Source organism: Oryctolagus cuniculus, chromosome 8, assembly GCF_964237555.1.
Source record: "Oryctolagus cuniculus chromosome 8, mOryCun1.1, whole genome shotgun sequence".
Classification (NCBI taxonomy): domain Eukaryota; kingdom Metazoa; phylum Chordata; class Mammalia; order Lagomorpha; family Leporidae; genus Oryctolagus; species Oryctolagus cuniculus.
In genome coordinates this window covers 130,808,036-130,952,214 of record NC_091439.1, presented here as the reverse complement: position 1 = coordinate 130,952,214, position 144,179 = coordinate 130,808,036, and the positions used below count along the sequence as shown (strand labels likewise).

Below are 144,179 nucleotides of genomic sequence, written 5' to 3'. Positions count from 1 at the left end.
ATTTGAACTCTCTTTGGCCAACTAAAATTTCCTTGAGAGCAAAACCAAATGAATGTTTTAGAAGAAAGTAAGGCAGGTGCCACGGCTCACTAGGCTAACCCTCTGCCTTGCGGCGCCGGCACACCGGGTTCAGTCCTGGTCGGGACACCGGATTCTGTCCCGGTTGCCCCTCTTCCAGGCCAGCTCTCTGCTGTGGCCCGGGAGTGCAGTGGAGGATGGCCCAAGTGCTTGGGCCCTGCACCCCATGGGAGACCAGGAGAAGCACCTGGCTCCTGCCTTTGGATCAATGCAGTGCACCGGCCGCAGCGCGCTGGCCACGGCGGCCATTGGAGGGTGAACAATGGCAAAGGAAGACCTTTCTCTCTGTCTCTGTCTCTCTCTCCCTGTCCACTCTGCCTGTATAAAAAAGAAAAGAAAAAAAAAGAAAAGAAAGTAAAACATCAGAATAGCATCAACGAACATTGATTCAAAAAATTCCTTTGAAAATGCTAGCAAATCCATTCTAGTCATATACATAAGGAATTAGGAATGCAAGATTCATGTAGCATTTATTCATACAATCAATCAATGCAATTTAAAAACTGGGAAGCAAATCATTGAACATCTCAACATATGCAGAACAAAAGTTTATAGAACTTAACATTAATTCGTGATAAAAACTCTTAACAACCTAATGTTGAAGCAAATGTCTTCTGCAGAATAAAGAACAAATGGAAATCTTGTAATAATATATTTGTAAATGTTGAAAAAATGGAGTGTCTTATCCTTAAGATTAGGAGAGATGCTGATATCTGTCCTTACCACTTTCATGCATTTTTTATACTGATATTCATACCCAGTACCTCAAGACTACTACAGGAAATGAAATACTGCCATAAATGTTGAAAATGAAGGCCAGACAAGGCTTGACTTATGATAACTCAAATTGTGATTTTTCAATATTAGAATAGTGAAAACTGATATGCTTCCTGTAGAAATCTTCAAATTTTCATTTTGCATCTTTTCCCAGGCTAGCAGTATGTGGTGCACTGTTTTCTGGTGATGCTGGGTGGCGGTACTCTGTTGTTTCATCAGAGAATACAACCGGTGCTCTACAGTGTACTGTGTTGCTAAGCCAGGGAGTTCAGAGGCCAACTGCAGTAAATTATTTTTGATCCACGATATTTTCAATTTGGATGGACTTATTGGGATGTAACCCCATTGGAAGTCAAAGAGCATCTGTGTTGAGTATTAGAGGCCATTAAGGCTGGGGCTGCCATAGTCGGGCCATGGATTATGCAGCTACCTGTGATTCTGGCATCCCATATTAGCACAGGTTCAAGTCCCAGCTACTCTACTTCTTATCTAGCTACCTGCTAACACACTTGGAAAAGCATTTGGAAGATGGACCACATGCTCAGGCCCTTGCACTCATGTGGGAGACCCAAACGGAGTTCCAAGCTCCTGGCTTCTGCAGCCATTTGGGGAGCGAACCAGAGGATGGAAGATCTCTCTATACCTCTCCCTTTCTCTCTTAAATCTGCCTTCAAATAAATGAATGAATAAATAAATAAATAAATATTTTTTAAAAAGAAAACGCCAAGAAATCTACAAAAACTAAAAGAACTGAAAAGTGAATTTCTTGAGGCAATCTAACAAATTGTTAATATTCACAAAAGTATCTCAACACTAGCAGTGAGCTGTTAGAATATTATTTTTTTACATGTGCAAGTTAAGCTAGCATCAAAAATTGAAGAACTTAGAGACAAACTTAGAGAAATCCTGCACAAGAAAGACCTGTATAGTGGAAGCTACAAAGTGTTGCTGAGAAAAATAGGATGAATCAAATAAATTTTGAAAATACACCAAGTATGTGTATTGGAAGTCTCCATCATTTTAAGATGTCCATTTCTCCTAAATTAAATTATAGATTGAATGTAATTACATTCAAAATCTCACTAAGAGTTTATTTTCAGTTTAGGTTAGAAACTGAAAAGTTCATTTTCATCTGTCAAAGGAAATTTAGGGGCTGGCGTTGTGGTGCAGTGGGTTAAGCAACTCCCTGCGACTCTGCATCACCTATCTGAGTGAAGATTCGGGTATTGACTGCTCCTCTACCATTCCAGCTCTCTGCTAATGCACCTGGGAAGGTAGAGAATGATGGCCCAAGTGCTTGGGGCCCTGCACCCACATGGGAGACTCGAGAGTTCCTGGCTCTGGTCAGCTTGCTCCTGACCTTGCTGTTGTGGCCATCTGAGGATGGAACAGGCAGCTGGAAGAGCTCTCCCTCTGCCTCTCTCTTTCTCTGTCTCTCCCCACTCTCTCTGTTGTTCTGCCTTTTAAATAAATAAATAAATATTTTTTAAAAAGGAAATGTAAATGAAAAATATAATACAATTTTGTGTATAAAAAAAGAACAAACTGGGAGGACTTAACTTTCTTTGAAAGCAAATGAGATTATGAAATTTCAGTAACAAAGACAATAGCAGTGGCATTATGATAGGCATGAGAAACAATACAGAAATGGACTCGCACATACATGGCCAATTGTATTCTTGGTAAATGCACTAGGTAATTAAATAGAGATTTTTTTCTCACATTCAAAAATGTTGTTGGGAAAAATGAAAATGATGCTTAAAAATCTCAACCATTGCAGCACAGTATAAACATCTAGAAATCAGAAATCTCAGTGTGAAAGCTCAAACTATAAACCTTTTAAAAGAGAACACAGACCATTTTTATGATACTGGGTTGAACATGGATTTCTTAGATGGGGGTGTGGACATTTGGCCTAGCATTGAAGAGCACCTGGGTTTAAAACCCAGCACTGGTTCCTGGCTCCAGTATCCTCTTAATGTGGACTCTAGGAAACAATTCTGATGCCTCAACTAATTGGGTCCCTGCTACTCACTTGGGAGACTTAGACTGAGTTCCCAGCTCCCAGTGTTGGCTGTAGTAGGCATTTGGGGGATGACTCAGTGGAGGGGAACGCCATCTCTCCCACTTTCTATCTGTCAGTCTGTGAATCATAAAAATGACCTAAATGATTCCCAATAGTTGAATAAATGATTTATAGTTCATTCCTATAGTAGAACAGTACTATGCATTTTAAAGGAATACACCCCTGGTCCATGTAGCAAGGTGACTGCAGAAAATGTTATTCTGAGCAAAACACACTGAACCAAAGAATAAATGAAGTACAGTTTCATTTTAATGATGTTCTGGAAGAGGCAAGACCTGCAGTGATAAAAGACAGATCTGGGATCACCTCGGGCTCTGATGGGGAGGGGGGGTGTGGCTGTTCAGGGACAGTGGAGAACTGGTTGGCATGATGACATTGTTCTCTACCTTGATTGCCATCACATATTCGGATATCAGTTAAAACTCCTCTGCCTGTTTATGTAAAAATCAATGAATTTTGTTTTTTGTAAATTGTACCTCAAAAAATGTTGCTATAACAATGCCATGCCTTAGGTGGTTTTTCTTCCATCACGCAGTTGCTCGGCTTCCTGAGTTGCTGTTTGCTTCTTTATATTTGTGTCGTTATGTCCCTAGGACAAAAAGAAGTATCAGATGCCCTGTGATGGACCTAACCATTATAGTGAAACCAGGTATTTATGGAGTGCATTTTATGCTCCAGGTTTGTGTTATGAGAGCTTCAGTTGTATGCATTGACTTTAGCTGCTCAGGGCACCTGTGAGGGTAGGTAATAGAACTCTGATTTTTACAGGTGAGAAATTCAGGCTCAGGAATGTGATACAACTTCCCCAAAGCAACACAGCTGGAAAGGGAGGCGACGAGGCTCTACATCCACACAGGTGGATTTTAGCCTGTGCTCTGACAGAAACAAGGTGAGTTTTAAAGGCTTGCAGTGTCTGGGGTCAGTGCTGTGGCTTAGTGGGTAAAGCCTCTGCCTGTAGTGCCAGCATCCCACATGGGCGCAGGTTCGAGTCCCGGCTGCTCCATTTCTGACACAGCTCCCTGCTGATGGCCTGGGAAAACAGTAGAGTAAATACTCTACTATTTAGAGTAATGAACATTGAGAAGCAGTAAATTAAAACTGTGGTTGCTAGGGTTAGTGCGACAGTGGGAAACATTGTTAGACTCCTGATCAAAGCATCTGAGGCCTCAGTCTGGTCAACCCAGGCACCTGGATCTCCTACCTGATGCTGTCTCCCTTCAGCTCCTATTTCTGCCATCCCTGCTCCGTACTGGCTCCTACAACTTGTGAATCTGTTGCCTGGTTAGAGAAAGTACCTGTCACTTCATTGCTTTGGAGTAAGCTCTGTTACCTCTGAGTAGGGTCAAACAGGCAAGTCCTTTTATTTCTACTGTAGCATAATCTTCCAAAACGTTCTTGTATGCTTAATGGCAACAGTGGTGGTGGTAAGTGGAGTTGGGCTGATAGTGGATTTTAGAACCTCAAGTAGTCTCACAAAGAGCAGTTCACTCATACTACCCTGCTGAGTTTGGTCTTTCCTGACACACATTGCTTGTTTATTCGGCTGTTTGTAGGGCAGAGGACTGTGCTGTGTCATCCCAAGACACTCCCATTCCAAGGTCTATCAGATGTCCTTGTTTAACTTCTATTGAGGACACATTTACATTTTTCCCTCAGGGATACTGAGCTCTATGCAAATAGAAGACGTGACTTAGATCCCTGCTTATGTGACCCCAACTACTTTGTGATTGTTAAGCTGCTCTTTCAGGCTACACAGAGGATGCCTTAGCTGGTGAAAGGCACCATATGCTGAACTGAGTTTCACTTTAAGCCCAGTAAAAATATGTGAACTTGCAGGTGGAGATTCACTTAGTGGTTAAGCACCCATTCCCATTTTGGAGTACTTGGGTTCAATTCCCAGCTCCAGCTCCAGACTCCAGCTTCCTGCCAACATAGACCCTTGGACACAGCAGGTGGTAGCTTAAATGATTGGGTTCCTAACACCTTTATGAGAGAAGTGGATTGTGTTCTTACTGGCCCAGCCATGGCCATCGCAGGCATTTGGGGAGTGAGCAAGCAGATAGCAACTATCTGTTTTTCTATGTGTCTTCCTCTCAAATAAATAAAACAATTAAAAATATATAGAATATAACAATTTGCTTGACAAAGATATAAAACAAAGCTTCACAAAATTATATTTGCAGCCATACTGTTACACAAAAGCATTTCTTTTTTGTTTCCTGATTTTTTCTTAATTGCAGGTCCCACATATAATGGACAACATGTCTTTCTGTGTCTGGGTTAATTCCCTCAACATTGTGTACTCTAGTTCCAACCATTTTGATGCAAATCATAGAATTTCATTTTTATAAATGAATGATATTCCATTGTATATAAATACCAGATTTTCTTTATCCATTCATCTGATGATGGACACCATAATTGATTCCAAATTTTGGCTATTGTGAACAGTGCAGCCATAAGGTGGTAAAATGCCTCTTAGATAAAATGTATTTATGTATTTTGGGTATACACTCAGTAGTGTGAATGTTAGAGCAAATGACAAGTCTATTTCTAGTTTTAAAATAAATCTCTATAGTGTCTTCCACCATGGCTGCGTTAATTTATATCTCCACCAACAGTGGAACCTCAAGTAGTCATGTATCAGAGTTCTACTTTCTTCACATCCTCGCCAACATTTGCTACTCTGCTTTTTGGATAATAATCATTCTGACAGGGGTGAGAAGGTATGAAAGTGTTTTTTTTTCTTAAAGATTTATTTATGTATTTGAAAGGTATAGTTACAAAGAAGGAGAGAGAGAGAAAGGAATAGAGTCTAATTCACTGGATTTCTCCCCCAAGGGCCTCAATGGCCAGGATGAGGCCAGGCTGAAGCCAGGAATCTGGAACTCCACTGGGGTCTGCCAAGTTGGTGGCAGGGGTCTAAGCACTTGGGATACCTCCTGCTGCTTTCCCAGAGACATTAGCAGGGAGCTGGATTGAAAGTGGAACAACCAGGACACTAACCAGTGCCTGTATGTGATATCAGCGTAGAAGGTAGTGGCTTAAACCAATGTGCCACAACACTGGCACCAGATTGGACAGTGAGAGTGAGAGAGACAGAGAGAAAGGTCTTCCTTTCCTTCTGGTTCACCCTCCAATGGCCGCCGTGGCCAGTGCACTGCGGCCGGTGCACCACGCTGATCTGAAGGCAGGAGCCAGGTGCTTCTCCTGGCCTCCCATGGGGTGCAGGGCTCAAGCACTTGGGCCATCCTCCACTGCACTCCCGGGCCACAGCAGAGAGCTGGCCTGGAAGAGGGGCAACCGGGACAGAACCTGGTGCCCTGACAGGGACTAGAACCCGGTGTGCCGGCGCTGCTAGGCAGAGGATTAGCCCATTGAGCTGTGGTGCCAGCCCTCATGGTGTTCTTAATTTGCATGTCCCTAATGGCTAGTGCTGTTCAGCACTTTTTTCATAATTTTTTTTGCCATTTGTATTTTTTCTTTTAAGAACTGTCTACTGAAGCCCTTTGCTCAGTTATTAACTAGATTGATTGTTCTTTTATTGTGGTTTTTGCAATGCTGGTACATTGTGGATATTGATCCTTTGTTGGGTAGGTAGCTTGTAAATATTTTTTCCTATTCAGTCACCTCTCTTCACTTGATTGTTTCATTTTTGGCCAGAAGCTTCTGAGTTTGATATAGTCCCATTTGTTTATCTTGTCCAAGAAGTCATCGCCTACACCAGTGTCTTCAAGTGTTTCCCCTATATTGTCTTCCAGCAACTTCATAGTCTCAAGTCTTAAATTTAGGTCTTTGATCCATCTTGAGTTGATTTGGTATGTGTTGAGTTGTAGGGATCTAATTTCATTCTTCTATATATATGGCATCCAGTATTGCCAGCACCACTTTTTGAAGAGATTATTCTTTCTCCAAAGTATGGTCTGGGAACTTTTGTCAAAACTAAGCTGGCTGCATGAGCTTGGTCTAATTTTTGGGCTCTCTATTCTGTTCTGTTGATCTATGTGTCAGTTTTTATGCCAGCACCATGCTGTTTTAATTACTGTAGCTTTATAATATGATTTGAAATCAGGCATTGTGATGCCCCCAGCTGATTTTTTTATCAAGGCTGCTTTTGCTATCTTGGTCTTTCATGATTCCATATGCATTTTAGATTTCTTTTTCTGAATCTCTAAAGAATGTCACTGGTATTTTGATATAGATTGCACTGAATCTATAGATTACTTTAGGTAGTTTCAGTATTTTAACTGTATTAATTCTTCCCATCCATAAGCAAGCAATATCTTTCAATTTTTTTGTGAGTGTTCTTGATTTCTTTCACCAATGCATTAAAATTTTCATTGTAGAGATCTTTAACTTCTTTTGTTAAACTTGTTCTTAAATATTTGCTATTTCTGTAGCTATTGTAACTGGGGATTCTTTTTTGATTCCTCTTTTGGCAAGTTCATCATAAGTATATAGAAAAATCACCTTTTTGTATATTTATTTTGTAAACAGAAACTTTTACTGAATTGGCTTATTTGTTTTATTGGGTTTTTGGTGGTGTATTTAGGTTGTTCCATGTACAATGCCATGCCGCCTGCATAGTTATTTGCACTTCTTCCCATTCAATTTTGATGCCCTTTATTTCTTTATCCTCCTTAATTGCCCTTGCTACTACTTTCAATCCTATGTTGAATAAGAATGTTGAAAGTAGACATCCTAGTCTCATTCCAGATCTGAAGGGAAATGTTTTCAGATTTTCCTTGGAGTTTGGTTTCTCATATATAGCCTTCATCATTTATAGGTGTATGTTCCTTCTGTGCCTAATTTGTGGAGGTTTTTTTTTTTTTTTTTTTTTTTTGGTCAGGAAGTGATGTTGAATTTAATCAAATGCTTTCTTGGCATCTATTCAGATGACCATATTGTTTTTGTACTTCATTATGTTATGTGATTTATGATATTTCTTGTTCTGCAAATGTGGAATAATTATTGACTCTCTGGGATAAACCCAATTGGTCATGATATATAATGCTTTTGATGGGGTTTGGGATTGAGTGTTATTATTTTGTTGAGAATTTTTGCACCCGATTTCTTCAGAGATCTAGGTCTGTAGCTTTCTTTTAGTGCTATGTCTTTCTTCATATTTGGTATCAGAGTGATGCTGGCCTCATAAAAATAAGTTGAAAGAATTCCATTCTTTTCAATATTTTGGAATAGTTTGAAAAATATTAGAGTAAGTTCTTCCTTAAGTGTTTTGAAGAAATCAGTGGTAAAGCTGTCAGGTCCTGAATTTTTCAGTGACAGGAGACTTTTAATTGCTGTTGCAATCTCATTGCTATTGCATCAGTAATAACTGATCTGTCTAGATTTTCTGTATCTTCTTGATTTAACCTTGGTAGGTTATATGTATCCAGAATTTATCCATTTCTTCAAGGTTTTCCAATTTGTTAGCTTATAGTACATAATAGTTTCTTATGATTCTTTGGATTTCAGTGTTGTTGGTTGTGATATCTCTTTTTTTCATCTCTAACTTTATGTATTTGAGGTTTTATATTTTTTTCTTTGTTAGTCTGGCTAATGTTTTGTCTGTTTTGTTTATCATCTCAAGAAACCAGCTTTCTGTTTAATTGATCTTTTTTTCCAAAAAAAATATTTATTTGAAAGAGTTACAGAGAGAAGAGAGATAGAGATAGAGAAAGAGATAGAGATAGAGAGAGAGAGAGAGAGAGAGGTCTTCCATGACTGGTTCACTCCCCAAATGGCTATTATGACTGGGGCTATGCCAGGCAAAGCCAGGAACTACAAGCTTCTTCCAGGCCTCCTATGTGAATGCAGGGGCCCAAGAACTTGGGACATCTGCTGCTTTCTCAGGAACATTAGCAGGGAGCTGGATTGGAAGTGGAGCAGCTGGGATGCCAATTGGCCCCCATATGGGATGCTGGCATGACAGGCAGTGGCTTAACCTGCTATACCACCATGCTGGCCCCTTAATTGATCTTCTGTAATTTTTTAGTTTAAATTTCATTTATTTCTGCTCTAATACTTATTATTTTTCTCCTCAATGTGTTATTTATAGACACAGAAGGCACTGATCAATGCAAAATAAATCATTCAGAGGCTACACTTCTGGAATCACCTAAATCGAAGCCAAAGAAAAAAGTCAAGTGATATCTTGCATTCAATCTAAACTATAAACTCTTCTCACATATAATGGGACTATAACACCGATGCACAGACTTCAAAATAGGGGTATTGGAAAAATGAAGAAGTAATGTAACCAGACTCCTGCAGAAAAACACAGTAGTTCTCCAGAAATAGAACCTGGTCTGAAGGAAATCTGAATGACAGAAATAAAATTCTGGGCCAGCACTGTGGCTTGGCAAGTAAAGCTGCCTCCTGCAGTGCTGGCATCCCATATGGGTACTGGTTTGAGTCCCAGCTGCTCCACTTCTTGTCCAGCTCTCTGCTATGGCCTGGGAAAGCAGTGGAAGATGACCCAAGTCCTTGGACCCCTGCACCCACATTGAAGACCTGGAAGAAGCTCCAAGCTCCTGATTTTGGATCAGCCCAGCTCCGACCACTGCAGCCATTTGGGGATTTAACTACCTCTCTCTCTGTCTCTCTGCCTCTGCTTCTCTGTAGCTCTGCTTTTGAAAATAAACAAATCTTTGGGCCGGCGTCGCAGCTCACTAGGCTAATCCTCCGCCTAGCGGCGCCGGCACACCAGGTTCTAGTCCCGGTTGGGGCGCCGGATTCTGTCCCAGTTGCCCCTCTTCCAGGCCAGCCCTCTGCTGTGGCCAGGGAGTGCAGTGGAGGATGGCCCAGGTGCTTGGGCCCTGCACCCCATGGGAGACCAGGAGAAGCACCTGGCTCCTGGCTCCTGGCTCCTGCCATCAGATCAGCGCGGTGCGCTGGCTGCAGCGCACCGGCTGCGGCGGCCATTGGAGGGTGAACCAACGCCAAAAGGAAGACCTTTCTCTCTGTCTCTCTCTCTCACTGTCCACTCTGCCTGTCAAAAAAAAAAAAAGAAAATAAACAAATCTTTATGAAAAATAAATAAAATTCAAAATAATCACTGCAAAGAAACTAAATGTACTGTAAGAGAATACAGATAGAAAGATTAGAGAAATGAAGAGAACAATAGGGGACATGCATGAGACATTCACTAAGGAGATAGAAATCATTAAAAAGAGCCAAATAGACTTTTTGGAGATGAAATCTTCAGTCCATGAGATAAAAAATATGATTGAAAGCCTTAACAATGGAGTAGACAAGGTAGAGGAAAGAATTCATGATCTGGAGGATTAAGACTTTTGAAATAAACCAGTCAGACAAAAATAAAGAGGAAAGAATTACAAAAATTAAAAAAGCCCACATGAAATATGTAATGCCATGAAGTGAGCAAATATTTGTATTTTGGGGATTCCTGAGGTAGAAGAGAAGGAAAAAGTAGTTGAGAACCAATAAATGGAAGAATCATTAAGAATTTCCCATGTCTTGAAGGAGACATGGAAATCCAGATACAGGAAGTTCAAAGGAACACAAAACTCAACCAAAAAAGATCTCCAATGCATATTATAATCTAATTGTCACAAGTTAAGGACAATGATAGAATCCTGAAAACAGTAAGAGAAAAGTGTCACATTACAAATTAAAGAAAATCAGTTAGACTAAAATCAAACTTCTCAACAGAAACCCTACAATACAGAGAAGATTATGATGATATATTCAAGGTCTTAAAAAAAAGAAACTTCAAACCAAGAATATTATATCCAGCAAAGCTCTCCTGTAGAAGTTAATGAGAATTAGCTATTTCCCAGATAAACAAACTGAGAAAATTACAGCCACCAGACCAGCCTTACAAGAAATCCTGAAAGGAATCCAACATTTGACATAAACATCATGAAAACCCATGACACTACCAAATTCACTAACAGTGCAGGTACAAACAGTAGCCAGTTAACAAAATGATGGGTGTTGGTTCTTATCTATCAATACTAACCTTGAGTGTATGTGGATTAAATTCTGAAGCTAAAAGTTTAGGTTGGCTGAATGGAAAAAGGAAATCAAATGCAACTATATGCTTCCTATAAGAAACTCACTTCAGAAACAAGACACATTTAGACTGAAAGAGAAGGGCTGGAGGAAGATATATCCTGCAAGGGAAAACAAAAACACGCAGAAGTAGCTATATGTGCAAGAGAGGAAACCGATTTTAAATAAAAAACTGTAAAACAAGGCAAAGAAAGACATTATGTATTAATGAAAGTGCTGATTAAGCAAGAATATATTCTAATTGTAAATATATAGGCATCCAACACAAGACCACCAATTATACACAGAAAACACTATTAGAATTAAAGAGAGTGATGGATCCAATAGAAGGCTAGTGCAGAACTTCAACATCCCACTGATATCAACAAACAGATCATCCAGACAGAAAATCAACAGAGAGTTGAACCATACTATTGAGCAAATGGATCTAACTGACATTCATAACACATTTCCCCCAACAGATACAAAATACACGTTCTTCTCATTGGCACATGAAACATTCTCTAGAATAGATCATATATTAGGCCACAAATCAAGTCTCAGTAAATTTTCAAAAAGATTGAAATCACACTATGTATCTTTAGGACCACAAAGGAATAAAACTAGAAATGAGCAATAAGAAGAATAAAACATTTATGAATGGCCAGTTAGTCAATGAATAAATTAAGAAGGAAATAAAAGCTTTCCTGAAATAAATGAAAATGAGAATACATCATATCAAAACCTGTGGAATACAACAAAAGTAGTATGAAGAGGGAAATTTATAGCATTAAATGCTTGTATTAAAAAATAGAAAGATCTAAAATAAATGGTCTGATATTGTATCTGATATTGTATCTTGAGAATTTAGAAAAAACAAGAACAAATCAAACCCAAAATTGGCTGGTAGATTTATTTTGGAAAAAAATCTACACAGAATTTCTTCATAATACTTATTTCCATGAACTTGTTGCAGATCCTTCATATACATCACATATTAATCAAGAAGGAAGACGTTTTCACATGTGTGAGGAAACGTGAAAATATTATCTTTCTGGGGCCGGTGCCGCGGCTCACTAGGCTAATCCTCCACCTTGCGGAGCCAGCACACCGGGTTCTAATCCTGGTCAGGGCGCCGGATTCTATCCTGGTTGCCCCTCTTCCAGGCCAGCTCTCTGCTGTGGCCAGGAAGTGCAGTGGAGGATGGCCCAAGTGCTTGGGCCCTGCACCCCATGGGAGACCAGGAGAAGCACCTGGCTCCTGCCATCGGATCAGCACGGTGCCGGCTGCAGCGTGCCGGCCGCGGCAGCCATTGTAGGGTGAACCAACAGCAAAGGAAGACCTTTCTCTCTGTCTCTCTCACTGTCCACTCTGCCTGTCAAAAAAAAAAATATATATATTATCTTTCTGTTACCGATTTCCAAGCAGATGTTGGGAATCCGCGGTCATCACACTCTCAGTGCGCTCCTTCCATCCATCCGATGCCTCTCCCACGTTCCATTCATGACCTCTAAAAGCAGTGTGCTCAGACACATTAGACAAGAGCAAGAAAAGGATCACCAGCAGGAGCGTGGGTACTTTTTAACAAGCCGGCCTAGAACTGACATACATGATTGGCCTCAGTCTATTGGCCTGGAGTCAGTCACGTGACCATGTATTCACGAGAAACTGGAAGTTCCATTGCGTTAACTACCCAGAAAGAATTCAAACACTACAATTCATTCAAACTGGATAGTTTATCAAGAAAATAGTAAAATACATCTTATTATTTCCTTACTTATAATATCTTTGTACCTAACACAGGCATAATGAAAAAGATTTGTTAATATTAATTTTAAAATATTTATACTAAAATTCAAGTATTTTAGCTTAGTCTGGCAGGGCTTTTTGTGTCTGAGGTATCCAATGATTATTTCTTGAACTTGTATTATGGGTTCACAAAGAAATTGTTACCATTTTAACAACTGCAATTATACACACTATATGAGCATTCCATATTATTTTATTATTTTTGTTATTCTAGGGACTAGTCATGCACTAATGTATTAGCTGCTGCATTGTTAAAATACTGGTTTGGAACTTTCTTATGTAAAAAGTTATGTTCGATATTTTCATATAATTGTCATGGTACATAAACTCAGCACTGTCAAACAGCAACAGATCATTATTGTCAAAAAAAGATATTTTTTAGAGATGAATTATATGTAAATATATCCAGTAATTTGTTCTGTCTTAAAATTATTTATTTTCAAATTGAGGTTTAAGTCTTGCATTTTTACCAAAGGAATAAATTGCCAAATCATGATAAAAGCCACTTTTTACAGAAAACAAACTTCGTATTGCCTTGTAAAGCAAGCTCAAAGTGATGGATTTAGATTTTTTTTTAAAAAAATTTACTTATTTATTTGAAAAGCAAAGTTACACAGAGAGAGGGAGATACAGAGAGAGAGATTATCTATCTGCTAGTTCACTCTCTAGATGGGTGCAATAGCCAGAGCTGTGCCAGGCCAAAGTCAGGAGCTTAATCCAAGTCTCCCACATGGGTGGAGTCCCAAGCACTTGGGCCATCTACCACTGATTTCCCAGGCTTTACCAGGGAGCTGGATCAGAAGGAGAGCAACTGGACTGTAAAATGGTGCCCATATGGAATGCTGGCAACCTGCTGTGTAAAAATGTTGGTCCTTGAATTTAGGCTTTTTTTTTTTTAATGGTACATGTTTACAAGTTTACTTATAAAAGGATGTTATTTTTCTAGCCAGTATTCATTCTATCTGTATTTTGCAATCATTTATGATTTCCATGATATGTTACATACATTCCTATTTTCCCACTGAGCTAAGAATTTTACTGACATTTTATATAATAAGCAGTTTATATTTATGTGTAAGGAATATTTATACATTCATTTTTCCTTAAAAGATTCTTAAAACAGCAAACTTATTCTACACATAAAACCATTTGAATGTGTATTCAAGTGCTTTGTTCCAAAGGGTTTTTCAATGCCCCCTTTTATTGAGCTTTAAATAGCAACAATGTGAAAAATATTGAAAGGGAGAAATTGACTACTGTTTGTAGTTTTTGTGTTTCTGTGAAAGGAAAATTATTTACAAAGATGTGCTTAATAAGTGAGTAAAAGATGGATTTTATGCAAACATTATGATACATTACAAATATGTCCATACACTGATATACCCTTTCTGTCTTCCCTATAGTATCCATAAAAATGTTTTCTATTACTGTTATATTTGCTCTCCTTAAGTGGCACTGATTCAGATAGTAATTATTTAAACTTGTGTTTTTGCAAGTTGGCTCCCTACTCAGTTCAAATATCTTTAATGACATTATAAGTAAAACCCATTGCTCTTACCTTGATCTCTGCTCTGCTTTCCAGAGTTCAAACACTACTATTTTCAGATCTTTGATGTAATTTCCACTTGAGAGTCTCTTCTCACAATGTGCAGTGGTTACAAAGCATTCTAAAGCATGATGTTCGACCCCACTATAAGCTCATCATTATGCAGATCGTCATTTGGCCTGAGCTCAGCTATTTGCTTTTCTGTTCTTAGCCACGTTTACTCATGTGCTGCCTTCAGCTGCCAGAGGGCTCCGAGTGTGGCTGATCTGGGCTGGTCTCAGCCAGGATCTATGGTTTTTAATCCACACATTCTCTCCTTTTTCATCAGACAATCTGAAGCATGTTCACACAGAGGTTGGGGGTGGGGGGGAGAGAAAGAAAGAGAGGTTGAGACTAGAAGCTCAGAAGGCCTTGTAAAGCCTGGGTTCATTGCTGATGCTGTATTACATGGATGTATTCTATTTGTCAAAGCAGGTTATAATGAGTGGGGAAAACTCACTCTCCCTCTTTATGGAGTATACTATAAAATTTCAAAGAAGCATGGATGGGGAGGTAAGTTGGGATATTTTTACAGTTTAGTATGTTGTCCCCTCCAAAATGCACTTGAACTTAGGACCTGGTACAGCTCTTAGGAAGTGATGGAAAGGGGAGGTGATAGAATTAAGAGCCCTAGTGAAGGAATTTGCCAGAAGGTGTTTTTTGTTTCTTTTTCCCTTTCCTCTTTCTGCCATGTGAGCACACAGCGTATTTCCCCTCCTGACGGTGCAGCCTTCAAATTGCCTTCTTTGAAAGAGGGACCGGACCCTGCCAGGCAATGAACCTGCTAGCACTTTGATCTTGAACTTCTAACCTCCAGAACCGTGAGAAATGAATTTCTGGTTGGTTTTTTTTTTTTTTTTTTTTGGTAAGTTACTCGGTCTGTGATATTTTGTTATAGAAGCACAAGCAGACTCAGCCAACACCTTTACAAACCATTGGCACAGCAGACAAGCACCTGGCACACTGCCCTCCTTCAGGGCTTTGCTTACAGGTCACCTTGCCCTGGCAGTCAGCCCTCAGCAGTCTTTAATAGTGAAACTTTGGTGAAGAGCAGGAGGAGTCAACTGTAGTGATGAGAACGCATAGTTGCGGCATGTTCTGGAGAATCTGTAGGTAGGTACTGGACTGTGCAACACATGAGGCCAGAGGGCTGGAATCAGGAAAGGGAAGAAGCCAAGAGAAGGATGCAGGAAGAAACAGGAATGTGCCTGGGTGAGCAAGTGGAGGAATTGGGAGGGACATATGGGTTGCTTTGTGTTTTGCCATTTGTCGTTATTCTGTGCCTCAAGATCTAAGGAGCACTGATGATTATTTGGATGAATGAGACAAGTTCATGACCAGTGGTGATTTGTGGATGGTATGCAAAGGACCAACCCTAGTTACAGAGGTGGGTGAATAAGTAACAGGTGTATTCAAGAAGGAAAGTAAAGGATAGCCTCTAAATTTTATTCAGAGGGTGACTCTTCATTGATGTTGGGAAGGATGTTTTAAGTGAGCATCTAAAAATTTGCCACTAATTCTCACTTATGTTCCATGAATAATAGTAGAGTTAAAATAAGAGGGAAAGGAAGAAAGAACAATTAGAGAGTGAAGATGAGGAAGGATAAGGTGTTGTAGAAATCAGTAGAGTACAGAAACCCAGATCTCTAGTGCTGTTCAGCCCAAGTTTGCAAAGCACAGGCAAAGTGATGAGGAGAGAGGAAGAAGTTATTGCTGCTTTGTGACAGTGTATTTCATAATCACATCGCTTTATGTCCTTTCACTGCTATTCTTGGCTGCACATGCATAAAGGAATTGTAGCAGGTTAGTGGGTACAGAGGGGTAAATAAAGATGACATGTGGACAGAAAGTGGGAGTTCAAAGAGAAAATCCTTTTCACTTCTCCTTGGCAACATGTAATTAAAAGTTAAACCTTTAGAGAGGAGGGAGTGGATTCTCAAGGTAACACAGAATAGATATCTCTTACAAATACAGCTGTGAACAGAGGAAACCTGACTCAGTCCTGTCTGACACATCCATTTTTCACAGAGGGTACCGCTTAACAGTAAGCAAGAAGGACATAGTTTGTGCTGCTACACGGCACGGATATAACACTGAGGCGCTCTGAGCAGAATTCCTCTTGGGGAGTCTTCATCTTCAGAATGCTCCTTTTTTTAAGAAAAAGGAGACACAAAATAGTCTGTAGCTTCGTGTTTTTCACTAAGCGCACTTTTAAGAAGTTCCTGGCTCCAGTCACCATTCATAGGAGCCCCTCCTTAATTCATACACTGATCTCCAGAGCTCACCTATGGCTCAATTATCTGAGGGCCCTAAACACACCTCCAAACATGAAGGGGCTTCCATCAAGGTGCTCTGAGTCGCTGGCTGAAAGTGGTGGGTCCATCCTTGTGAGGCAAGAGAACCCACTCCTAAGGAAATCTAACTCAAGGATTCTCTACTGGACTTGGCTGGGTGTTCCTAGGAATGCGTTGCAGTCTAGGCTCCCGAGATGAGTCCTCTCTTCCCTACCTCTGTCTTTCACAGAGAGCAGATTTCTCATAGCCATCTAGTTTCCCCTGGTTTCCTCTGCATCTTCTCCCACAGGCTTTTTCCTCAATAAGTTACTCACATATCTCTCTGGCATCTCTTTAGCAGTACTGAACTAGCACAAGTTGTACTAGGATGATTCAGGATGTACTATGATGTTCAGGAACCATCTCACTTACTGCTGTGTAGGCAAAATAAATAAATATAAATGACATTGCACTGGATTTCTTTTAACGTTGTACGTATGGATTAATGTGCATACTTTACAACCAACTGAAGGAAGAGGAATTGGAAATGGAGATTAGTTTATAGGCAGGTCAGACTGGTTGATGAGCATCAGTTGGAAATTGTCAGGAAAACTTCCTTATGTTTGAGATGTGAGTAGTGTACCTGATCATTCATTTTACAGGGAAGGAAGAGGGAGATGAGATGAGAAGTCCAGGTTCCTGAGCAGTGTCCAGTAGCCAAGCTGTGTGCTCGGAATAGAAAAGCCTGGACTGTCAGACAAGGAGGCCTAGAGCAGAGGCCCGAGAATGAACACATGGGAGCTCAAAGTGGGAAGAGCTTCATGTCACTATGATGGGCAGAATAGTGGAACCAATGACACCAATGTCTTGTTGCCTGGAACCTGTGAGCTTCAGCTCTTCTAGTGAAAGGGAACTTTCAGATGTGATTAAGGGCTTCGGGGTGTGGAGATTACCTTGCATTTTTCTAGCAGACTTTAAATGAAATCACAAGTGTCCTTATAAGAGGAAGGCAAAGAGACATTTGCTTCCAGAAGGGGAGAAGATGATAGTATGATAGAAGATGAAGGAAATTTGAAGATACTGAGTGGCTGGATTTAAAAAAGCAAGAAGGGGTCCTGAGGCTAAAAAAGCAAAGGAATGCAGCTGGGAGATGGGATGTGTAGGGAGTTGGTTCTCCTGTAGAGTCTCCATGAGGAAGCAGCCATGGAACCTCCTTGATTTTAGTCCTGGAAGAATAGTTTCTGATTCTGTCCCCTCAAAGCTCTAAGACAGCAGATTTGTGTTGTTTTGAGCCATTTTTTGTGGTAATTTTTTAACAGCGACATTAGGAAACAGGTGCAACTGTAGTTTATCTTCTACCAGAAAACAACTACAATGGAAGAATTAGTAGACAAGCAAGAGATAAATGAGTGGGCCAGTGGGTGTCTGCAAGCCTGTGCCACTGCATGCCCCAGATATAATTAGCTATCTCGTGACAGAGTTGAGGGCTATGCTGGATTCAGTAGTATGACCTTCCACTTACTAAGAGTGTTGTAGCTATTGCTGTCTCTGAACATTCAACTCATCAGCAATAGAGACCAACACTTTCAAGCTAGCACAATTCCTGAAGGAAAATGATTATGCACTCTGTGGCAGGTTGACTAAGTTGGCCTTTCCCATCTGGGGCAGGTTTGTCTTGTGTGTAGACCATTGTATGGGGCTTTAGAATTCTTCATCAAGGGACTGCAACACAGTCCAAGACCTTCTTTCAATTATTCTCCCTTTCTTTACATTCAAACTTGGATCCTGGTGCCTATTCAGCTTCTACTGGCTTTCTTCCCAGTTAACTACACAGTGTTTTTTTTCCCAGTAAGTCTCTCACACATTTATTCCCAGCATGGTATCTGCCTCTTAGGGAGTGTGAATTAACACAACAGCTGTGATATATGGGCTTCGAGCTTCTTGGGAGGTGAAGGTTAGACAGCCCTTGTGCTTCAGAGTAGAACTGTTAAAAAAGTTTACTTGATTTTTTAGAAAGGTGGAGAGAGAGAGAGAGAGTTTTTCATTTGCTGGTTCACTCCCTAAATGCTTACAACAGCTGGAGCTGTGCCAGGCTGAAGCTAGAAACCAGGAACCACTTCCTGGTCTCCCATGAGATTGGCAGGGATGCAAGTATTGGAATTATTATCTGCTGATTTCCAGAGTGTGCATTAGTAGGAAGCTGGACCAGAAGTGGAGGTAGGAGTTGACCCCAATCACTCAGATATGGGATGCATTATTCCAAGTAGTGGTTTATTACATTGTGTCACAACACCCACCCAGAGTGGGGCTACATTTTATTTTTGCTAGTATTGTGCAGAAGAGCTGGAAAGTTACCTGCATCTCTGCAGCAATGAGAAGAGAGAGAGAGGTAAGTGAAAATTGGGCATCTACCATGGCAGTAGCAGAAATGTAGCCTGGGGGTGGACCAAGGAGGAACAGGAAAGACAGGATGAGTCTTAGATCCACTCTGGTTTTAGAAATCATATATGTCAAGGTTATTTTCTAAGCTGTAGGACATAGACATTAGTCACCCAAATGAAGAATCTTTAACTAACTTGTGCTTCAGAGCCATAGATTTAAGTATAATGAAATCGATGGATAGAGAGAAATTGTTGTCATGTTAGTATGGCAGAGAATCCTTGAGGAACATGGTTACTACAGGACTTCAGCCATGCTGGAATGATTTATCCATAGAAAACCATTTGGGAAAGATGCAGCCTTGGCCGATAATTCAAAGAGGTGCTTTGGGACTCACATCATGGCCAGGAGAAGTTCCTCACTCACTATCACAGCTTTCAGAAGCATGGATAGCGCCCCTCACTTGGTGAACATACACACTTGTATTTTGTTTCATTTTCACTAGACACAGGCCTATGAAAAGTACAAAATCATTCCATTTTGGGAAAATTTATTGGTGAGTCTTGGATTTATAATATCATAATATTAATCAAGTTGCCTGGCTTTTTAACTAGCTGATGTACAGAGGCAGTATATAATCATCAACCAACATTTGATCTATAAATGCTAAATCTAATTTGGCCCTGTGTCTATTCAAACTTTAAAGAATCTGAACAAATCTAATATTCAAACTGTTCTCTGTTAGTATAAAATTTATGCTACTAATGGAAATAATGTTCATAAATAAAGCATTCACAGACCTTAGGGAATATATCTGTTTCTTCCACAAGATAATTCATGGCATGCAGTTATTTTTGAATCCTATAACGCCTTGGCTGGGGGCAGTGGGGGCTCGGCTACTGGAAGGATTCTAGTCCTTGGGGGCAGGTGCACGGACACCAGGATTCTAGTCCTTGGTGGCTTTGTCCCCTGTGGGCAGCACCCGGACGTGCAGATCTGATTGGTGCAGGCACAGCGGGCGCAGTGCTGTGCAGGCCGTGCCCGGGGGCCCAGTACCGGCGGGCAGCACGCGCGTGGGGAGGGCGCAGGCCGGGCACTGTGGGGCAGTGGGAGCCCCCAGGCTGCTGTCCACCCTGTTGTCTGCTCACTGCCCCCCAGGGGCATGTCAGGTCTCAGGGCCTGGGTTACACCATGGCAGCGTGTAGGGCCCTTGCCGAGGGCGGGGCCTGAGACCAATCGCGCCCACAGGCACAGCTGGCCTGGGTCCCGGGTGCTGGGCTGCTCCGCCTGGGGCTCGCCAAGCCTGTGTCTGCCGCCTCCCCGCACACAGGGAGGGAGCGGCAGAGGGGATGGCCACAGAGCTCTCCCAGTGGGGTTGGCGCTGGGCTCCCACCGCCCACCCCGGAGGCCTCGGCCTCCCTACCGTGGGGGGGGCGTGGTTTCTCATTGGCCAAGTTGCCCGCCTCATTTCTGCCCTGGTCAGGACCCAGGATGGGCACTGTGGTCCTCTCCGCCCCTCGGGCCTCTCCAGCGGCCACGGCTGAAGCTCGCCGCTGCGCTCTTCTCTGGGGGACGCGCCCCTACCACCCCTCTTCACCCACCTCATTCTCCCTTTAGCTAATGGTGATCCTGCCCCCAGGCCCCAGCCTGGCCCTCTCCGCCTCCAGGAAGCAGTCCCAGACTGCCCGAAATGCTGTGGCTGTCTCCTCTGTGCTTCCTCCATGGGCTCTGGCTGGGCCGACGAGGGGGGCTCCCAGGCTGGTGAGCCCACCTGGAGTGACCCAGAGCCAGCAGTGTCCAGTCCTGCACCTACCCCCGTCACACCCACCCCCACCCCTTCCTGTTGGGCTCCTTTGATCCCCTGAGCCAGGACAACCACAGTTGTAGAGAGGGCCCTCACCTCACCCCTCCCCGGGTACCAGGCCCTCACCGCACCCTCCCCTGGTACCAGGGCCCTCACCTCACCCCTCCCCAGGTACCAGGGCCCTCACCGCACCCTTCCCTGGGTACCAGGGCCCTCACCGCGCCCTCCCCGGGTACCAGGGCCCTCACTGCACCCTCCCCGGGTACCAGGCCCTCACCGCACCCCTCCCTGGGTACCAGGCCCTCACTGCGCCCCTCCCTGGGTACCAGGGCCTTCACCTCACCCCTCCCCGGGTACCAGGCCTTCACCGCGCCCCTCTCCGGGCCTCTTCCTGCACGCCTGCCCTGATTCACTGCTAGCCGGGCGCGGAAGTGAGCGCTTTGCTTAGAGGTGAACATGGGGCTCTGTGGGGCTCGGCTGGGAGTCAGCGGTGCAGTGCAGCCGCCTCCACCGGCTCTTCCCCGGGCCCTGCGGAGTGCAGCCCAGAGACACGGTTTACGCGAGCCTTGGTCCTGAAGCATCTCGCACACACCCTGTATGTTTGGAGACATCAGTGCACCAAACTGCATCCGGCGTGCTCCGGAGCTGGCATGGCGCCGTGGGAGGTGATCTTTGCCCGGGGAGCAGGCACGTGGGCTGCCTGTGCCCCGCGGGGAATCTTGTGTTTTGAGCACAAATGTGAATTTATGCACCTGGAGCGCTCCCTCCCTGGGGCTGGTGGAGCAGCCGCGGGCAGGGCAGAGGCGCTGGAAGCCTCAGGCCTTGCTGTGGGCTTGGGGGAGACCCTGCTCTGGGGCCGGCGATGCATCCCTTGGCGGGGGGGGGGGTGGTTCAGGGCCACGGAGCTGCCCTGGGAAGATGGAAGTCGGCTGGGCCGGGGAGGCAGAGCCGTGCACGTGGGCGGAGCAGGAGGGGCTGGCCACGGGCTCCACCTGTTCACTGGCCAGCAGGGCAGCACCTGACCGGGCCTGAGACTCTGCCTCGGCTCCTCTCCCTACGCGACCCCTGAGGCGTCTCAGCCCCCGGGGGTGCCTGGCGATGCCTCCACCCATCACCCGCCATCTTTCATTTAAAGCCACGTGGACGCCGCGGTGCAGACGAGGCAAGTGTTCTTCCGTTTCGCTTCCTCCCCCACCCTTGGGAGAACGGTGCTGGTCTCAACCTTGACCTTAAACGTGGGATTTAAAGCAGCCACAGCGGTGCCTGGGGCCCTGGCCGCTCATCTGGCCCCACCCCACCCCGTGCTTCCCTTGGCCCCATCAGGAACTGGACTTTGCATCTGGCTCAGGCCTCTGGTCTGACCTCCGCCTCACTGAGCCGGTGGTTGGCTGGTGGTCGGCTGGTGGTCGGCCGTGGTATCCCTGGCGCCAGGAACAGGGCCCAGCAGGTGCAGGCGCTAATCACCTGGGGGGGTGGGAGAGGACGAGGAGGGACTCCAGGCAGCTGCTATGGCTCCAGGGTCCTACTGACCCCCAGGCCTGTGCCCCTGCCCCCAGCAGCTGGCAGCACGGGGCGGGGATCTGTCTGTGCCATGTAGGAGGGTGGGGTTGCTACCCTGGCAGATTTGGTGCCCTGAGCTCGCCGTGGGGGTGGGGGAGGGGCTGAGACCTCGCGGTTGCCTGGGAGAGGACTCGGTCCCCGCTGAGCCCAGGTGCGCTGGCGGTGCCACTGGGGCGGTGTGCACACGGGCGCTGTGGGGCCCCACATGGGGGTCCGTGAGGGAGGTCAGGGTGTTTGCCCAAATTCCAGGGACATCTGGGGGAGATGGTGAGACCTGGGAAAGTGGGGTCAGGACAGCATGGGCATGCGTCGGCAGTCCCTGGGGACGGCCAGGATTTGTCACTAAAGGCGGTGGTCAACCCCTCTCTCCAGGGGAGGGGACCCGCTGGGCAGCGGGGCTGCGGGCAGGGATGCGCCCTCCCATGTCTTGCTGTTAGGACACACGGAGCTGGGCTCACAGGAACAGGAATCGGGGACTCTTAGCGTTAAAGCAGCAAAGGTGGGGGGTAAGGGGGTGTTGGGAGGTGACGAGGCGGTGGCAGGAGGGCAGTGGGCGTGCTGTGGACATGGGGTGATGACATGGGGGTGGCATGGAGGCGGCAGGGGTGTGGGCATGGGGGAAACCTGCTGCCCCGGACTGTGGGGGGATGGTGCGCTGAGCTCCCTGGCTCCCAGGTGTTGACTCGGGTGAGTGCCTGCTCTGGGTGCGGCCACCGCCCGTCACCTGCCCCAATGTCGCAGGACGTGCACACAGAAAGCCACGTACTTGGGGGCCGGGAGGCCGGGTGGTGGCTCCCCAGCTTCCCGGCGTCCTAGCAGAGCTGTGGCCCGGGTTCCTGCTGCCTGCGCTGTCTGGAGCCGCCCACAGCCTGGCCATGCCCGACCGCGTTCCTGTAGCCGAAACAGTAACTTGGATCCCGGCAAGTCTTCCCGTCTCTCTCTCTCTCCCCAAAACTCTTCACCAAAAACGCCATGAGGTTTCCCAGGGCCAAGGTCGCCAGGCCATGGGGAGGCGGCGGCAGGCAGTGATCCTGTGGCCCAGCCCAGGGGCCTCCCTGCCCAGCTCCCCACCGAAGATGCAGCCGGGTTCCCAGGAGGCCTGGGGGCACCCAGGCTGTCCTCAGCAGGGCTGGCAGGAAGAGGGTGGCTGGATTTCCCCTGTCGGGGACAGATGGGGTAGAGCTGTGTCCCAGGCCTGATGGCAGAGTCAGTGTCTGGAGACAGGACAGACACATACCCTTGGCTGTCTCACAGGACAGACAAGAGCGCCAGCATGGCCCGTGGTCCCCGAGGTGAAACCCGCGTGCCAGGCAGATCCCCGTCGGCTCTCCCACCTCCTTCCCTGGGGACGGTGGGTGCTGGAGCCCATGCGCTCTGGAGTGAGACTGTGTTGAATTCTGGTCCCAGCCCGCCGCCCCCTCGGCCTCCCCATGCTCATTGTGACGCCTGATGTGGCTGAGCCACACTACCCCACGCCAAGACTCCCCTGCCTGTGCCCAGGGCAGTAGTGGCTCAGTCCCTGGGACCCTGGGCTCTCTGAGCTGCCCAAGGCCAAGAACGCTGGCTGGGGCACCCTGTCCATCGCCGCAGGGGCTGGCGCTGGTTGGGGCACCCTGTCCATTGCCACGAGGGGGTGGTGCTGGCTGGGGCACCCTGTGCATTGTCATGGGGGGCTGGCGCTGGCTGGGGCGCCCTGTCCATTGCCATGGGGGACTGGCGCTGGCTGGAGCACCCTGTCCATTGCCATGGGGGACTGGTGCTGGCTGGGGCACCCTGTCCATTGCCATGGGGGGCTGGCGCTGGCTGGGGTGCCCTGTCCATTGCCATGGGGGGCTGGCACTGGCTGAGACTCTATGCCCATCACTGTGGGGGGCTGGTGCTGGCTGGGGTGCCCTGTCCATTGCCATGGGGGGCTGGCGCTGGCCGGGGCACCCTGTCCATTGCCATGGGGGGCTGGCGCTGGCTGGGGCACCCTGTCCATTGCCATGAGGGGCTGGTGCTGGCTGGGGCGCCCTGTCCATTGCCATGGGGGGCTGGCGCTGGCTGGGGCACCCTGTCCATTGCCATGGGGGACTGGCGCTGGCTGGGGCACCCTGTCCATTGCCATGAGGGGCTGGTGCTGGCTGGGGCACCCTGTCCATCATCATGGGGGCTGGTGCTGGCTGGGGTGCCCTGTCCATCACCGTGGGGGGCTGGCGCTGGCTGGGGTGCCTTGTCCATTGCCATGGGGGGCTGGCGCTGGCTGGGGCACTCTGTCCATCACTGTGGGGGGCTGGCACTGGCTGGGGCGCCCTGTCCATCACCACAGGGGGCTGGCGCTGGTGGCAGCTGTTCCAAGCACTTGCAGCTGGCCCTGCAGAGGCACAGGCGGAGAGAGCGCTGTGTGACATCTGCCCATCCCACGCGTGCACAGCGGTTTCTCCCTGACACTCCCATGAGAGCGTCTGCGAGCAGCCAGGCTACAGAATGGTTAGGGGTTTCCAGGAACTTCGGGATGGTGCCCATAGACCAGGGGTGCTGCTGCCCCCACCCCTGCAGGCCACGGGTGCATGAGTGGACATGAGTGACAGAGAAGGCCCCGCAGAGGTCTATGGAAAAAATGCAAGACGTGACCCAGAGAATGGCCACAGGGTGGAATTGTTCAAGGAAGATAGAAACGGAGGCCCAGTTGCCCAGCCATGTAGCCCGAACTGGAGTCGTGCTGGCTCTGATTGTGGACAGTGCAACACGTGGGCCTCACACCTGGGTCAGGGTGACTCAGGTGGATGCAGTCGGCTATGGGCAAACTGGCTTATGCAGCTGCGCCTGCCTTAAAACCAGGATAATGGAAAGCAAGCTTCCAAGGTGGCAGAATGGGGAGGGGGATTACTGCTTTGGTCTGAGTGAAGAAGTTTAAAAAAACACAACAGAGTGGAGTCCCAGGGAAGAGCTCGGGAGAGAACTGCAGAGGGAACTCCACGCTAACTAGGGGGACACCGTGGACCTACGTGAAGGGTGTGGATGTGTCCAACTCAGGACCCCAGAGGCCGAGAGCCTCAGTGCCAGCTTTGGGGCGAGCTGAGACCAGACGGCAGCAGCCCAAGCCACTGGTGACAAAGCTGCGGGAAGAGCCTGGCACCGAGAAAGCACGTGGAAGAGTTACCTGCACCCCCATGTTTATTACAGCTCAACTCACCGTGGCTAAGATGTGGAATCAACCCAAATGCCTGTCAGCTGGAGACGGGGTAAGGCGATTGTGGGACATGGACACACGGGATACTACATAGCGGCTAAAAAAATGAAATCCTGATGGCGGAATAGTGAGGGCGCACACCGATAATCCGGGAAAATTTAGTTTAATAAAAGGGGAGTTACGGTAGCCTCAGAAAAAAGAACCAGGAAAATATTGCAGAGGAAACTCTTCTGGATTGAGTGGCTGTGAATCGGAGGACCTACTGGGAGGACAAGGTCGCCCACCTCGCGGAAGCCGAGCCGCGGGACCGAGCCGCGGAAGCCAAGCCACGGGACTGAGCTGCGCAAGCCGCAGGCTCTGCGTGCCAGTGCTCGAAGGGGAGTGCGTGCCACACAGACAACAGCGGGGAGACTTGGGACGTCCAGGGCTCCGAGTCCACACATCGGCGCTGGAAGGGGAGTGGACCTGCGTGGAGAGCGTGGGAGCCCACAGTTCGGGACACCAGCGGCAGACTCAACACACCAGCGCTGGAACGCGAGGTGAGCCGAACCTCAATAGCCCAAGACACCGGCAGGCAAGTGGAGAGAGGAGACTAGAGGGAACGACCCCCCGGGGCGGGGGGAACTTCTTCACCAGGCTAACTGGAAGAGAGAGAGAAGAAAAAAAAAGGTGACTGGTACGGACACGGGTTTCTCTCTCTCCGCTCACCTCTCAAGGGCGAGCAAGACAAAGAGCAGGCGCCATCTTGGACATACGTCATAAGCAGAGCAACCTCAGGTCTGCACTGGCCCTGAGCCTAGCAGAAAAACCTGACTCTGGGTGGGGCAAATTAACAGGAGATTAGGACCTAGTAAATTTGTGGTGCTACTGAACTGAGACTGTGAAAAAAGAGACGGAGGGGGAGAGAACTCACGGAATTCACGTGAGCACTCTCCAGAGACGCTATAATTCCGTAACTTTGGCAACCCAGTGGGAGACTGAAGGAGAATTTGAGCCCACTCTGAGGGCCGAACAGATTCCCGGTGTGGTCCTTCGGAAAGAGCTTCTGATCTCTGGCTCCTATGGGTATATCATTTGCCTGCTAACTACCTCCAACTTCATTCAGCTGTGCAGAATAACTTCCCTTTTGAATCAAAAAAAATGAAAGAGAGAGAGAGAGGTTTACCATGCCTAACCTGGGAGTGTCACCTTTGGCACACCAAACAGAGCTCTCAGGCCACACCCATCTCAAGCCCTAAGGCTCCATCAAAAACAGATAGTCCACTTAATCTAGACTCATAGTATAACAAGAAAAAGCACCACAGTGAAGAAACCAAATATCTCCAATATGCCAAATAACAAACACAAAAACCAAGGTAATAAAAACAAGGAAGTCACCATGAAACCCTCAAATGAAAAAGACACCCCAATTCAAGATTATGAGGATGATGACATAGAAGAAATGCAAGAAGCAGATCTCAAAAAATTGATAAGAACATTAAGAAGTTCTCAAAAACAAATTCTTGAACTACAGAAATCCTTAATGGACAAGATAGAAAATCTCTCTCGTGAAAATGAAATATTAAGGAGGAATCAAAATGAAACAAAAAAACTAGTACAACAGGAAACTGGGATAGTGACTGAAGTGAAGAATTCAATAGATCAAATGAAAAACACAATAGAGAGCCTTACAAACAGAATGGGTGAAGCAGAAGAGAGAATATCGGACTTAGAAGACAGAGAACAGGAAAGGATACAGTCAGACCAAAGAAAAGAAGAGGAAATTAGAAATCTAAAACATATTGTCGGGAATCTTCAGGATACTATTAAAAAACCCAACATTCGGGTTCTAGGAGTTCCTGAAGGCATGGAGAGGGAGAAAGGATTAGAAGGCCTTTTTAGTGAGATATTAGCAGAAAATTTCCCAGGTTTGGAGAAGGACAGAGAAATCCTAGTACAGGAAGCTCACAGAACCCCTAATAAACATGACCAAAAGAGATCCTCACCACGACACGTTGTAATTAAACTCTCCACAGTGAAACATAAAGAAAAGATCCTAAAATGTGCAAGAGAGAAACGTCAGATTACTCTCAGAGGATCTCCAATCAGACTCACAGCTGACTTCTCATCAGAAACTCTACAAGCTAGGAGGGAATGGTGAGATATAGCCCAGGTACTAAGAGAGAAAAACTGCCAGCCCAGAATATTATATCCTGCCAAGCTATCATTTGTGAATGAAGGTGAAATAAAGACTTTTCATAGCAAACAGAAATTGAAAGAATTTGTTGCCACTCGTCCAGCCCTGCAACAGATGCTTAAAGATGTGTTACACACAGAAACAAAGAAACACGGTCATTAATATGAAAGAAGGTAAAGGAAGGAAACCAAGGAAGGAAAGCTCACAGCAAAAGATCACAGGGAATTCAAAGCATATATTAGAACTTATCTTTGGCAAATGGCAGGGCAAAGTTACCACTTATCATTAGTCACATTGAACATGAATGGCCTGAACTGTCCAGTTAAAAGACACCGATTGGCTGATTGGGTTAAGGAACAAAACCCATCTATTTGCTGCTTACAAGAAACTCATCTTTCCAACAAAGATCCATACAGACTGAAAGTGAAAGGCTGGAAAAAGATATACCATGCCAACAGAAATGAAAAAAGAGCGGGCGTAGCCATCTTAATATCAGACACCATAAACTTTACCACAAAAACCGTTAAGAGAGACAAAGAGGGACACTACATAATGATTAAGGGATCAATTCAACAGGAAGATATAACAATTATCAATGTATATGCACCTAACTACAGGGCACCGGTTTATCTAAAAGATTTGTTAAGGGACTTAAAGGGAGACTTAGACCCCAATACAATAGTACTGGGGGACTTCAATACTCCACTCTCAGAAATAGACAGATCAACAGGACAGAAGATCAACAAGGATACAGTAGATTTAAATGACACTATAGCCCAAATGGATCTAACAGATATATACAGAACTTTCAATCCTACAGGTAAAGATTTTACATTCTTCTCAGCAGTACATGGAACCTTCTCTAGGATTGACCACATACTAGGCCATAAAGCAAGTCTCAGCAAATTCAAAAGAATTAGAATCATACCATGCAGCTTCTCGGACCATAAAGGAATGAAGTTGGAAATTAGCAACTCAGGAATCCCTAGAGCATACGCAAACACATGGAGATTGAACAACATGCTCCTGAATGAACAATGGGTCATAGAAGAAATCAAAAGAGAAATCAAAAACTTTCTGGAAGTAAATGAGGATAACAGCACAACATACCAAAACTTACGGGACGCAGCAAAAGCAGTGTTAAGAGGAAAGTTTATATCAATAGGTGCCTACATCAAGAAATTGGAAAGGCACCAAATAGATGAGCTTTCAATTCACCTCAAGGATCTAGAAAACCTACAGCAAACCAGACCCAAATCTAGTAGGAGAAGAGAAATAATTAAAATCAGAGAAGAAATCAACAGGATTGAATCAAGAAAAACATTACAAAAAATCAGCCAAGCGAGGAGCTGGTTTTTTGAAAAAATAAACAAAATTGACACCCCATTGGCCCAACTAACTAAAAAAAGAAGAGAAAAGACCCAAATCAATAAAATCAGAGATGAAAAAGGAAACGTAACAACAGACACCACAGAAATAAAAAGAATCATCAGAAATTACTACAAGGACTTGTATGCCAGCAAACAGGGAAACCTATCAGAAATGGATAGATTCCTGGACACATGAAACCTACCTAAATTGAACCAGGAAGACATCAAAAACCTAAACAGACCCATAACTGAGACAGAAATTGAAACAGTAATAAAGGCCCTCCCAACAAAGAAAAGCCCAGGACCAGATGGATTCACTGCTGAATTCTACCAGACATTTAAAGAAGAACTAACTCCAATTCTACTCAAACTGTTCAGAACAATCGAAGAAGAGGGAATCCTCCCAAATTCTTTCTATGAAGCCAGCATCACCTTAATTCCTAAGCCGGAAAAAGATGCAGCACTGAAAGAGAATTACAGACCAATATCCCTGATGAACATAGATGCAAAAATCCTCAATAAAATTCTCGCCAATAGAATGCAACAACACATTAGAAAGATCATCCACCCAGACCAAGTGGGATTTATCCCTGGTATGCAGGGATGGTTTAATGTGTGCAAGACAATCAATGTGATACACCACATTAACAGACTGCAGAAGAAAAACCATATGATTATCTCAATAGATGCCGAGAAAGCATTTGATAAAATTCAACACCCGTTCATGATGAAAACTCTAAGCAAACTGGGTTTGGAAGGAACATTCCTCAATACAATCAAAGCAATCTATGAAAAACCCACAGCCAACATCCTATTGAATGGGGAAAAGTTGGAAGCATTTCCACTGAGATCTGGTACCAGACAGGGATGTCCACTCTCACCACTGCTATTCAATATAGTTCTGGAGGTTCTAGCCAGAGCTATTAGGCAAGAAAAAGAAATTAAAGGGATGCAAATTGGGAAGGAAGAACTCAAACTATCCCTCTTTGCAGATGACATGATTCTTTATTTAGGGGACCCAAAGAACTCTACTAAGAGACTCTTGGAACTCATAGAAGAGTTTGGCAAAGTAGCAGGGTATAAAATCAAAGCACAAAAATCAACAGCCTTTGTATACACAGACAATGCCATGGCTGAGGAAGAACTTCTAAGATCAATCCCATTCACAATAGCTACAAAAACAATCAAATACCTTGGAATAAACTTAACCAAGGACGTTAAAGATCTCTACGATGAAAATTACAAAACCTTAAAGAAAGAAATAGAAGAGGATACCAAGAAATGGAAAAATCTTCCATGCTCATGGATTGGAAGAATCAATATCATCAAAATGTCCATTCTCCCAAAAGCAATTTATAAATTCAATTCAATACCAATCAAGATACTGAAGACCTTCTTCTCAGATCTGGAAAAATTGGTGCTGAAATTTATATGGAGGCACAAGAGACCTCAAATAGCTAAAGCAATCTTGTACAACAAAAAACAAAGCCGGAGGCATCACAATACCAGATTTCAGGACATACTACAGGGCAGTTGTAATCAAAACAGCTTGGTACTGGTACAGAAACAGATGGATAGACCAATGGAACAGAATTGAAACACCAGAAATCAACCCAAACATCTACAGCCAACTTATATTTGATCAAGGATCTAAAACTAATTCCTGGAGCAAGGACAGTCTATTCAATAAATGGTGCTGGGAAAATTGGATTTCCACGTGCAGAATCATGAAGCAAGACCCCTACCTTACGCCTTACACAAAAATCCACTCAACATGGATTAAAGACCTAAATCTACAACCTGACACCATCAAGTTACTAGAGAACATTGGAGAAACCCTTCAAGATATTGGCACAGGCAAAGAGTTTCTGGAAAAGACCCGGGAGGCACAGGCAGTCAAGGCCAAAATTAACTATTGGGATTGCATCAAATTGAGAAGTTTCTGTACTGCAAAAGAATCAGTCAGGAGAGTGAAGAGACAACAGACAGAATGGGAAAAAATATTTGCAAACTATGCAACAGATAAAGGGTTAATAACCAGAATCCTCAAAGAGATCAAGAAACTCCACAAAAACAAAACCAACAACCCACTTAAGAGATGGGCCAAGGACCTCAATAGACATTTTTCAAAAGAGGAAATCCAAATGGCCAACAGGCACATGAAAAAATGTTCAAGGTCATTAGCAATCAGGGAAATGCAAATCAAAACCACAATGAGGTTTCACCTCACCCCGGTTAGAATGGCTCACATTCAGAAATCTACCAACAACAGATGCTGGCAAGGATGTGGGGAAAAAGGGACACTAACCCACTGTTGGTGGGAATGCAAACTGGTCAAGCCACTATAGAAGTCAGTTTGGAGATTCCTCAGAAACCTGAAGATAACCCTACCGTTCGACCCAGCCATCCCACTCCTTGGAATTTACCCAAAGGAAATTAAATTGGCAAACAAAATGCGGTCTGCATCCTAATGTTTATTGCAGCTCAATTCACAATAGCTAAGACCTGGAACCGACCTAAATGCCCATCTACGGTAGACTGGATAAAGAAATTATGGGATATGTACTCTTTAGAATACTATACCGCAGTAAGAAACAATGAAATCCAGTCATTTGCAACAAAATGGAGGAATCTGGAACACATCATGCTGAGTGAAATAAGCCAGTCCCAAAGGGACAAATACCATATGTTCTCCCTGATTGGTGACAACTGACTGAACACCAAAAAGGAAACCTCCTGAAGTGAAATGGACACTATGGGAAATGGTGACTTGATCAACATAGCCCTGACTGTTAATGAACAACTTAATACATTATCCCTCTTAGTAGTTTTTTTGTCTGTTCTACTTAATATGACTGGTTTAGTTCTGTAATTAATACACAGTTATTCTTAAATGTTAAAAATTAACTGAAATGTGATCCCTGTTAAACATAAGAGTGGGAATAAGAGAGGGAAGAGATGTACAATTTGGGACATGCTCAAGCTGACTTGCCCCAAATGGTAGAGTTAAAAACATACCAGGGTATTCCAATTCAATCCCATCAAGGTGGCATGTACCAATGCCATCTCACTAGTCCAAGTGATCAATTTCAGTTCACAATTGATCATAATGAAAGGACTAAGAGTCAAAGGGAGAACATAAACAAGTCTAGTACCTGCTAACACTAACCGATAGAATAAATAAAGGGGAGAGTGATCCAACATGGGAAGTGAGATACTCAGCAGACTCATAGAATGGCAGATGTCCTAAATAGCACTCTGGCCTCAGAATCAGCCCTAAAGGCATTCCGATCTGGCTGAAAAGCCCATGAGAGTATTTCAGGCATGGAAAGCCAAGACACTCTGGCAAAAGATCTCTGTGAGTGAGATCCCAGTGGAGAGAACAGGTCTTCAAAGAAGGAGGTAGCTTTCTCTGAAGGGAGGAGAGAACCTCCACTTTGACTATGACCTTGTCTAAACAAGATAAGAATCGGAGAACTCAGAGGGCTTCCATAGCCTTGGAAACTCATGACTGGAGCATAGGGAGACTACTGATGCCATAGACAGGAGTGTCAATTGGTAAAGTCAACAACAGGAGTCACTGTGCACTTACTCCTCATGTAGGATCTCTGTCCTTAATGTGCTGTGTATTGAGATTTAATGCTATAATGAGTACTCAAACAATATATTTCACTTTGTGTTTCTATGGGGGTGCAAACTGTTGAAATCTTTACTTAATGTATACTAAACTGATCCTCTGTAAAAAAAAAAAAAAAAAGAAATTGTCAACTCCCAACTCGACTCTCACTGGGATTAAACATGACAATAGGTCTGATCTGATTTCATCATCATTTAAAAAAAATCATCTATTATTTTTCACTTTATGTTTCTGTGTGGGAGCAAACTGTTGAAATCCTTACTTAATGTATACTAAGCTGATCTTCTGTATATTAAGATAATCGAAAATGAATCTTGATGTGAATGGAAGGGGAGAGGGAGTGGGAAAGGGGAGGGTAGTGGGTGGGAGGGACGTTATGGGGGGGAAGCCATTGTAATCCATAAATCGTACTTTGGAAATTTATATTCATTAAATAAAAGTTAAAAAAAATGAAATCCTGTCGTTTGCAACAAAATGGATGAAACTGGAAAAATCATACTTAGTGAGGTAAGCCAGTCCCAAAGGGACAAATACCGTATGTTCTCCCTGACCTGTGATAGCCAGTAGGGCACCTAAAAGGTAACCTATAGACATGAAATTCACACTTCGAGATACAATGACTTTGAACAGCCCTTGTCTGACTGTTGGGGAGCAGTTTTTTTTTTTCCATACAATTCGTTGAACTCCACTTAATATAGAGTTAATTGTATGTGTATGAAGTTAACTGAAGATAGATCTTAGTGAAAAACAAGAATGGAGTAGGAGAGGGAGGGGGATGGGGGTGGGAGTGAGGGGGGACAATGGGGACGGTGGCAGGAATCACTGTGTTCCTAAAGCTGTGTTTATGAAATGCATGAAGTTTGTATTCCTTAAATAAAAGGTTTCTGGGGGGAAAACAAAAAAAAAAGAATTTTGATCCTTGTTACTCAGTCTATATACTCTTGCCTTCACTGTCATTTGTGTACTGTTATAATATGTATAGTCTTATTTTTATTTATACCTTATGAATTTATATCAGTAATATAGTGCTAAGCACTTCCTGATTATTTCACTCAAAATGATTTTTATTTACTTGTTTATTTTTTAAAGTTTTATTTATTTATTTGAAAGGCAGAGTAGAATGATAGACAGAGACAGTCAGGCAGACAGATATTTTCTATTCCCTGGCACACTTCCCAAATGGCCTCAACTGCTGGGGCTGGTCCAGGCTGAAACTAGAAGCTTCAGGAGTTATACTTTTGTCTCCCAAGTGGGTGGCAGAGGTCCAACCACTGGCACCATCTTCTGCTGCTTTCTCAGGCTCACTAACAGGGAGCTGGATTGGAAACAGAGCAGCAAGGACTTGAACTGGCACTCTGATATGGGATGCCTTCATCACAGGGCAGCAGGTACACTACGACATCAATTCCTCATTCAGCAATGACTTTTATTATCTAACCATGTGCCTAGATATGTAGAGTTTTCTGCTTCAGCAAAAATACATACCATTACCACCTAGAATGCAAGTCGAGACACAACAGATGTAAGAATAAAGGCATTTATCTGAGGTAGGGTAAGGATGGCCACCCAGGAAAACACACCGCCTTTGCTCAGAGCCAAGTGTTCCCAAGTGGCAGGCAGGGAGTTTGCTTTTACAGACAAAAGAAGAGACACAGCAGAGGTTACAATAGAATGGTGGCTCCAGTCACATTGGCTAATAAGAATAATACTGACAGGTGAGTGGTTTCTGCTAACTTGATGTACATTTCAGGAATGAAAATGCAGTAAGCAGGGACAAGCTTTGCTTATAGTATTTACCACACTGAATGGCATCTTCTGGGTGGCAAGAATGGGTTGATGGAGATGACATAAACATGGAGTTCTGGTGTTGTTCACCAGGGCATCACAGCTCATGCCTTTGTGGTTAGCAGGTTCAGAGAGCCTCGGTCTTCTCTGATTTCAAATTCAAATCATGCAGTAAACACTCTCATTCTTGTTTCTTCACTGATCCTTGCCTACATATTCTGATGCACTTGTGTCATTGGCTAGACAATGACTTAATTAAAGTTGCTACTGTATTTTCTGCAGACCAATTTCACATTACATCTCTATCAGCTGTGCACAAGTTTAATTGATTTCCTTATTTTTTCCCCAATATGTGACTTTCTAAATTTGGCCAGCCAGCCTAATGATCTCCCATTGTTGACTTAATTTGTTTGTGTGTCATTGAAAATGATTTTGTACATCTGTATATGCTTATTATCCATTTTGCTGGCCTGTGTCATTGCCATTTTTCTTTCAAGTATATATATTTTGCAAGTTGAAACAATAATTGTGGTTATCTTTGTTTCTGATATTATAAAGTATTTAAGTTTCATATTAAGAACATTTTGGGGAATTTTTACATATATGCTTGGTTGACTTTCTCCTATTACAATCGTATTCGGTAATTATTTTTCACCTGCTATGTACTGTTTACCATCATATTAGGAACTATTGGAACAATGTGTTTATAAGACACATGGCAAAATGTATTTATGTCTACTTTAGAAACAAAAGGAAGTTTGTACACAAGTAAGTCCAACCCATTATTGGCAATCCATGTTTTTTAAAGTCTTCCTTTGTTAACATAGTCTTTGTGAAACATTCTTTTATTATTTCTATTTAAATATCCTATTAATGTTGGAATGATTTGGGTGATTTTTTTAAAAAAGTCTATTTACTTATTTGAAAAGCAAAATTACAGAGAGAGGGAGAGGGAGAGGGAGAAACAGAGTGAGAGATCTTCCATCCACTGGTTCACTCCCGAAATGGCTGCAATGACCAGAGCTGGGCCAAGCCTAAGCCAGGAACCAGGAGCTTCTTCCAAGTCTCCCATATGGGTGTAGGAAGCCAAGCACTTGGGCCATCCTCCACTGATTTCCCAGGCACATTGGCAGGGAGCTGGCTCAGAAGTGGAGAAGCTGGGTCTCTAACTGGTACCCCTATGGGATGCCAGTGTTGCAGGCCGTGGCTTTAACACACTGTACCACAGTGCTGGCCCCTATTTTTGTGCTTTTATCAGAATTCAGATGAATGCAGCTTATAGAGTGTTATAAGAGAATGAAAACAGGTTACTCAGGTAAATATGGAGTATTATATGAGGTGCACCCAAAAGATAAAGAACATTATAAATATTACATATAGAAATACTAAGATTCAAAAGACTGAGAAATACAATTCTGAGTTTGCCTCCAATATTATTGGAAAGCCTTTCAATTTCTTCTGATTTGGTTTCTTCTTTATATTAGTATAGTGGGTTGGAATGACCATAAAACCACAGTAAGGGGTTCCTGCTGTGACAGCAATATATTAGTGAACAAACTAACCCCATTTTTTTCTCTCCCTGATCTTAAAACTTTACTAAACCAATGCTATTTAATAGCTTTTATTAAGAACTGTTACTAATCTTAATAATGCATATATATCTATATATACCCATATATATCTATATATACATATATCTATATATACATGCATCTATATGTGTGTATATATGTAGGAATATATAAGACCATCTTTATCTTTGGTTCTTTTAAAAAATTTTAGTTCTTTAATATAGCTGAAATCAACTCACTTAATTGCTGTGAAATAACACTTCAAATCCAACTGTTAGTCCACATTGTGAACATACTCTTTTCTTGAGGAAGACCATCCTATTGATATTGTATTTCTGCTTGGCGTGTACATGTTGATAAGCCTGTGAAGACTGTTTTTTTTTTACTTGTGTACATCATTGTGTCCCAGAAATTCATTATTAATGTATTTATTTTGTTTTTATATACAGATACACTAAATATTTATTTTGTTTTTATATACAGATGCTCCTCAATTTATAATGGGTTATATCATAAACCCATCATAGACTGAAAATATTCTAAGTCTAAATGCACCTTATATACTTAACCTACCAAACATCATAATTTGGTCTAGTCTACTTTAAATATTTTTAGAACACTTGCATTGAATCACTTAACACAAAGATTATTTTATAGTAAAGTGCTGAATATATCATTTCATTTATTGAATTCAGTACTGAAATAAAAATTAATATGATTATTTGGGTACACTTTCACATCATCATAAAGAAAAATAAGTCAGGGATAGTCTTTATATGAAAAATATAAGATAAGGGGAATATAAATTTATGCCTATAGATGTTAGAAATAGGTATTTTTGTTTTTTTTAAAAAAGATTTATTTATTTATTCAAAAGTCAGAGTTACATAGAGAGAGAGGGAGAGGCAGAGAGAGAGAGAGAGGTCCTCCATCTGCTGGTTCACTCCCCAATTGGCTGCAATGGCCAGAGCTGTGCCAATCCAAAACCAGGAGCCAGGAGCCTCCTCTGGGTCTTGCACATGGGTGCAGGGGCCCAAGGACTTGGGCCATCTTCTACTGCTTTCCCAGGCCATAACAGAGAGCTGGGTTGGAAATGGAGCAGCCAGTAATCGAACTGGCACCCATATGGGATGCCAGCATTGCAGGCAGTGGCCCCACCTGCTATGCCACAACGCAAGCCCCAGAAATAGATATCTTTCAATATCTGTATCTATACTTAGATACAAATGTGTAGATACAGGCACAGAAAGATGTATCTATGTAGATAGATATATATAGATATAGATTAATCTATGTATCCAGTTATCTATATATATCTGATATCTGTAGACATAAATTTATATTATAAATAGCTATCTTATATATACATAATAAATATAGAGATGTAAATTTATGTTCCCAATGTCTTTTTATTGATATAAGAATGTTTTAGTTGCTGGAGCATCAAACATTCATAATCATACTTTAAACACATTGGAACACCTCTTATTAGTTTTAATATTTTGACATCCTTCTAAAGAAGTAACATAATATTTTCAAACAATGTAACTTCCAGAGGCATGATATTTGTATTATTTAGTTACATCACATCAGAACTCACTGGACTTGGAGGAAAAGGCATCCTTTCCTATAAGAGATGAACACAGAAATGTTCTGTTGTTAGCAAGTGGCCTCAGTGTGTGCTAAGTTAGGCACAGAAAGGCAAATGTAGCATGATCAGCCTCATGTGTGGAATCTAAAGAAGCTTGTCTCATTGAAGCTGAGAGCAGAAAAGTGATTAGCAGAGAATGGGAGAGTAGCTTGAAAGGGCAATGGAAGCGCTGGTCAGTGGGCACAATGTCAGATAGGAGAAATAAGCTCTGATGTTCTTTGGCACCCTAGGGTGAGAATATAATAGCACTGCTCTGTGTGTCTCAAAGTAGCTAGAAGAGAGGATTTTGAATGTAACTGTCATCAAGAAATGACCAAATTTAAAGGAACGAATTTACTGATCCCTCCAAAAATTTTTTTGCCAATGTGAACATGGATTAGAATATCACATTGGACCTCATAAATATGCACAAATATGCTGTGTCTTTCAAAAAAGGTTTTCTAGCTTCCTGCCAAGATTGTAACTTTCTGTTAGGAATCCTAGGGAAGTAACATACCATAAAAGTATATATTAAATTTAAAAGTTCTGTGCATATAGTCTAGTTTAATATTATTTAAGAATGTAACGTAAGCTGATGCTAAGTTTTTTTTAACTTTTATTTAATAAATATAAATTTCCAAAGTACAGCTTTTGGATTACAGTGGATTTTCCCCCCATAACCTCCTTCCCACCCACAACCCTCGCATCACCCACTCCCTCTCCCATCCCATTCACATCAAGATTCATTTTCAATTATCTTTATATACAGAAGATCAATTTAGTATATATTAAGTAAAGATTTCAACAGTTTGCATCCACACAGAAACACAAAGTATGAAGTACTGTTTGAGTACTAGTTATACTGTTAATTCACATAGTACAACTCATTAAGGACAGAGATCCTACATGGGGAGTAAGTGCACAGTGACTCCTATTGTTGATTTCACAATTGACACTCTTGTTTATGGCATCAGTAATCACCTGAGGCTCTTGTCATAAGTTGCCGAGGCTCTCGTCATGAGTTTCCAGGCTCTGGAAGCCTTTTGAGTTCACCAACTCTGATCTTATTTAGACAAGGTCATAGTCAAGGTGGAAGTTCTCTCCTCCCTTCAGAGAAAGGTACCTCCTTCTTTGATGGCCTGTTCTTTCCACTGGGATCTCACTCACAGAGATATTTCATTTAGGTCTTTTGTTTTTCCACAGTGTCTTGGCTTTCCATGCCTGAAATACTCTCATGGACGTTTTAGCCAGATTGAATGCCTTAAGGGCTGATTCTGAGGCCAGAGTACTGTTTAGGACATCTGCCATTCTATGAGTCTGCTGTGTATCCCACTTCCCATGTTGGAACATTCTCTTCTTTTTAATTGCATCAATATTAGCAGACACTAGTCTTATTTATGTGATCCCGTTGGCTCTTAATCCAATCATTATAATCAATTATGAACTGAAAATGATCAGTTTGACTAGTGAGATGGCAGTGGTACATGCCACCTTGATGGGATTGAATTGGAATCCCTGGCATGTTTCTAACTCTACTGTTTGGGGCAAGGCTGATTGAGCATGTCCCAAATTGTACATCTCCTCCCTCTCTAATTCCCACTTATATTTAACAGGGATCCCTTTTCAGTTAAATTTAAACACCTAAGAATAACTGTGTGTTAATTACAGAGTTCAACCAATAGTATTAAGTAGAACAAAATACTAAAATGGTTAAAGTATTAAGTTGTTCCTTGACACTCAGGACGAGGGCTGATCACATCATTGTTTCTCATAGTGTCCATTTCACTTCTACAAGTTTCCTTTCTGGTGCTCAGTTAGTTGTCACTGATCAGGGAGAACATACGATATTTGTCCCTCTGGGACTCGCTTAATTCACTCAGCATGATGTTTTCCATATTCCTCCATTTTGTTGCAAATGACTGGATTTCATTGTTTTTTACTGCTGTATAGTATTCTATTTTATTTATTTATTTATTTATTTATTTATTTATTTTGACAGGCAGAGTGGACAGTGAGAGGGAGAGACAGAGAGAAAGGTCTTCCTTTGCTGTTGGTTCACCCTCCAATTGCCGCCATGGCCAGCATGCTGCGGCTGGCACACTGCACTGAACCGATGGCAGGAGCCAGGTACTTATCCTGGTCTCCCATGGGGTGCAGGGCCCAAGCACTTGGGCCATCCTCCACTGCACTCCCTGGCCACAGCAGAGAGCTGGCCTGGAAGAAGGGCAACAGGGACAGAATCCAGTGCCCCGACCGGGACTAGAACCGGTGTGCTGGCGCCACAAGGCGGAGGATTAGCCTAGTGAGCCACGGCGCCATCTGACTGCTGTATAGTATTCTATAGAGTACGTATCCCATAATTTCTTTATCCAGTCTACCGTTGATGGGCATTTAGGTTGATTCCAGGTCTTAGCTATTGTGAATTGAGCTGCAATAAACATTAATGTGCAGACAGATCTTTTATTTGCCAATTTAATTTCCTTTGGGTAAATTCCAAGGAGTGGGATGGCTGGGTTTTATGGTAGGGTTATATTCAGGTTTCTGAGGAATCTCCAAACTGACTTCTATAGTGGCTTAACCAGTTTACATTCCCACCAACAGTGGGTTAGTGTCCCTTTTTCCCCACATCCTCACCAGCATCTGTTGTTGACAGATTTCTGTATGTGAGCCATTCTAACTGGGGTGAGGTAAAACTTCATTGTGGTTTTGATTTGCATTTCCCTGATTGCTAGTGACCCTGAACATTTTTTCATGTGTCTGTTGGCCATTTGGACTTCCTCTTTTGAAAAATGTCTATTGAGGTCCTTGGCCCATCACTTAAGTGGGTTGTTTGTTTTGTTGTTGTGGAGTTTCTTGATCTCTTTGTAGATTAATTCTTTATCTGTTGCATAGTTTGCAAATATTTTTTTCCTATTCTGTTGGTTGCCTCTTCACTTTCCTGACAATTTCTTTTGCAGGAAGTTTGATGTAAAGCTACTTGGTATAAAAGTTCATGTATCAAGTTGAGATTATGTAGAGTTCAGTGTAGCTCTGACCATTGTAGGCATTATGGGAGTGAAAAAGAAGATGAATGATCTGTCTATTCCTTCCTTGTTGTCACTCTGCCTTACATAAAGAATGAAAATAATTTTTTAATTTGTTTACCTTGCTTGAAAGGCAGACACACAAACACACATAAACAGGGAGAGGGAGAGGGAGATAGAGAAGGGGGAGCTGTGTGTGTGTGTGGGGGAGAGAGAGAGAGAGAGAGAGAGAGAGAGAGAGAGGTAGGTTATCAACTGGTTCACTTCCCAAATGCCTGCAATGGCCAAGGCTGGGCCAAGCTGAAGCCAGGAGCATAGAACTCCATCTAGGTATCCCACGTGGTGCCAGGAGTCTAAGTACTTGAGCTGTCATCTGCTGCATCTCAGGAGGCATTAGCAAGAAGTTGGATCAGAAACAGAGCAGCTAGAAGTTGAATTAGTACTCTGATAGAGGATGTAAGTGAACCAAGGGCTGACTAACATGTTGTGCCACAAAACGTACCTTCCAAAAAGTCATTTTCAACTAATATTATCAAGAAATTAATGAATAATAAAATACATATATAGAAAAACTTTTAATTCCTGGACAGGTAACACAATTGCAGGAAGAGTTCTAGATTATTTGCAATCATAATAAAATGACTTAGGAACAGCAAATTTAAAAAGCAGTCATAACCTTCCAATGAACAAAATGTGGGATGTGAAGTTCATTCTAAGTGGCCTTGTAAGAAAAAACCAACGGCAAATTACTGAATGTGAATGACATTGGCCCTCCTGAAAGATTATCTAAAAAGACACAAATGTAATAAAAATTTATAATCATGCATTTATGTGCACCTATATTGCAGGAGAAGAAAAATGCTAATTCTGTACTTTCATAGAATGGAGATATGAAAGTGTGGTAATTAATTCAGATTTACAAAAGTCAGTCTCTAAAGAATATTGTACACCCATACTAACATGACTCATGAAAACATAATGAGTAATCCATTAATTAACATTATCTGTCAATTTATCTTAAATTGATATAAGCTGCATTTTAATTAATGCATTAGTTAATTAATTAAGTAATTAGTTAAGTAATTACAAAAAATTATTGAAGAACATATGACTCGATCTTGTGCCAATTTATTTCATTAAGATCAGCCCTAGCCAGGTAAGGCAGATGATTAATAATTAATAATGAGTTTTTAAAACATTTTAAACTTTTTATTATTATAGATTTAATTTTTATGCTATGTTCAGGTTTCCAGGGAAGAATTTTGTAGTCTCAGTGAAAAATTAATTTATCCAGCTTAGTTAACTCATAATGGGAGATAATCATCTAAAAGATAAACATCATTTTTAGACATCAACCCAATATTTCTATTTTTTTCATAAATCTGAATTAGGTTATATCTTAGGATAATGGCTCTCACCCACAGCAATTAAGAAGCATATCAACACGTGCACACTGAACAGTGAAGTTGTTTTGATTGAAGGATACACATAAAGGACAGGAAAATAAGGAGGCCACTTGTAGCAAAGTAAGTTACAATTCTGCAGTTGTTTTTACATTTCGGGGGCAGTCTGTGTGGTCCTTGTAGCTTTATGTCAACATCAGATTCTACTCCTTTTTAAGAGGCCACAATGTCAGAACATTGAAGTGTAAGAAAAGTAAAGATCATGTTACTGAGAGCTTACTGCGTGCCAAGGACTAACTAAATGCCCAGGGTCACACACACAGAGATGGGTCTGGGATGTGAAACCAAGGCTTCTGTTTTTAATTTCAGAATAAATATGACAATATCTTAAATGACAACAGACATGGCAATCCTCACGGTTATTTCTCCAAGGATACTTAAACTGATTACTGATGCTGATGGCTCCGTCTTGGGTTCAGCATCAGTAACACAACTTCTAGATTCCTAAATGAGGGGACAAATCACACAGTCAGGAAACAATTTTCAAATCTGCAAGTTAGCTGAATAATGATTACTTTACATACAGCCAAACAGAGGGCCATAGAAAGCAGTGCTCCTGAAACCTGGGCAATGCTGATGGAGAGGTTAGTGAGACCACCTCTTGTGAAGTGGCTAATACTTACTGTGCACTGACTGCCAGGAATTCTGAAATGTTACTGATTTAATCTTTGTAACAGCCTTATGTGCTGTTTCCACCCCTGTGTTGATACTGCAGTCCTCAGTGCATATCAGCAACTATGCTTCAGAAAGACATGTGAAGAAAGAGGAAAGTCTATTTTTGCTTTATAGTTCCTAAGGACCTGTAATTTTCATAATTGGTTTCTAACCAAGTCTTGCCTTCTTGCTCTGCTCTTTGGAGCTTTTTAAAATGGGTAGTTACTTGCTGCTTTCATTCTTTTGACTGTACTGTGTAGGGTTCCCACAGAATCAACCTTCTTTCTCAAGCTCATGTGATCTGAACACATAGAGATACTGAATTTAAAATACAGACTTTTATTAATGAATTCAACAAATTATTGTTGAAAACTTATTAGGAGTCAGGCGTACTATAGTGTAAATAAATCAGTACTCTGTAGAAGACTATAGGAAGCTTTGTTGAGTGGGTTCTAGCATTGCAGTGATAGTAGACATTAATTACAGAATTGTAAGAGAATCATTTAGTAGTTCAAAAATGAAATAAAAATGTATAGGACATGTATATCAGGACACTGGCTCTATCTTGGGTATTAGGAAGTTTTCCTGTAGAACAATAATAATTTGAGTTGACATCTGAAGTTCTAACTAGGTGAAGGGTTTAGAAGCCAAAGTGTTTCAGTTTACAGAGAATAAAACCCCCAGTACTCTGGAGCAGGAAAACACATTAGAGATTTTGTGAAATAATGTCCTGAATGTCAGAAATCATGGAACTAGTGGAAATATGTACAGGAAGAGCCACAGAAGTAGGCTGAGATTACATTGGATCTATTAGATATTTTTTTTAAGTCTTCCAACAGTTTATTAGAAAGAATGTAGACATTTAAAAAAATCCCCACTGTCATGAACATAAATTGAGGTTTTCAGCCCTGGTATAAGCTGAACCAGAAAAAAAAAGAAATAAAAAAAATTTCCAATAGTGTATTAACATTTTCTTCACTCATTTGCCATACTGACAGTGCAAATACAAATCTGGTCTAAATGTACAGACTCTCAAGCAACAATGTACAGCTTTCTTCATCCTCCATGCTAAGAGATGTAAAAGCTTAAGGGCCAAACAATACCAAATGTATAGGCTTCAAAAACCATCTAAGTTAGGGCATTCACTAGTTTTAGCTAAGATACATCTGGAATACTGACAAGTGATCACTTACATAGAATAATGTGAAGTGAATTTTTTGAAAAATAAACTTTAGTGGAACATTCCTGAAGGATACACCAGAGGAATAGCCGGTTATCAGTTTAAGGTGTCAGCCAATTTGTTTCAGCCACGTTTGAGTCCATGTTCTAAACCCTAAAATTTACTTATCTTTCCCTAAGCTGAGCACTTCCTATCATGTCAGTATCTATGTTATGAAGTAAAGGAGACTTAAGTGAAATGTTTTTATTTATCACAACTGCTGTATCAATTATCTAGGACCTCAACAGCTTCACGAAGTCTGGGAAATGTTCATGCATAAGGTTATTGCCTTAGCTGACTTAAAACTGCCCCTTACAATGGTACATATCAACCCTTAGTGAAGCCTTTTAAAAAAACAAATAGGTTGAAAAATGGGTTAAAGGAGGCAAATACAGCATCCACCTTTAGAGCTATCAACTCAGGAATTCTCTCAATTATGAAATTTTGCAGAGAAATCACTTTCTCAAAATCCAGGTGATGACAATACTCCTTATTCCAGATCTGGCATTTTTTCATCATCGCTGTCTTGTGAATCATCATCTGCTCCATCTACTTCTGGCAAATCTACATCCTCATCACCACCCATGTTGTTCATCATCTCAGAGAAACGATCAAAATTAGACATGTCTTCATCTGAATCATCTTCCCAGTCTTTCCAATTATTGAAGTCCACACTAAGCCAATTGAGCTTTGCGCTTTCTTTTGTTAACCTTGGCCATGACTGGCCAGATTCTCCTTTTCGTAAACAACATAAAATTGATCTGTCCGTTCTTTTGTGCTTGGAATCATTTGGATCAATGCAATGAAAAAGGTCAATTTCATTTAAATGCTTAAAATTATCACTTCCTCCAAGACAACTGAATGTAAGTTTGGATTTTTCAAAATTTACATTAACATCTTTACTGTCTTCAACACAGAATTCAATGAAGACATAATCCCTTCGATCATACCACTTTGCAGAAGCAGGCTGCATTGTGAACGGGGCAGGGGGACGGGCGAGCGGGTGGGCGTGCCTCGCTGGCGGCGGCGGCAGCGGCAGGGGAGTGGACTTTCCTCCAGCGGCGACTCTGGCGTTTTCTTCCCGGTTGCGGCCTCTCCTCTCTCCCCTCAGGCGGCGGCGGCGAAGGCGGCGACGGGCTCGACCTGGGTCCCCAGAATGCACCGCGCGGCGCGAGCAGCTCCTCCAGTCGGGGAGAAGAGGAAAGTGTAGGAAAAGGGGCGTGAGGACGGAGGAGGAACGTGCGTGCGTGCGAGCGAGGGGTGGTGAGGCCGGGCCCTATTAGATATATTAAAGATTGTGGTCTTTATTTAAGAAAGAAGAGAAACCATTCCTATGTTTTAAAGAGTTTATTTGTTCAAATATTTTTATTTTTTTAATAACTTTTTGTTTCTGAGTAGTTTAAGTTTAGAAAACAAAAATTGTGAGGTAGTACAAAGAATTCTCATTTACCCCCATCCAACTTTCCCATTAACATCTCATATTACTATGACATATTTGTCACAATAAATAAACCACTCCCATCTTTCCCTATTTTTAAATCCAAGCTCCCTTTATTCCCACCACCCCTCGCAACTCCTAGAAATGACTATTCCATGTTCAGATTGAGGTTTTTTTTTTAAAGTTTCCAAATAAGAGGGAGAATTTGCAGTATTTGTCCCTCTGTGTCTGGCTTATTTCACTTAACATAACGTCTACGAGTTCCAACCATTTTGCTGCAGATGATAGGATTTCATTTTTTTCTATAGCTGGATAGTATTCTATTGTGTATATATGCCACAGCTTCTTTACCCATTCATGTGATTATGGTTTTTCTGGTTATTGTGAATAGTGCTGCAATAAATGTGGTAGGGTAGATATTTCCTTGATACAATGATTTCATATTTTTGGATAAATATCAGTAGTGGGATTGCTGGATCCTATGGAAATTCCATTTCTAGTTTTTAAGAAATCTCCATGGTGTTTTTCATAGTGGCTTTACTAACTTACATTTCCACCAACAGTGCGTAACTGTTCCCATCTCTCCACATCCTTCCAGAATGTCTTACTTCCTCGCTCTTTTTTAAAATACCAGTCATCCTAACATGGGCAAAGTGATGTCCCTTTGTGGTTTTGATTTGCATTTCTCTGATGGTAGATACTGAGCATTTTTTCATATACTTTTTGGTCATTTGAATTTCTTCTTTTCAGAGTTGTCTACTCAAGTCTTTCACCCATTTCTTAAGTGGATTAATTGTTATCTTGCTACTGAGTTTTTTGAGTTCTTGATATGTTCTGGATACTAATTCTTGTTGGATAGGTAGCTTGCAAATATTTTCTCCTTTTCTGTCCAATGTCGTTTAATTACATTATTTCCTTTGTGGTGCAGAAGCCTCTGAATCTGATGATAAATAGAAGGAAAAAGGCATTGAAAATTTATCAAAAAGAACTATAGTTGAAAATTTGCCAAGTTTTGAAAGAGATGTGGGCATCCAGATACAAGAACTCTAAGGATCTCAACCAGACTCAAACAGAAACCTTCTCCAAGGCATATTACAATCAAGTGGTCTAAAATTAAGGACAAGAAAAGAATCTTAATGATAGAGTAAAACACCAAGCTACACATAAAGGAAAACCCATTAGACTCACAGCCAACTTCTCAGCAGGAACCCTGCAGGCCAGAAGAGTGTGAGATGATATATTCAAGGTCTTGAAAAACCGACTTCCAAACTAGTACACCATATCTGGGGAAGCTATCCTTTAGCAATGAAAGGGGAAATAAAGTATTTCCCAGACAAGTAAACCAAGAGAATTCATCACCACCAGACCAGCCCTAGACAAAATCCTGAAAGGAGTCCTACATTAGAAAAAAATCATCATGAAACCACATGACAGTACAAAATTCACTAACACAGCAGACACACAAAAGAGAAAGAGGATCCAAGCTTACTGTGATGAAAAGCTATGGAAACACAAAGATGATAAGAGGCAAAAAGAAATATGTAATACATAAAATAACCAGTATGCTACCAGTAAAATGACAAGACTTATTTCAAATCTATTATTATCAATCTTGAATGTGAATGGATTAAATTCCCCAGTCAAAAGCTATAGGTTGACCTAATGAATAAAATAGTGAGAGCCAACTGTATGCAAGACTAAACTGTATACAAGAAAGTTACTTAACAGGTAAAGATGCACACAAACTGAAACTGAGGGGCTGGAAAAAGGTATACTATGCAAGTGGAAACCAAAAATGACTAGCTCCCAGTGTGTGGATGAGGTGTTCGATGCTCCTCTGCCCCTTGCCGGAACACAATGGATGTCTTTGATCTTTCATGCTGGTAAATGATTCCTGTCCAGATGAGATAAAACACCTTTATTGATTATCCATAGGAGCCAGGCTAAATAACAATAATAATAAAATAGTAATAATAATAATGTTTGCATGGCTTCCATGGAATCTCTATATGTAACATTCTGGCTGACAATTTCTGTACTTATTTTGGTGAACAAGCAAAATGTCAATCAAATAATGGAGTTAATAGAAAAAAAAGACTTGATAACATAAGATAGAATCTGCCTCTGTACTTCTAAAATATAGTTTGCAGACAGAATGGAAAATCTCTTCCTCAAATAACTCTCTTTATGTTGTTCATAAGTAACAATTTATTCACTCAGATCTCCTGAGCTTCCCTCTGACCCCACAAACTGTAGACTTCTAACATTTCCAGGATTTGATGATAGGGTGCAAGACAGAGTCCTCTCTACATTCCAGGACCATTTTCATCACTTTAAGGTTAAACTCATTTCATTTCTGTTGCCTTCTCATACCATTCTGCACACTATGCTAAAACACTAGGTCACTCATCTCACTTTCATTATCTTTCCTCATCTCTCAAGGATCAAGAGTGTAAAAGAAAGATAAATGAGAAGCAAATAAGAGGAAATTGAACTCTTTGGTTCTGTGCAAAATATCAGAAAAAAGAAATCTATTGGCTAGAAGTGGCAGACATATGATTTTTCAGGTGAGATAATGACTCAAATTTTATATCAAATTATATATATTTACTGGGTGTCTAAGTATTAGCCAGTAAGTGTTGCACATATTGCTTCCCATTCTAAAAATCTATTAATTAAATTAAAGGAACACTCATTGGAAGCCAGTTTGTTTCTGGAGTTAATGCTGCTAACCAGAGTGTTTCTGTCTTCTGTAATGTAAGCTTGAGTTTCTGACACCTCTGCTCGAACATACTGGGCAGCTTACAAGGTCCTGCTAATTTCTATATTCCTCATAAGGCGCAGAAGGGTTCTTTTTTCACAGAAAGCAACCTACAGTGTTGTAGCTACTTACATGGGAAGAAGATTTTATTTTTGGATTACCACTCAGTTTATTACATTAAGTAATTCAAGCCCTAAAGTGAATATTTGATCTAAACTTTTTAGTTCATATTTAGTGTATTGCATAAAGGTAGAAGATTAGAGTAGGTTTCTTCCCTTTGGTTATGTGAAACCAGTCTCTGGAAATATCATCTGATAACTTAATTGCCCAGGATTAAGAAATCTTTGTGCTTATGAGATACTTCAGAATATCTGAGATCCTATAACAATTTATTTACCTTTAATTCGTAAATCTGGCAAGTTTCAAAGAAGATAATTTATGTGAATTTACAATGGAAACCTTCAGTAATTTACATGGTAAGAATCATTACCTTGAAAAGTATATATCAAATCACTCAGATGATAATAAACATTTCAAAAATGCTTTCCACCAGTGTCTTGCTGATAGTTGTTCATAGTTTTGCAATATAGGTGGTACAAAATTTCATCTCCATCTTACCCAGAAAAGAAAGTTTTATATTTTCTACTGCCAAGAGTTCTCAAAGGATTAAATATATAATTTTTACGTGTGCTTTATTGAACACAAATGCAGAATTTATTTTTAAGAGCCTTAATTGAATTGAAAGAAATGACTCAGTAGATGCCCCAGCCAGCCTAAAATCCCTGTTGTCCCATGTGGGATTCTCTTCTCGGCTGTGTTTATTTCCCATGAGGTCTGCCCCTGGAAACCAGTGACCTCCTCATTCTCTCTCATGCAGCTCTCTATCTGCTGATTTAAAACTACACCCTGGAAGCTGCTGTGGGAGGGAAATCGTGGATGGGCTAAATATTTGTTTGCGGGTCGGAAGCTAGACCTTGCGTCTGTCAGATTGCTTCATAACCAAAACTGTCTTTTCTCATGCTTTTAAAATTATCAGATAATCAACCTAGAAATTGGTTTTCAATAATCAAACAATAATGATTCATCCCTAAGATTTGTTTTTGATATTTATGATTTCTTGAGTAAGTTTATGGTGCATAGTAATAGCAGAAACAATTAATTTTAGACATGCATTAACTCTTCCAAAATTAGTAAAAATATCAATGAAGGATTTTGTTGTGAAGTTTTCAAGATATGGGTGTCACTGTTGGCAGTCTATACTAGTCTTTTTTGTGATCACTCTTTTGCTGCTTTGATGTGCATTTCTAAACCAAAATAATCTGATATTAGAGAAATTATATTCTTTGACAGCCCTGAATTTTCTAATAAGGTTCATGTGTCAATAAATTAGAAATTCTTATTTTCTTTTTTTTAAATAACAATGTCAAATGGATGATAAATACTAGCAGGCTTGAAATTGCTTTGGAAATGGAGTTAAAAATAAATTTATTTTGGTGCAAAAACTTGAAAGTCCATGCACAATTTTTTTCATAATGTGCATTTCCAATGAACTTTTTGAAGACTCCTCCTACTAGATACGTGGTATCAGAGAATCCTGTATGATTTGAATGCTCAATTACAGGTCTAAAAGCAAAGTTTCAAAAATCTACCCCTCACTCTATCTAACCAGATTACTTTCTCAATTTTTTTGAGTTTCAATATGGAAAGCAAACCAGGACACAGCAGAAACCCTAATTTTCTGTCCTGGGGGAAGAGTTCATTTTACTTGCTCCAAATCTGAGGGAAATGCTTTCAGTGTGATATTGGCTGTTTGTTAGTGATATACAGCCTTTATAATTTTGAGGCATGTTCCTTCTTTACTAATTTGTGGAGGGCTTTTCTCTTCAAGGAGTGTTGAATCTTATCAAATGATTTCTCTGCATGTATTGAGATGACCATGACCATGTGGTTTTTGTTCTTCGTTCCATTGATGTGATGTACGATGTTTATTGATTTGTGAATGTTGAACCACCCTTGCATTTCTGGGGTAAATACCACTTGATAGTGGTGTGTGATCTTTTCGAAGTTGTTTTGGATTCCATTTGCTAGTATTTTGTTGAGAATCTTTGCACCTATGTTCATTAAGGATATAGATATGTGTTTTCTGCTCATGTCTTATTGGTTTTGGTATCAAAGTGATGCTGGCTTTGTAAAAAGAGGTTAGTAGAGTTCCATCCAGTTCAATATTTTGGAATAGCTTGGAGAGTATTGGAGTTACTTCCTCTTTGCATGTTTTTTAGGTTTCAGTAGTGAAGCCATCAGGTCCTGGATTTTCTTTAATGGAAGACTTTTGATTACTGCTTCAATCTCATTGCTCATTATGGGTCTGGTTAGATTGTCTATATTTCTTGATTTAATCTTGGCAGGTTATATGAATCCAGGAATTTATCCATTTCTTCAAGGTTTTCTGGTTTATTAGCATATAGTTCTTCATAGTAATTTCTTATGATTCTTTGTATTTCAGTGGTTTAGGTTGTAATTTCATCTTTTTCATCTCTAAATTCATTTATTTGAGTTCTCTCTCTTTTTTTCTTTGTGAGGCCAGCAGTTAATTTATTTTATCAAAAGAACACAACTTTTGTTGATCTTTTGTATTCTTTTTATTAGCTTCAATTTCATTTATTTCTGCTCTGAGACTTACTATTTCTCACCTCCTCCTGATTCTGGGTTTGGTTTGTTCTTGTTTTTCTAAGTTTTCAAGATGCATCATTGGGTATTTACTTTGAGGCATCTCTTTTTTTAAAATGTAAGCACTTAATGCTATACACATCCCTCTTAATATTGCTTTTTCTGTATCCCACAAGTTTTGATATGTTGTACTTTCATTCATTTATTTCAAGAAAGTTTTTATTTCCTTTTTAATTTTTTCAGTGACCCATTGATCACACAGTAGAATATTGTTTAATTTCCAAGTGTTTATGAGTGTGTTATTGTTCTTCTTATTGTTAATTTCTAGTTTTATTCCTTTATAGTTTGAGAATCTACATGGTATTTCAGTCTTTTTAAATGTGCTGAGACTTGATTTGTGGCCTAATTTGTCGTGTATCCTAGAAAATGTTCCATGTGCTCAGGAGAAGAATGTGTATTCTGTAGCTGTTGGATGAAGTGTCCTGTAATTGTCTGTTGGGTCCATTTGCTCAAAAGTATGTTTTAACTGATATGTTTTTAATGACTACTTGTCTGGAACACCTGTCACTTGATGAGAATGGGATATTGAACTGATGCACTATTATTTTATTGGACTCTATCTCTCTCTTTAGGTCTAATAGTATTTGTTGTATATATCTAGGTGGTCTTCTGTTAGATGCATATATATATATATATATTTATAACTGCATGTCTTCTTTCTGAATTGAACCTTTTATCAAAATATAATGTCCTTTATTTCTTTTTACAATTTTTGATTTAAACTCTGTTTTATCTGATATCAGGATGGCTATACCAGCTTGCTTTTGGTTTCTGTTTGCCTGGTATATCTTTTTCCAACTCTTCACTTTCAGTCTGTGTGCATTTTTGTGAACTTCTAGTAGGCAGCATATAGTGGGGTCCTGGTTTTTTATCCATTCAGCCAAACGAAGTCTTTTGGTTGGTGAATTTAACCCATTTACATTCAAGATTGGGACTGATAGATAAGAACTAAGACCTTTCATTTTATTGATTGGATAATAATTCTACTTGCTCTGTCAATGAATTTGGTGGTGACATTTGTTTTATGTGTACTTCTTTTTTTTATTTTTGACAGGCAGAGTGGATAGTGAGAGAGAGAGAGACAGAGAGAAAGGTTTTCCTTTTGCCGTCGGTTCACCCTCCAATGGCCGCCACGGCCGATGCGCTATGGCTGGCGCATCGCGCTGATCTGAAGCCAGGAGCCAGGTGCTCTTCCCGGTCTCCCATGTGGGTGCAGGGACCAAGCACTTGGGCCATCCTCCACTGCACTCCTGGACCATAGCAGAGAGCTGGCCTGGAAGAGGGGCAACCAGGATAGAATATGGCACCCCGACTGGGACTAAAACCCAGTGTGCTGGCACCGCAAGGTGGAGGATTAGCCCATTGAGCCACAGCACCGGCCAATGTGTACTTCTTTTTTTAAACTTTACTTAAGTTATACAAATTTCATGTATTTCATATATGCAGACTTAGGAACATAGTGACACTTCTGTCCCCTCCAACCCATAATCCATCCCCTCCTCATCCTCCCTGTCATATTCCCATTCTTAATTTTTACAAAGATCTATTTTCTGTTTACTTAGCAATCATATAGCTTAGTAACCATACACTTAGTAAAAGAGTTCAGCAAATATTCTGAAGAAAAAAAGAAAACAACCAACCAACCAAACAAAAAACTGTTTCTAAATGGAAGCGACAAGAACTGTAAATGATCATCAAATCTAGAAATGTCTATTTCACTCTAATGTGTTATGTTTCAGGCACTCTTTTAGTTAGCTCAGATCAGCAAAAACATGATTTCTGTCTTTCTGGGATTGGCTTATTTCACTAAGTTTAATGGTTTCTAGTTGTATCCATCTTGTTGCAAATGACAGGATTTCGTTTTTTTAACAGCTGAGTAGTACTCCATAGTGTATATATACTATAATTTCTATATCTAGTCAGTAGTTGATGTGCATCTGTGTTGGTTCCATATCTGCTATTGTGAATTGTGCTGCAGTGAACATGGGATACAAATAACTCTTTAATATGCTTATTTCTTTTGGTTTGGGTAAATTCTCAGGAGTGGGGTGGCTGGATCATATGGTAGGTGTATATTTAGATTTTTGAGGTATCTCCATACTGTCTTCCACAGTGGCTGCATCAGTTTACATTCCCCCAACAGTGGACCAGGGTACTTTTTTCCCTATATCCTTGTCAGTATTTGTCATTTGTTGATTTCTGTATGTGAGGCATTCTAATCATAGTGAAGTGAAACCTCACTGTGGTTTTGATTTGCATTTCCCTGATGGCTAGTGAGCCTGAGCATTTTTGAAGTGTCTGTTGGACATTTGAATTTCCTCTCTTGAAAAATGCCTGTTCAAGTCCTTTGCCCATTACTTAATCAGGTTGTTAGTTTTGTTGTTGAATTCCTTGAGCTCTTTATAGATGCTGGATGTTAAGCCTTTATCAGTTATGTAGTTTGCCAATATTTTCTCCCATGCTCTTGGTGGCCCCTTCACTTTGCTGAGTGTTTCTTTTTTAGTAAAGAAGCTTCTCAGCTTTATGTAATCCCATTTGTCAATTTTGACTTTGAGTCCTTCTGCTCCTGGATCTTTTCCAGGAAGTTTTTGCCTAGGCCAACATCTTGCAGGGTTTCCCCAATGTTCTCTAGTAATTTGAGGGTATCAGGTTGTGGATTTAGGTCTTTCATTCATTTTGAGTGGATATTTTTGTAAGGTATAAGTTAGTCATCTACTTTCATACTTCTGCATGTAGAGATCCATTTCCCCAGTGCCATTTGTTAAAGAAACAGTCCTTGTGCCAGTGATTGCTTTTAGCTTCTTTGCCAAAGATAAGTTGGTTGTAGATGCATGAATTGATTTCTGGAGTTTCTATTCTGTTCTATTGGTCTACACTTCTGTTTTTGTGCCAGTATCAGGCTTTTTTTTATTATAACTTCCCTGTAATATGTCTTGAAATCAGGTATTGTGATGCTTCCATCTTTGCTTTTGTTGTATAAGATTGCTTTAACTATTTGGGATCTCCTGTGCTTCCATATGAATTTTAACATCATTTTTTCTATATCTGAGAAGAATTTCATTCTATATCTGAGAAAAATTTCGATTGAGATCGCATTGAATCTGTAAGTTCCTTTGATAGTATGGGTATTTTGATGATGCTGATTCTTATGATACATGAACATGAAAGATTTTTCCATTTTTAATGTTCTCTTCTATGTCTTTCTTTAGAATTTTGCAATTTTCATCATAGAGATCTTTGACATCCTTGGTTAAATTTATTCCAAGGTGTTTAATTCTTTTTGGATCTACTGAGTATGAGACTGGTCTTGAAAGTTCTTTCTCGGCTGGCACTGTGGCTCACTAGGCTAATCCTCCGCCTTGCGGTACCTGCACACCGGGTTCTAGTCCTGGTCGGGGCACCAGATTCTGTCCCGGTTGCCCCTCTTCCAGGCCAGCTCTCTGCTATGGCCCGGGAGTGCAGTGGAGGATGGCCCAAGTCCTTGGGCCCTGCACCCATGGGAGACCAGGATAAGTACCTGGCTCCTACCATCGGATCAGCATGGTGCGCTGGCCACAGCACGCCGGCTGCGGTGGCCATTGGAGGGTGAACCAATGGCAAAGGAAGACCTTTCTCTCTGTCTCTCTCTTACTGTCCACTCTGCCTGTCAAAAAAAAAAGAAAGTTCTTTCTCAACCATGACATTGTGTATACAAAGGCTGTTGATTTTTCTGTGTTGATTTTATATCATACCATTTTACCAGATTCTTTTATGAGTTCCAACAGTTTCTTAGTGGAGTTTTTTTTTTTTTTTGATCCCCTATATATAGGATCATGTCATCTGCAAATAGGGACAGTTCAATATCCTCCTTTCCAATTTGTATCCCTTTGATTCCTTTTTCTTGCCTAATGGCTCTGGCTAAAGCTTCCAGGACTATATTAAATAGCAATAGTGAGAGTGGACATTCTTGTCTGGTTTCAGATCTTAGTGGAAATGCTTCCAACTTTTCCGCATTCAATAGGATACTGGCCATGGGTCTGTCATAAATTGCCTTGATTGTGTTGAGGAATGTTCCTTCTGTACCCAGTTTGCTCATGGTTTTAATCATGAAATGATGTTATATTTTATCAAATGCTTTCTCTGCATCTATTGTTATTTTTGAGTTTCTCTTCCTTTGTAAATCTAATATTCTTCCAAAACTGCTTTATTCCAGGTTGCAAATATTTTCCTAGTCCTAGTCCTTAGATCCATATGTCTGTCTTAACTTTTTTTGAATGCTTCTTTATTTATTTTCATCTACTTGAAAGTTAGAGCAATGGAGAACAAGCCAAAAGTGAAAGAGAGAGAAAGAGAGAGAAAGAGAGAGAGAGAGAGAGAGAGAGAAAGAGAGAGAGAGAGAGGCAGAGAGGAATCTTCCATTGCCTGATTTACTTCCCAAATGTCCACAATAGCAGGAGCTGGATCAGGCAAACTAGGATCCCCAGAACTCCATGTGGGTCTCCTCTACGTGTGGCAAGAGTCCAAGCATTTGAGTGATCTTGTGCTGCCTCCCAGGATACCTCAGCAGGAAACTGGATGAGAGTAGATAGAGTAGGCAGCCATTCTGGTAGGGAATGTAGGTATGCCATGTGGCAGCTTAACATTCTGTGCCTGCTGATTAGTCTTGTTCTCCTTTCATCTTCTCCACTCAGCTTACCAGCTCCTCTTCATATATGGTTTCTCCTGCATAGTTATTTAAAAGCCACAGATTCAACACCCGCATGTGAAGATCCTTCTGGCCCTCTCATCTGCTCACTGTGTACATGGAGTTCTTGTAAGTCCTCCTATCCACCCTCTTTTCTCTCCCCCTGGTTCTCTTAGGAAAATCTGGCTCTTCCTAGGTTTTGGACCATGGCATGTCTACAGATACCATCTTCCTCCATGCCTTTAGCTGAATATCATAAGTTCCAACCCTCACTGTTAAAGCCTCACAGATTATTTTAACCTGGGTAATTTATTAGTGGTATCTCAATAATTTTTATGCTTCTTTTATATCTACTTAAAAATATCAATACTCCTATTAACTGCTAACCCCCAAATTGCAGAAACCTTAACTTCATCAATTTCAGCTTCCTCTTTTGGATTCATTCCTACATCCAACTGAATAGCAAATCCTCTTATTTCTGTTCAGTGATTTTCTTTAATTTTATTCTTCGTATACCTACTTCTTACTTTTAATACCATAATAAAAATACTGTATTCATGGCACTCCAGTATGTTACTCATTATATGGCCAATTAGTTTTCTTAAAACTATAGTAAAATTTTTATATTGGGCCTTAAAAATAGAAATACAAATTTAAAGACATGGATTTTTTTCAGATTTATCTTACAAAATGAACATTTGTTTAAAATTATGTATTTCCAAATTTTCTGAAAATCAGAAAGCCTCATATTGTAATTTTTAGTAACAAAATGTACTTACAGATTTTACACCACTAGAAAATATTGCCTCTGAAATATCACACAAACTTTTCTCTCATTTTTTAACTAAAAAATTTTTAATTAGAAAAATTATTTATTTCTGATCCTTTCATTCTATTTTCTGTTCAGGAAGTAGTCATGCATACATATCTGAAATAACATATTATTCCATGTTCTGTTTAAAGACAAAGCAGTGTAAGGAAAGTTGATCAGCTTTCTAGAATTCTCAGTTTATGGGATCTTATTTCCTGATTTCACATGAATTTCTGAAAACCAGCAATGTCATCTCAAAAAATGATACGGGGGCTATTAAAGAATAATCCCCTCATTCAATATTACAGTTGTTGGAGTAGAGCATATTTTCTTTAAGAAATGAAAAACTAAGAAGTAAATTCCACTTACTATCATTGGTGCATCAGTATAGACCAGTGTGGAAAAATACTGTGATGAACTTGCTTCTCTGATACCAAGGAGAAATTCTAGACTAAGCTTTAGTATTCTTGTGCTTTCACCTGATACTTCTTTTACTGCTACTCATCATTCTTGTCCACATCATTTATAGAGTCCTGGTGCAATCTTTCAAACTGGAGCAAATCCAGTGTCTATTGATTTCTTCTCAAAGGCTCTCTTTCCCATCAGATAACCAGCCAGTTTCATTCTCATGAGTGCTCTAACCATGAAAAAACTCCATAGCTTGAAGACAAATCCAATGAGTGAAGAAGAATCTATTGAGTTTTGGGATGCTTGGTGCATTGGATTGATCTGTGATTATGAAACTTAAACCTCTCATTACAACCCGGAAGCTGAGTGCTAGTCTTTCCAGTATATATTATCTACTAACTCTGTCATTGGCCTTTGTTGAGTGTGCTCATCAGTGATAGAGCCAATACTTGGGGGTTCAACAATCACATCATAAATTATTCCTCTGGTAATGAGGAAGTAGACACCACCTCTAGCATGTACATCGTCATGGCCAAAGGCATGTGTACCTGGGGAGGCTCCTTCAGCTTCAGGCTGGGACACTCGAGCACTAGATATGGGACTGAGTATGAGGTCTCCATGTTGGTGGTGGCTGGGACAGTGCTGGGCTTGGAACCCCGTGTACCACCCAGAAACACTGTTAAAAAATCTGATCAGGTATACAAATTATACATATTTATGGAGTTGTAGGTGATGTTTCAAAGCATGTATATATTATATAATGTCTCCAAAGTTATATATGCACATTAGCATTATTAGTAGTCATCTTATTGTATAATAGAGGCCCAGACAAAATCCCATCTGGCCTTAACTTAGTGTTTGTAGATCAGCGTTACTCCATCCCTTCTCCCTCCCCTCCTGAAACTCTCATAACCAACATTACACTTTTAACCTCTGTGAGAGGTTATTTTCTGGACTCCATATATGCGTGAGATGATGTGATACTTGTTTTTCTGTATCATATAAACTTTAAAAATTTAACCACTATTTTCTGTGTATTTTAAAAACCAGTTAAAGTCATTTGTCATTATAGTATTCTTCTAAGAACAGAAAGAGGGGTATAGATCTTCAGTGAGTAACATTAAATGTGGAAAAATAAACTATAATGAGGCATTTTGATCCATATGCCTAATATCACAGTCATCTCGGCGGCTTTAGGTTTTAAAGATACAGAGCCATACAAAGAGAAAAAAGAGGGAGGGAGGGAGGGAGGGAGGACATAGGGAAGAAAGGAGAGGGAGAGGGAGAGAGAGAAGAGAGAGAGAGAGAGAGAACCATCTGCTTCTTCACTCCCCAAATGCCTGCAATGGCTCTGTGCTGTGGACTCGATTCAGGTTAGGAGGCTACATTTTAAAATTCAGTGTTATTATAAAATTCTGAAAAAGACAACTGCCATGGTTTTCTATATTATGTCTCTGAGGTTATTTAAGAAACTATGCAGTTTATGATGTACTAAAAAGGATAGTAGATATTGCATTAGTCAGCGTTCTCCAGGGAACTAGTATCTCCTTAAAATGTAATGTATTGAAATGAAGTGGACATTTTGAGATTCAGTGATTGTTTACAGCCATTGTGTATTCTGTTGAGAAACAGTGTTTTGGTCTTGTTTCTTCACACTATTTGTTGAACCCTTCACACTATTTGTTTAATCCTTAGTATAGGGTTAACCTGACAATCATTAAGTAAACTGAAAGTAGATCTTTGCAAAAATTAAGAATGGGAATGGGAGAGGGAAGAGGAAGAAGTGTTGGAGCATGAGTTGCAAGGTGGGGAGGGAAGTATCACTATGTTCCTAGGGCTGTATATATAAAATGCATGAAACTTGTATAACTTAAATAAAATTAAAAATAACATACATAATCATTGCAAAAAAGAATATATACTCACACACATGAGTATAGGAGTGGTCAAAAAGTTCAAGAAAACACATATTATGAAAAAAAATCATTGCATCAAAATAATCTCACATACTAACTCTATATAACGCATGTGAATAGGACCTAATTTGAGACTAAGGGTAAGACATCAGTTTGAAAACAGCCCCTCTCAGAGCAACATGAACAAACTTAAAATCTGGGGTGAAGTATAGGTGGAAGAATGGAGAAATTACTGATGCTTTATGAAAAACTGATGGCGACAATGTCCTGAATAAACTGTTGGCATACAAATGGAAAACTCATTTTAAAAAGGAATGGGATGACATGGAGGATGCAGCCCACAGAGCAACCTGAGAGGAGAAATTAATATTTTCCATGACTTCATTGAAGAGGACGGAGGAGGAACAACAGAAACAATGGCCAATGCCATAGATTTCTTAACTGGTTCAGCATATAAAGTTCTGACTGAAAAAGTAAAGTGGAGCAGACTTTCTGTTTGACTGGTGTCAGAACTGTTGGCTCATATCAGCTGCACAGAGATTTCCATGGAAACTTTCAAGTGGGACCAAGACATCTGGAAGTATTTCTTCAAAGAACTGTAGCAGGAGATGAAACTTGGCTTTTCCAGTACAATCCTGCAAACAAAGCACAACCAAAGCTATGGTTACCTAGACATGGGAGTGGTCCTGTGAGACTGTGAGAAAGCAAAAGTGAACCAGTCTCAAGCAGAGTTGACCGTATGCTCAAGGTATTTTTGCTTGTTGACTTTCTTCTTGGGTGTCGCCATTTAAAAAAAAAAAAAGTCTTGAACTTGATGGAGGTTACATTGAGAAATTTTGTATTCATAATTCCTATCTCTTCATTTAATTTCCCATGGGCAGTTTGAAGTCCCCTCATGTGTGGACCTATTGGATTGGTTTGTGAAAGGCTGGAGAGTTCCACAGTAGTCAGCTGTAAGCTTGCAGCCTGGGGATCTGGTGGTGGGAATCAGTCCAAGAAGCTGGAAGCCCACCAACTCAGGGAGGGTGATTGTGATGCAGCCCCAACCCCAGGCTGAAGCCTGAGAGCCCCCAGACAGCTGCAAGGACACGGTTCTCAGTCCCAAGGCCAGCAGGGCTATCTGATCCCCAGAGGGCAGTCACAGCATAAACACACGCCTGTTCCAGAGGGAAGAGCCAGAAAAGGAGTTGTCCTTCCTCCCAGCTTCCTGCTCTGGCACAGCTGCATTCAGCCAGATGCCTACTCTCCTTGCAGGTGACTCCTTTCCTCTCAGCACTGGGAGCATTTCACAGACACACCCAGAAGTTGTGATCTGCCAATTATGTAGGCATCCCTCAATCACTCCATTACAGATGTCTGCGACTGTGTGTTAATCATCTACCAAACATTAAGGCTTTTCAGGTTCAAAATCAAGGAAGAGACTATTCTGCATATTATCTGGACAAATGATGATTGGTCAACACTGAGAATTTGCTCCAAATTGTTATTTCTGCAGCAGTGCTGTTTCTTCCCAACAAATCATAACTTTGTGTGCCTTTTAAATATGAGTCTTGTATTATATGCTTTTGTAAAATCAGCATAAACAGTCAAATGTTGCCTTTATCTCAAACTAATAAATATAATAAAAATGAAGTCAAACCAATACAAATAACAAAATTTGAAAATAATTCTGTGATATAATGTGAATAGTTTGCTTGCTTTTTGCTGTTTCCATCTGCATTCTGTAGTCAGAATTATTGCAAAATATTTTTATTAAACTACTCCAGAGAAAGAGGAATGAAACTTCTACAGTTCATGGATTATGAGATGTAATTATAGTTTCTTTATTGTAGCTTGTGTATTTTGTATTTGAGATCATAAATACGTATAACCCAAGACTATATTCTCTCTCATGGTCTCTCTCTTTTTCTTTTGATACCTTTCACTATTCCATTGGCTAAGACAATGCATTGCTTATGGTCACTTGACAAATGATTACCAAACCCACAAATTTGGAATTTAAATACTATACTTCCTATAAGTTGTCCTTTGTTGATTCTGTTTATTCCAGGTGATGGCAGTATAGGGCCTTTGCTGTAGTTATCAGATTGAAAGGACAACGCTCAACCCTTCAACTTCTTCCATATAAGAAAAGATGACTCCCCTGGCCGGTTGACACATGCATGCCTGGAAACAATACACACATGTTTCTCACTCACACTAAAGCAGTGTGCAAAGAACAAGAAAATTGTTAGGCTGACAATACATTTTGTTAATCTTAGTAAATATCAAGATAAGTGCATGAGTTTTTATTGCATTTATGTTTTTGTCTGACATGTTTTAATATAAATTCAACATATTTGTATAATTTGATAAACTTGTAGAAATAGGCATTTTTCAGTGCACCTGGATTTAAAAAATAAATATTATGTTCAGGGCTAGGTGAGACTTCAATAAAGCTGTTTAGTTCAAATTTGCCACCTAAGGCAGATGGCACCAATGCTGTGTTATGTCAGTGACAGTTTTCAAATGGAAAACATTGCATCAAGCTTTGAGAATGCCCACTGGAACTGCAGTAGATAGGCAACTGAAGAAAGGACTAGGGAAGTACTTAAAATAAAAAATGCAGATTCACAAACAGCACAGAAAATGGATTTTCAGTGATTTTTTTAATTGCTGAAATATAAATGTATTTTGACTCATTCTCTGACCAGAGAGGCACCCAGTAGCCCTGAATTTGTGTTTGTCCAAGCAAAAATATGTCTGCCATATAAGTAGTGGTGATATTTATAAGAAAATGACCATAAATTATTGCATATTGATGTTGACTTATATTGCTGCAATTTTCTGTTAGGAAAATTCAAGATTCTCTCAGTTGGTTTTATATTATTCATTGTTTCCTACAGCAGTAAAATACTTGAAGACCTCATTATAATACCTCAGAATTTTAATAACTTTTATGCATTATCTTATTAATTGCATTTAACTTTTATCCTTCTGTGTTTGCTGTGGAGTATCCAAGACCCAGCAATATTCAGTGTCTTACTTGAAATCATAGCACTTGCTAGCAGAAGACTTGGGGATATAACTCCATTCTTTCTTCTGCTTCAGGCCAGTTTTCTTTCACTGTGCTTAAAAAATGACAACAAGCAACAAAATCTGCTCTGTGGCCTGTTGTGGACAGATTGTCCATTGCAATGAGGATTGTGTCTAGATGAGAGGCACCAGTCAACCATTGGTGGGATGTGTGGGCTCTTCCTCCCTCCAGGTTGCTCTTATCCTGACATTTTAAAGCATGCTTGAAGTGATTTCCTATGTCCTGGATGCTAGAAGGAAAACCCAGGGGCCTCTCATAAAGCCTGCCCCCTTTTGCTGCATCCCAGCCTCAACCTCATGTATTCACTTCATAGAAGGACAGTTTTTACAACTTATTTTTGAAAACTTGGCATTTTTCCATATGAGTTAACATCTTTTTTAAATTTTTTTACAGTCAGAGTGGACAGTGAGAGAGAGAGAGAGAGAAAGGTCTTCCTTTACCGTTGGTTCACCCTCCAGTGGCCACTGCAGCAGGTGTACTGTGGCTGGTGCACTGCACTGATCCAAAGCCAGGAGCCAGGTGCTTCTCCTGGTCTCCCATGCGGATGCAGGGCCCAAGCACCTGGGCCATCCTCCACTGCACTCCCGGGCCACAGCAGAGAGCTGGCCTGGAAGAGGGGCAACCTGGACAGAATCTGGCTCCCCGGTTGGGACTAGAACCCGGTGTGCCGTCGCCGCAGGTGGAAGATTAGCCTATTGAGCCATGGTGCTGGCCATGAGTTAACATCTTAAGTAAGGGACAACTTAACAAACTAAAACTATTTTTTGTAAGATTTTCCTACAGGTAAGATTAAAAGTAAGTATTCGTTTACCAAAACATGAGTATCCTATATATAAGATAGGCAAAAACTTTGGAAAAGGAATTAACAGATAAATTTACTTTGGAGCAAAATTTATAAATCTATGCATACGAAGGGTCTTCAAAAAGTTTATAGATAATGCACATTTTTGGTAATATTCACTATTTTATTAATTTTTAAAGCTTTTTACTTCAGAATATTTTATTTTATTTTTTGAAAGATAGTTACAGAGCGAGGTAGAGCCAAGAGAGAGAGAGAAAAAGAGAGAGAGAGGTCTTCTATCTGCTGGTTCACTCCCAAAATGATCACAACAGCCAGAGCTGAGCTGAACTGAACCCAGGAGCCAGGAGCCAGGAGCTTCTTCCGGATCTCCCACATGGGTGCAGGTGCCCAAAGAGTTGGGCCATCTTCTCTGCTTTCCCAGGCCACAGCAGAGAGCTGGATCCGAAGTGGAGTAGCCAGGACTCGAACCAGTGTCTATATGGGATGCTGACACTGCAGGAGGAGGATTAACCTACTATGCCACAGTGTGTCCCCCAGAATAGTTCTAAATTTACAAACAAAAATTGTGAAGTGGAATGAAGAGTTCCCACGTACCCCACACCCAGCTTCTGTTACAGTTAACACTTTTATCATTCTTATCTATTTGTCACAAACAGATAATAATTTTGATATTGCCTAACTGCCTATTAACACATTTAACTCCTCACAGCATCTTAACCATTATACCAAGCATCGATCCCCAATAGATCTCTTTCCACTGCTTGAATCCTGGAAACGTGAAGTGGGAATGGAAATTAGGACATCAATATTAGCAGATGGGAAATTTTCTTTTTTATTTTTTTGTAAAGCTTTTGGGAAATTTTCTTTTGATTGTTCCTTTTTTTTTTTTTTTTTTTTTTTTGTAAGAGCTGAGTCCCTTTCCCAAACTGCTTCCTGTCTAAAGAAGTTTGGGGACTCTAAAGAAGCTTTTTAATTCTGAACTATTTGTCTTTTCTTAAAAAAAGATACATTTTTTTTGAAAGTCAGAGTTATAGAGAGAGGAAGAGACACACACACACACGGAGAGAGAGAGAGAGACTGTCCATCCACTGGTTCACTCCCCAGATGGCCACGGCAGTTAGTGCTGACTCAGGCTGAAGCCAAGAGCCAGAAGCTTCATCTCCAAATTAAGTGACAGGTGCCAAACACTTGGGCCCTCGTCTGCTGCTTTTCCCAGGCCATTATCTGAGAAGTAGGGCAGCTGGCTAATGAACCAGTGCCCAAATGGGATTCCAGCATCACAAGTGATGGCTTTCCCTGCTACACCATAACACTGGCCCCTCAGTTACTATTTTTGAATACGTTAACTGAGAATAATTAATGTTTTCTTCATGAGAGTAATGGTGAGGATAAAGTCATTGCATATATGGAGGGTCTATAAGAAGTTCACAGAATTTGTGTGCTATGAAAAAAATATGCATGAATTTCAACATCCTTGTACCAAAGTAAACTTACCCATTCATCCCATTTTCCATAAAATTTTTTGAAGTACCCTTATGTAGCAGTAAGAAAGATGCCTGATGTATAATAAGCACCTAATAAATAGTAGCCAATACACTTAGACATTATACATTTTGACTAAAGGATTTTAAATATTGCACAGTTCTGATTACAGAATTACAAGGAAAAGAACTGAAATGAAAATAAGGAAAAGAACAATAATTTGTGGTGAGAACAACAAAAGAATTTTGCTTCGCCCAACAAGCCTTCATTTAATTTAATCAACTTCTTCATATCAATGGCTAGTAGTGAAAAAAAATCTCCGGAATATTTCAGAAAGAGAATATGGAATGTGTACTGTAATATGATCCAAATTTTTGGAACAAAACGATTCAAGGTTGCAGTCAATATATAGTGCTTGTAAATTGAAAGTGAGTATTTTTCAGCACCTGTGCTTTGTCAGGTGCAAACTCAAACCCATCATAGAAAGATGTAGTACCATCTTTCTGATGGTTGTTAAAGGTGACAGGCAAAATGACTTCTGGCAGTTTCACTCAGATCCCTAGAGAACAAGAGTCAAATTCATGATACAAGCAGTAAAAGAATGTTGCATGAAAAGAATACAGAATTTGACAGATTGAAACACAGTCCCAGTGGGATTGAGCAGAGAGAATAAAGCAAGTCAAATCCTATTAAATCTTCTACAGGGCTCAAGGATTATATTATTCAAGTGGCAATAATGACAGGGCATTGGACACTGGCTTACAACATCTAAAATTCAGTTCATTCTTTTGATGTTGAGCATCTTAGGGTTTCAGATCTAGCAATTTTGGCAACAGTTAACTGGTTGAAGAATATTTAACCATATTAACAAATTGAAGGAAAAATTCCTTACTTCTTTGACTTACCATTTGTGTGTATGTGTGTGTGTGTGTGTGGTGTTTGTGCAAAAGTGTACTTCTGAGAACCAGCTTCCTAATAAGAATTTCCTGAGAGAATAAAAGACAAATGTTTTGAGTTAAATAAAGTTCATTTCCTGTGTAGATGATGATGATGATGATGATGATTTAAGCATCAGAAATTAAATGGAAGAAAATATTCAGTTCTTTTGGATGGGATTTTGTAATTGTATGTGTCTGTGTATAGTTCTAAGCTTTTTTGGTACTTTAATATCTTCTCTCTTCACTACTAAGAGTTTTTTTTAAAACATTTATTTATTTATTTGAAAGTCAGAGTTACACATAGAGAGAGGGAGAGGCGAAAGAGAGAGAGAGGCCTTCCATTCACTGGTTCACTTCCCAGATGGCCGCAATGGCTGGAGCTGCGCCAATCTGAAGCCAGGAACCAGGAGCTTCTTCTGGGTCTCCCACGTGGGTGCAGGGGCCCAAGGTCTTGGACATCTTCTGCTCTCCCAGGCCACAACAGAGAGCTGGATGGCAGTGAAGCAGCTGGGACTCAAGCTGGCGCCCATATGGGATGCCGGCACTGCAGGTGGCAGCTTTACCCTCTAGGTCACAGCGCCAGACCCTGTTTTGAAGGTGGGGGAAGATGCCAGAACTGCCTATGGATTTGCATCAACACAGCAGAATTTACCCAGTTTTAAAACTGACTCTGCAAAATCCTTGAAACAGATGAGCATGCATTCTCTCACTTGGAAGTCAACAGCAGTGTCTTCCTTGTGTCAAAATTTACCATTACATTGTTTCAGAGGAGAAAGTGTGGTTCCATCTCAACATTAGACTCTGCAGTCCAACTCCCATTTACCATTTACTTTATATAGGTCTGTTTTATAGCTATTTTAAACATCTTCAGGGACTGAGAGAGGAGTAGACTACACCACTGAAAGAGGCATTTACCACAGGTGAACACTTAGTCCCTTGTTCACTAGTATTGACCTTCACTATGGAGCTACAACAAAAACCTTCCTATAGTAAATCCTGAACTTGATGCTGCTCTAATTTCTCTTGAAGAAGAGCTTCAGAATCTGCACAGTATAATGTGAAGATCAGAGGGAAACAGTCGATAGCCCAATGAATTATTTCTGATACATTGACATTTCTTTTATCAATCACAGTTTCCATGTTCTCAATTAAGATGCTAAGCCCACACATTAAACTACATGAGAGGAACTTTCTTACATGAGATTGGGTGTTAAAAATCATAATATTTACTGGAAATGACAACTTATGACAGGGAAAGTTATTTAACTAAGAAGCACCACAATAAAGCACATAACCACCAAATTGTTGACATAATCCATATTGGACTTCATTTTCTCAAACATATACACTATTAATTGAAAATAGCGATAAAAATTGCAAGTGAGCCATACTCAGTTCATTATAATCAACTAAACATTCAATAATGTTGGTGTTGGGATATTACAAGAAAGAGTTTTGAAACCTGGACTTCCTTAGTCATCCTGTTAGTCTGAGTCAGCTGAAAAGCTGATCTCAAGATGTCATTAAATGTATAATTATTTTAGTAAGTAAAATATGGTATGCAAGGAAATAGGTAGTAAGCTGCTATAGGATGGGCAAGGGAACCACATGGAAGCCTGACCCTGAAAAAAGGAGGGTTTGGGGCAACAGACTGTTATGGAAGTCAAGATGAGACTAGAAGAGACCCCGGGGGTCCTCATGTCAGTCTGCAGAAGAGACCAGTGTCTTGCAGGAATGGTTCTGCCTTAGCAACTTGCCACACTCAGTCATGTGAGGGAGTGTTCCACTTAGGTCTTCTGGTTGTCAGACATGGGGTAAACTAGATTTCATTACTTTTTCCATAAGTATTATGAGAAGTGGTAAAGAATTATAAAAGGCTGTCAAAAATATTTGTTTTTGAAAAGTTTTGCTTTTAATTTGTTTTATCCTGCACTTTTTATTGCCTTCCTATATTTCATATGACAAGATGTTTCACAATGTTAATCAGAAATGGAATTTAAAAATAAGTTTATTTGGTTACATAATGCTTTCATATCTGTGCCTACAAATGGTATTCACAAATTTCATGGAAAACGTATTTGTTGAAAAACTGTGCATGGATTTTTTTTTAAAAATTTACAACAAAATGAACTTATTTTCAAATTCCATTTTCTATTTTGAATTATCTACGTAGTTAGAACTAGAAGAGACTTTAAAATATCAAACAATAATATGGAGGCCAACCTGAGCATACAGTATACTTACGCTTATGTTCCAACCACCGATTGTGAGATCTTGAGTAAATTATGCCTCTCTGTACTGGGTGTTGTATTTATAAGATTAATAAGTTATTTGTTATCTGCTGAACATTCTTGATGCATACATTTCATCTTAACTATTGATCATATATTCTGGGGTCTGGCACTGTGGCATAGCAAGTAAAGCCACTGCCTGCAATGTCAGCATCCCCTATTGGTGCCTGTTTAAGTCCCGGTTGCTCTACTTCTGATGTGGCTCTCTGCTTTGGCCTGGGAAAGAAGTAGAAAATGGTGCAAGTGCTAAGGCTCCTGCACCTGTATGGTAGACCCAGAAGAAGCTCCTGGCTTCTGGCTTTGACCTGGCCCAGTCCTGGCCATTGATGCCATTTGGGGAGTGAACCAGCCGGTGGAAGACCTCTCTCTCTCTCTGCTTCTGCCTCTGTTACTCTGCCTTACAAATCAATAAATAAATATTTAGAAAAAATCATGTTGTTATTAAAATTAGCATAGAAAACATCGTAAAGCATCTCAGTAAGAAAGAGCCTGGAATATCTTTTTCCATGCTTTCACTTTCAGTCTGCATGTACCTTTGTTGATGACGTGTGTTTCTTGTAGAAAACAGATAGATGGGTCTTTTTTAAAAATCCATTTAGCCAGCCTGTATCTTATAATTGGAGAATTTAGGCCATTTACATTCAAGGTTATCATTGATAAATAATGATTTGGTCAAAAAATTCCTGGAAACAAATGAAGATGATAATACAATATATCAAGACTTATGGGATACAGCAAAAGCAATGTTAAGAGGCAAGTTTATAATAATTAGTGCCTACAACAAGAAAATGGAAAATCATCAAATAAATGAGCTGTCAAAGCATCCCAACAACCTAGAAAAATAACAACAAACCAAACTCCAAATTAGCAGGAGGTAAGAAATATTTAAAATCAGAGAATAAATAAAGAAAATTGAAACAAAAATTACAAAAGATCAATGAAATGTTTTCTTGAAAAAAAAAATGAACAAAATTGATGCATCATTGGCCCAACTAACCAAAACAAGAAAGACCCAACTCAATAAAATCAGAGATGAAAAAGAGGAGAAAACAATAGATGCCAGAGAAATAAAAAGAATCATCACGGATACCACAAACAGCTATATGCCAACACATTGGAAAGTCTAGAAAATAGGCATAGCTATTTGGACACATAAAATCTACTAAAATTGAGGCACAACGGCATAGAAAACCTAACAGACCAACAACCGAGACAGAAATTGAATCAATAATAAAGACTCTCCCAAAAAAGAAAAGTAAAGGACTGGATTGCTTTACTACTGAATTCTACTAGGCTTTTAATTTTTTTTTTTTTTGACAGGCAGAGTGGACAGTGAGAGAGAGAGACAGAGAGAAAGGTCTTCCTTTGCCATTGGTTCACCCTCCAATGGTCGCCGCGGCCGGCGCACCGCACCTATCCAAAGGCAGGAGCCAGGTGCTTCTCCTGGTCTCCCATGGGGTGCAGAGCCCAAGCACTTGGGCCATCCTCCACTGCACTCCCTGGCCACAGCAGAGAGCTGGCCTGGAAGAGGGGCAACTGGGACAGAATCCAGCGTCCTGACTGGGACTAGAACCCAGTGTGCCGGCGCTGCAAGGCAGAGGATTAGGCTTTTAATTTAATGAAGAACTAATTTCAATTCTTTTCAAGATATTTGAAACAATTCAAAGAGAGAGAATTCCCACAAACTCCTTCTATGATGGCAGCATCACCTTAATTCCAAAACCAGAAAAAGATATAACAAATAAACAGAACTATAGACCAATATCCCAGATGAACACAGATGTAAAATCCTCAACAAAACATTAACTAATCAAATTTAACAACACATAAGAAAGATTATTCACCCAGATCAAGTGGGATTTATCCCTGATATGCAGGGATAGTTCAACATCTACAAATCAATAAATCAGTAAACTGAAGGATAAAAACCTTACGACTATCTCAATACATGAAGAGAAATCATTTGATAAAATACAACATCCTTTCATATAAAAATCTTAAGCCAATTGGGTATAGAAGGGACATTTCTCAACACCATCAAGGCAATATACAACAAACACAGAAAATGCCAAGGGTCCCTGGCTATTTGGGACATGCAAATAAAAACCATTATGAAGTTTCACCTCACTACAGTTAGATTGACTCTCATACAGAAATCTACAAACAATAAATGCTGAAGAGAATGTGGGGAAAACGCTACCCTGATCCACTGTTTGTGGGAATATAAACAAGTAAAAATATATCTACCGTATGACCCAGCCATCCCACTCTTGGGAACTTACCTGAACAAAATGAAATTGGCACATGAAAGAGTTATTTATACTCCCATGTTTATTGCAGCTCAAGCCACAACAGTTAAGATATGGAATCAACCCAGATGTCCATCAACCACTAACTGGATAAAGAAAATGTGGTATATATACACTATGAAATACTGTTCAACCAAACAAGAGAAAAAATCCTGTGTTTTGCAACAAAATGGATACAATTGGAAACCATTATACTTAGTGAAATAAGTCAGTCTTAAAAAGATAAACATCATTTGTTTCCATGATCTGTGGTAATTCATAAAATATAATATTACTAAATTTATAGTGTAATATTACTAAAGTTAAAAATGTAGTTTAAATGAATCAGTGCCCACATGGGATGCCAGCCCTGCAGGTGGAGGCTTAACCTACTACATATGCCACAGCGTTGGCCCCAGAAAATATCATTTTTATTGTGATTATTCTATAAACAACTATAGCACTTACATTGTACTATAAGAAAGAGATGATTTAAATGTATACAGTAAGATGTGCATGTTTGATAGGCAAATATTATAACATTTTTTCTACGGGATCTGAATATCTGCAGCATTTGGTATCCATGGGGTCGTGTTCTCATGGACACTGAGAGATGACTGTAATTACTAATTAGTTCACAGGTAGGAGAAGGGTGCAGAGGAAGATTGAATTCATAGGTCTCCAATATGGGAAAATGGAAATATTCCTTTAAATAATATAATCCAATAATAACACTTCTTAAAAAGCACCTAGTTAAAAATCATAACAGATTCATATTCAAATGGAAGAGCTAATATAATGTCATCTCTATATAATATATATATATAATATTACTAAAGTTAAAAAGAACTCTTATAATTCATAGCAAGCAAAGTGTTGTATGCTATTTTAACATTAGGCTAATTACTGTTAAGTTTTATTTGGGAGGCTTTTGTTGTTGTTGTCCTTATGCTCCACTCATACTTTTGTCCACATTGTGTACACTTCCATTGTATGAGTCAATGGCCATATCATATGTGGCTTATAAAATCATTTTCTTGATTGTGTTGTGTTGTATTGATTTAGTAGTATTTGCAAGTTTACAAATAATCTTAAACTGTGAATATATAGAGATCTACATGCTTCAAAAATTTCACAGAAAATGTAATTGAAAGATAAATTTATTTTTTGGTGCAAAAAAGTTTGAAATTCATACATATTTTTCAAAAGAAAATTTATTCTTGTTCCCTCCTGGGATGGCCTCTAGCCACACACAGATTTATCAAAAAACCTGGGTGTTTGCTAGAGATAGCACAGAGATGCTCCCTGTCTCCAGTGATAAGGAATGAGACCACTTGCTGATTGGACAATACCCTGGCTCCCTGACTGGTTGTTATCCTTGACTTGCTGATAGGTACCAATTACTATCCCTGTCTCCCTGAATGTTCCCTAGAATGGCTTTTAACCCCTACCTATAAAGACCAATCATAAGTGTGTATACTCATGATCCTTTCTGCCCCCACTGATTGGACATGGCACCCTTTTTTTTTTCCCAAGCATCTTTTTGTGTGATAAAAAGATTGCATTTCCAAGCGGCAGGGGCAAGTCCTCCCTTGGAGGCTCCCTTCTGACTGCTGTGTTAGGAGGCTCCCTGCTCTCAGTAAAGCCTTCACTCCTGTTCACTCTTTCCATCTGCATGGAAATTCCTCTTTGGTGTGGAACAAGGACTGACTTTGTCCTCCAGCTGTAACAACACTAATTGGGACACCCACATTCCTAGTGACTTAACCCAAAACTCAGCCATGGTCCTGATTCCAGCTTCCTGCTGATGCACACCCTGGGAGGCAGCAGTTGATGGCTCTAGTAGCTGGGTTCCTACCACCCACAGTGGGAACTGAGATTTAGTGCCAGGCTCCTGACTTCAGGCTGGCCCAGCCTCAGGGGATGCAGGGCTTTGGGAGTGAACCAGCAAATGGGAGGTCTTTGTAGATTTCTTCGTCCATGTGTCTGTCTATTTCTGTCTGTCTGCCTTTCAATATATAAGATAAACTTAAAATGATTACCATAAATAGGAAATGTGTTTTAACTGAAGACAAGGATGGGTCATTTCACAATGATGGCACAGGGTTAGTTGCTGACCCAGAGAAGCTCTGCCTTTTGGACAGACTAGTTTACCAAGTCATTTAACCTGTAAAGTCACTGGAATCAACATTTAAGCCATAATCGATATTTTATCAAATGCACTCATATGTGAAAACCACATCCATATGGCATTTTCACTTTTTATCTTATCCCCAAAGTAATTACTCTGCCAGGAGGGACCAACTTATACTAATGAAAATGACACAGAGACAGAAGTGTAAGTATGTCATTTCTGCCGTGCTTGGTACAAGGAAAAAGCACTCCCCTGAGACTCTATAGAAAAGAGAGGCATATTCCAATGGCACATCTGATGGTCTTTTCTCAGCAATAGAATCAGATCCAGGGCAGAGCCATTATGGAGATTTGGCCCTTGTAGAGGGATGAAGGAAATTTAAATTCACTTCTGGTTGAATCCTTGGGGTTACCTCTTGGAAATGAAAATTTCAGATCTATAATAGAAGACCAATGTATCTGGAATTTTGCATTTATTAGATTTTCTTTATTAAAAATTCTTTACATCTATAACAGTTAAAATTCTATTCTTGCCTTCAGTTATATGCTTAAGATTATATTTTTAAAAAGACAGAACATACATTTACTATAACTTTTAATGAGGAGTACAGAAAATAAAGTGAAAATCATAATCATTTTCCCCCAAAGAAGATAAGAGAAAAATAAAGTGATTTAAGGAGACATAATAACAATTTCACATCTTATGTGTTCAATAAGGTAGCACATAAACACCTAACAACACGTAGTCATTTTCTCCAAAATATTCCAAAACATGTTGTATAACTGCTAGGTAATAGGCAATATTTACTGCATATCTGTGGTGTAGCAGACAGGCCCTAGGATGATTCTCAGTGTTTTCTACCTCCCAAGGAGCCACGTATAAGCCCATTGCTGGAGTGCAGGTGGCACCTGTGACTTCCTTCTCAACGACAGAACATGGCAGAAACAATTGCCTGCCACTCCTCCCTTGGTTTGTGTTCCATAACAATGCTACTGGGGTACCTCCTGTGACGACATCATGTTATACGAAATTCTGTCTTAGACTGCTCAGTGGGGGACTCTCATTCTGTAATCAAGAGTGTGGGATTGAGGCAGAAGAGGGGCTGAGGACTCTGGACAGAGAATCTGAGCTGGTCTTGCTTTGGCTAGCCTCTTCAGATGTCCCAGGAGAGCTCAGCTTGCAACATTGTGCTCAAAGGTACTAAAGCTTCAAGTACACACTTTGAGGCATATTTTTGAACTTGCCATTCCCAGTGACGTCTGTTTCTTGAGCAGGAAGGGCCCTTTTAACATCCTGGATGCTCCCCCTGCACCTTGCTTTCAAAGCCCTGGCAAACTGCTGCTCAGCAAGGCTGTTTCCTTAGGGCAGTCTGCCTTCCCGCTGTCCCTTTACTGGTCACAAGTAAAGAAGCTTTCCCATGAGCAGTCTCTGCTGAGGCTGATTATTTGGTGACCTCCCAAGGATACAGACCCTTTGCATCCACTCACAAAATCGGTGAAGTCAGACGGTTCTGTCTTCAACCTCCGATCAGTTCCAGGGAGCAAGGCAAATAGCAGTGGCTGCTTCTACACTGCATAGTCACTCCTGGGAAACACCTGCTTTGTCTTGGTGTGGGGTGACTTGGGAAAGGGAGGGAACCACATGACATCTGCAGCCCATCCAGGGCTCACTCATTCACCAAGGTTCCCCTTGGTGCCTGGCAAGGCTGAGTTGCCCACAGGTGATGCACCCAATTGGAACCATTCCTGTTCAGCACCTCACAGAATCAAGGAGTGATTTGGGATTGTCACGCTAGTCAGTGTCTAAGAGTTACTGAAAGTGAAAGCCAGGACAGGACAGAATGCGGTACAGGAAAGCGACAAGCTTTTCCAAGACACTGTGATGAATGTCTCAGGTTTTGCTCTGGGAGATTAAAGATCACAAAGGAAGTGGCCCAAGAAGTCTCCAGGTGAGGTTTTGGGGTCACTGGACAGATGTGCGGCTGCTTCACTCAGGTTTAGAGGCTGCCACAGGGTCCAGATGAACATTAGCATGATAGGGACAGGTGTTGTGCCACAGTTGGTTAAGCTGCCACTTGGGATGCCTGCTAAGTCCATGCACTGGGATGCAGATAACTCTGCACTTCACCTGGCCAACATTTTGACAACCTTCTTGGATTGGACCCTGAGCAGAGATCCCAGGTGAGCCAAGGAACTGTGAGGTTAAAAACATGTGTGCTGCTTTAAGTCACTGCATTTGTAGGAGTTTTGTCACACAGAATAGAGAAGGAATACCCTGTGGACTTTGTGCACTGTTTTATGTGTGAGTGTTAAATATTCAATTGTAATTGTCATAGAATATGTGCATGCGTGCTCGTACTTTATCCGAATCAGTTCTCCTTTCTTTTCTTTTCTTTTTTTCTTTTTTTGACAGGAAGAGTTAGACAGTGAGAGAGAGAGAGACAGAGAGAAAGGTCTTCCTTCCATTGGTTCACCCCCAAATGGCAGATACAGCTAGAGCAACACCAATTCGAAGCCAGGATCCAGGTGCTTCTCCTGGTCTCCCATGGGGTGCAGGGCCCAAGCACTTGGGCCATCCTCCCCTGCACTCCCAGGCCACAGCAGAGAGTTGGACTGGAAGAGGAGCAACAGGGACAGAATCTGGTGCCTCAACCGGGACTAGAACCCGGGGTGCCGGCACCACAGGTGGAGGATTAGCCTAGTGAGCCGCGGTGCCAGCTAGTTCTCCTTTCTTTTCATGTCACATTAACTGAGTAAAGTACTGCAGGAGTCATTTGGATCAAATGCTCTGGTCAAATCCAAGTAGTAGCTAAGAGGCATTAATCAGCATTTGAGGTAGTTTTGAGCTCTGATGAACTCTGTCTTGAATATTTTCCACTCGTGAATCACCTGACAGTTACGATGTGGCTTTCATACAATGGTACTAAAAGAGTTTGTGGAAAAGTAGAATTAAAAGATGTTTATTTTGATGCAAAAAGTTTTAAAATCCACACATTTTTTTCATAATATGCATTTCCAAGAACTTTTTTAAAAAATATTTTATTATATTATTTGTTTGAGAGGTGGAGTTACACACAGAGAGAGGGAGAAACAGAGAGAATGGTCTTCCATCTGCTCGTTCACTCTCCAGATGGCCACAAAGGCTGGACTGAACCAATCTGAAACCAGGAGCCAGGAGCTTCTTCCAGGTCTCCCACGTGGGTGCAGGGGCCCAAGGACTTGAGTCATCTTCTGCTGCTTTCCCAGGCCACAGCAGAGAGCTGGGTTGGAAGAGGAGCAGCCGAGACATGAATTGATACCCATATGGGACTCCAGCACCTCGGGTGGAGACTTAGCCCACTATGTCCCAGTTCTGGCCTTCCAAGAACTTTATGATGACTCCTCATATGCATAGATTTCAAGAAGTTTTTGCATGAAAATTAACATGTTTTGCTTCTGTTTTCATGAACTTTTGAGGTACACCTGTGCATGTCCACACAAAGTGATCCCTGAAAGGCCCAGGCAGATGGTGAAGCACTGTTCCAGAGGCTTTGCTATGAGCCGCAAAACACTTGCATTAAATCCAGATATGAAAATAAGAGAACATTTCAGCATTGTTCAAGAAAACACGTGGAGGACAACAAAAGGAGAGCTCAAAAAACATGAGGATGAAAGAGAGATCCCATGTTGGGGCCAGTGGCTCCCATGAAGTGACCAATAGACAGGAAAGAAAGAATCAGGATTGCCCAGAACAAGTCCATTAGGCAACAGCCTGACAACAGCCACTGCACAACTTGGAATATAACAGGTAGGAACTCCAGTAGCGAAGAATCCTGTCCGTGTTTATGGGATGGGAAAATTCCTATCGGTTGTCATCATGGACCATGAAGCAGATGGGCTTATTTCTGGGTGAAGGGGAGGAAGGAAATTCTGTCTTCCAGAACCATCTAGAATACCACATTCTTTGGAACATTTCACAGTTTTCAATTCTGTGGCTTCTCTGAAAATTCCTCTCTCTCTCTTTCTCTCTCTCTCTCTCTCTCCACACACACACACACATTTCCAAAATATATTTCCTCAGCCTATATATTTCCTCAGCCTAATTATTACTGCTGGAAAACAATATTTATTTTTATATTTAACCTATTTGCAATGTTATTTATTATTTAATACATCCATGAACAGATACATAGTGATTATTTAAGTTGTAAATGAAACCTAACTACAGGATATTTTTGAGGTTGTTAGCTATTGTGAAAAAAACAATAGCAGTGACAACTTTGTTTCTCCTTACTCCTGTCTTCCACACAGAGGGAATCACTATTCGGAATTCTTTACCTATCTTTTTATGTTTTACATTTTTGTGTGTGTGTTTCACACAGTGTTCTCTTTTATTTCACTGGTTTGGGGCATCATGTATATATTCTTGTTGATTTTCTGAACTTTGCAGAAAATCTTGAGACTATCCCAGATTAACATTCATTTTGATTTTACTCTGATATATTCATCTCTTAATTGGTTTAAGCTGTTTTTATGTTTGCAGATACATGGTGTTTTAAATCTGTTTGACTGATTACATTATAATTGTATAAAGTATATTTTATAGATCCTTTGATATTTGTTTCACCTTGGTTTATGGCACCTAAAATGTTCAATTTTTACAGTTGTGTACTTGAGAAAAATGTTTTGTTTCAAAATTATTTGGTTCACGGGATCTGCTTATTACTCCATGCCATATTATTGCTACTTTTTGTTACTTTTATCTATCAGTACCAGAGAAAATTGTCTTGAAATACTGTTTTGTGCTGTTAGATTTATTCACTTTTCATTTTGACTAAACACTTGTTTTTTTTTTCTTTATAAAACTTTGGGAGTGCTTATGCATTTAGAATTGTTGCATTCTCCTGCTGAATTGTTTTATCATTATCTCTGTAAGTATATTGTTAGTGTTACCCTGAGGGTTTTTTTCTTTTTTTTTCATGACTTTTTAAAAGATTTTATTTAAGGTAAACAAATTTCATATATACAGATTTAGAAACACAGTGATATTTTTTTCTATCTTTCTACTTTCAAACTTCCTATATCTGTTGATACTAAGTTTTATGTATTGAAGATAACATATAGTTATATGATGTCTGTTGTCTGTCTTGAAAATGTCTTTTCACTGGCAGGATGTGTGAAGTTAGGGTGCTTCAAAAAGTGGAATTACTGGAATTGTGGAAAATGGAATTAAGTGATAAGTTTAGGGTGGCCATTCTGCCTAGCAATTAAGATGCCAGTTAGTTGTCCATGTCTTGTATTGAAATGCCCAAGTTTGAGTCCCTGCTTTGCTCTTGAATCCAGTTTACTGCAAATGCACACTTAAGGGATAGCAGAGATGGTTTAAGTAATTGGACCCCCGCCAACCAAGTCGGAGACTTTAATTGGGTTCCCAGCGCCTGGATGGAGCCTGGTCCAGATGCAGCCATTATGGGCATTTTGGGAACTCTCTCTTCCTGTTTGTTGCCTTTGTCTTTGTCTCTGACTTTCTCTCTATCTCTCTGCCTTTCAATGCTACATACAAGAAATGGAAAAGGAAAATCCACTGCTGTTTGCTTGGCACCACTCCCAAAAGTAGCAAAGGAAGATGTGTAGTATGTGAAGGGGCTACGGAAAAGATGGAAAAGCAGTTAAATTTATGGATTCATGAGATGATCACTGATTGAAAAAAGTGTATGGACAGCATTATTGTGAAACTGAAAGCTGAAATTTGTAGTCAAGTCACTCAGGAGCATTTTAAACACTTCTTGATAGTGTTAGCTGATGCACATTTCAACAGGTGATTCAGCAGTAAAGATGTCAAACTTCCAAGTGAGGCAGGTTGTGGAGATCGGTGGGCTGTAGAAGCATTCTAAATACCTACTAAGTGTCCCACAGAAGTAGGGTTATGTGGAAGAGCAGACTTGTAATACCAATGACATTGGCCTACTTTGTGGTCATTGGCAAACCAACCTGTATAAAGCAACTGGGGCTGGTGCCGTGGCTCAACAGGTTAATCCTCCGCCTTGCGGCGCTGGCACACTGGGTTTTAGTCCCAGTCGGGGCGCCGGATTCTTTCCCAGTTGCCCCTCTTCCAGGCCAGCTCTCTGCTGTGGCCAGGGAGTGCAGTGGAGGATGGCCCAAGTCCTTGGGCCCTGCACCCACATGGGAGACCAGGAGAAGCACCTGGCTCCTGCCTTTGGATCAGCGCGGTTAGCTGGCCACAGAGTGCTGGCCGCGGCGGCCATTGGAGGGTGAACCAACGGCAAAAGGAAAACCTTTCTCTCTGTCTCTCTCTCTCACTGTCCTCTCTGCCTGTCAAAAAAAAAAAAAAAAAAGGCAACTGGACCCAAAGTCCCAGTTTTTAATATTTCAAAGGTCAGGGATTGGTATACATTAGACCAAAACAGTGCATGGCATCAAGGTATTCTGGGTATGGTTCCTCAATTCCTTCATTCCCGAAGCCGAACATTGTTTGCATGAAGAGTGTATTTTTTTTGGTACAGTGCACATTCACAGTGCCGTGTGTATTTCCTGTATAGGACTGTACAGTATGTGCCACTGCGTGTTTTTACTGTGTGACAGCACTGCATACATGTGTACGTGCACTGAGTGGGAGAGTGAATGTAGTACAAGCCAGCTGCCATAGAATACATTACACAGAAAGCCATAATCAGAAGATTACTTCATGAGAAATAAATGTGTGTGTATTCATAAGAAACACGTATTATAAAGAATGTTTAAGACAAACGCATGTAAAAAGATATATTGATAAGCTGATGAAAATATTGTGGTCAGCAGCTCACAGGCGCCGTGCTCACTGCTTAACTTGTGTGTGATGACTTACAGAATGTAACCACCCACAACAGTGACAGTCAACCATATTATTAGTTATAATTGCTACAGTGATTTTTGTAAGTGAGATGTCTTCAAAGTTCATGGAAAATGTTCAAAAAATTAGTTCAAAAAATTAAAAAGAACAAAGGAAAGAGGAGGGAGGGAGAGAGGAAAGTTTCATTGTACTCTTAGAACCATTGAAATTCATGAAATCTGTTCTCTCCATATTAAAAAAATAAATAAATAAAATAAAGTATAAAAAATAAAATAAATAAAAAATAAAAACTACACATGGATTTCAGATATTTTGCATCAAAATAAACTTATCTTTTAACTTCATTTTCCATGAACTCTTTGATCCTTTACTTCTGGGGTTACCAATTTATTTGCTCAACTTCCCTTTTCCTATAGCAGAGTTTTCTGTGATTTTTTTTCTTATTTAATTGCATAGATTCTCTTAATGAATCTCTCTTGGTGATATATTTTCTAAGTTTTTGTTTAGGAAAAATTTGATTTTTTTTCAAGATTTATTATTTGTATCAAAAGTCAGAGTTACATAGAATGAGAGGAGAGAAAGAGAGAGAGAGAGAGATTCCAGGTGGCCACATTGGCCAACGCAGAGCCAGGCCAAAGCAAGGTGCTTCATCTGGGTCTCCCACTTGGGTGCAGGGGCCCAGGTACTTGGGCCGTCTTCCATTACTTTCAGGAGCATCAGCATGAAGCTGAATGGGAAGTGCAGCAGCTGGGACTTGAACCGATGCCCATATGGCATGCTTCCCCCCCAAGGGAAAATGTTTTTATTTCATGTTTTGTGATAAAAAATAATTTTGTGGGATTATAAGTTAGGGTTGAAAGTTATTCCTTTCCTAGTACTTTAGCTATTCTGGCACTGTTCTCTGGAAACTATTATTGCATTTAAGATCTCTACTCTTAGTCTAATGGTGCTACATTGTATGTTCTAGGCCACCTGATTTTCTTTCCTCCTACAATTCAGATTTTCTCTTATTTTTGAGGTTCTTCACTTAGGTGTGTACTATGTCTCAGCATTATACTTCCTGTATCTGTGGGGTCATGTCCTATTTTTATATACATGTACATATATATTCACACTTATATATAAATACTTATAGATGTATACCTCCCTTAGCCTCTTTTTTTTTTCCTTTGGTGTTTCTCAACTACTCCATTTTCCACCTCCCTGTTCTTCATTGGAAGTATTTTCTTCAAACTTCTCTATAGAGTGTGAAGGTATTTCAAAAAGTTCTTGGGAAAATGGAATTCAAGGATAAATTTATTTCTGTGCAGAAAAATTCAAGGCTAGGCAGTTTTTCCATGATATGCATTTTCCACTAACTTTCTGAAGATGGCTCAAACTCTTTTTGCTGTGTTTAACTAGTTTTTCAGAAAAAAAATCAGTTGAGTTTTTATTTCAGTGTTGATACTTTTTACTTCCAGAAGTGCAATTTGCTTCCTTTCAAATATGCCAAATCATTTTTATTCTTTCTTCTTACTCTCATTTTCTCAATCAATCTCTTGGTTTTTTTTTTTTCATTATGCATTTCAGATGAGGGAATGTAAAATCAGCATATGATAAGTTCAATAACGGACATTTTGGAAAGGTTCTGTTGGTTTTTGTTGTGAATCTGATGTTTGTGTTTCTTTTTGGTAGTACTCTGTTATGAACTGATATTTGTGTTAATTCAAATTGTGGCAAATCTGAAGGCCTAAACTTGGATGTTTTATCTAAAATGACCTATACTTGCTGCTTTGTGAGCTACAATACCAACCTGGGATTGTTTCTGACTTCTTAATAACACAACCAATGCAGGAATTTTTCATGTATACTTACATCTTCATCCACACAGTATGCAAACATGGCCGTTAGTCACACTGCAATCTTGTCTGTTGTCTGTGATGATTTTTAAAATAGATTGCCCTTACTTTGTGCAGAGTAGCAGAGTGTGAAAAAATGTGTGCTTACATTGTAATTTATTTACGCTCTTATTATTGCTAGCAGTTCCTTCAAAATATAGATTGTGTCAGACTTCTGGCAGAGGAAAGCAATGCCTAGTGGTCATCCCAATTTCCCTGACACATTGCTTTTTTTCTTTTTAAACAAGATGTTTTTATTTATTTGAAAGGCAGAGTGACAGAGAAAGAGGGAGAGACAGATTTTTCCACCTGCTGGGTCACCCCCCGCAAATGGTCACAATGGCCAGGACTGGACCAGGCTGAAGTCAGGAGGCAGGAACTCCATCCGAGTCTCCTACATGGTGCCTTCCAAGAGGCACCAGCAGGAAGTTAGATTGGAGTCTGAGCAGCGGGCACTTCCACCAGAGCTCTGATATGGGCTGTGAGCTTCATGTATCAGTGACCTAACCCTCTGTGCCTCAGAGCCAGCCCCATCTTGACACATTACCCAGTAATGTACAAAGTAGCCAAAGATTTGCTTGAAATGTATGTACCAAGTATTTTTCTTAAAGTAGAATATGCACATGTTTATGCATATGTGAAACCATACTACATGAGTATATTTAAGGAAAATTTTGAATGTTAGTTTTTTTTCTTCATACCATTTTTTTAAACTCTTCTATTTAGCGTAAGGTTAACTTTATGATCACTAAGTAAACTGAAAATAGATCTTTGTAAAAATTAGAAGTGAGAATGGGAGAGGGAGGAGGAAGAATGTGGTCAGGAGAGAGAGTAGGGGGGATTCATGTTCCAAAATCTGTAATTACGAAAATACGTGAAAAAAAAAAAAAAACCTGAGGAGTGTTTCTTACCCTTCCTGCAACCATTAGGCAGTAGAACATTTCAACCTCCTACAAGGCTTCCTTGGATCACCTCTCAACCGCTAACTCCAGTGGTTTCCACTGTGACTCCTCACCAAAGGTGATTTTATCGGACTTTTGAATGATATTAAGTGGTATTGTACAGTATGAGAGGTTCTTCAAAGTGTTTTTTGGAAAATGCATATTATGAGAAAACTACCATGCATAGATTTCAATTTTTTTGGGCAACAATCTAAACGTGGGTTTTTTTTATCTTTTAAAAATTGTTTTTAGGGGTTTCTTCTATCTTTTCAAAGTGCTCCTTTGCCAGATTCTGTTTGGAAAAGAAAGACACCAACAGTGCAGGAAAAAAACCCGTGAGTCAGATGGAGAACCATTTCACTTAGTGGAAGTAATGCAGGCCGCATTTCCAGTGGTGACTCCTCACCTGCTCTGCCTGTTAATCCAGTTTCCAGTAGCTCCTGAGAACTGGAACTTGTGTCACAGGTAAGGGATGTGGTAAAGGAAAATCTCGGATTCTGAAGGGTGAGTTAGTGCAACATCAGTGTGAAAATGCTGCTAACATTGCCTCAGTTATTATCTATTTGTGAGCAATACTTCCAAATGCTTCGCATAGCAAAAGGTTTTATAGCTATGTTAAATTCAAGAGAGTGCTGAACATTCATGCCCCAAATGAATGGGAATTCAATTGGTGCAGGTTTTCAACCTCATAATTACAAGAGATCTAAAAGTAGAAGTTAGTTGAATTTCTATTTATTTCTGTTTCTGCATCAACAGCTTGACTTTAGAAACTTAAAGAAAAAAGCTATATTGTGCTCAAATATTTCATTATCGTGTGACATTAATGATCTTGTAAGTAGGTTAATTGTAGATTCCATTGTAGACTCCCTTTTGAGATACTTCTGCTCAGTGTTCAGATCCAGGAGAACAGATTTGGTTCTAAAGTACACCCTGGTATTTGTGAGTTTTTTTTTTAAGCTTTCTTAAATTCACAGGAGTTAGAAATGAACATGCAAGTACAGGCTACTTGAAATCCCCAAGAGGTTTTATATCTTTCTATTACTCAGTAAATTAACTTTGAGTTCTTGTGCAGCTTTTGCTTGAGGCAAATCCCGTGATATTTCCTGTGTTTCCATATGTAATAATGACTTTAATGATTTATTCCCATACAATGCTGTGGACAACACTCGGGCATTCACACACCTGATTTCCAGGGGCGGAGTCTCTGTGGGATCAAGGATCCATGAATTAAGAAGCCCTGATGTAGCAGGTGAGGGGGCTTCCTGTCTCAAGCCCTGATAAGGGGACCCAGTGGTGTGTCCACTCTACCTGAACACTTCAGGTTGGGGGGACCTGTGATTTGAGACTGTGGGGGTGACACCACGGTCACTTTTCTAAGGCCTCATTCTACCATCAATCTGAAAACCATTTAAGTTTAACCTGAAACTTAAATTTGATGGCCTCCTTTCAATTCAGTCTCCCTACTTACAGATTTATCAGTTTTCGGAACTCAAATTACTACAAGCATTTCACATGCAAGTACACCTTTAACATTTTTCTCTCATGGTTTGGAGAAGAGAAATATGAATTAGATGTGAAAGTGAATGAAGAAAAAAAATTGTCCCTAAAATTCCTCTGACAGTCTCATGAAAGAAGCCTTAGGATTTTCTGGAAAAATCTATTTTAATGGGTTATATTGCTGAAGTAGTTGGGAATTCAAGGTTACATAATCTAAGGGTCTACTTGAACTTGTAAAACCTCCTTTACTGTAAATTCTATATTTCAGAAATTTGATATACAATAGAAGGTTGTTCTTACCCTTCGCTTGTGTAGTTTGTTTGTTATTGATCGGATCAGTGCAGTGTACCGGCCGCACTGCCCCAGCCATGGCAGCCATTGAAGGGTGAACCAACAGCAAAGGAAGACCTTTCTTTCTGTCTCTCTTACTGTCCACTCTGCCTGTCAAAAAAAAAAAAAAAAACAAAACAAAACAAAAAAAAAAAAAACAAACGAAAAATATCAAGATTAAAATTGAGCAAACTTCTTTCTTATTATCATATTAGATTTTAAATATTTTTCTTAAAGCTTTTAAATCTGCACTTGTCATTGTAGCATACATGTAAAATGCAAAAGGTCTTTGAAGCCTGAAATGTCTGGTGACAATATTAATTAAAAATTGAGGAATTGAATTTCATTTATGTATCTCATTTTTAAGAGATGAAATGATCAAATACACTTTGATTTTGCTATGTGTGGGACATTTCAAACAAATTGAAATGTTTGGTAAGTACTGTCCATATTTAAACAAGATATCATGTTGATACGTAGCACTTAAGGGAATTAAGTGTTAATTAGTGCTACAGACCGATGAGACCTTTGCATGAAAAGCACACAGTAAAGTTAGCTTCTTGCATAGAGCCCTTACGTGGTTCTGTATTGTGTTGAACACTGTCTCTACCCAAATTCTTATCCATCAAGAACCTGTGAATGTGACTTTAACTGGACGGAGGCTCTTCATAGATGTTACTGGATTACAGTGTCTAATCCAACGACTGATGTCTGTATTAAAAAAATGAAAATGTAGACATAAAATCAGACAGCAGGAGGATGGCTGTGTGAAGATGGAGGCAGACTTTTAGAGCAATGATAGCCCATGCCAAGGAACAGCAAGGGCTGTTGTCCAGAGACAAAGAAGGCTTGTCTCTGGAGACTCTGAAGGGGATATAACCCTGCACACTCATTGATTTTGGACTTCTAGCTTCCAGAACTATGAGAAAATGCATTTATTTTATTTTTATTTATATATAGAGAACAAATTTCATATATAGTTTTAAGCATAAAGATAATTCCCACCCCATGTAATTTTTACATGTAAGCGTTCTGTGATCTTCATAGTAACATGAAAATCTTCTAAAGGGGAGGAGATTGAAGGTAAGGACGACTTGATTTACACAATCTCCCGGATCAGGACCTTAGAAAAAAAGTAATAAATAAACTGTACAGTGAGAACTTTCATTTCATGCCTGTCATAAACTGAACATTATCCCTGGCATGAGAATGCTACCCCAGGATGTCTCATCTTCCCTGGGTTTAAAGTGTGAAGCAAGGCTGCTGCTCGCTTCTGGGATGAATGTTTGTTTCACCCAGGATGAGAGTGAGACCTGCTGATACATCACCGAAAAAATGGCAGGGTGGTTTTTTTTTTTTTTTTCTTTTTAAGCCAGCAAAGCAAAAAGCAGCAGGAAGGAAATTCAGAGTTGCAGAATAAAATCATGTAAGTATCTTGTTTGGTGCCACTGAAAAGTAATTGGATTTGTGAATACCAGGCAAACAGCTCAATGAGAAGAAAATGATGTGCTGATGTGTTGACATTTGAGCTTGCCTTGTAGTAAGAAGGAAGAAATAAGCCTTAAATTTAAACCTTGTGGAGACGTTTACTCCCCTTTTGCGACTTATTGCACTGGCATCTCTCTTTCATATAAATTAGTTGAAAAGGGATCTGAAATAGATCCTGATGTATTTAGCCTAATGGTAAGTGGGATATTTGAATATGTTAAATAGAGGATAGAGTGTCAATGGGAAAAGAGTATTCATTTCACAGAATTGTTAATAATTTAGTATGTTTTAAAGTGTGATGGCCAAATTCAAACTCAAGTAAAGATCTCAGTTAACAAGATCTATTAGTTATTGTCACGATGACTGCACCGTCAGTCAAGTAAGCCATTCTCAGAAAGAAATAGCTTTATATGGAAGGTGATGGAACCCTGTAGCATACAGCTGGGGCATATCTGTGTCATCCTGGAAACATTCGGTAGTTAAAAGTTAGGCATTTATGCATAATGCATGCCTCTGATTCACATCTGCATTACCCAGGGCTAGTCTGTTTCCACTGTGCATCGTTCTACAAAATGTATGCAATCCTCCAAGTATGCAAGAGAAGTGGCGGTTCTGGGTAGGTTTTTATATCAATGTGATTTTGATTGAGCTATTTAGCAGTTGCTGGGAAACAATGCTCTTTATTGTTCTCTGTTGCAGATCTTATATCAAGGTAAAAAAGCTGCATGCTACACTCCCATGTGGAAGGGCTGGTTTGAGCCTTGGCTGCTCCAATTCTGATCCAACTTTCTGTTAATGTGCCTGGGGAGGCAGCAGATGGTGGCTCAAGTGCAACAGGAGAGCTGTGGGACCAAGGGTGTGTCAGGTGCATGCAAAAGGACATATTCAGGCCACCTACACTCAAACTCCATTCATCGTATGCAAAGACTGCTGAGGATCCATCATACCTTAAATTAGCTCCACCCTATAGTGCACTGTATAAGAGACACTTACACCATGAGATCCTTTCTTTACCAACATATATGAGACAACTTTAAAAGACTGTATACAGACATAATTAAAATGTACACCAAGGGCTAGTGTTGTGGTGTGGTGGGTTAAGTTGCGCATCCTACATTCCCAAATGGAAGTGCTGGTTTGAGCCCAGGCTGCTCCAATTCTGATCCAACTTTCTGTTAATGTGCCTGAGAAGGCAGCAGATGATGGCCCAAGTGTCTGGGCCTCTGCCACCTATGTAGGAGACCAGGTTGGATCTCCTGGCTTCTTCTGGCTCTGGCCTGGCCCAGACCCGGCTTTTGCAGTCATTTGGGGAGTGAACCAGTGGATGAAAGCTCTGTTTCCCTCTCTGTCAATTTCCTGCTTTTAAAACAACCAAATAAATAAATACAATCTTAGCCTTAAAAAAGAGAAAGAGAAAAAGGGTGTAATTTTTCATACTTAGGAAGTAGAGTTGACACTTTTGTAAATAGGTGATTCAATAGTATCTTTGTTATTTTATCCCAATATACTAACAGCAATGGAACCAAGTGGTTTGGTTTTGATATAGTATACACTTTGAAGCATGGGTTGATAAGATGTGAGGCTGAGGCAGTGGGAAGGGGTCAAATAACAGGAGGTGTTGCATTCCATGTTGAGTAGATTGAGGTGAATCTGACAGATGCAGGCTATAGCGAAGAGTTGGATGGCCGATGAAGGATCTTTGAAAGCAAGTGTCGTGTTCAAGTTCTCTTTTAGGAAGGCCACTTGGTCTACATAATGGAGAATGGATGTTGTGGCCATGTGGCATAGGGAATTGGGTCAGAAAAGAACAAGAACTGTTAGTTGGTTATTGCAAGAAGCCTGGAAAAAGACTTGGGAGTGGGGGAACCAGACTACCATGTTTCAGTTTATCAGTATCAAAAGCCTTTCATTTCCTGTGATAACTGGAGTGATCCTTCAGGAGCACTTAGACAAGGCAAATAGTCCAATGCTGCTATTACTCAGTAACAACAACAACAAAAAATACTTTTCATGAATTGTAAGTCCTTCGTTGCAATTTTAATTCATTTAGGTAGGGTTGCTGGATTCCTACTATGTGCCAGGTACAAGCTCGTGTCCTGAGAATATAATTGAGGAAGGCTCATATGGTTCCTGAGTCTCTGCACTACCACATGGATGATCTAGGGGGTGATGGAATAAAATGCTCCCAGGGAAGTAGGGGACAATGCAGTTGGCATCATGGAAGGGGCCACACACACAAACACACAGTCTATGTGAACATTTGTGTGTGGTGGGTTGGGTTGGGGTGGGGCAGGACTATTTTATCCAAATACTTTTGGTTGAATACTGTAATCAATACACAATTCTTCTTAAGTGCTGAAACTTAACTGAAAAGTGATCACTGTTACATATAAGAGTGGGAATAAGAGAGGGAAGAGATGTGCAATTCAGGACATGCTCGAGCTGACTTACCTCAAACGGTAGAGTTAGAAACATACCAGGGGATTCCAATTCAATCCCATCAAGGTGGCATGTACCAATGCCATCTCACTAGTCCCAGTGATCAATTTCTGTTTACAATTAATCATAATGATAGGACTAAGAACCAAAGGGATCACATAAACAAGAATAGTGTCTGCAAATACTAGCTGATAGAATAAAAAAGGGAGAGAATGATCCAACATGGGAAGTGGAATACACAGCAGACTCATAGAATGGCAGATGTCCTAAACAGCACTCTGGCCTCAGAATCAGCCCTTAAGGCATGTGGATCTGGCTGAAAAGCCCATGAGAGTATTTCAGGCATGGAAAGCCAAGACACTCTGGGGGAAAAAAAAAAACTAAATGAAAGATCGCGAGTGAGATCCCATTGGAAATAATGGGTCATCAAAGAAGGAGGTACCTTTCTCTGAAGGGAGGAGAGAACTTCCACTTTGACCATGGCCTTGTCTAAATATGATCAGAGTCGGTGAACTCAGGGGGCTTCCATAGCCTTGGCAGCTCAAGACAAGAGCCTAGGGTGATTACTGACGCCATAAACAAGAGTGTCAATTTGTTAAGTCAACAACAGGAGTCACTCTGCACTTACTCCTCATGTAGGATCTCTGTCCTTAGTGTGCTGTACATTGAGATTTAATGCTATAACTAGTACTCAAACAGCATTTTTCACTTTACATTTCTGTGTGGGAACAAACTGTTGAAATCTTTACTTAATGTATGCTAAACTGATCTTCTGTATATAAAGAGAAATGAAAATGAATCTTGATGTGAATGGAAGGGGAGAGGGAGTGGGAAAGGGGAGGGTTGTGGGTGGGAGGGACGTTATGGGGGGGAAGCCATTGTAATCCATAAGCTGTACTTTGAAAATTTATATTCATTGAATAAAAGTTAAAAAAAATAAAAAAAAAGAATCAGGAAAGGATCTTTGAAGGTCAAAGTTAATAAGGAAGATTAGGGGTTAGTCAGGGACAATGAGAGGAGAAAGGAGAGTTTGGGCAGAGAAAAGAGCAAGAACAGGGAGACAGCCCAGCCCAGCCTGGAAAAGGCGGTCCGTGTTTCAGAAGGGAGACCCACTGAGTGCTTCATGCCTTTTCATCCCAGGGAGAACACACACTCCTTCAGGGCAGAGGCCTGGGGTCACTGTGTTGATCTGTCCTGTCTGGGTCTCTTTAATATCCAGTCTACATGGTGCATTGGGGAGGGCAGCCTAGGTATGGCCAAAGCAACTCCTCTTGATGTGTCCCTCTTGCCAGGCTTGGGGGTTGGAGGTCCCTGGGAGCATTCATGGGGCCGTTCACTGCATTTGTGCCTTTTCTAATCCTGTGGGCCTTGCTGATCTGAACAGGCCCTTGGCTGTCCCCTGTGAAAATACTGCTTGTCCACCTCCCCCAACTCTGGTAACCAGAACATTGAGGGCATCACCTTTGCTCGATGGGTTTTCTGGGACTTTGAATTCAGTGTCTTGACTTTATGTAACCAATGCACTTGTTTCCCCTGAAATAGAAGCTTCCCTGGAGATCCCACACTTGCTACTCCTTTTCCTCTGCCCTCCCATGGCAGCACTGCCCTGCCTGCTGTTTATCATGAGGTCTGAGAAGGAGGTTTAATTTCCAAACTATTCAAGGAAGCTCTTGGGGGGCGTCATTCACTGCATCACTGACTTCTGGCCCAGCACAAATTGAATGCCATGCATGCGTGCTTATCTGCCTTTGACAGCCCCTCGGTGGCCTGCTTCTCGCCACACGGTTGCCAAGGCTGCCACTGTCCCCAGCCCCCCCCACTTTGTGCCTGTTAGTCCCTCTCCTCTCCTGTCACCGCCACTCCTCTCCTTCATCCAGGGCTCACTGTGGAGTCGGCTCTCCCTCCTGCTGCCTGCAGCCTTCTTAGCAAATGCCAAGGCTCCTAAAATGCTATGGGACGGTCTCCAAAGAAACACCACTGCTGTGCCCTGAATAGCATGTTTTAATTTGAGTGCTGACTGTGCCCAGAGATCTCTGAGTATACGCTCGTGGCACCTAATCAGACAGTACAGAGTGGGCATGAACAGGGAAGCAACGATGTGTCAACAAAATCTGTCCTTTCAGGAGAATAAAGCAAGAGGAGTGAGGGGGAGAGAATTTTAAAAGTACAACCTCCATGTTTTTTGAAAGGCCCAGGGATAACTCATAAGATTTTCAGAATTGTTGCTTCAGAAAATAAAAGTTCATTTGACCTTTGAAAGTGACAACCACAGTAGGCCCGAGGCTGTCAGAACCAGCGCCATGGTGGTGGTTGTCCATAAGCCGGCTTATTGGTTGAGCAGTTGCTTTTCCACCTTGTAACTTCCTAGTGCCGTGTGGGACAGCCCCTGGGGACTCAGGAATAGGGAAGAGGTACTATCCCAAGGATATATGACCACTAAGAAATTTCTCTCGGGAGCAGGCATTTGGTGCAGCCATTAAGGTGCCACTGGGACATCCTCCTCCTATATGGGAGCGCCTGATCCCATCTTCCCAGGCTGTAGTTCAAGAACCTGGGTCCCTGCCATCCAAGTAGGAGACCCAGACTGAGTGCTTGAGCTCCTGCCTTTAGCCTGGCCCAGCTCCGTCTGTCACAGGCAACGGGGGAGTGATTTGACAGATGGAAGATCTTTCTCTCTCTGTCTTTCTCTCTGTATCTCTCTGCTTTTCAAATAAAATTTTTGAAAGAAACTTCTGTCAAGTAGAAGGTGGTTCCTGCATGAATAAGAGAGCCAGAAGATAAATGACCAACAGATGCTATAGATATAGGAGAAAAAGAAACAGGCTTTTGGAGGTGGGATTCAGGTAGGGTGCCATGAGGGTTGTCGCAGTGTGTGTAAAAGGGGAGTGGACACCTGGGGAATGGCCCTTCTTCACCCAGCCCTGGACAGCTCCTCACAGCTCCCCTAAGCTCACACAAAAGCTTCTGCCCGGGTCTGTTTTCCTCCACATCCACTGAGCTGTGAGCCATGGCTGTTCTCCCAAAGACTTCACAGGGAATCTAAGACGGAACTCAGGAGGGCTGTTTGACTTCTGCCTGGTAGTACATTTGACTCAGAATTTCCTTTGGTGGTGACATTTGCTCCTGCTGACAGCAAGAATAATTGCTGCACAGGAGTGTAACTATTCTTGCTCCATTTTTACAGTGTATGCAGTCTTAGCCCACGAAGATTTTCAGACCATCTCCCAGTCTGGGAAAGGAAAAGCAACTTGTATTCTGATACCCAACCCTGCAGCAACTGATTGTGTCACTGATGGAAAAGTGCTTCTGGGCTGATCTTGGAATTTCAGATGAGAGCAGATAGAATAATTTCTTTTTAAAATTGTATGAGTGAACTGTTTTATGGAAAAAATACAACTATACAATGTGATGCATTCATAGTTCAGATTATTCTCAGCTATTTGGGTGTTTATCCTATTGTCTTCTCCTACGTGGAGACTACTATGTATAATTTACTGTTTTCTTCCCTGGTTTGGTATTTCCATTTTGGAATAATGGTATTATAGACAAAGAAATAGCTTTTACATTAATGTATTCTATTATCTAATTCCATTGACATGACCAATTTCAACTGTTCAAGATTCAGAAAAAAAGGAACTATAGTTTTAATCTTTTAAATATATACAAGGAGATTCTGACTTCCTAGTAAATCTATTCTTCTCCCTGGGTTCCTCCTAACTAATTCTATCAGGTGGGTGAGAAATGCAAACATGCTGATGAATCCTGCTACTCCTCCTCTCAAGAAGCATCCCCTGTCGGGAGCCTTGTGGTTTCCCGGCTTCTGCAGTGTGGCACCTGATGGAAGGCTGCTGGTCTCCAGCCTTCGCGGGATGGTCATGGATGCTCACTGCAGCCTACGGGCTTCTCATGTGTTTGTGTCTCAGAGGAGGTTCTGCTGTTGTCTGAGGCTGTTGTCTGCTGCTTGCTGGAGGCTTTCACCTGGATTGGTTCTTTTCATAGCTAAAACAAGGAGCCCTGCTTTCCCTGGCAGGGAAGAACCACAGGGAGAGATCCTGGAGCTCAGAGGGCTGGCCCAGTCCCTCACTGTCCGCATTACCTCAGTACCAACTGCATCCTAGAATAGTGGGTAAAAACTTCCATTTATTTCCTCTGGTCAAACAATGGAATCATAGATAGAAGGTACATTAACTAGATGTGGACTACTCATTTTTTTTTTTTTTGACAGGCAGAGTTAGACAGTGAGAGAGAGAGATGGAGAGAAAGGTCTTCCTTCTGTTGGTTCACCCCCCAAGTGGCCGCTATGGCTGGTGCGCTGCGCCGATCCGAAGCCAGGAGCCAGGAGCCAGGTGCTTCCTCCTGGTCTCCCATGCTGGTGCAGGGCCCAAGCACTTAGGCCATCCTCCACTGCCTTCCTGGGCCACAGCAGAGAGCTGGGCTGGAAGAGGAGCAGACAGGACAGAATCTGGTGCCCCAACTGGGACTAGAACCCAGGGTACTGGCACCGCAGAGGGAGGATTAGCCTAATGAGCCACGGCGCCGGCCATACTACTCATTCTTAACCATGATCTACTGGTCCCAGTTATGATCATGAGGACTTATTTTGAAGATAAATATTGATTGTCAGTGCTTTCATTACCTTTATGTTTTGAACGAATGATGGATTTAAGACTTTTACTGGCTTTAAGGTTACTGAAAATTGGAAGATCAAAGGAAATAATTTTAGATTGCTATCACTTTAAAGAATTGTACTTTGAGTTCATACCTTGAACATTGCTCTTGGGTTACTACTGTTTTAACTTTTTGACAAAATTTAGAATATGTAGAACACATTAGATTCTATTCTCTTTATTTTCCAAAACCTAAATGACCGGTTGAGCGTAAGTGTAACATCTGACTTATTTATCTTAGAAGCAGAGCAGACAGACAGAGCTTTTATCCACAATTCTCCCTCTGAAGTGCCTACAGCTGCTGTTGCAGGAGCAGACCAGACAGAAGCTGGGAGTGGGAAACTCGATCCATGTCTCCTATGTCGGTGGCAGGAACACAATCATTTGAGCCATCCTGCTGCCTTTTAGAATCTGCATTAGCTAGAACCTGGACTTAGGATCTGGACCTTGGTCTCCAATATGGACTGTGGATAACTGTTATCTTAACCACTAGACCGAATGCTACTACCCACAAATTATTTCTTTAAATTATTTAAAAGACAGTAACATAATCAAGTGCAGAGAGAGAGAGAGACAGAGAGAGAGAGAGACTCTTCCTTCTGCTGGTTCATTTCCCAAATGTCCATAATGGTCAAGATCTGGGCCAGGCTGTGGCCAAGAGCTGGGAACTCCATCCAAGGCTCCAATGTGAGTGGCCAAGGGCCCAAACACTTAGGCATCTTCTGCTGCCTTCCCAGATGCACTGAAAGAGAGCCAGGTTGGACACCAAGCAGCCAGGACCTAAACAAGTGCTCCGATATAGGATACCTGTGCCACAAGCCATGGCTTAACCCAATGGACCATAACACACTGTGCCAAAATGCAGCCCCATAGAAAATATTTTAAATAATAATTCACTGAAGTTAGAAAACTGAATATAGAGCTGTTTGCAAAATGAATGTTTATGTTAACTCATGTTCCAAATATAGGTAGTCTTAGCAATAGGCAGTGGTATTCACTGTATCTTTATCTCAAACATGCATGGAAGACCTCTTGTGAAAAGTGATGACAAAAATGGCCTTGATTCTTCACAGATCTCTGAGTCTACACCTTTGCAATATGACTTTGCAGATTTCTCATGGATAGTTGGAGCATAATTGTCTTCCTCTTGAATCTTGAATCTGATCTGGTGTTACAACTTCCTTTTTTTTTTTTTTTTTTTGACAGAGTGGACAGTAAGAGAGAGAGACAGAGAGAAAGGTCTTCCTTTGCCGTTGGTTCACCCTCCAATGGCTGCTGCGGCCAGTGTGCTGCGGCTGGTGCACTGCGCTGATCTGAAGCCAGGAGCCAGGTGCTTCTCCTGGTCTCCCATGCCGGTGCAGGGCCCAAAGACTTGGGCCATCCTCCACTGCACTCCCGGGCCACAGCAGAGAGCTGGCCTGGAAGAGGGGCAACCAGACAGAACCTGGTGCCCCGACCGGGACTAGAACCCAGGGTGCCAGTGCTGCAGGAGGAGGATTAGCCTAGTGAGCCATGGTGCCAGCACAACTTACTTTTATTGATAGAATTTGGTGGAACTGATAGTATGCCTGCTCTGAGCCTTGGCCACAAATCATCTTTGCAATTTGATTCTTTTGAAATTCTACTACAGGGGCCGGCGCTGTGGCACAGTGGGTTAATGCCCTGGCCTGAAGCGCTGGCATCCCATATGGACGCTGGTTCTAGTCCCGGCTGCTCCTCTTCTGATCCAGCTCTCTGCTATGGCCTGGGATAGCAGTAGAAGATGGCCCAAGCCCCACACCCATGTGGGAGACGTGAAGAAGCTCCTGGCTCCTGGCTTTGGATTGGCACAGCTCCGGCTGTTGCAGCCACCTGGGGAGTGAACCAGCAGATGGAAGACCTCTCTCTCTGTCTCTACCTCTCTCTGTAACTCTGTCTTTCAAATAAATAAAATAAATCTTTTAAAAAATAAAAGAAAGAAAGGAAATTCCACCACAACCATATAAATAAGCTCGGATTGGCATTACTAATATGGCACCCATGCCCTGGCTGCCAGCCAGTCACTTACAAGATGGGAATATACTTTCTTTGACTAACCAGTCCCTTGGTTATTTAACCAAGTTGAACACAGGGCAGATTAAAGCTGCACTTCTGTCACAGGGCAGATCCAAGCTGCAGACCACAGAATCTGACTCAGTGTAGCACAGCCCCCCACCCGGCATTTCCCTCGCCTGTGCCAGCCACAGGGGTTGCTGTTAGCACACTGCCAGCTGCTTTGTGTCTTTGCTGTTCCATAGAGTCTCTGTTCTGCTCTGTAGGATTCCACTGAAAGCTTCTCTTCAACTGACCCTGGGAACGTGATCCTTCCCTTGGTTTTTGGTCTCTTCCTGTGGCTAAATCCAGAGTGACTCTCCCTATTCAACCATCTTGGATCTCCACGACTCATTATTATTGTATGTGAACAACAAGACACTCACCTATAAAATCACTGGAAATTCCTTATTGCAAAAAAAAGACCCACATGCATTGTATGGATAATGTACACCCTTTGGAATCTCATTTAGCTTCAAGCAAGGACCCGGCCTGTTAGGTCAGTTTTTCAGCCTGGCAGGCAGAAGGAGTAGGGTAAACGCCTGTTTTACTCTTGCCTTGGTGAAACTGACATTGCACCAAGACACCTGGGCTTACAACCCTAATTTTATTACGTTATTAGGCTATTATTGTGATTCTTCTGCATCAGATGAAGACTGACCTCCATCCTAAAACAAAGCTGTCATTGAAAAGTCATAAAACACAGGGGGAATACACATATGAATTTTTAAGAATAGACCAGGGAGAATTTATTTGCAGACTAAGGAAAATACATGATTAGTATTTAGAAAGAACTTTTCCCACAGATTTCTGCCTTTCAAAAGCAGAAGAGAGATCATCTATTTCTTACCCAACCCTGTTTTTTGCTACTCTAAAAAAAGTCTTACATCAATCAGGGGGCAAAACAAAGGATGAGAATCCAGTTGTAAAAATATGGCAGGGGCAGGCGCTGTGGCATAGTGGATAAAGCTGCCGTCTGCAGTGCCGGCATCCCATGTGGGTGCTGATTTCAGTCCTGGATGCTCCACTTCTGATCCAGCTCTCTGCTGTGGCCTAGGAAAGCAGTAGAAGATGGTCCAAGTGTGTAGGCCCCTTCACCCACCTGGGAGGCCTGGATGAAGCTCTTGGCCTTAGATCAGCTCAGCTCCAGCCATTGCAGCCGTTTGGGGAGCAAACCAGCAGATGGAAGACTTTCTCTCTCTCTCTCTCTCTCTCTGCCTCTCTGTAACTCTGCCTTTCAAATAAATAAATAAATAAATCTTTAAAACAAAAAAAGTATGGCAAATGAGAGATTGCAATAAAAACACGAAGGACTTGTCATATGTATGTAATGCATGTGGATTTTACTGCTCAAATCCATTTCAGGGGCTTAAAGTGTATAAGCTGATCTTGGAACTCTTCATTTACAAATGGATATGCTTTCAAATACCACTCTACACAGTAAACCTTCATTTAAAAACGTCTGCTATGAAGGACCGTGTGATCTCTTACAAGGAATAACGCACAGGACATCAGTCTTTCTCTGGTGGAGAGGACCACGTGGACATGTACTCATGGGGTATAGATTCTCTTCATCCTTCTGGGTCCACATTTCCTTAACAACTTTGTATCATGTTTGTAATTCAGATTCCTTCCAAAACACCCCTGTGTTATCACAATGTAGATAATAGAGGGATGGTGTTGGTGACATCTCCGTGACATTGTGGGGTACTGACTTGAATGTGTAAAGGCCTGAGCCAGCATGCATTCAGGCCTGTTTCTGCCCAGAGAAGCCCTTTCTTCCCGTGAATTCTACTTGGTCTTTTTTCTTAATGACATCTCATCCTCGATTCTGTCAAACCTCACCAGAGTCTCAAGAAACGGTTTGCATTGGAACTTAATTTGTGGGATAGCTATGATCCAAAATGTTAGCCTAGGCACACACACACAATGCCAGTAACGTGGCTGAGACGCTAACTCCAGAGACAGTTCTAGTTGTCTCCAGTCATGCTTTCCCTCTGATTTTTACTGAGATTCAGATACAGAAGTGGAAATTTATGTGATAGTAGATGTATTTGCATATTAGGTCTGCAGAATGAAACTCAGCCTTAGGAAGAATTAGATGCTCCATTTAGAGAGAACATCTGGCCTCTAAATTGCTTTGTTATTCATCACCTTGTTTTTGAGCACGACTTGCAATGCTTGTCCTTCATGCACTGCAAGTAAAAATCATTATACGCTCAGTTGAAAAACTAAACTATAACTTTCTCATTTACTATTCTATCAACCCACATACAATAGGGAACATGCTAAAACCTTGACAGGAATGAAATAGTTAATAAAGGGGTTTTTTTTTTTTTTAATTATCATTGCAGAAAAGAGTATGCGATATCCTATTTAATTCAATGCAATTCAATGGAATGCAAAAACACATTTATTGAGTGCATGCAGAGTCAGGCCCTAGTTGGTTGAGGCAGTGAACTCTGGCTCTATTTCTTACCTATCACAAGTAACCATACTTGTGATGTGAGTCTTAAGTACTTAGGATTCCTTTAACTAACTCTGAATCTGAAGTATCTGTCATGATTGCAGACTTTTATGAGTAAAGTAGGGATTGGGCATAAATCACACACACACACACACACACATACACACAAACACACAAACACACACACCTTTTACCACCCACTCAGAGTTGATTTTTATAATTTCAGGCTGAGGGAAAAAGAGGAAGATGGAGAGAGAGAAAGAGAGGGATGGAGGGGGAGAAAGAGGCAGTTTCCATCTGCTGGTTAACTTCCCAAATTCCTCCAACAGCCAGAGATGGACCAGGTTGAATCCAGCAGTGGGGAACTCAATCTGGGTCTCCCACGTGGGTGTCAGGGACCTAAGCATGTGAGCACTACTTGCTGACGCTGGGGTTGGGAGCCAGAGCCAGCACTGGAACTTGGGCCCTCTGACATTGTGTCTTAACTGCCAGTGCAAACTGTTATCCCCAAACTGCCATTTCCTCCTTTCCTTTGAAGCAAAAGGCTATTATTTCTTGGGAATAAGTGTTCAAGCAAGATCAAGTGAGAGGCATGTTTGGCTCCCATGTCTTCCCCACAACATCTTGTCCCATTGTTGGGACATCAGAATGGCTGTGGTTCCCATGACCCCAAGGTCTCTGTGAACAAGTGTTTCAGAAGGTGTTCTTTTTTTCTAAGTTGGATTTTGAAAGAGAACAGGGTATCATGTTAAAATATCTGGTTTATTTCTTTTTTTTTTTTTTTTTTTTTGCTTACTAGCTACATGAATTGTGGTAAATTACTTAAAATGTGCCTGAGTTTTATTCCACCACGGTGAAGGGGAGCTAATGAAATCTATTTCCAAAATGTTAACCAACATTTCTACTCATAAGTTATTACTGGAAAATTGCAGGTGCTTAATATATGCTCAATGAAAAATGCTTTTCACAAGTGAGTTTCCCAGTAAAATGCAGAAGGCAGCAAAGATTAAATGCACAGAAGAATATAGGAAAAGACAGAGGTGAATAGTCATTTCCCTTCTTTTTGGCACACATACACACAACACCCAAATGGGAGCATAGCTCTGGAGTAATTACTGTAATTATAAATACAATAATTGCTTTTCCAACAGAAAGAGGCATTTTTGCTTCTCTATACTGTCCCATCTCTGAAATAGAAGTCCATGACAAATTTCTCCTGGTATACACAGGTATTTTATTTATGCTATTGTTTCTGAGATTTGTCTTCTTTGATTTATCATGAAATATTCTCAGCTAAGCTTTCAAACAAGGAGGTAAGAGATTAATAAATAGTAACCAAGTAGTAGTCATGGTGCTAGGAAAACTCAAATGAGTGATGCTTTATGTCTCTAGTGTTGTTTTGATGATAAATTGACCATTCCTAATACTATTAAGTATTGGGTTATAGCCATGAAATGGTTCACACTTCGAATTTATATAACAAAAGAAAGCTGGATCAATGCATAGAAAATATTCTGTTTACTTTGAAAATTGTACCATAAATGGCTTCCTTTTCTTTGTCCTTCTGTAGTATTGATGATTTCATTACAGCCATTATTTGTTGTGTTTTGGGTTATGCTTAATTATGCACCTATTTTTTGCTGAATGAAGAAACAGAGGTCAAATCAGCACAGCTTCATCATCTAGAATGGTTGTGTAAATAAGGTGTTCAATGTTTGTTGACTCACTGATTAGTTATTTGACTAATTCAGCAGTAATGTCTAAAACACTGAGGGACACTGTGTTGCAAATTGTGAGGCACTGTATCATCTACATCTATGGCTTTGTGACTTAGAACCTGTAGATGGGAGAAGTTAAAGTTTCTCTGAAATAAAGTTTTAAAAAGTATATAACCACTGAATTGAGGAAATGTGCATTCAAGTGTGTCTTGAGCTTTTTCTTTTATTTCATTGTTGTACATGTGCTTCAGAGCGAAATGGACACCACTTACTTATTATTTTTAAATAAAGGAGCTTTAGAAACGAGTACCTGTATTTAAAAAGTGTATTTAAGTTGTTTTGATTATTTGTTCCTCTTTTGGTTGAACTAACCAAATTTGAAGTGTTAGTGTAGTTTCTCAGTTCTAAGAATGGGATACAGCAGAGTGAAAATCCTCTTACTTGAAATCCATTTCTTTCCTTTGTGTGGAAGGAAGCTTTAACTTCAAACAGGTGGAGACGATTATTCTCAAATTCGATAAGGACTTTTCAGAACTACCTCAAATCTGAATTTTATTGTCAAATTATCTCTTGGTCGTTCAAGCTCCAAATTATTTCACTTACTTTCATTTGTGCAAAGGATATAGTCTTTTAGTGATAGTCATCTGGTGGCAAGTTTAAAACTGTAGCATAATTGTGATAAAAAAGACAACTCACTGTGTGGTGCTGTGTACTTGTTTTGAAGGCAGCCTGGTTGAAATCTCTTTCTTACTATTACTTGCCTTAGAATTTTCCTCAGATTATACCTCCCATTGCTGTAGATAAGCAAATTAGGCCACAATGAGATCAAATTTAGTTCTCCATGCAGAAACTAAAGAAGAGTGAATAGAGAGGGGATGGGAAATGGGGATGGATCACCACAGTTGGACTTGAAGCACTAGAGTAGCTATGATGCCTTGGGAAGTCCCGATGTGTCTGTGGGTCATGGAGTATTTTTATATTTAGTTCATTTGCTTCACTAAATGCACTGCTCTTTTCTGTCCTTTTCTGGCTCTGCCTTCCAACAGTATACAGCTGCTACATGGAAGAATCCCACATCTGGGTAACCTGGCTCAGATTATAGCACCACTAATCTGATGTCATTGTGAACAACAATATGTTCTTGATGCATTAAGTTGCCATGCTATTAATAACAGTATATTGCTAGATAGCACATGTAATGTACCCCAGTATTGTTGAACCATGGTTTAATCTCTTGACCCATCAAATACTCCAACTGAAAAAACAAAATAATCTTATGAGAAATGAATAGATGACTTAGCAATGATTGAATCTGAAATTGCAATTGACTGTGTGGACCTAACTTTAACTCTATATTTAGCTCTTAGCCTAGGTCAGACTCTTGAATTTATTTATTTATTTAGTATAGGTTTGTTTTTCCATTGGTCACCACAAGTCAAATGTCCCACTGATCTGGTTACTAGCTCATCCAGACAGCTCACCAACTGTGTGTTTTTGGCTCCCTCTCTGTTTTGATGCTTGCTATATATCCTTTGCAATATTCATTGTCTTCACTGATGAAAAAGGCCACGCCTAAAACATAATTAAAGATGCTGACTCTGATTCAGATTTGAAGGAATTTCCATTTCAAACTGGGATAGAACAAAGAGTTTACAGAATAGTATACAATCTGCCTATTTACATTTTTAATTTTATTTTTAAGCAGACTTTCCTTTTAGAACAGCTTAAGGTTAACAGCAAAATTGAGAGGAAGGTACAAAGACTTCTCATATGTCCCTGCCCCACACATGCACAGTCTCACTCATTGTCCACATAGCACACCACTGTAGAACACATTGCAATTGATGACAGTTTCTGGACACATCAGTGTTCACAGTTTACATTAAGGGAGCCACTCTTGGTGTTGCCCATTTTGTGGATTTGGACACATGTATAATGGCAAGTATTTCCATACATACACAGAGTATGTACAGTTTGGCACATGCTCACTTGGACTTACCCCTAATGGTAGAGTTAGAAATGTGCCAGGGGATTCCAATTCAATCCCATCAAGGTGACATGTTCCAATACCATCTTACTTGTTGGAGTGATCAGTTTAGGTTGATCAGAGGGATGGGATTGAGTGTCAAAGGGATTTCATGGATGGGACCAGTGTCTGCAAATAGTTGATAGAATTAAAAAGGAGATAATGATCCTACATGGGAAGCAGGATATGCAGCAGGCTCATAGAATGGCAGATATCCGAAACAGCACTCTGGCCTCAGAATCAGCTCTTAAGGCATTTGGATCTGGCTAAAAAGCCCATGAGAGTTTCTCAGGCATGAAAAGCTAAGACACTGTAGCAAAAAAAAAAAAAAATGACCTAAATGAAAGATCTCTGGGAGTGAGATCCCAGGCCATCAAAGAAGGCAGTAACTTTATCTGAAGGGAGGAGAGAACTTCCACTTTGACCATGGCCTTGTCTAAATAAGATCGGAGTCTGTGAACTCAAGAGACTTCCATAGCCTTGGCAGCTCATGACAAGAGCCTCAGGTGATTACTGATGTCATCTGTTAAATCAACAACGAAAGTCACTGTGCACCTGCTCCCCATGTAGGACCTCTGTCCTTAATGTGTTGTATTATGAGAATTAATGGTAAAACTACTACTCAAACAGTACTCTATACTTTGTGTGTCTTTGTGGGTGCAGTCTGTTGAAATCTTTACTTAGTATATACTAAGTTGATCTTCTGTATATAAAGATAATTGAAAATGAATTATGATGAAGAATGGGATGGGAGAGGGAGTGGGAGATAGGATGGTTGCAGATGGGAAGGAGGTTATGGGGGGGAAAGATGCTATAATTCAAAAGTTGTACTTTGGAAACATATTTATTAAATAAAAGTTGAAAAAATATCACACAGAGTAATTTCTTTATTTATTTGACAGGTAGAGTTATAGACAGTGAGAGAGAGAGACAGAGAAAAAGGTCTTCCTTACGTTGGTTCACTTCCCAAATGGCCGCTATGGCCAGTGCTGTGCCGATCCGAAGCCAGGAGCCAGGTGCTTCCTCCTGGTCTCCCATGTGGGTGCAGGGGCCCAAGCACTTGGGCCATCCTCCACTGCCCTCCTGTATTGCAGTAGATTCATTCTGAGATGAGGAACGTGGTGGGGGCAAGAGGCGCAGAGTCACCACACAGACCCCAGGAGTCAGGTGAAAGCGGGCCAGAGGCGAGCAGCCCGCAGACTCATTTATTTCAGTTGGTATAACAGCTTATATAGCCAAGACAGCCAATCTGGTCAAGGGGCGGTTTATGCCCTAACCAATCACAGCCTGTTGCCAGGCAGGCTCCATTGCCAGGAGGGTTTCAAAGCCATTCCTGAGTAACTGATGCTCACTTGTCAGTGGCCATTTTGGCATGGCCTTCTCATTCCACCACACTCCTGGGGCATAGCAGAGAGCTGGACAGGAAGAGGAGCAACTGGGACTAGAACCCGGTGCCCAAATGGGATGCTGGTGCCGTGAGGCAGAGGATTAATCAAGTGAGCCATGGTGCCAGTGCAAGTGCACACACACACACACACACAGAGTAATTTCACCCCCTACAGCTTTTATGTGCTCTACGTATTCATCCCTTCACAACCCTGGAAACCACTGATTTTTTTTTTCCATTACATCCATGGTTTTATTTTTCAAGAATGCTAGAAAGTTGTAATCATGAAGTACTTAGGCTTTCACATTGGTTTCTTTCATGTAGTAATATTGCATTTATGTTTCTCACCCGTTTTTAATGGCTTGATAGTTTTTTTAGAGTTAAATAACATTCCTCTCACTGCATATACCATCATATATCTATTCACCAAATGAAGGACATCTTGGTGCTTCCAACTTTTGGCCATTATGAATAAAGATGTCATAAACTCCCATGTGCAGACTTTTGTATGCACAAAATTTTCAACTTTGGATAAAATCCACGAACAGTTGTTGGATCCTATGGTAAGATACTTTTGGATTTCTAAGCAACCGCCAATTTGTCTTTGCACATGTCCGTGCTGTTTTGCATTCCTACTAGGAGTAACTGGCAGCCCCTCTTAGTTCACATCCTTACCCGCATTCAGTATTGACAGTGTTTTGGATTGTGGCCATTCTAACAGGTGTGTATGGTTTCATTGTTGCTTTAATTTACATTTCCCAGGTGATATATGATGTGGAAGGCCTTTTCCAATGCTTATTAGCTGTGTGTTTCCTTTGGTGGAATATCTGTTAGGGTCTTTGGAATATTTTAAAAATTAGTTTGTTTTCTTTTTGAGGAATTTTAAAAGTTGTTTGTAGATTTGGGACAGCAGTCCTTTAACAGTTATGTCTATCACAAATATTTCCCTTCAGTCTGTGGCTTGTCCTTCCATTCTCATGACAGCATCTTTCACAGAGTAGAAGTTTTTAATTTCAAATGAAGTCTACTTTATTCATTTTTAAAAATAGATTGTGCCTTTGCTGTATCTTAAAAGCCATCACCAAATCCAAGATCGTCTAGATTTTTTTCCTATGTTGTCACCTTGGAATGTTACAGTTTTATATTCTACATTTAGGTTTGTGATCCATTTTGAGTTATTATTTGTGAAGGGTATTTAGTTTCTTTATATATATATATATATATATATATTACCATTTGGATGTCTAGTTTTCCAGCATTATTTGTTGAAAAGATTACCTTTCTCCATTGTATTACATTTGTCCATTTTGTCAAATATCACTGGACTGTATTTATGAGATTGTATTCTCTTCCATTGACCTATTTTTCACTCTTTTTCAATACCATAAAGCCTTCATTACTATAGGATAATAGTGAATCTGGATGTTGGAGCGATGCCTGCCTTTTAGCATCTTCCTTACCCTTTAAAATTGCCTGTTCTGGATCTACTTCCTCTCCATATAAATTTTAAAATCAGTTTGTTTAGACCACAAAATAACTTGGTAAATTTCAGTTGGAATTGCATTAAAGTAAGAGGTCATGTGGTAAGAACTGATCTGCATTAAAATCCTGACAACAGTTTTGAGTCTTCCTAGTCATGAACATGAAATGTTTCCCCTTATCTAATTCTTTGATATCTTTCATCAAGTTTTATAGTTTTCCTCATGTAGATTTCACACATTTTTTAAATTTTTATCTAAGCATTACATTTTTGGGGTGCGAATGTAATGATTTTAACTTTAGTTTCCATTTGTTCATTGCTGATTTAGGAAAATGATTGGTTTTTATTAACATTGCATGCTGCAACCTTGCTATAATTGCTTATTATGTATGTTCCACGTTCATTTGATGGTTATCTACCTCAAATGTAAAAGATTGCTTAATCAATCTGTGTAGTTCAGCTCAAATGTTAAACATAGCTACACTTTTTGCCTCCTCTGGAAACACTGTTTGTTCCATTGAAGAAGATCTCAGAAAGTAACCATTAAGGCTAATAGGTATTTTTTACACCAGATGATAATGGTGGAACCACTGAAGAGGACTCAAGGAAAAGCAATGTATATTTAAGGGTGGGGCATTTATGGAGTGTCTAGAAATCACCTGATATGACCTATTAAATATAAGCATGGAATTGGGTGGCAACTCAAGATAATTTCTTTCCCAAGGTAGATATTGAACTCTAAGAGACAGAATCTAAATCTCCTAGTAAACCTCTATCACGCTGCAATAATACTCATCTTAGCTGAAGTTTGCCCAATGACACGTATCCTTGTCCTATGCCAGGATGAGAGGGATCCTCATAGTAATGCTACCATTTTCTGGATAATTTCTCCAATCTGGATCTTGGCTATCTTCATTATAGAGAGTTCATCAGCATGTCGATGTGTTGAATTGTGGTGTTTCTCATCTACAAGTGTGCTTTGATGATGGAATGAGGCTGTCTTTAATTCATAGTAGTATCGCATTCAGGTTTTCTCATTGTGTGGGCTTATGAAAGAATGAGTAAATCTGTATTACCTATGGGTATAGAAAGTACTGGGTAGACTTTATATATGTACAAAAACAGGTAAGTTAGCGTTAGTATTTCCTTAACTCAGATGAAATTCTTAGTTATCCCTATTTAAAGATGGCATAGCTTATTATCATTGGTTGTGGGGTAGTCATATCTGAAAATGAAATTCAACCTTTTTTCAAACTGTGATTAGAAACCATCCTACTAAGCTAGTCAACCAAAGGACAGAAATTGGTATTTTTTTATTTATCTCTTCAGAGAGTTTTTATTTTTCATTTTTGTTGTTTTTCCCCTTAAAAAATTAATATTGTTTTTAATTTTCACAATGAACTGGTAGAAAATAAATACAATTTACTTATGTTAAGTCTCTTCTAATCTATTTTATTTATAAACTAGATTTCTAATTAAAGAATGTGAAGAAATGCATTATTTAGAGTCAGATAATAATTTGTCCTTAATATTGGAGAGGTCCTGGTATAACGCAAAAGTCATTAAAATAAATCCAACTCAAATGGAGGCCATTTCAAATTATTTTGTGTATAATTTTGAGCCAATTAATAATTTGGAGTGCAATCTTATCTGTAAAGTGAAACATTATGAACACAATATTTGCTTATCTCACATGTAAAAATTAATTGTTAACATTACTAAGGGTTGATGATTAGAATAAATAAGTAAATCAATGACAGATGATATGTTGATTCATTTGGATTGTAATTCTTTTTTTTTTTTTTTTTTTTTTTTTGCAGGAAGAACACAGTTCCCCTCTGTGGCTTTATTGTTTACAAAACACACAACAGGCCTGCCCTGGGGCCTCCAGAGCCAGGCTGCGTGGTGGTCACAGGACCTGCAGGGGACGCTGGGTCCTGGGGCCGCGGCACCTCCGCTCCCGCGCTGGCGGCTGCCCTGGGGTCTCGGTGGAAGAGGCGTGCAGGGAGCGGCCCAGCAGCAGCCAGGCCACGGCGTGGAGATGGCGCGGAGACGGCCTTCCCAGCTCAGGCAGCGCCTGACCTCTGCCCCAGACCCCGCGGGGGGACGGCAAGCCGCAGTCTGGGCCAAGAGTGTCCAGAGGAGGGGCCCGGGCCCCACAGCAGCCAGGGTCGAGCCCGCGGAGTCGGGAATGAAAGCCTCAGGCGTCCGTCCGAGTGGAGCGAGGCGCACGTGCCAGCGCTGCGAAGGACGCCCTTTCACCTTCGTGTCCGACGGCCCGGGCTTGGAACGGCCACACGGAAACGTGAGCGCTCACGTGGCTCCCGTGGCTGGGCTGTGCCCCCTCGGAGGGGCCGGCAGCCACGGGGCTCTCCTGGCTGGGGCCCTGTGAGGCTTGGGAGGGGCCCGGGCCGGCTCCCGCAGCCGTGTGGGCATGCCCTCCACGCAGAGCCAGGCCCTCCCACACCTGGCCCACCTCCCACTCTTTGCTCTTCCTGGTCGGGCACCACACGCACACTGCGCTGGGGCTCCGGGCGGGAAAAGAGAGGTCAGCCAGAGCCCCAGAATCCCGATGCCTGCCATGACCGATGTCCACCAGCAGGGGCAGCGCAGAGCCGCCCTCAGGCCCCGTCCCCAGCTCGGGGCTGCTTCTCTGGGTTTGGCGACGCTCACGCAGGCCCAACCTCGGAGCCCTGGGAGGGGAACAAACCCAACGCAGCCGGCGAGCCCTCAGGCGTTTACCAGATCCGAGTCGGACGCAGCCGGTGCCGGCCCGGCCCTGCCTGCCCCGGGCCTTTCCCTTAGATGAATTCGATCCCTTCGTACTTGACGGTCCCGATCTTGGTCTCCGGCAGGAGGAAGTGGCCGTCCAGCGTGAAAGCCATGACGTAGCTGGCGACTCTGCCCCTGTCCTCCTCGGACTTGAGGGCCACGATGATCTGGTCGTCGGTGTTGGGGAAGAACTTGAAGGACGAGAAGCCGTGCGTGGGGACCACGCGGCCCATGTGGCTGACGGAGATGTCGCTGAAGTCGGGGGCAGCGCTCAGGAGGAGGTTGGTGCCCCTGCGCTCGTCGTCCTGCTCTCTGTAGAGCTCGTGGCTGGCCCGGCGGGGCAGGAAGACCCAGCGCTGCAGCGTGTCGCTCCAGCATGCCGAATCGTGGATGAAGTAGCCTGGCGGTCGGATGCCGGCGGCGGCCCGCAGGGCGCTGTAGCTAGACGCCCAGTTCTCGTGGTCCACGCTGCCCTTGTGGCCCACCACCTTCCCCCACTCGGAGTTCCCGTTCACCACCTCCCCGGTGCTGGTGGTCCACTCCTTGCCCAGCCCGCCCTCGTACAGGCGCTTGGATTGTAATTCTTATGTGTTGATTTATGCTTCCCTCAAAAACACCATATTGATAGAGCCCTTGCAAAAGCAATTAGTGAAGATGAGGTCATTTTGAAGTAGGTGGATCCTAACACAGCAGGTCTGGTATTTTTCTAAGAGGGTGATAGACAGAGACATAGACACAAGGAGTTGGCTGTGGGGTAATGGCTATGATATGATAATAGAGAAAGAGACTGGAGTGTTTCATTTGCAGGTTAGGAAGTGTAGAGGGTTGTTAGCATCACAAGTGAAAGGCATGAAAGTATTCTCTGTTGATCTTCTAGATGGAATCAAAGAATTGACACCTTGATTGCATATTTTGACTTCCACAACCATAAGAGAAAGAAATTGCTTTTTTTCCCCTCTTCCATTGCCCCATTTGTGGTACATTGTGGTTGTAATCCTAGCAACTAAAAGTAATTCTCAGTAAATTCTACAAAAGCAGAATGATAGTAATCTTTCAAAAAAAAAAAAAACATTTGAGCACTCAAATGTCTCTTTTTTTAATACTTAAATCACTTTGCTTTGAAATTTCAAAAGTCATAATCTAACAAAAGTGGTGTATGCATTTATATAATCACTGAATTTCTCTCCTGCCCATGGATACATTTGTCTAATCTGTCTCTAACCTGACAATGTATTAAATATAATAGCTGTATTTGTAGCTTTATTCTTGAAATCAGGGAATGTAGATGTTTTACTTTTGTTATTGTTTTAAAAATTCCTTTAAACCATGTAGGTTAGCAGCATTTTCATATAAAAATAAAAGATTAGAATATTTCACCTAAGCCTTTGAATTTTGATTGAGATTGCACTTAAAAAGTTCATGAAAAAATGTATATTATGAAAATACGCATAGATACACAATTTTTGCAATAATAAGCTTATCTTTTAATTTCATTTTTCATAACCTTTTTGAAGCACTCTCCCATATGGCAGTCCTGCTTAGTGTCTTTCCTAAAAAACAATTATAGAAGGAAAAATGTAAAGCTACATCAGCTCCATGAGCTTTGGCTCCTAGGAATTTCCTGCTTTTCCTAAGCCCATGCAACCTGAGAAGTATAATACATATATATAAATATAGGAAGACAGAAATAGCTAAATTTTATTGGGACTCAAGGTTTAGTATATCTGCCATGGTAAAAACAGTGTTGCCACTGAAATAACAAGAGTGAGGGCTTAGAGGTGTTGAAAATCCAGTTGGTGGGTAGTTTCTGGATGGAAACTCGCAGCTTTAGCTCCTTGGCTTTGGAAGACATCGTCGTGGTGATGTGTGTGCATGTGTGTGTGTGTGTGTGTGTGATGTGTCTGTGTATTAAACTTTGTTGCTTCCACACACACTATCTCTCCAGCTGTGAGAGGGTATGTTTACCACCCCTTCTCCACAGTTCCTGATGATACAGTGAAGTATGGACCTGATGAGCCAATCCTTAGATCCCAGTGGCCTTGGGACTATGGAGCAAGCATTTGACAGGAACCACCCATCCCCAATAGCACACCTGCCACCTACTTCTTGAGATATTTCCATCCTGGAATACATTACTCATTCAGAAACATTGATTAAATAAAAACGATGAAGTGCTTTATTGTCCTACTTTGTACATAAGGGAATTAGTGTTTAGAGGGAACTTGTACAGGCTCAAGAGCAAACATTAGATAGGGCTCAAAGTTAGCTTTCAGATACAAATATTTGACTACCTCAATATTCACATGAGATCTCTGTTTCTGGTCTCAGAATGTATGCATATTTGTGTGTGTATGGTAATGCATGTGTGTAAACATATATGGTGTGTATGTGTTCATGTGCTTGTGATACTAGGAAAGGCACAAAACAGAGCATGATAAAAGAAATCTCAGAGAAATCAAGAAAAGTTGATATATTCAGTCCTTCTGAAATCCAAATTGTAATATCGTCATTTGGTCTTAATTTGAATATCCAGCCTGGCTTTTATAAACCAATTTCCTACACAACACTGGCAATCAAGTGCTCGGGAATAACGTGCCATGAAGCTAAATGGGCACATCTAAACTAAAATGGCACGCATTTTAACATCATTCCACCTCTGCAAGTCTCTCTTCAGAATCAGAGTAAATGAGGTTTCCATAGAACAGAAACCTGCTTGAAAGTGATATGTTAGAATCCTTTTTCCTTTTAAAAGTAAATTTTGCATTGTTTAAATTGCCCTCTGTTGTGTAATGGAAGTAATATCAAGTCACATCCACTCACTACAGAGAGTATTCAGGTTTATTACTCTGGAAGGAAAAGAGAGTTTGCAGCTTAATGCCAGAGATCACATCTACAAACAGTCACCAGGCAAATCACTCCTTTGGAAGTGTGGGGATTACCAGGTTTTCATTACTTGCAGGGTTATCTTGTCAGAATGATAGTTTATCCACACAGTCCTCCCACTGACAGGTAGATAAGTACCATGCGAACCAGAAAGCACAATTAGAAATTGATGATTATGATTTTTGAACCAATTGTGCATTCTGAGAGTAACTATGGCTATTATGCCAGGGATACTGGCAATATCTTTTGTAGCATATAATGACAAAAGGATATGTTATGAGACTATAAGAAAAACCTGAGATGGGCTGGTGCCATGGCTCAATAGGCTAATCCTCCACCTGCGGTGCCGGCACCCCGGGTTCTAGTCCCAGTCGGGGCGCCAGATTCTGTCCTGGTTGTTCCTCTTCCAGTCCAGCTCTCTGCTGTGGCCCAGGAGTGCAGTGGAGGATGGCCCAAGTGCTTGGGCCCTGCACCTGCATGGGAGACCAAGAGAAGCACCTGGCTCCTGGCTTCGGATCAGCGTGGTGCGCCGGCTGCAGTGGCCACTGTGGGGTGAACCAACAGTAAAAGGAAGACCTTTCTCTCTTTCTCTCACTGTCCACTCTGCCTGTCAAAAAAAAAAAAAAAAAAAAGTGAGACAAATCCCAGCTTACTCCATTCTTTCCATGTGTATTCATGGGCTCTGTGTGACAAAGCATTTAAGGTTATTCCAAAAACACCAGTGTACTTTTACATAGGACTAATTAAACAAACTTGAGTCCCTATAAAAAGTAGACAACCAAAAAGTGTAAATAGTTACACCTACAACAGTTTTCTAGAGTTCAATAACATAATGAAGCCAACAATCCCACCTAATGGAATGGTCATACCCCTAAATATGAGATACTATATGAGAAAATAGCCATATCTTTAAATGTTGGTTAAATTAGTGCAGCCAAAATGTTAACTGTCTTCAGCTCCCCAAAACTTTTGATTTTGTAGTCATTTCCCTTCATTTCATGTGTAAGAATTCAAGGGGTTTATATTTCTGCTAATAATCTCTTGTTACGATTTCTTGTTTTCCTTGAGTTTTTTTTTTTTTTAATAACACATATCCACTGACCTTGTGATTCATCTATCTCTGCCCTGGACCTACACAAATCCAGATCCAGATCTTTCATATATAATTTTACAGAGCAATGGTCAATGTGGTCAAATGTGCAGAATTTTACTGGAAATCTGGAGTTCATAGTGAAGATTGTGCCACATAAATGCAGCAGAGCACAGGGGATACCAAAACTAACAAAAAAATTGAATATTGAACTTAATTATCCTTAGTTTCTCACTTTCTTGCATTTCATAGTTTAAAAAAAAAACACTAAGCCATCTATACTTTGTTTTGCAAGCTATATTCACTTATTTAAGGTCCAGCATACACTCAGAAATTACAAGACACAACAAGAAGCAAAGAAATGCTGCCTATATTCAAGAAAGGAAACAAGTCCAAACACTGAGATTATTGGACAAAGACTTTAACTATGGTTTTCTGTTAAATAAAATATGAAAATAATGCAGCAACAGATGGAGAATTTCATTTCAGGTATGGGAATAATAAAATAAACAAATGCGTGCATTGAAATAAAGACATCAGAAATGAAAAATTTATGGGATAAGCTTCTAATTTGAATGTATCAAACAATGTAAATTATTATGAAATAATACAATATATATTATTGTAGTCCCTGAAATGGAGGGACAAAAGAAAATCTCATTCCTGAGAATTTTCCAAAATTGAATTGTCACCAAACCATAGGCTCTGACAAACTGCAATGAAGATAAATTAACAACAGCAACAACAAAACACCAAGGCCTATAACAAACATGAAAAACTCATGTAGTATAATGAAACTGGCTTTCTTTGGTTATTATACAGGGACTTCAAAACATTTGTGAAAAATGTATTGAAAAGTAAGTTTATTTTGGGGACTGGCCCTGTGGCACAGCTGCTTTGCCACTGCCTGTGATGCCAGCATTCTTGTAAGCACCAGTTCCAGTGCTGGCTGTTCCAATTCTGATACAGCTCTCTGAAAATGTGCCTGGAAAAGCAGTAGAAGGTGACCCAAGTGTTTGGGCCTGTACCACTCACCAGGGAGACCTGGATGGGGTTCCTGGTCCTGGCTTCCGCCTGACCATTGTTGCCATTTGAAGAGTGAGTCAGCAGATCAAAGATCTCTCTATCACTCTGTGTAACTCTGCTTTACAGATAAATAAATCCTTTTTTTAAAGATAATTTTATTTTGATGCAACATTTCTTTGAAATCCATGCAATTTTTTTATAAAATGCATTGTCCTTTATTTTTCTGAATACCCTTAGTATTTTACTGTTTTGAAAAGTTTACTGTTGACCTTACAATACACCTTGGTTTTCATTCTGTGTCTTCCAAACATCAAATACATGAATTTTGTTTACTAAATCAGAAATAAAATGTTGGTGAACTACAGCCTGTGACCTAAACCTGGTTCCAACCTGTTTGTTATAACTTGTGAGCTTCAAATGGCTTTGGCATTATTAAATAGTTGCAGAAATTAAAAAAAAAAAACTATTTTATGCCTCATGACAATTATATGAAATAGGAATTTTTGTGGCTTATGTAGTTTTATTGGGGTCAGCCATGCTTATTCCTCCATGATTGTCTTTGGCTGCTTTGCATCGTGACAGCAGAGAAGCTAAATAATGATGAACAAGAATTTGTGCATATCACACTCTGATTGCTTCATACCACTGCCTGGAAACTCTACAGACCATGGAACACAGCTGTATGTTGGCAGCAATCCTAGCCCTACATATTGCATTTCTTTTTCATTACTAATGCATATCCATACATTTACAAAATAAGAAAATAAGAGTGGACTTCTAATGTTGCTTTTTTAAGGCATAATTGAAGATGGGTTATTTTGTATTGAGTTTTAAAATATTTAAAAATATTTAATGTGTGTAAATTGTAAAGAGACAGGGATCTTCCCTCTGCTGGTTCACTCTCCAAATGCCTGCAATAGATGTGGGACCCAGCTACTTGAACCATCATCTACTGCCGCCCCTCGTGTGACTGAGCAAGAAACTGGTGTTGGGAACCTGGACACTCAAATGTAGGATGCAGGCATTTCATGAAGTGTCTTAGTCATTAGACCAGATGCCTGCTCTTTTATTGAATTTGATAACACATGAGTATGTTTCTTATGCAATGACACTATACCTGTGCTTCAAAGCACAGAGCAGCATCAATAGACATAATTTGAATATGATTTGGCTCCCATAGTTGTGCATATGTTTAAACTCCAAGTCACAAGTGACTGGTACTAAATGAGTAGAAACTTACAGGCCTAATGGAAAGGCCTTAGGTCACTGTGGACATGCCTGTGGAAGGTGGTTCTTGTGAGAGGGCTGGTTACAAAAGCAGCAGTGGGCCCAGGCTTGCAACATAATCCTCCTAACACACGAGCTTCGCCACTGCCATCCACCATCCTCACTAGGGGCCAGACACATGGGCGGGCTTGCTTGATCATGGGCCCAAATCTCCAAATCTGTGAGCTAAATAAAGCCTTGCCTCAGACGTATCACCTTGAAATGAAAAGCTGATTACCACAAAGACAAGCCCAGGTCATTGCATTCTCCACTCGCAGACAGGCTATGTTTAAAAAAAAATAGAAAATTTCAAGCAGCATATCTCATCACTGCAGCACTTCTTCACAAAAGTATATTATTAGGATGAGTTACAACCATAATAAGTTTCCAATTGCCTCATGTGTTAGCCAAGCAAGAAAAGCCATTTACCAACGGTAAATTATTTAAATCATGTTAGATTGCAGCAGCCGAAGAAATGTGTTTAGAGAAAGCAAACTTGTTTAATACAATTAATCTTTCAGCCAGAACAGTTACATGAGGAGTTGAGGACATTGGAAGCAGCATCAATAATCAATTTGCCTTATTGCTTACAAGCAAATGAGTTCGAGTGATTTCTCTCTGCTCCTGATGAGTTCACAGAGGTTGCTAACACTCATCAGCTGCTGTTTATTTGATGAGTCAATGCTAAGTTTAAATGACTGAAAAATTAAGTCAGCTCCTAAGAATGTTTATGGAACTGGTGAAGGTGTGGCTATTTTCTTGAAAAGTTGAGAAAGCAGTAACTAGTACAACCTGAAATGCAATTTCCGTGTACAACTGATATAAATTTATATATATATGTATATACTTGTTTAAAGATTTATTTTATTTATTTGAAACATAGAGTTACAGAGAGAGAGAAAGAGAGAGAGAAAGACAGAGAGAGAGACAGAGGGAGAGAGAGAGGTCTTCCATCCGCTGGCAATGGCCACAGCTGAGCTGATCAGAAGCTAGTAGCCAGGAGCCTCTTCTGGGTCTCCCATGCAGGTGCAGAGGCCCAAGGGGTTGGGTCATCTTCTACTGCTTTCCCAGGCAATAGCAGAGAGCCGAGTTGGAAGAGGAGCAGCCAGGACTCCAACCAGTGCCCACATGGGATGCCAGCACTGCAGGCTGGGCCTTTAACTGCTGTACCACAACGCCAGTCCCTGGGCATGTCATTTCAAACAAACTTTTACCATCTATTTTTCTTCTAAATACAAACTCAAAACAATACTCATTCAAATGTAATGCCTGCTGCACCTTAATGATTTACAGGTTTTGTTTAATGTAACCCCTGTTTGATATTCTCCTATCTCTCTTTAGATATGCAACTTTTCTTTCTTGATGTGGTAAACAGTTTTATAGCAAAACAGATTTAATGTACAAATCAGGATATGCATAAAAAATGGAGCATGAAAACTGGTGTCTTCTGTAGTCAGAATCTACAGTCAAAGGGATTTTACCATTAAAGTAAATAAATCTGTCTTTCCCTATGGGTCCACAGTAAGGAAACTTTCTTTTAAATATTCTTATAGTTAATGGTTAAGATAATGTGGTTCCTAATTATTTATGTCTTTCTGTGCCTATGTTTAAATATGTCTCCATGACGTACTTAGGCACAAGGAGAATAATGGACAATAATCGGCATCCTTTAATTTATATTGCTTGACAAAGATCCATATGCCTCTTATTAGTATTTTATTATGGATAAAGAGGAGGGAAGTTTGTGTCTCAGACTTTCTTCTTCAGTATTTTCTTGAAGCAAAGTAAAACTGTATTTGTACGTTTGTTTCCCTCACACTTAGAATCCTATTTGTTTGGGGGAATCATAGAGAATCCTGTTTTTTGGGGGAATCAAGTTGCTGCTTCGCTGGACTTGGTAGTCCTCAAAGTGAACAGATGCTCACACTGCCAAATGTCTCTAACTAAGTGCATTTATGTCTGTCCCATATATAGAAATCCTCTTCTTAATATGAGCCAGACTGGGCTGAAAGCTTATATATAACTGATTAATTGGTTTTCCATTCCTGTCTTCTCCAACGGGACTTCCCAATCTCACCTTTCTGTTTTGATACTAGCTCTCTCTTACCTGCAGCAGGACTGAAACCCATTTTCTCTCTGCTCCAACAGCAGAATTTCTTCAAGTATATTTCTTCTAACTCTTAGGTTCTTTTAAAAACCCTTTTATAGGTAATACGTAATCCAGTGTTCAGACTTCTGACATTAACAGTAATTCCCAGCATGGTAGAGGAATTTACTGTCAAATGTTAAGGTACCTCCAGCAAACACTCAGCTTTATATAGAAATAAAGAGCACTGTTCTTGGGTTCTAGACCAGAAACTAATGGCTGACTTCAAAGTGCTCCTATGTTTTGTGTGTATGAGACACACGTGGTGTGTCTATTTAACTGTAAATACCCTTAAATCATATGCAGCAGGCATCACAAGACTTTTCTGTAAAAACTACCTGGTAGAGGCCAGCGCTGTGGTGTAGCGAGTAAAGCCACCACCTGCAGTGCTGGAATCCTACATGGGCACGAGTACAAGTCCCGGCTGCTCCACTTCCAATTCAGCTCTCTGCTATGGCCTGGGAAAGCAGTGGAAGATGGCCCAAGTCCTTGGGCTCCTGCACCAACGTGGGAGACCTGAAAGAAGCTCCTGGCTCCTGGCTTTGGATCTGGGGAGTGAACCAGCAGATGGAAGACCTCTCTCTCTGCCTCTCCTCTCTCTGTGTAAATCTGACTTTCAAATAAATAAATAAATCTTTAAAAAACCAAGTGATGGATATTCCAGCTTTGTGAGCCATATAATCTCTGTTATAACTATTCAACTATGCCATGATAGCAAGAAATCAATCATAGATAATGCTGTCTTGAAAAAGCTTTACTGGCCGGCGCCGTGGCTCACTAATCTAATCATCCACCTTGCAGCACTGGCACACCGGGTTCTAGTCCCAGTCGGGGCACCAGATTCTGTCCCAGTTGCCCCTCTTCCAGGCCAGCTCTCTGCTGTGGCCAGGGAGTGCAGTGGAGGATGGCCCAAGTACTTGGGCCCTGCACCCCATGGGAGACCAGGATAAGTACCTGGCTCCTGCCATCAGATCAGCGCGGTGAGCTGGCTGCGGCGGCCATTGGAGGGTGAACCAATGGCAAAGGAAGACCTTTCTCTCTATCTCTCTCTCACTGTCCACTCTGCCTGTCAAAAAAAAAAAGCTTTATTTACAAGAGCACATGACATATAAGACTCGTCCCTCTGCCAGTAGCTGGCCAACCCTAGGATGGAGTTTTTATTGAGAAATGATTATCCAGACATGAAATAGGAGAATTTTTCATCTAGCTAACTCTCATGGCCTGTTTTAAGATCAAGGCCCGTGTGTGTGTGTGTGTGTGTGTGTGTGTAGATAAAATTAATAGCACTGATTAAAGCTGTTCTCTCTTTTTGTCACTCTTCTTATCTTCCTGGGCAGTGTGATGGTTGGTTTTAGCTGTCAATTTGACTGGATTAGGAACACCTAGTGAGCTTTCAAAGCATCTTTTCTGGGTGTATCTGTTTCCAAAACCTGAAGCACGTGGTGTTCTTGTTGCGAGGGAAATGGTCCCAGCATGCAGGAAAGATAAGCTTTAAAACAACAACTACAAAACCCCCAAACTCACAGCCACTGAAATCAGGACGTAACCCCCTCTTCTGCATGTACGAACTTTGTTTCCACATCCTTTTTTTGTACTTTTATACCACTCTGCAGTTGTACTCATATGTATGAAATGGATTTAATCAATTAAATAATCATGTCGTAAACTTTGTGAAGGTGGATTTCATTCCCTTGTCATTTCCTATTTTCCCCAGCACTTTTTAGAGCCGAATAGTCATAAATGCTTGCTAATTAATGGCTGAGTACAAACCATCACATCCCTGTCTTTAGTAGTGGAGTAAATACACAATTCTGTCTCTGGTCTTTCTGTTCACCAGAACAAAGATATGTGATCAGACACCCCTGGAGACACTATTCAATTTAAACTGAGACCACTACTTTCTTTTATGATTCGGAGTGGGGTGAAACAGATCAGAATATTAATGTTGTTTTTATACTTACTCCATTGTTCTCACAGCTCTTCTTTAGAACTTCACTGTCATGAATTAGTCTCTCCTTTCTGTTTTTTATAATTTGAAAGAATAAGCTGAGCGAAAACACATGCCAGACGCAGAAGCTTATTGATTATGTGTATTTGAAATGTCCTTAAAACATGCAGCTTGGACTTGGCACTTATTCCATGAACAGAACTACACAGTTTGCATTTTGATCTGGTTGTTATTGCACCTTCAGTTAGGGAATTACAGTCTTGAGATTGGTATCTTAAGGAATCTTTCAAAAGACCTTTAATAACTGGCTGTCTTCCCTCCCTCCAACCTGTGCAACATTCCTTTATTCATACAGTTTTCAAAAAATTATTTATTTGAGATAGGTGGATGGAGGGAGGGAGAGACAGAGAGTGAGAGAGTGAGAGAGCGAGAACATGAACACTCCCATCAGCAGGTTCACTTCCCAAATGCCCACAACAGTCTCCTACCCAGGATACAAGCTGGGATCCTGGAACTCAATACAGATCTCCCATACAGGTGGTAGAAACGCAACTGCTTACATCATAGCCCGCTTCTTCCCAGGGTCTGCATTAGCAGGAAGGCAGAGCTAGGAGCTAATGCCACAACTCAAATCCATGCTCTGATCTAAGACATGAGAATCTCACATACCATCTTAATTTCCCACAAATTCCCACTTATGTAATATTTCTATACTGGAATAATTTCAGACTAACTCATTTCTGGGGTTGGTAAAATATTCATATGCCTAGAAAAATGTCCTTATAAACATGCCAATGCAAATTTTTCAACAATGTCTCCAAAGTACTTCACAAAGCCTGCTTCAGAGTTTATCCAGATTCAAGGTGTTTTCATAAAGTTCTTGGAGAATATGGACAATGCATGGACTTCAAAAATGTTTGCACCAAAATAAACTTATATTTTCCTCTGTTTTCCACAAAATTTTTGAAGTACTCTTGAAGCCAATTTGGAGAGATCGCTTAATCTGCCTTTTTTTTCTTTCAAACTTTTATTTAATGAATATAAATTTCCAAAGTACAGCTAATGGATTACAATGGCTTCCCCCCCACAACGTCCCTCTCACCCGCATCTGCTCTTAATATGAACTTCTCTCATGTTTTAATGAAATATTCAAATTCTCTCTCAGTATATTTTTTGGGCTTAAATGACACAAATCAAGCACCTGAAAAAGAATAGCTTAGTTCCACTGGCATTCGTGGGTGGTGATTACTTTGAGTGATTTTTATGTGCCAAACACCAGGCAGAACATAAAGCAGAACAAGCTCACCTAGGACCATCGCCTTGGAAAGGTCATCAGGCACGGGGGAGCTGGAAGGACTGAGAGCCGCCAGTTTAGCAGGCCCACTTTGATGCTTCAGTGCTCTGGAACTTAATTTTTGAATAATTCAGTGATGCTTTCCTACTTCTTGTATTAAATCACTTAGTGCCTGAAATTTAAGTAGTTCAAGGTTGAATGGCCTAAAGGAAAACTAAAACCTGCCTACAGAGTTACTTTTGTTCAAGATCATGAAAGGATCATGACACTGATGATAAGAACAACAGTGGCCCACCAGCAAGCATTGCTGACACTGTCTGGCACTGTTCTAATTGCTAAAGCATTTAATTAACTCTACATTTTCTATGAATATGAGAGGAGGGAATTCATCTAGAAATAAGTCTATAATTTGCTCGGTTCCCATTATATCCCAAATATAATATTGCAGTATTTGGCATTGAGGCTTAAATAAATAAAAAGACCAGAGGTACTCACTTATTAAAAATTTATGGCCTGATTATAAGACCTGCTTTTTACATGTTTGAATAAAAGAGAGACAATGGAGAGTACTAGAGTCTACATAAAGCCTTTGGCATCTACATGAATGAGCTAATGGGCTCTTTCAGGATTGTTTGAGATTCCTCTTTGCTTGTGGAGTGTAAACAAAATAAAGCTGAAAGATAAACTTAAATCTGATTGTTCCAGGACTGCCTTTTATTTTAATTCTAAATAGAAAAAAGCCATTTAATCAACAATAAGTATTTTCAGCTTGGATTCTATTTCAATGTTGATACTACTTAGCTTTCTCCCTCCTTCCGTTCTAGCAGTCAGAACTGTGACCAGCCCAGGTTTTTCACTGGAGAAGTCATCCTAGGGGTGGTGCTGGTGTGGGGAGGCCACATAGGGGAGGCCACGTGGAGGAGACATGGCCACTTAGGGGAGGCCACGCGAGGGAGATGCAGCCACCTAGGGGAGACCATGTCAGGAAGACGCAGCCAGGTAGGGGGGACCACGTGGGGGAGACACGGCCACTTAGGGGAGGCCACATGGGGGAGATGCAGCCACAAAGGGGAGACCACATGGGGGAGATGCAGCCACCTAGGGGAGACCATGTCAGGAAGACGCAGCCAGGTAGGGGGGGACCACGTGGGGGAGACATGGCCACTTAGGGGAGGCCACATGGGGGAGATGCAGCCACAAAGGGGAGACCACATGGGGGAGATGCAGCCACGTAGGGGAGACCATGTCAGGAAGACGCAGCCATGTAGGGGAGGCCACGTGGGGGAGACACGGCCATGTAGGGGAGGCCACGTGGGGGAGAGGCAGCCACGAAGGGGAGACCACGTGGGGGAGATGCAGCCTCTCCAGGGGCAGGCCAAGTACAACGCACTACGGGTTAGTTCTACATACCCTCGGCTCGGGAAGCAGGCCACCTGCCTCCACGGCTGGCCGATCCCAGCATCTGGCTCCGCCGGCCTCAGCCTTCCGTCTGCAGTTATTTATAAACAGGAAAGGACCGGCCTTCCAGATAGGGACCCTCAGCCACCGTGGCACCTTCCAGAGCTCGACAAGCTGATCACTCAAAATGCGGCCTCAGGCTTTCCTCCTCTCCTGGGGTCCCGGGGGGCTCCCGTCCTTTTGCCGAGCGCGGGTCCGCCATGCAGTTCTGACTCCCCTCTCTCATCCTCACTTTTGGAGCCCACCGGGACCCAGCAGTGCCTCTCCGCCCTCCCATCAGTTCTCCGTCCCTGCTGCAGTGGCCCGGCTGGGATGATGGACAAGCACTGGGGGAGTAGAAAACGGGCATGGCAATCTCATGGCCGCACGGAGCCCCGGGCTGCCATCTCAGATCCAGTCCACCGACACGCTCATCCACTTTAACCACGGCGCACTGACACGCCCTGCTCAGACTGTAGCGCCCCCTGGAGGCTACGGCTCCATCCACCCTCTGCAATTCTCTCTTCCCTTCTCTTTACCTATCAGCATCCTGCTGACCCTCGGGGATGATCTCATCCGTTCATTCACAAATACTGTTGAGTGTCATCCGTCCCAGGCATTGTGTGGGACCTGAGACGGACAGGGCAAGCAGATGGACAGGTCCCTTGTCGCCACAGCCTCCTGGCTCAGAGAGGAAGAGACAGCACTACCTTCTCCCCAAAGCCCTCTCCCGGCCCCCACATTCCCCACCCACTTAGATCTGATTTCCTATTTTTTTTCATTGTTTCCCTCCAGCATCTGCTGCCCGAGTTTCTCAGTTAGTCCTTGGCTGACGCTGACTATCTTGTCTAATATTTCTCTTCCCAGTATGGTCTGTGAGCTCCCCTTCAAGGGAAGAACTGTGCCTCCTGCATCAGTGCGTTGCCCACAGCTTCTCGTGCCAGACACACAGTAGGTCCTCAAACACTCCTGGGACGAGCTTTCTTCCACCCAGTGATAGGCTGGCTTAGTTAGAGATGCTGGGCTCTCTGGCCCCAGATTTTGCACAAAGGCACTACTTGGGCAACTGTGTCCAGGCGTTCTCTTGTCCTCTGAGCTATTTAACACCCCCCTCTCGGTCCCTTGAGATCTGATACCAATAGTTCCTGAGCCGCATTTGTTCAGAAGGCTTAGTGAGCTGGCTACTGTCTGGACAGCATGAGGCATGATGCAGAAGAAGCCGATTACACTGCAATTACCCCCTTTTGATGATCAAATCAGGAATTCAGAGTTTAACATGGTCTAGGAATGCAGCTGGACCAGACGGCATTTAGACGGTTTCTGTTCCCCCACCATCCGTGCTGGGAACTGGCAGGGGCGGAGGAGCTGAGACTGAGGATGGTGTGGAGGGGAGGTGCGTGGAGAGCTGAGGTCACACAGACACCACCCGGGGAAAAAACCGGCAGCCTGTCTGCGCCCTCCTGTTTAAATCAAGAGCTCCGCAGCGCGGCTGGAAAACTGCACGCTCTCTGTTTCATTTTCCGACCTAGAAGCCCCGGGGGAGGCGACAGAGGCTGCTTCTGTGGAGCAGGGGTGAGCCCTGCCCCTGGCTGGAGGTCTGGGGGATGGGGGGACACTGGCTCCTGCAGCCGGTCCCTCTGACCCCGAAGCTCCCCCAGTCCTGGCTGGGATGTGGAAACCACACGCCAGGCAAACCCTAGGCCCGGCCAGACCAACTGCCAGACAGCCTGCTGGTGGATCTGGTGGTTCTCTTCATAGCAACATCACCATGGTAACGGGATGATGACTCATGACATTTCTCCACTGCAGGGTGGCAAGCTCCAGCTGACCAAGGCTGACCATTGCATCACCTCCTTCCTCTGCTGGCCTGGGGGAGGGCTCAGTGCAATTAAATGCATCCAATGAATGAATGAATGACCAGGGCCTGAAATGTATCCAGGGAATGAATGAGTGACCAGGGCCTGAGCAGTGGCCTCAGGGGGATGAAGCAGGGAGATTCCTGGCACTGACCACCCAGCATGGCAGAGGACACAAAGGAACCACTCGGGGCCATGGCAGAGTCAGGCTGGACACTGCCAGCCCCGCCCCATGGTGTCACCAGACTGCCCTACAGATCGGACCCGCCCAATCAGGGTAGGGCTTTTGCTGGCCCAACTCCAGCCCCTACTTCCTCTGCATGGCGGTTTCTCCCTGGCCTCTCCTGAACTGTCCCTTCTCTTCTCCAAACTGCCACCCAATGGACCGACCGATGCACACTCTTCCGAGCTAAGTACACACCATTCATTGATCGATTTCCTCCAAAGCCAATCAGAATGCTGCTGACTCCTCCATGTGATAATCTCATCTCATCTCAAAAGCAACCAGCGAGCTCTGCTCAGACGGCTGCGTGTGTAGCACCCAGGCCAGGAACCAGGCTCCCAGGCTGGCCCGGAGGAGCATAACTTCAAATAATCTTGTTCTGCCCTCTGCACAGACACCCCTTTGCTCTCCAGATGCTGCAACCTACTTTCATTTGGGAAAATAGATCACCTCAGTGCCTCTTCTCTGGTGGGCTGGCCAGCCGGTGAGCCCTGGCCACAGGTAGAGGGCTCCCAGGGAATGGAAGCACCCAGGGCATGGCCCGAACTGCCCACTACTGTCCAGCTCTCCCACAATCACCTGGGGAAAGGGGTCCATATTTGGGCACGGAGCACCCACCACCTCCTTAGTATACAGAGAGGAACATGGAGCTCTTTTCTCTGCCAAGCCACCGCTGAGGGCAACCTGCGCATCTACCCCCCGGTGGGGCAGCAGGTGGGGATAAGGGATCCAGCTCCCATGCTGAGAAGTGCTCAGAGTTCCAGGAAGTCTCTCTTGAGACCCTTCCCTTTCCGGCTCCACCCCCTGGAGCCCCCAGAGAGGTGGACAGATAGGGCTGCTGCTGGCAGGGCAATGTTGAAAAACACTTGGCAGTGACTGCAACCAATAAAAGTCTGGCGTCGTGGAATTTTAAACATTTGCAACAGACTCAGTGCCTGTGTTTAAGTGGAGGGAGGCTGTCCTGGGTGAAGCAGGCATGCCCACAAGACGAGGGAAGCGGTGGGGTGAGAGTGCCTCTCTGAGCCACCCAGACAAGAATGGAGATTTTCACGCCCGCGTTGGCCAGAGCTGCTCTCTCTGGCCCCCGGCCAAGGATTCCACCCCAGTCTCATCTATTTCTGGCCGCACAGCAGCAGGAATGGTCAGGGCACAGGGAGGTGGCGAGAAGGTAGGCACACAAAGCTGAACATTTTTCAGCCTCTAAAAAGAAACCTTTGTTGGCATAATTTGTTGTGACCAATCGGGGTTCCCGCAGTCCAGCGCTGGCTGTGGCTGGAATCTCATTCTGACCAGGCTCTTCCTGAGGAGGCTGAAGGTAGAATTTCAAACACTTTGAAATGTGCCCAGACAGCCAGCCCCCTGGACTGGATCAGCAGGCAAAGGCCAAACGGATCTCGACCACAAGAGGCACATCTCGTCTGGACAGACAGAAGGGGACCCAGAAGTGCACAACCTGCTTAACCACCACGGGGAAACTGACCAAGGCAAACAGGCTCCAACCCCTCGCCTCCTATCTGGATTGCCACAGGGATAACACAATATACAAAAGAACAAGAACCAGTGCAGGGAGTGGTCTCAGGTTCAAATCTGCCTCCTGCAGTCAGAAGAGGACCTGGGAGGAAGTGTAAAGTACCCAGTACGTGCCTGGTTCACCACTCACGCTGACTGCGTCGTAGCTATGACAGTCAGCAATCACCTGGGCAAAACGCAAAAGAGGTCTCACACAAGTGACTGCTCTTAAGCGGCCATGGGGGTGACAGGATCTCACCACCCCACACAGTCTCAGACACACTGGGCTCAGAACTGGCCATCCCTAGTCACACGGGCCTGAGTTTCCACGCCACGTTGAGGGGGATGCTAAAGTCCTCACCAAGCAGGCAGGGGAGTGCAGAAGCCAGGAACAAGGTGCGGAAAGGCATGCAAACTGGGCGGGGAGTCCTCTCCCTGGGGGGTCCAGGGCCGGGGCTCCTGGAGGAGGGGTGCAGAGGCTTGGTCCAGCCCAGACCCCGAGGTAGGCAGGCAGGCAGGCAGGCACTCCGACAACGGGTGGGAGCTGATGGAGATGCACAAACCAGTCTAAGTGATGATCCAACAAAGGGGCCAGGGAGGCACGTCCTGAGCTTGGTGTCTGAGCTGCAAAGCTGGCCTTGTGCCCCGGGCAGGGCTCACGTGTCACCGCAGCACTCACCATGGCTTTGGACGCCTTTGTATCTCCAGAAGTAGCCCCGCCAAGCACTCAGCCAAGCAAATCCACTCTTCAGGTCTTTGCTCATCACACGACAGCCAAACTCAGAAGGCCCAGCAAGAGCAGGCGCAGCTGGCACAGAGGCCACGGTCACATCCTCAGCATGTCTGGAAACGTCTGGCTATGGGAGGGGGCGGGGAGGGTGGAGCAAGAGCGTGGCTCCGAAATTTGTTAAGCGTGCAAGATCTGGGATTCTGCTGTCCCTTACAGCCCAGGCTCCCACCCAGAAGCCCCGTGAGCAAAAGCAGCAGGCGCCAGCTGCCACATCACCAAAGCTGGCCTGGCTCGGCTGCACCCTGCCAGCTGGACTTGGGTCACCATCAACATGACGGCATCTACACAGTAGTGACATCTGCAGAGACCCACACGTTGTTGCTCATCCGGGGAGGCAGGCTTTCCCAGCTGCTGCTGGAGTTGATCCGTGTCACCAGCACGGGTCTCACGTCACTTCTGAGCGGCAGGATGCTCCGCAGCACACACAGCTTCCACCTGCCCCCCCCACCCGAGCTCTGGCCACCCTGACCTGTGCGCAGGTGAGCCCACCTGCTTCACACACCCTACCTCTGCACTTCCCATTTCCTGTTCTTACACCACACACGCACCTTGGAAACACACCTTGTTTGAGAACAGACTCACATACGTATGCAAGAAAGCTCAAGGAATCTACTACAGACTGTTAGAACTGAGAAGGAGTGTTACAGGATACAAGACGGATGCACAACAGTGAACTATGTTTCTATACGCCTTCAGTGAAGAATCCTAAAAATGAAGTTAAAAAAGCAATCCAATTTACAGTAGCAGCAAAAACAGGGAACAACATGTAGGGGTAAAGTTAATAAAATTAATGGAAAATGCAAGCTCTGAAAACTAGAAGACATTGCTTAAATAAACAGAGCATAAGACTTAACCCAATCCCTATTTGAATCCCAGCCTGTGTCTTTGAGGAAATTGACAAGCTGAGTGATTCTTTTTTTTTTTTTTTAACAGGCAGAGTGGACAGTGAGAGAGAGACAGAGAAAGGTCTTCCTTTGCCATTGGTTCACCCTCCAATGGCTGCCGTGGCCAGCGCACTGTGGCCGGCGCACTGCGCTGATCCGATGGCAGGAGCCAGGTGCTTCTCCTGGTCTCCCATGGGATGCAGGGCCCAAGCACTTGGGACATCCTCCACCGCACTCCCAGGCCACAGCAGAGAGCTGGCCTGGAAGAGGGGCAACCGAGACAGAATCCGGCTCCCTGACCGGGACTAGAACCCAGTGTGCCGGTGCTGCAAGACGGAGGATTAGCCTACTGAGCCACAGTGCCGGCTAGCTGAGTGATTCTAACTCACATGTGGAATTGCAAGGGATCCAAAACAGCCAAGACAAAAAGTAAGAGGATTCATACGTCCTGGTCTCAGCATGCACTGCGAATCAAGACCATATGGATCGGACATCAGGAGAAACACAGAGATCAGTGGAGCAGAGCTGGGAGTCCTGAAATAAACCCTCGCGTCCAAGGTCAGTTGATGCGGATGAGGACGCCAACATTGGCCAGTGGGGGAAAGAATGTTCTTTGAAGGAACAGAGCTGGAATAACTGAGCAGGCACATGCAAAAGAATGAGGCTGCACCCTGGCCCTATACCATTTACACGGATTAATCCAAAACGACCAAGGACCTCAGTGTGAAAGCTAAAACTAAAGAGAGCACAGGGGCAGATCTTCATGGTCTTGGCTCTGGCTAGGATTTCTTAGATAAGACGCCACAAGCACAGGTAACAAAGGAAAAACATGCAAGTTGGACCTTACGCAAATTAAAAACTTGTGTGTATGGAAGATAGTGTCAAGGAGTGGGCACTCGGCACAGCAGCGCGATGCTGCCTGGAAGGTGAGCGTCCTGTGTCAGAGTCCTGGTCTGCTCTGGGTTCTGGCTGTCTGCTAGTAAGCACCCTGGGAGGCAGGGGTGATGCTTCAAGTACCTGGGTCCCTGCCACTCATTTGGGGACCTGGACTGAGTTCTGGGCTCCTGGCTCTGGCCTTGCCCGGCCTTGGCTGTCGTGCACTTTTGGGGAGTGAACGGAAGATCTCTGTGTCTGTCTGTGTCTCTTCCTTTCAAATAAAGAGAAATATATTTAAAAAGACATTTTCCTTTTTTAAAAAGATACTATTGAGATGCCTCATGAACCAAGGCAGCACTGATGGGGGTGACTTAGTGTGCTTAGTCTACCGCTTTATCATCTTCTGTTGGCATGTCTAGCTCCCTACTGGGACCACTGAACCCCCAGGAGGGAGGGTGTCTATATCTTTGCATTGCTGGATCCCCTGTGACCAGCACAGAATAGATGCTGAGTAAATGTGAATCAAACTGGAGAAGAAAAAAAAAATAAACACACTCTCATGAAAGAAAAACAATAAGCCACGGAATGGAAGAAAACATTTGTTATCTGTGTACCTGATAAGGATCCAGTACCCAAAATACATAGAAATGCTGGCAATTCAATAATAAAAATAGCCAAGTAAAAAACAGACACTCCTGCAGGGAAAATACACCAGTGGATAGCAAGCACACAAAAAGCCACTCAGTATCAGTAATCACTAGACAGATGAAAATGAAAATGACCACGAGACAGCATTTCATACCAGGAGGATACACGACAGAGGATGATGGCTCAAATACTTGGGCCCCCATCACCCATGTGGGAGACCCAGTTGGAGTTCTTGGCTCCCAGCGTTGGCCTGGTCCAGTCCTGGCTGTTAGGGACATTTGAGGAGTGAATCAATGGACGAAAGAGCTCTCTCCATCTCTCTCCCTTTCAATTTAATTAACTTTAAAAAAATTATTTGTTTATTTGAAAGTCAGAGTTAATACAGAGAGAAGGAGAGGCAGAAGGAGTGAGAGAGAGAGAGAGGTCTTCCAACCACTGGTTCACTCGCCAATTGGTTGGAGCTGCACCTGTCTGAAACCAGGAGCCAGGAGCTTCTTCTGGGTCTCCCACAGGGGCGCAGGGGCCCAAGGACTTGGGCCATCTTCTACTGCTTTACCAGACCACAGCAGAGAGCTGGATTGGAAGTGGAGCAGCTGGGAGTTGAACTGGTGCCCATATGGGATGTCAGCCCTGCAGGCATTACGCCACAGCACTGGCCCCCAATTAATTAACTTTTAAAACCCTACTTATGTAGCACTTGAGCTTAGTTGTATTTATTTATTAAGCATCTGTCACATGATAAGCACTGTATTAGGCACTGAGACCAAGATAAATCTGAGCAGGTCCTGCCCTTAAGGAGTTTATAGGATCCTTCCGGACGTACTAAGAGACAGAAGCACACTAACGTACTAAGAGACAGGGTCCACAGACAGAAGTGGGAAGGCAGTGAATCCAGCTGGGCACGAGGATCAGGGAAAGCTGTAGGTGGCTAACAACCTGAGCATGTTTTGAAGGGAAGCAGGAGTTTGATAGGCTTGGATGGGGGCAGGGGCGGGGGGGGGCCACCATTCCAGGCAGCAGGCCTGAATTCACACAGGGGCTTTTGGGGGTGGCTCAGGATTGCCAAACGAGCAGTGGAAGGGCTGGGGCAGTGGATACCTCAAGGAGAAGTGGCAGAAGTGAGGCTGCAGATGCCAGCCTGGGACCCACGAGGGACTCTGTATGTCACATTCAGAGGTGTGAGGCTTCCCCGTGCTGGGGAGGAGCACGAGTGTGAGCAAGAGGGTGATGTGGGCAGGTCCATGATTTGCAGCAACAGTCAGCCAACTACAGTCCTTGGGGGCTGAATCTGCAAGTGAAGCTTTCCTAAGAGGAGTTCTGCTAGAACACAGTCCTGTTTATTCCTTTCATGTTGTCTGGGTTTGCTTTAGCACTGACACGGCAGAGTTGGCCAGCGGCACCAGAGACCACATGGTAATAAAATCTAAGACATGGCCAGGTGGCCTTTGGCAGAAAAAGGCTACTGACCCCTGCTCTGGAAAGATCACCCTGATGACTGCACAGGATGGTTTTGCATGGGGAAGACAACTGCAAACCCCCAGGCCAAACTGACCATGGGGTGACATGACCACGGCATAACATCGTGACTCGGGGGCAATGACGGCCACAAATGGCCACAAAGAGTGCAGAGGTGGGCACAGCTCTGAGAGCTGCTGGGAAGGAGAAGACACCCCAAGGACTGTCGATGTGAGAGTCGACCAAGTGCCACCAAAAGAGAATAGAGACCCCACGGGGGTTCCACTGATGTCGGAGTTGAGAACATGTGGAGTGGAATGCTGCCACACAGAGCACTGAACTGAAGGCAGTTCCAAAGGAAGACTGTCTAAGAGCTGATGATGGGCACAAAACCAACTGTGCAGAGCACAGTCACTGAAATTGTGTTCTGACGGAGGTCATCCCTGCAGCTGAGCCACATAGGAGTCCACAATTTCTTGGGCTGCTTTTGAAGGCTGCTGTTAGCCGCAGGTGGGCATGGTGGGCTTAGCTGCCAGGCATCAGCATATCACTCTGGACTGAAGATTTATTTTGAAACACACAAGTCAAATGGCATGTCTTACTCACTTCTCTGTCTCCTGCCGTGCCTGGCAGGATAGCTGGCACACAGAGCCTCTACTAAATCAGGACAGTGAAGACTGGATAGGAAGGGAAGGAGAAGGGGCAGGAAAGTGAGAAATGGCCAGTTCTTTCATGGAGGGCTTTGGCCTTGTGACCAAAGAGCAGGCAGGTGCTCTCGAGGTGGTTCTGAGCCCTCCTTGGCCCAGGCGAGCCTGGGAGCACAACAGCTGGCGGTAACATCCAAGACAGCTCCAAGTGCCAGTCTCACGGATGTTGTCCTGCCTTCCCTGGAAATGCTAAATGAACCTGGTGGCCTCTGGATTAGAAATTTGCTTTCCAAACAACTCTTCCAAACCCCTTCAGGGTATAGAAAGTGAATAATCAATGGTAAGCTTTGGAGGTATAGGTTGGACAGCTGTAGGTGGGCACAGAATGCGTCTGAAGCCACCTGCTTTACCCTCAAGTCCATGCAGGCTTGCTAATGCTCTGTTCTTGGTCTAGGTGGTAGCTGCAAGGTCACGTTCCCTTGGTCAGAGTTCACCCATCACAGGTATTTTGTACATCAACATTCAAGGCAGCATTGTTGCCCGTAGCCAAAAGGTGGAAATACCCTAGATGTTTCTCAATGGATGAATGGATAAACATACGTGCCATACTCATTCAAGGGCATGACACCAGGAAGACAATCTGACAGATGCTACAACATGGTCCGACCCTTAAAGACATTATACTAAGTGAAGTAAGCCACACACAAAGGGATTCTCTTTACAGGATACACCTAGTGTGGTCAAGCTCACAGAGATAGGAAGTAGAGCAGTGGTGGCCAAGAGTTGGGGGGAGGGTGAGATGGGAAGTCAGTGTTTAACGAGGGGTGGGCATTTGCCTTAGCAGTTAAGATGCCCCTCGAGACACCCGCCTCCTATGGCTGAGTGCCTAGCTTTAAGTCTTGGCTCTGTTCCCAGCTCCAGCTTCCTGTTAATGTGCACTCTGGAAGGCAGCAGGTAGTGGCTCAGGAACCTGGGTCCCTGCCACCCAGCTGGGAGACCCGGATGGACCTGGGGGCTCTTGGCTGCCTGGCTGTGCTGGGCATCTGGGGACGGAACCAGAAGACCTCTTTGTTTCTCTCTGCCTCTCTGGTTTTCAAATACAATGAATAAATAAAAATTGTAACCACTACTTAACAGGTACAAGGTTTCCATTTTGGAAGAAGAAAAACTTCTGAGGCTAGATGGTGGTGATATTATACAACAATGTGAATGAACACTTAAAAACAATTCAACTGGTAGAGCTGTACATTGTGCATATTTTGCCAAATTTTTTAAAAAGTGACCCAAGAAAGTCTGTCCAAGTATGCACTTAGGATCTGTGTTTTTTTAGCTATTATTATTCTTTGAAAAAAAAAGGTTTGCTTTAAAAATGTATTTTATTCAATTTTATCTTTGCATTTGCTTTAGAAATATATCTAGGCAAACATCTTCTTACTGGATCTTGGAATCACACAGGCACTCTGAAAAGCTGTGGGGTGTTTACCCAGGGGTAGGGCAGGACAAGGCTGCAGGAGGGCTGGGGCTGGGGCTGGGAGAAGGTGGCAGATCCAGGTTCAAAGAGGATGATAAAGAAACCATGCATGCAGCTGTTCACGAGTCACACAGTGGCTGAAGTCATAGGTGCACACGCCACAGGCGAGCAGCAGGATTCTGTGGCACGCCCTCTCCACAGCACGCTGGCAAGTCATCGAGGGGGATCTTGGGGAGCTGTGGCCGCAGGCCGTCTGCAGGCCAGCTGCGTCTGCTTGTCTGACATGGTTCCCAGCAACCAAAAAGCAAGAGCGCACGCTGCCACTCGCACAGAGCGCCGTAACAAACCATGACGCTACAGGTCTCCCAAGGACGGGATCGACAGCTCTGGGCGGAATTTACAGACTGTGATCCTAACTGCATCCTCATTATCTGCTGATTAGTTCTTGCTCTGACATCCTTATCCCACCCCACCCCCTGCCCACAACTTTCCCGCTATCATTATTCCTGCCAAGGGAAGTGCAAGCAATTGCTGGAAACTCTGGGCCGAAATCTCATCTATGCTGTCATCATTGTGCTGCATCACCCTCCTGCAAGCGGCTGTCCTGAGAGAGTGGTCCTGGAGCTCAGCGAGTGGTCCTGGGGCTCAGCGAATTTTCCGAGCCAGGCCGGGGGAGAAGAGCAGCCAGCGCTCCTGACCAGGTGGTATGTCCTGGATGAGGAAATACACGCACCACATTCCACGGCAGGAGCACACCTGTGCAGTTAGCAGGATGAGCAGTTTCCAGCCCTCGCTTCACCCCAGACAAGGCTGGAGACAGAAGATTCGGTTGGAGGAGGGGAGGACTTACAAAAGCTCAGTGAGGAAGACAAAATGCAAAAAGCTTATTTGGGTGCAAAACATTCTGAGATCTGTGCACACAAGGGGTCTTCAAAAAGTTCATGGAATATGCATGTTAAGAAGAAAACTATGAAATGTTTCGCAGCAAAATAAAGCTAATTTAAGTCTCTTTCCAGTTGTCCATAGACTGTTGAAGTTCTCGCACAGACCGCAGCTGCTGTGGCGTCTCTGTGGGACTCTGCTTGTCCCTTCCATCTGTTGTAGCCCACGACTTCCAGGTCTGCTGGTTCTATGGGCCTGGGAGCAGGCGGCTCCGGCGGCTTCAGCTGAGGTGGGGTGGGACTGCCACACAGGCTTTCTCCAGAGGGAGATGAACCATGCTCATTACAGGCTGCATTTCTTGAAGCCCCCGCAGCCCCTGGGAGGCAGAAGCCCTTCCTCCCAAGGCTCCCCAGGCTGCCCCAGAAGGGAGCAGTGCTGCTTTTGCAACTGCAGTGGCAACCATCCAGACATTGCAGCCCCAGGGAGACAGGCTGCTGGCCAAGGTGAATGCTTTGTCCTTTCTGAGTTCTTGCAGGTCAGCAAGGGGACCCGTGCACCCGCTTCCCGCCCCTGCCTGGCTGTTTGTGGGAGGTCTGGTCACTCCCTACTCCAGCTCAACAAACACAGCAGCACCAGATTCCCTTTCCCAAGCAGTCTGCCAAGGAGGGAGGTTCTGAGCCAGGGAGTTTCCCTAACAAGTTGTAAAAGTTGCTCCTGATCACCCCATCTCAAAAGCAAAGAAACCTATACCGGGCAGATGCCAAAAGCAAAAGGCTCTGGTGCTGTGCAATGCAGGGGTCCCCAAGGGATCTGGAAAATGCGCATCCATTGACTTTTGATTCCACTCTCCCCCAAACTCTTGGAGGCCCCCATTGTCAATGGCGGAATAAACAGAGTTGTTCCCTAAACCAAGGACTTCCATGGGAACCCTGTGCCTCTGCTCCCTTTCTCTGTCTTGGATTCGGGGGACACTGGTGTGCAGATCACCCAGGCAGTGCCCCCACAGGGGTGATGATTCATCCCCACCAGGTTTCCCTCTGGGGACTTTGTATCTTGTAGGAATTCCAGGTACAGTCGTTTGTCTCGTCCTACTTATTTATGTGTTTGGGAGGGAGCTGAGAGAGAGAGAAAGATGGAGACAGATATCTCCTATCCAACTGGTTTACTCTCCTAATCCAAATGCCCACAAGCAGCCCAGGACTGGGCCACAGGCATCTTCAATGCCAGGTTAAAAGCCTGCCCCATGCAACTTTGAGACCTGCACTACAGAAGGGGAATGGATAATGCTCCCTCCTTCAGATGCCCCAGATGGGTGGATGGCTTTCTCACGGTTTTGCAGTAAGTGGAGGAAGCAAGCCAGGCTTCTCGACCTCGCAGCTCATTTATCCCAAGCACCAAATGTCCAACTACTCAACAGTGACCCAGGGAATTCTGACAGCAGGTGTATGGGAAGTGACCCGCTCAGGAGGAAGGCCGAGCCAAGAGGAAGTCTTCAGGGAGCAGCTGCTATTCCATGAGCATCACAGAGGGCAAGCTAAAACCACTGCTGTCCAGGAACAAGGAGCTGGCTTAGATCCTGGCTCCACTGGTCACTAGCTGGGCCATCGAGACAGCTTATTTGTTTGCTTCCTTCCTCAGCCATAAATGAATTCAGCAATACCCACCTCACTCTTGAGTGGGACATTGTAGGAATCAAAGGCTTTAGTGGAAAGAAAAGTGGTTTAATGGGGCCAGTGCTATGGCACAGTGGGCTAAGCCTCCACCTGTGGCACTAACATCCCATATGGGAGCTTGTTCGTGTCCTGGTTACTCCTCTTCCAGTCCAGCTCCCTGCTATGGCCTGGGGAAGCAGTGGAAGAAGGCCCAAGGGCTTGGGTCCCTGCACTCACGTGGGAGACCTGGAACAAGCTCCTGGCTCCTGGCTTGGGATCAACTCATCTCTGGCCGTTGCAGCCATATGGGGAGTAAACCAGTGTATGGAAGAGCTCTCTCATTCTCTCCACCTCTGCCTCTACCTCTCTGTAACTCTGCCTTATAAATAAATAAATATCTATCTGTTTCATTAAAAAAAAAAAAAGTGAAGCCTAGTCCCCTTCCAGGCCACTCTGGCTGGAGCTCTCTGACTTAAATAAATCTTAAACGAACAAATGAGCAAACAAAACAACAGGAATGCAACAATTTCTACAAATCAACAGACCTTCTAGATGAAGTATAAAAAACATCTGGGGGGAAGGTCGGGGAATTTGAAGAACAGAGATGATATCAAAGAATCCTGATTCAATTCTTAGATGTAGCAACGACACCAGATAGTGGTCACAGCGAAATATGCAGGCATGACAGGACACACCTGGCATTTGCCTTAAGGTATGAGCACACAGCCAAGGGACAGATGACGTTAAATGTGGCAACTTGTTCAGAACCACTGAACCTCAGCGGAAGGCACTTCAAACATTTTTGGAGAAAGGAATCAAAAGATAGGCCTTGGTGTAAAAATTTGAAACCCATGCAGTTTTTCATGATATGCATTTCATGAACTTCTTGGAGACCCCGTTGTACGCAGATTTCCGATTTTTTTTTTTGTACCAAACTAACGTATCTCTTCATTCCACTTTTCACAAACATTTTTAAGTACCTTATTATCCCTTCTGTCAACTTGGGTGCACACTTCTGAAATTGTGTTGGGATTAAGAAATATTTTAAATAAATGATACAGCATTTTCTGGGACATGAGCTCCACAGATGAGCATGTCCAGAGCATGGAAAATCTGCTCCCCCCTGGTACCAGGCCACTCCACTCTGGTCACCCACAGGTCAGAGGACAAGGACTTGGGAAGGGGCCAAGAGAGACCAGGAAAGGAAGGAGGGAGGGTGTTGGAGTAGGGGGCGGGAAGGAGATAAACGTCAGTGACTTGAAGGAGCCCCGCCTGGGAAGCACCCAGAGTCCAGCCAGCCACCAAAGCTTGCTCTCTCTGCAGACTCCAGTTCCATATTTGGCTTCTTCACTCAATGACTAAGTGAGTCACAGGGAAAGAAGCAGATGCATACACAGAGAGGCCCTCTCAGACCTAATCCCCAGGGGAGGGAGGGGCCCTGAGAGCCGCCAGGAGCCCTGGGGTGTGTGCACTTTGTCACCCCATGGGCAGGTACTAGGGACCCCCGACCCCAGACCCCAGTGAGTCACTCATTGGCCCCATAACACAATACAACATAAATAACTACAAAAAGCCCCCAAGGATGGCAAGCGAGCTCCGGAGTCCAGGGCACACGGGCCAGCTGTGGGTGTTGAGGAGGGGCCTGGCCTGATGGACCTGGGTTCGAATCCCATACACGCTAACCCCTGGCTTTGACCTTCTGTAGTGTTCCTCCCGTGCACAAGGCAATGAGTGGACCGATTTTAAGATCTCCGCAGTGTCAGGACTGCAGCTCATTGCGGCCAGGTTTCTGCCCGTCAATACAGCTCCCTTGGGACTCCAGCTTGGTCTCCTCCGCCCCCCGCCGCCGCCTCTCCACCCCGCACTCTCGCTGGGTTTTTTTGGGGCGGAGTGCATGGCAATGGAGAAGGAAGGGACCGCTTTGCTTTCAGCCAATCACTGTTCCGGCACTCACGACAGCGGCACCTGGAGCTCACAGACTTTGGCTGGGGAGAGGGGCGCCGTGGGTTAAGCGCCTGCGTAAAAGTTACAGGCACGGGGTCGCTGCGTAAGACCAGAATAAACTGTACCCGGGCGACCCAGCGCGCACCGCAAGAGGTTCGCCGGCGCTGGTTCCTTCTGACTCCAGGGCCTTACGGGGAATAACAGCGGGACAGGGTCCCAGGTGCCCGGACACACCAGGGTTGACTTGAGAACGCGTCTTCGGCGTGCGGACCGCACCTCTCCTCCTAGAGCCCCTTACCCCGACGCGTCCAAACCCCGCGCGCTCCCAGTCCCCAAAGCCACAGCTCCGTGGGCAACCCCGGCTCCCGCGCTCCACACCCCCCAAATTCAGAATCTGTCCAGGGGCGCAGCCCCCAGCACCCCTGGCTCCATGTTGCACCCTCAAGGGACCCGGTGTGCACCGAGGCTCCAAGGCGAGGAAGGGGAGAACCCAGCTCCCTGGTCCCGATTAAGTAGGGCTGGGTGGGGCCGCCCAGGCCGGAGTGGGGCCCCGTCGGCTTGCACGTCCTCTCCCGCCGCTGCGCTCCCCCTAGAACCCCAAGCACGGCCGAGAGGCGGCGGGGTGCGGAACTTGGAGATCCGCGCACCGGTGCCCGCCTTCCCACGAACCGCCTCGGGAAGCCCGGCGCGGGAAGCGCCCTTACTTGGCAGCAGGTGTCCGGGGTGGCTGTGGCTGGGCCGGGTTGCGCTCTCCACGCTGGCCTCGATCTGCGCTGGTCGCCGCTGAGCCCAGGGTCGGAGAGCAGCCGCCAAGCAGAGTTCTCAGCGAGCTGGCCAAGGCGAGCCCCGAGGGGAGGAAGCCGCGCGCTCCAGTCGCCCGCGGACTTTTAACCGGAGCGGGGCGGCAAACCCCTCCCCAGGCCCACCCCCTTCCCCGCAGGCGGCCCCCGCCGCAGGCCCGGCCTCCAGCCCCCTTTTGTTGTAACCCGAGAGCTGCTGCTCCCGGGGCGCGAGGGGGCTGCGCGGCGCGGGGGAGGCTGCGCGCCAGCAGGGCAGCCCTGCCCAAGCCCTCCGCGCCCGCCCGGGTTTCCGGAGGGAGGAGGCTCTTCCTAGGGGAAACTCCACTACCCCCACCCCCGTGGTGAGCTCGGAATTTAACCCTTCGATGCCCTGGCCACCCGCCCAATCTGGCTCCTTAGCCCGGAAAACCCCAGCCCTCCCTGGCACATAGTAGGCACTCAATAAAAAGGTAACCATGAAGGTATTCGGAGAGACACTGCACCTCGCTATTCCCAGACCGGGACTCGAAACCAAACAGCCCCCTGTCTGCCACCAGACCGCGTCTGTGGCCTTGGCAGAGCCTGTCTCCCTGTGGGCAAGTTTTCTCCCTTATACCTTGAGGGCTTAGGATTCTGTGACCGCCTAGGGCTTTCTCCGGAGCGCGGCGGGACCTGGATCAACCAGCCCTGCGCTCCTAGGGCTAAAGGAGGGGACAAGGCGCAGTGAGGTCTGTCCATGCCCGCTGCCTCTGAGGGTCCCCTAGGAGGCGTGCCCTGCGGGCTGGGAGAGCCAGCTGTGGACATCCTCAGAGTCCCTTAAGCAAGAGCAAGGCTTCACCAGGTGGCCAGCTCTCCAAGGAGGGACCCGGAAAGGAGACTGTGCCTGCTCCTGGGAAGCCAGGGTCTGCGCCTTTGTTGAGGGCGGTGCGTGGAAGGCTGCCACCAAACACCAGAGCAAGGGGAGGGGTTCGTTGGCGGGGAAAACCTGACAGAGCAGAGGTAGGGGCAAAGAAGGAAAAGAGAGAGTAAGAGAGAGAGCCACCTGTTCAGGAACAGATCCTTTTAAAACTTTGCCCTGGGGGCGGGGCAGGGAAGTAGAAGCAGGGAATCCTATTAGGGTAGGGGTGGAGCTGACACCACTGGTACTTGGGCCTTGGGGCTCAGGACCGAAGCTTGCAGGCCAGAGCCTAAGTTGGCGAGTGAGGTATGGATGGCGCCACATAGGCTGCGCCTTTTACTAACCGTGCGGGCGGAGCCGCCCCCTCAGTGCCCTCCCAGGCAGAGCCCAGGAACCTGCCCTGGAAGATGGGTATCCCAGCAATGGAATTGCAAAGCCATCCGCCTCCAGGACCTCGCCATGGCTGAACTTGGCACCCCAGTCCAGCCAGTCCACTGTACACTCTCACCGGTGAGGATGGGGGTCTTCCACTCTGCCCCCTGTTACCATCCTGGCTGCTTCAATCCTGGTGGGCAGTGGAGGCAGGTTAGAGGCAGGTAGGTGTGGTTAGTGGGGTTGGAACCATTGAATGGCTCAGTGTGGAGATGGATACAAAAGAAACTACACAGGTGACAACACTGTCTAGCTTTAATACACCAGTAGCACTTAAATGGCAAACCCTTCTGTATGGGCTAAACCCCTGTTCACGCTGCCACACCCCCAACCCCCAGGCATTTCTAGCCTGCTCACCTCTCAACCACATCCTCTCCTCTCCCCCACAGGCCCAGCTCCCTGCTTCACACCCCAGAGCCTTTGAACATGCCCTTCCCTGGCCTTCTCTGCCCAGCAATGCTGAGTTCTTTGAGATTCCACCAGGCTGTGACAATCAACTGCCTACACAGGGCCTGCACAGAGCAGATGTTTACAACGTGCTGATGGACCTGGGGTCTCCTCCTCCCTTCCCTCTTTCTCCCTCATTTCTCCACTTCTAGGCTAACCCCTCTTGCTAAAGCCCGTAAGATTAGAAAGCAGAAAGAAAGGCAGCTTTGTATGCAGTGCCTGGTCTGGTTATGCAGAAACGCATGCTCCTGTGGAATACCCAGACAGCATGAGACCGTGCCCTGGCACTATCCACGCTGCCTTAAAGTTGGGGTCCATTTTTGTATGAGACGTGCTAACAGGACACAAGGCGATGTTGCAATGCATAGCTGTGTCCTGAAATGTCCAGTCAGGGTGACTCTTGTGTTGGTCACCCTAGGTGCTGAGCATTTTTGTGTGGTGGAGGCTATTCCCGATCCTTTCTTTGTGTTTTGGACATACCAATATATTATTGTTAACATAGTCACCCTACAGTGGAACGAACACCTCTCCTGCTCTAACATTGCGCCTGTGCATCAACCTCACCCCATCCTCTCCTCCTTCCTGTCATTCTGGGCCCCTGGCGATCACTATTCCACTCCCAACTTTTAGAAGACCAACTGCTTTAGACTCCCCATCAGCTGATCCTATCTCTCTGTGCCTGGCTTGTCTTTTTTTTTTAATATGTATATATATATATATTTTTTGACAGGCAGAGTTAGTGAGAGAGACAGAGAGAAAGGTCTTCTTCCATTGGTCCCTGTCGCTCCCCCTCTTCGTGGAGGAACGACACAGGACCCTGCGCTGTTCTTTCGTCTGCTCAGCCCTCCCCGGGTTTGCTGCTGGTTCTTCCCGGGTTGGCTACTATCCCTTCCACCTCCGTGGAAGGGCAGTTCCCCCTGGCCACATTCCCCACTTCCGCAGGGGAGCGGCACACCGCCAGCCGGCTTTCTCGGGGGCTGCACAGGTGTTCCCCTTAGATGTTCCCCATAGATGTTCCTGGTGAATGCCGTCTCTCTCCTCCTTTATAGTCCTCCTCCGCCAATCCTAACTCGGCTGCCCACACGCCGAGTACACTGCTCTCCAATCAGGAGCAAGTCCTACAGTTTATCAGTTGAACTGGAGGCAGCTGTGCGGAAGCTGTTTACTTCTCTCCCAACGCCACATTGTGGGAGAGCAGATGCATAGAATAAGTCTTAATTCCAGTAACTCAGTCTAGTCCGGTTTGCTCCCCACAGGTCCCCCCCACCCCAAATGGCTGCCACTGCCGGTGCGCTGCGCTGAGCTGAAGCCAGGAGCCAGGTGCTTCCTCCTGGTCTCCCATGCAGGTGCAGGCGCCCAAATACTCAGGCCATCCTCCACTGCCTTCCTGGCCACAGCAGAGAGCTGTACTAGAAGAGAAGCAACCAGGACTAGAACCCAACGCCCATATGGGATGCCAGCACCACAGGTGGAGGATTAACCAAGTGAGCCACGGCGCTGGCCAGTGCCTGGCTTGTCTTACTCACCATAGCATTCTCCTGTCCCACACACGGGCAGGATCTCATCCTTTCCACGCTGATCAGTAGTCTGCATAGACCCTGCATGTTCTTTATCCATTCCTCTGTCCACGGACACTTCTATTCACCCAGTTCTTGGCTATTGTGACGACCGTGATAAAAGAGCAGAGCGCTTGTCTGCCTACTGATTTCATTTCCTTTGGCTACATACCTGGTAGTGAGATTTCTGAATCATATGGTACTGCTAGTTTTTAATTTTCTCGAGGACTCTCCATACTGTTTCCCACAGTGCCTATGCTAATTTACATTCCTACCAACAATGCATCAGAGTCTCCTTTCTCTGCCAGCACATGCTGTCTTTTGTCTTTTTGACAGTAGCCATTTGAACAGATGTGAAGTGCTCTCCATCATGTGTTTGATTTGCATGTCTCTAGTGACTAGTGATATTGAGCATCTTTCCATATGACTCCTGGCCCTTGGTGTGTTCCCTTCTGAAGAAACGTATACTCAGCTCTTTCACCTATGTTTAAACAGAGTTATTTCTGTGTGTGCTGTTGAGTCCCTTACATAATTGGGAATGTAACCCCTCAGCAGATGTGGTTCGCGAATGTCGTTTCCCATGCTGCTACCTGTCCATTTACTCTGTTGACTGTTCCTTTGCTGTGTTTGTTGCAGTCTCATTTGTCTACTTCTAGGTTTATTGCCTATGCTTTTTGAGGTCGCACCACCTAACTTCCTGCCCAGACCAGGGTCATGAAACTTTCCCCTATGTTTTCTTCTAAAAGTCTCAGAGTTTGGATTCTCACAGTTAAGTCACTAATTAATTATATTTACACTTCTTTTTCATTTTATTTGAAAGACGGAGAGATGAGAAGAGAGACGGGCACAGAGAGATCTTCCGTCTGCTGGTTCATTCCCTAAATGCCTTCAACAGCAGAGCTGGGTCAAGCAGAAGCCAGAGCCTGGAACTCCACCTGTCTTCCACACGGGTGATGGGAGGCGAGCGCTTGAGCCATCACCCTGTGCCACCCAGGGAGCACGCTAGCAGGAAGCGGAATCCTGGTGGAGAAGCCGGGACTCACGGCAGGTACTCTGATATGGGTTGTGGGCATGCGTGGGGTGGCTTAAGCACTGGGCAGACACCCGCCCCTCCGTCCTCCCGTCCACTGTGCGTGTGTCATTACAGCTTACCTAAGCCCCTCACGGGTAGCGCACGGTCAGTTTTCTAAAAACCTAGTCGACTGCTGTAGGACTTCTCACAGGAAAATATTTCATTTACATTCAGTATCATTGTGTGTAGGTAAAGACTTAATACTGCCATTTAAAAATTGTTTTCTGGCGGTTTTGTGTGTCCTTTTTTCCTTTCTCCCGTCGTGTTTTCCCTATGCTTAAGTAATTTTCCCTAGTGCTATGCTTGGATCGCTTCTTTGTATTTTTAGCGTGTCAATGATAGGTTTTTGCTCTGTGGTTACTGTGAGGCTTACAAAGAATGCCGTAGAGTTCTAATGAGCAGTTTTAAGCAGATAACAACCTTGATTGTGTTAAAACTACTATACCACACTGCAAAGGCTCTCTGCCCTCTCTTGTCTCATTCTGAACTTTTGATGCCACAATTTCACATTGCGTATCACTTAGCAAATTATCATAGTTATTTTTATTTTAATGGTTTTGCCTTTTACCCTTCGCACTAAAGATATTGTGAATTTTAATATATACTACTTTTTCTTTTAAAGATTTGTTTATATATTTGTAAGGCAGAGTTATGTAGAGAAGGGGGAGGGAGGGGGAAAGAAGGAAGGGGAAGGGGGAAGAGAGAGAGAAAGAGAGAGAGAGAGAGAGATCAGCCATCTGATGGTCATTCCCTAAATACCTGCAATGGCCAGGGTTGGGCCAGTCAGAAGCCAGGAGCCTGGGCCTCCCGCGTGTGTGCTGGGACCCAAACACTTGGCCCATTTTCTGCTGCTTTCCTAGACGCATTAGCAGAGAGCTGGATTGGAAGCTGAGCAGCGTCCTGTCAGCGCTCCTGTGTGACACTGGGGTCTCAGGTGTAGAGCGTACACTTCTGCAGTGGGTCTGACAGCTGCAGGTGTCTTTGTGCTACTCATGAGCATCCTTGTCTTTCAGCTGGGAGAGCCCTGGTTAGCATTTCTTTAAGGCAGGCCTGGTGGGGATGAACTCTCCTAGTCTTTATCTGGTGACGTCTCTATCTCCCTTTTGTTTCTGAAGGACAGGTTTGCTGGGCACCCTATCCTTGATCGACAATGTTTTTCTATCTGCACTTGGAATACATCATTCCACCGTCTGCTGGCCTCCTGGTTTGTACTGAGAAGTCTGGGGCCATCTATGCTGAAAGTCCTTTATATTCTGTTTGCTTCTTTTTCTTGCTGTATTATACCCCTCCCCTCTCTTCCTGACAGTTCACTTATATGATGTCTTGGGGTAGTTTGATTCGGACAAAATCTCACTGGTGTGACCTTTGAGCTCCCTCTTGATGAAAGGTCACATCTCTCCCCATATATGGAAAGTTTCCTGCCATCATTTTAAAAATAAGCTTTCTATACCTTTGTCTTTCTCTCATCCCTCTTTATCGCTAAAATCTTGTGCATTTCTGATGTTATCCCATAAATCTCGTAAGTTTTCTTCATTCCTTTTCATTGTTTTCTTGAGGGAGTTTCTTAAAATGGCCCCTTTGATTCTATATCAGAGAGGTCGCATATCTCCATCCCACTGAGGTGAGCTGTGGCATCTAATTTTGTCTGTTTGATGTGGGAGTGTTTCTCTGCTTGTTCTTTCTTTCTTTCTTTCTTTCTTTCTTTCTTTCTTTCTTTCTTTCTTTCTTTTTAAGATGTATTTTATTTATTTGAAAAACAGAGTTACAGAGAGAGGCAGGTCCATTCGCTGGTTCACTCCCCAAATGACCGTAATGGTCAAAGCTGAGTTGATCCAAAGCCAGGAGCCAGGAGCTTCTTCCAGGTCTCCCATGTGGGTGCAGGTCCTTGGGCCATCTTCTACTGTTTTCCCAGGCCATAGCAGAGAGCTGGATCGGAAGAGGAGCAGCCGGGACTCGAACTGGTGCCCCTATGCGATGCTGGCTCTGCAGGCCAGGACTTTAACCAGTTGCGCCACAGCGCCAGCTCCTACCTGACTGTTCTTGACACTTGCACACATGCATCAGTGTCCGCTTGTTGTGGAGCTGAGTACTGACTTCTCTCTTTGCGGTCCCCTTGGTTTATGCCTGTCTTTCTTTACCAGGCCTGTCTGGAAGTCTGATTCCAGAGCCAGGTGAGCACAGGAGGCATCCTAAGTAGGCCCAGATGCACTATAAGAGTCCTGCAAGGCTGGCACAGCACCTTGGCTTGGAAGGACATGGGGAGTCCCAGGTAGGGAACAAGGGCTGTGTGGGAAAGGTAGCCAGGGACCAGAGCCTGGAAGCTTAGCTTGTAGCCCACATGGGTTTGTCTTCCAGGAGATCCCTGCATAGATGGGACAGTCCCCTGACTGCAGTGATGGGGGGGCCTTAGAGTGAGTGCAAGGGGAGGGGCTTGGGCACAGACTGAGAACCTTCCCAGTGCACTTGTCAGGAGGCGGGGGTTCTCCTGGGCTGGGAGATACGGGGTGGGAGATATGGGGAGGTATCCCACTGGTCCTTTTAGCAGTGCAACTAAGCTGGGGCTGCAGCCGAGGGGGCTGGAGCTGGGCCACAGGGGCTCTTTGAGGCCCACCACCAAGACTGAAGTCGATGGGCAGATGAGCATCTCTGTGGAGGCACCAGGGTGCACACAGGGTTGACCTTGACTCTCTTGGCAGGTGGTGGGGACGACAGGCACAAGGGAGAAAGGGCTATAGCCGAGCTCCCTGGGGGAATAGGACAAATTTCCAGGCTTGAATCCAGAGGCATGATTGGCGGGTCTGCCACCAGGCTGTGGGTGTGCACTCCCGAAATGACCCTTTGCAAAGCTTGGACTCCACGAGACTTCCACAGTGCCAGCCACCATCCGGAGGCTCCCACTAAGAGACTTTTCTCTGGGCAAAGGTGCAGCCTTTCTGTTGTCTGGGAACAGCAGTATGTCCCAGTGGGACAACTTGCTGATTTTGATAGACACTAGTTTAGAACATTCCCTTTAGGATTTGTTTCTCAACCAAGTTGCAGATACAATTTTTGTGTCATTACTGTTTTTTTTTTTTTACTATAGTATTGCTGTTCATATTCCGAAGTGATTTTTCATGATTTCATACCACACAAGTAAGTGTTCTGAAACTGTCAGGTCATGGGGTCATTTTCCTAATGTTGGTCATTAAGTAGTTTGCAGCCTTTACTGGTGGAATCAGACCAGGAAAATTATCGTTGGGAAGGGATATTTATGAAGCAGCTGCCATGTTGGTTTTGCTAATTGTTCAAGAGAAGGAAACACCGGGATCATCGACAGGAAGTCACTTTCCCGGAGTGCCAGAGCTAGTGGGCACTCCAGCCAGGATAAACAGAGGGCTCACTTAGCACCTGCAGGGGGAACTTAGGACCCTCAGTGTCTCACACCGGGGGTCTCCATCAGTGTCTCACTCCCTGGGCTTCATGCATCTGGAGGAAGAGTGTTTGCAGCTTGCACTGAGTCGCTGCTGGGTCCCTTGTGTTGAATTAAAATGAAGACCTGGGAGGTGACTCAGAACCCAGCGGTGAGGGAGGGCTACAGGCTGCTGGTTAGGGGCAGGTGTCTCCCGCCCCCTCCTCCACCTCCAAGTCCTGTGTTGCTGCACACATAGGGCTAGGCCACGGCTTCACAGCACGCTCGTGCCATCTCAGGAGCTGGGCTCCAGCCTCCTGCCGTGGACAAGTCCCTCCCTTTCTCTGACTTGTCTCGTCTGCAGGAGGCACCTTGCTCCCAGGGTTGCTAGACAGGGAGGGCTTGAGCACAGTGCTGGCCCACAGTTCTTGCTGCCTGGTGTGGTCCTGAGGGGCTGCAAGGCTGCAGGGAGGAGGGCTGTGCTGCCCACACCCCTCCCTTAGAGCTGGGAGAGGGCTCCAGCTGTCCCCTAGGAGGCTCTGAGAATGCCTCCTGCCTTAGGACACCTTCCCTGGAGGCCATTATCTGGTCCCAGGCTGATCCTTGTCTTGGCTTTGAAATGCTCCAGCCCCATCACTCATCTCAAGGTCTGGACCGATTGCATTGTAAGAAGCACAGCAGGTCCCTGCCAAGAGGCTGGGCCTTCCCCAGTCAGCACAGCAGAGGCTCCCCGCAGGTCCCTGCTGATGTCCTAGGTAGCCTGTGTGCTTGTGGTGTAGACACCCCAGAGCAGGAGGCAGATGAGGCGGAAGCGAATTACGAGGAGTGGGGGCCAGGTGGTGGCAAGAGCTGTGGGGACAATTCCAGGTGATCAGGGCACAATGCAGGCAGGGTTAGCACAGGGAGTGGACAGCTCAGGTCCTTGGGGGCGGGGTGCTTGTCTCATCCCCTCCTGAGCTGTGTGTCCCTTTCTACCTGTACTATAGTTGTTTGTAGATTCTGTTTCTCTGCGTGTGCACAAAAGCCACGAGGTTGTGGCCCACTGACCCCTGTGACCTGCGAGGGCTCCACCATGATGTCACCAGTGTTTGTTGACTTGAGTCAGATTTAACTGAAACCACGTGGAAGCCAATGACACATGATGCAAGTAGAATTAGCTTTGGTTGTTATCACTAATGCTTGCCCAGACTCATGAGGGTGCAACAGCAGGGAGTGTGAATTTATAGAACTGGAGCAGGGACTCCACACTGAGTACTTGTGAAGTTAAAAGGGCAACCCATCGGCTAGGAGACCAAAGAACCCAAGAGACATGGGTGCAGTCTCTGGGGAAAGGGATTTGTTTTATTTTTCATTTACTTGAAAGGCGGAACTAGAGAGAGAAGAGAAACACACAGCATATTCCATCTGCTGCTTCACTCCTCAAATGGCCACAACTGGGCCAGGATGAAGCCAGGAGCTTCTTCTGGGTCTCCCACATGGGGCCATCTTTGCTGCTTTCCCAGGCACAGTAGCAGGGAGCTGGATCGGAAGTAGAGCAGCCGGGTTTCAAACCAGCACCCATGAGGGATGTTGGCATCACAGGTGGTGGCTTACCCTGCTGTGCCACACGGGGGCCCCTAAAGAAAGGGATTTGGAAATAGATGTCCAAGGGCAGGGCGTGGGTGTTTGCCTTGTCCTGGGAGGAGGCATCGTGTTCAAGGAGCCGTGCTGGTCCGGACAAGGTTTGTGCCGGCTTTGTGATGTGGCTTCCGTGTTTCTCATCATCACAAAACGGTGGGTGCCGGTACTAGTACTGTTACCCAGCGTGGACACCACGGCGGGGGTGGGGAGGAGGAGAACTTCTGCTTCTGAAGACGCAGCGCCCCCTGGCGGTGTAAGCCTCACACAGCCA

At 43.1% G+C, this 144,179-nt stretch overlaps 1 protein-coding gene, 1 long non-coding RNA gene and 1 pseudogene across 2 annotated transcripts; all 3 read right to left on the bottom strand.

The window, feature by feature from the left end:
• Positions 1-43,793: 43,793 nt before the first annotated feature.
• Positions 43,794-45,065, bottom strand: LOC127486597 (prostaglandin E synthase 3-like). The gene has a single exon (XM_070047269.1). It carries the CDS (start codon positions 45,038-45,040, stop codon positions 44,558-44,560), a length of 483 nt encoding a protein of 160 aa, XP_069903370.1. The 5' UTR covers positions 45,041-45,065; the 3' UTR covers positions 43,794-44,557.
• An 11,721-nt stretch (positions 45,066-56,786) lies between these two features.
• On the bottom strand, positions 56,787-58,116 carry LOC100341407 (oligosaccharyltransferase complex subunit OSTC-like; annotated as a pseudogene).
• A 914-nt stretch (positions 58,117-59,030) lies between these two features.
• Positions 59,031-134,634, bottom strand: LOC138843603 (uncharacterized). Its single transcript, XR_011378549.1, has 3 exons — positions 134,421-134,634; positions 83,246-83,386; positions 59,031-59,426 (listed from the first exon to the last, which is right to left on the bottom strand). It is a non-coding gene; the product is annotated as an uncharacterized lncRNA (long non-coding RNA).
• Between the last annotated feature and the right edge of the window lie 9,545 nt (positions 134,635-144,179).

Bases quoted from the DNA above. Each gene is read 5' to 3' on its own strand.
- LOC127486597 (XM_070047269.1), bottom strand. From the start codon at position 45,040: ATGCAGCCTGCTTCTGCAAAGTGGTATGATCGAAGGGATTATGTCTTC.